General features: G+C 38.7%; 1 protein-coding gene across 1 annotated transcript; it reads right to left on the reverse strand.

Annotated features, from left to right (window-relative positions):
- Positions 1–32,545: 32,545 nt before the first annotated feature.
- LOC111152500 (transcription factor AP-2 delta) lies at positions 32,546–86,655 on the reverse strand. Its single transcript, XM_022510972.1, has 8 exons — positions 86,617–86,655; positions 85,102–85,599; positions 81,496–81,556; positions 71,821–71,986; positions 71,530–71,648; positions 57,880–58,021; positions 52,751–52,864; positions 32,546–32,765 (listed from the first exon to the last, which is right to left on the reverse strand). Exons 1-8 carry the CDS (start codon positions 86,653–86,655, stop codon positions 32,546–32,548), a joined length of 1,359 nt encoding a protein of 452 aa, XP_022366680.1.
- Positions 86,656–144,179: the final 57,524 nt, after the last annotated feature.

Below are 144,179 nucleotides of genomic sequence, written 5' to 3' on the forward strand. Positions count from 1 at the left end.
TCTAAGTTTAAGTTTCTAAGTAACTTATAATTCTTTTTTTTTTTTAAAGATTTTGTTTATTTGACAGAGAGAGAGTACAAGCAGGGGGAGTGGCAGGGAGAGGGAGAAGCAGGCTCCTGCAGAGCAGGAAGCCAGACGTGGGGCTCCATCCCACGACCCCAGGATCATGACCCAAGCCGGAGGCAGACACTTAACCAACTGAGCCACCCAGGTGCCTCTCTCCCATTTCTTAATAGGAGAAACTTCTATATTCTGCCAGTCCTGACTTTGTCCCATACATCCCGAGTGTCCCCAGGTCTTGATTTATGAGTCACCAGTGATGCAACATATCTATCACTTCATAGCTTTTAGCCCTTGACCCTTGGGCAACAAAAGCATTGGATTGTGTACCTATAAGGGGGCAAGTCTTGGTCTGGACACCAATGTAGGCTGTGGTTTTGGCTGGTCTTCCTTCTCTCCTTGGGTCTCAGCATCCAGGAATGAGATTCTGTGAGTGAGTGCGCCGGCATGTTGAATGACAGCTCATGGAACCAGCCGGATGAGGCAGCAACTAGTCAGATACTTGGAGATGCTAAAAAGGATCTGTTTCAGGACTTACCTACATACACCTTAGCTCTACCTGGCAGGCATCCTTCTGATGTTCACGAATCTATAATGCAAGTTTGACCATTGTTTATTCTTAACCTGGCATCTTGGGGCAAGGGCTCTCTCTCTCTCTCCTCTCTCTAAATCAGTGAGCTTGATGTTATTTTTGCAAATACCTTTCATTTCAGATCTAGTTATGAGGACAGTACCAGAAAATGAGAAACACAATTTTAGAGACTTTGATGATGATGCAAAGTAGCCTTTTGCTCAAGTGACTCCAAAGAACAAAGTGACTTTGGCTACAGAGACAGGAGGTCTAAGGCTTTCCTAGTCCTATTAGATCTGTCTGAAGGGTAGAAGTATACCAGCTCTAACCTTTCGGAATCAGGGTGTTTCAAAACTTTCTCTCAACATGATTTGGTGAGTTGAATTATTGTTTCCAGCCAACGGTTATTTTTTTCTTCGAAAGAAGAAGGGAGCCATAGCTTTTGGAAGGATTATTATGAATAAATTCTAGTACCACCAGCTTACATTTGAGGATAAATGCAGCTTTTCCTCTGTGAATTGGTCACATTACAGAAACTTCAATTAAATTAGCAATTTGTGGATTTAACTGGGCAGAAAGACTCAAAGCATAACCATCATTAACTTTGCCTTTAACATTTATTTTCTTTAGACTGATTAGCTTCTACAGATTTGACGACTGACAATAATAATGCTTCAATTTCTATTACGAGCTCTTCCACTCTTAAATTTCTTCACTGTGATCAAAGCATAGCCTCCCTCTTTCTAGTAGCCTAGTATGACTCAATAACTACCACCGGTTGAAATCTCACTGTGTCCCATGCTTTAAGCTAAGCATACTAAGCACTTGAGCTAACTTTATTTATTCTTTGCAAGCCCTATGAAAAAGACATTATTAATTGCAGTTTTCAGATGAGGAAACCAAAGTCCAAAGAGGTTTAGCAACCTTCCCAGACTGTCATAAAATGGGTCAATTACAGAAACAGGATTTGAGCCCCACTTTGACATCAGAACTATCCCTTTAGCCTGATTGCTCGTCTATTGCTGTTCATTGAGGCCCAGAGTCAGCTTTTCTCTGGCTTCCAAGGGCCAGTGGTATGCATGATGGCAAAACCAGGTCTTACATATTAGAGACAGAAAAGAGAAAAGGAGAATAAAATGAGGAGTAAAAAGGAATCAAATGGAGGAAAGGAAAGAAAGATGAATGAAGAAAGAGAGAAAATGAACATAAAGGAAAGAAAATGGATACAGTGTGTGGTAGGCTGTTGGCTTTCTGTCCAGGCAGTGAACCTAATGTGGGGGTAACCTTCATCCCCATGAAACACTTGGAAACATCTAGAGACATTTTCTTCTTTTAAAGATTTTATTTATTATTTATTTGAGAGAGAGAGAGAGACAGACAGCACAAGTGGGTGGGGCAGAGGGAGAGGGAGAGAGAATCCCAAGCAGACTCCCTGCTGAGTGAGGAGCCCAAGTTGGGGCTTAATCCCAGGACCTCAACATCATGACCTCCGCTAAAACCAGGAGTTGAACACTTAACCAACTGAGCCACCCAGGTGCCCCATCTGGAGACATTTTCTAATTGTCCTCATTAGGGGAGTGAGGGTGCTGCTACTCTAGTGGGTAGAGACCAGGAATGATGCTAAACATTAAACAACACATACGACAGGCACCTGGGGGGCTCAGTTGCCTAAGTCTGAATTGTTGAATTCTTGGTTTCAGGTCAGGACATGATCTCGGGGTCGTGAGATGGAGCCCCGAATTTGACTATGCACTTAGCACTCAGTGCTCAGTGTGCAGTCCTCTCTTTTCTTCCCTCTGGCCCTGCCCAAGCTTGCTGGCGTGCTCTCTCTCTCTTATTCTAAAATAAATAAATAAATAAGTAAAATACTGGGGGTGGGGGGGAAACCCCACACACATAGGAGAGCTTCCAGAACAAAGAATTAGCAAAATGTTAACAGTGCTGAGGTTGAGAAATGCTGGTCTAGGGTTTGATGGTCCAACCATTAAGATGGGACATTTTAGAATAACTGTAATTCTCAAAGAAATCTTACATCAAAATCTTCAAACAAGTCTGGAATATACAAAACATGAGAGAAGACTTAGTACTGTTAATCTCTTTCTTTCCCTGAAGGTCTGAGAGAAAAAAAAATCTATAATGTAGTTTTGGAGTGGTACATTTTATATCCTTAATATAAATTGGATCTAGGTAATGTTTTTTAATATAAATTACAATTCAACTAAATGTAGTCAACTCGAAGGAAGCAGAACCAGACTGAACTATGTTCTAACTGTTCTGTGTGGGGAATTTGAAGCCTGGTGTTAGAACTGGGAGGAGCAGAAGGAACAATTACACCAGGCCCATCATTTTACAGAGGAGGAAGTTAGGGCTCAGAAAGGTGAATCACTTGCCTAAGGTCGTAAGTGGCTAGGCTGGGATGAAACCCCAGTTCTTCTAACTCTTAGTTCTCCCCCTCCACCAAATTTGCTCCTGCAAGTCACAACTAACACACATCATGGAAACACTTAAGCACCTGCCCTTATGATTGCTCAGGTCTGTTAGTTAAAAACAGACAAGGGCACAAGCACATCTCTAACACACATGAACATTTACAGACTCTCTTGAAAGTTTTGTGATGATTGATAAAATATTAGCTCTTTCCTCTGAGAAATGTAATAATGATGAAGTACTGGACTGTTTTTGATTGAACCAGATTATAGTTTTTTTTAAATATATTTAATTTATTTATTTCACAGACAGCGATCACAAGTCAGACAGAGATCACAAGTAGGCAGGGAGGCAGGCAGAGAGAGAGGGGGAAGCAGGCTCCCTGCAGAGCAGAGAGCTGGATGAGGGTCTCATTCCAGGTCTCTGAGACCATGACCTGAGCCGAAGGCAGAGGCTTTAACCGACTGAGCCACCCAGGCACCCCGAACCAGATTATAGTTTTGCAACGATGGTTGTTTGTGAACTTTCTTGGAAGATTTATTTATTTATTTCAGAGAAAGAAAGAGAGAGTGCATGAGTGGAGGCTTGGGGGGAGGGACCGAAGGACAGGGGAACCAGACTCTCTGCTGAGTGGGGAGCCGATTCCATTTGATTGGGGGCTCAATCTCTCCACCCTGAGATCATGCCCTGAACTGAAGTCGGATGCTTAACCAACTGAGACCCCCAGGGGTCCCAGGAGTTTGTGAGTAACTGATGAAAACACTACAAATTCACTGCTGCCCTTTATTTTAATGAAGTTTTCAAATGCGTGTAACTTCCTTATGAGTGTGACTTAACCACAGGAGAATGGAGCTCAAAAATTAAAATCGAATACATGAATGAACTAACCTTTGTTAATTGTCTGTTGCTTATCTCCAGCTCACAGAGACAGCAACCAAGATGGCTAATGCTTGTTGGAGGCTTCTCTGCGCCAGGCCAGGGTCTAAGTGTATGTGTAGTGTGCTTTATCCCACATGCTGCACTGGCTGCTGTACACGGAGATGAAAAGGCTTTGCAGTAGGATTCTTTGGTCCTTTGGGAATGTATTTTATTAGGGAAACAACACATATGAGGCTGGAACCCACTTATATATGGAAATGCTCGACCCAGTCTAAAAGGAAAATGGATAAGAGGGAAAGCCAGTACTAGTCAGAACATGATTTGAATCAGAGAGAATTGCTGGGAAAAGGTGGACGTACAGCTAAAACCCAAGGTTAGCAGGGGAGCAGAAACAACCACAAAAAAAGAGAGGCAGGAGGAACGGGTGCCAGGTATTGTGAAAAAACAAAAACAAAAACAAAAACAAAACCCTTCCAAAAGTGAGAAACCATGCTAATGATACTGGAATGTGCATTTTATGAACTGATATTTTTTATGGTCATATTTAAGGTGGAGTTCTAAGGCTAATAAAGTGACTCAAGGTGAATTGGATTCAACTTGACCACCCCCGCCCCCTTGAACTTGGGACCTGAAGCCTTTGTGTGCAAAGCCAGAGGGAAGCTGGCCAGAGTGAGGAGGGGGTTCTGAGCTGAGAGACTGAGAACTTCAGGGATGTGGAAATAAATGGAATTTTCTTAACAGGATTGTGCCATCCAGACAGTCCACACCTACAAAGCACATCTAATAATTTGTTTCTTCATCTAGCCAGCAATCTCCCTCAGTGGGAATAAAAAAGAAAAAAACACAATTCAATTTTCTCAGTGACCAGAAATGTGCATAGGATAAAGGCATAATAGGCTCACTGATGTAGTCAAATTTTTTTGTTCTGCAGAGTAACTCACTCAGATATTACATACAGTGAACTGATTAAAAAAAAAAGAGCAGCAATAACACCATCTTTGTTTTAATAACACTACTTAATTAGTTTAAAACAATATTCTAGAGAAATTGTAACAAAATACTAAAGCCTAGGTATGAAATTTCATTATGTGGTTCATTAAAAATATGTTAAAAAACACATTCTACTAATTTACCGTAATAATTGGGGGGGAGGGCGACCTAATACAAAGGGTTGACCTAATACAAGAAAGGTCTGGTTATCATTTTGTTCTCTAGGGAAAACAGGAAGAATGACAAGGTTAAGAGACAATCCTGGGCTCATGTAGTAAGTGAGAAGCATCACTTGTGTCATTAGGGAGGAGACCATTCTGTTTTGAAAGCAAATCTGGCTCTACTTTACTTACTGATTTATGTTTGCTTTTACCTTCTTTGTTTTTTTTTCTAGTGGTTCTCATTTGGTCCATTCCCTGGATCATTACTCATGTAATCCTTAAAAGGAAGTTATTAGAAGCTGTTGACATTCCTTGTCCACAGGATTTGAAGTCAGGAATAAATTATATGAAAAATCGTATTTAAAAAGTTCTGTATAAAGGGGATTTATAATTAAAATCAGACATTTCAGATTAATCCCGGATACAAAATGAAAGGAATAAAATGAATGAAATATGACAAAGGAAGATAAATAACAAATGCTGATAAAGAAAACATGTTTCTTTTCATTTCCATGTAGCTTGAGTTTCATGAGGAATGAAACTTCACATGGCTCAGAAAATTTGAATTTTGGCATACTTTGACATTTGACAATGGGAGAAAATATAGCTTTCATTCTCTATGCAAATAATAGCAATATTATACTTGGGCATTCATGGGGAAAAGAGACAGAAAGTTCATTTTAACAAATACTTTAAGTTTTCCTTAAAATATTTTGATCTGAATGAGAAGCCTAAACCGATTTCAGGAATTGGTTCAAAAATAACACAATGAACAATAGTGTTTTTCTAATTCTGAAACATTGGATGGGAATTAAATCTTCCCTTCAACTTCCCGGATTCTGGGTCTACATATTTATACACAAGGGAATAGTGAGAACATAAGTGGTTGGACACAAAGGGCGGAGCACATTGTGGAAACTCAGAAACCCGAAGGTGAACATGAGCAAGAAAACATACTTGGCATTCTTTTTGTAGCATTCACCCTCTCCTGCAAATGGTCTAGATCTTAAAGCAAATAAGGTAGTTGAACTCAGTACTCGTGGTGTAATTTCACATGGTTCATCATGCAATGACAACAGAGAGACAGGGGAAGCATGAAAAAGAAGCCATTTTGCTTGAATGGTTTTGGCATGTTACAAAAACTAAAAGAATGACATTAGATTCAGTTTATGCATTTTTGGCAGGAATAGCACAGAAGTTATGTGCTCTTATTGCATCATATCAGAAAGCAGGGGCGCCTGGGTGGCTTAGTCATTGAGCGTCTGCCTTCGGCTCAGGTCATGATCCCGGGGTCCTGGGATCGAGCCCTGCATGAGTCACCCTGCTCAGCGGGAAGCCTCCTTCTCCCTCTCCCACTCCTCCTGCTTGTGTTCCCTCTCTCACTGTCTCTCTCTGCCAAATAAATAAATAAAATCTTTTTTTTTTAAAGATTTTATTTATTTATTCGACAGACAAAGATCACAAGTAGGCAGAGAGGCAGGCAGAGAGAGAGGAGGAAGCAGGCTCCCCACCGAGCAGAGAGCCCGATGCGGGGCTGGATCCCAGGACCCCAGGATCATGACCTGAGCCGAAGGCAGAGGCTTAACCCACTGAGCCACCCAGGCGCCTCCCCCCCTTTTTTTTTAAAGAAAGCAAATGATGTCAATCTGTGCTACAGCTGGGGATATAAATGTTGATCATTTGGCTCTAACGTTGTCTGCTGGGTGTCTCTGCTATAGTCACTCTTTTTCCCTTATGAGGAGGGAATGCTGGACAAAATTTAGAACCATACTACAAAATAATTGTTAATATAGTAAAAGAAACCCAAAGACCTGTTCCATATTCAAATAGATTAAAGAGATATGACAACAGAATGCAATGTGAGATCCCATACTTTCTTTTAGTATAAAAGATGTTGTTGGTGAAATTGCCAAAATCTAAATAGGGTGTAGATTTTAAATAGTATTCTATCAATACTAAGTTCCTGATTTTGAGAATTGGGCTGTGGCAATAGAAAAGAATGTCTTTGAATTTAGGAAATAGACAAAGAGGTATTTAAGCATAAAGCATTATGTCTGCAATTTATTCTTGAAAGGATATATACATGAAGCATATGAGGTACGATTGTTAATATTTGAAAAATATGAGTTAAGTGTAAGAATCTGTAAAGACTTTCTCAGACTTTTAAATGCAGATTACTTTATAGCCTTGGTGAGCTCAGTTTTACTAGGAATATACCTTGCTGAAAGGCTGTCTCTCAGGCTCAGCTAATCATAGAGTCATGATTAGTGAACTATCAGTGCAGTGTGGTGTGACATTTCAGGAAGGGTGCTCAAATTTAGCAGACTTTCAGCGAAGGAGGGCACATTTGACCTTTGCTCTCTCCCTCACTCCTCTTGACTGCAGTATGGGTATGACAGCAGGTATCTTGGACCATGAATAGAATCTTAAAGTTGGAAGCCAGGGCTCAGACAGTGGAAGTGAAGGATGGAAGGAGGCTGGCCATTGATGATTAGAGTTACTGCCCCACTAATGAACTATCCTTCTCTGAATTTCTTTCATACAAGAGAAATAAACTTTTATCTCACTTAAGCCATTGGTATTTTGGATTTTCTGTTGAACCCTTTCCCAACTGACTGGCGACACGACTCTGAGAGTCTCAAGAAGACAGTTTTTCCAGGCACTTACTGTATTAAGATATCAAACCTATGTTAATGATATTTTCCCCGGATTTTCAAGTTTGGAACACATTATGGAATGAGTCTATGTTGAAGACTAAGTTATTTTTCTTCAGCTTAGTGGAGGAAGATTGAGTTAAAACTTTTGCTTCACCTTTTGGATCTTCCCGTATAGGTACAGGTGGAGGACCCAGAGGCGTAGTGATGATGGTTTTCTTCTGGTACACAGGTGGTACATAAGTTTCTTCTCTTATTCCAAGGCTTTAGAAATTCACGGGGTCTGGGAAGGGAAGGCTTCCACTCATTGGGAGAGGCTTACGATGTTAGGACATGCCTATTGTTAAGAGAAACTTACAGTAGAATCAGTCTCCAGCACAGACCCTCCTAAGACAGACTTGTTAATACCTCCTTCATGCTAGAGAATTCCACTGGCTTTCTAACACATCAAACCCTCTGCCTGGACTGGAAGCCCTCCAAAATGTTTTTCCATGCCCTTTATTTCACTGATCATTTCTCTCAATCTTATCAAGAAATTATCATTTTTGTAAATCAGCTATGTAATTCCAGTTCCCATTACTAGACTTTTCTTACTCTCTGCCTAATTTTACTTCAGGTTTTATTTTTTGATCTTCCTAATTTTAATATTATTTGGGAACCAGTCCAAGTTTCACCTTCTTGAATTGGCCCCCAGTTATTCGAGTGCTCACTGATTTCTCCAGTTGCAGTGGGGTCAGCACACACAGTTTAGTAATGAATCATTGTTTTATCTCTCATGGTGTGACCATCTCCTTGGACAAGATTAACACTTCCTTGAGGGTGGACAACATGGCTCTATCCCTCAATATATTCCATAGACCTACGGGATATATTCTCTTGTGTACATGGCTTTCTGTAACCATGCTGTTTAATTAGATTTCAAAACATCTGAACGAAGCAAGTAAAAGGTATTTCAAAAAACAATCACTTAACAGGAATGAAAGCTGTGAGGCTAATGGAAGTGAAATAATAATAGAAAATAAATAGAAAAATAAGAATTAAATCTTATTTCCTAGATCATCCTCTTTTGTTAGGTAACACATGTTAGAATGCAAGCTCCATGAGGGCAGGCACAGTAGTTCATTTGCTGATAGATCCCTGGTGCTTAGAAGAGTGTATGGAGCATAGTAGGTCCTCAATAAACATTCATTGATTAACTGAATGGGGGCTTTTGAAGCTAGACAAGAATTAGGCTCATTATTAAAAAGGTTTTTTTTTTTTTTAAAGATTTTATTTATTTATTTGACAGAGAGAAAGAGAGATCACAAGTAGGCAGAGAGGCAGGCAGAGAGAAAGGGAAGCAGACTCCCCGTTCAGCAGAGAGCCCGATGCAGGGCTCGACCCCAGGACCCTGAGATCATGACCCGAGCTGAAGGCAGAGGCTTAAACCACTGAGCCACCCAGGCGCCCCTCATTATTAAAAAGGATTATGGACATATCTTCAAGAAGGTGCTGAAGAAGTTTAGTCTATTCAACTGCAAGAAGCAAATAAAAAATAGAAGGTGTCATTTATAATAAAGAAAAATACACACAAATATATATGAAGCACCTATTTCTTTCATGTTCTTAGCTGACTAAATGAGGCTATTTTTTTTTGTTTATGAAACAAAGCATATTTTTGAAACACGAAGATAAATCATTTTATAAAAAAGGAAACTAATTTATTTTAAGAAGCGAAGAATTCTCTACAAATGTGAATTTATCACTACATAAATTTGTATACTCATGTGACAGGTTTGCCTGAAGTGTGTCAAACTGATGATGAAGGAATAGAGACCAGGTTCTTTTACCCATCAACCTTCCACAAACATCACATCCACGTTAAGAATTATTCTTATTGATAGATGGTGGGACTCCTAGGTGGAAATATTTACAGGAGTAGGAATTTAGAGCATTTTAAAAAGTAGAGCTATTACATGTAGCTGGGATGCCCTGATTAGTACCATAGAAACCAACCTCAAGTTAAATGGAAAGCCCCTCAAACTGTCCAACCTGGAGTCGTAAAGGCGTATTTCCCCGGAGGGTTTATAAATGAACCATATAATTTTGTGGCTCACAAGTAAGGTACAGTAATGATGTATTCCCATTTGGTATTTACTTCTACAGGTTGGAGCAGCAGACACATGAGGAAAGATCTAAAGATTAACGTTTGGATCCTCTGGAGGAACCACATCAAATGGTGGAGGCAACCAAGGAGTATAAACATTCTCCCCAGGAGGAGACATTATGGAAGGGTTACTGGAGGAACCAGGGCCAAAGACTTGCTGCCAGGAAACAACAGACATGTCTCCTAATACCACAGAAACTTTGGGGAGGACACCCACATTGCCCTAGAGTGCTCTATGCGTCAGGAATGGCAACTAATACATCTCTACTGTGGGCTCCAGATCTTAACGTTGCTTCTAAATAACAACTTGTGAGAAAAGTGTATTCTCACTTTTTCTATGCATTTGGGACATGTAGATTCTTAGAACATAAGCAATTAGTTCAATTCGAATGAAATAGCCCCGATCTAAGTGAATCATGGGATTGCTCCATTAGTGAAGATGTGAGCGCTAGAGGTAGAAAAATGTCACCTTCCCAGCCACTGTGGTTGTATATAAAATTTCAAGTAGGGAGGGGCACCTGGGTGGCTCAGTGGGTTAAGCCTCTGCATTTGGCTCAGGTTGTGATCTCAGGGTCCTGGGGTCAGGCCCCGCATCAGGCTCTCTGCTTGGCGGGTAGCCTGCTTCCCCCCCCACCTCTGCCTACTTGTGATCTCTCTGTCTGTCAAATAAATAACTAAATAAATAAATTCAAGTAGGGAAAGGGGAAACAATCCTAGGGCTGTGTCTACCATCTTGGTCATGGAGAGGTGAGGGGGAAAAGAAGAGCCAGGGATGTCATGGCACATGTGAAGTGAAGGGTATTATTCACTCCCTTTCCAATGCCTCATGGGGACTCCATTTTCTCTCAGCTTGTCACCTTCTCATGGACCTCCACAACGCTCTCAGTTAGCCCTTCCATCTCCTGGCCCCCCCCATCCCTCCTTTATTCTGGACTCTCTGGCAGGCTTGAGCTACTTGAGGGAGACAGGTGGGCTTTTCTGTGCTTCCTTCTGTCCTCTGCTTCATTTTCTCAGCAGACTGGCCAGAGAGGAGTCCTTGAAACCCACTGACCCTACAAAGTCCTGAGATGACCTCATTCTATGCGATTAACTCCCCAAACTACCTAGGGATTTCCATAGAGATTTTGCCAGTGTTGAAAAGGTATTACTTTACTGAACCTCAATAACCGCAATAAGTTAAGAAATGTGATTAAAACCAACAATCCTTAGCACACACCCATACACATCCATAAACACTGCTTTGAAAAATCATACAGGTGTCTTCTAGCCTACAGAGTTCCCATTTTTACCAAGAAAACAAAAGGCAAAAAAGAAACAGAAAGAGACAGAGAGGGAAGGAGAGAGAGATTATGGTGGATGGGGGTAGAGGGATGGTGGGAGAAGAGAAGAAAATTAGGGAATCAAAACAGACTCAGTCCTGATGATGCAGGCATCAGAGGTGTGCTTTCCTGCCCTCTCTGTTCCACCCTTAGTTCTCTGTTCTAAGGTAGTAATTTCCAAACTTGAAGGTGCTTTAATGGGGACTGCACAGGTAATATGAATTCTCAGGCTCACCCCTAAACATCATGATTCTGTGAATCAGGAGTAGGGTCTAGGATTTTCCTTTTAAAAAAGACTTCAGATAATTCACATTCAGGTGGTCCTAAAAAATTTGTAGGTGGTAGTGTGTGTATGTGTGTGTGTGTGTGTGTGAGAGAGAGAGAGAGAGAGAACTTACTTGAAATAAATGTGACCATACTGGAAATTCAGGGCTAAGTTATTTTGACAAAAAAGGAAGGATGTCCAAATCAAAGAAGGAAAGGGAAAGTTTTATCAAATAGGGGAGATGTACTGTAATTATTTTTCTGTTGTACTTTTTCAACTGATATATGTGACGTGATGAGATTTAAGATCTGTGCTCCCCAAAACGGCAGTCTAGGCTTCCTCACAAAACTTTCAGTCGGTGGGACCATTCAGACAACAAGCTATATTGGGAGAAAACAGAGTGATAGAAATAACATACCAAACTGACAGCGTGGAGTTCTGGGTTCAGCTTTGGTGCTATTGGGGGCAAATTTTTTGTTCTTTAGCATCATTGCTCTTACCTCTAAAGTAAAAAGTCTGGGAAAGATGGTCTTTCGGTTCTCTTCTAGAGCTGAGTTCTGCAGGAAGACTCTATAGTGGCCTTATTGGGTGATCCACTGTTTTTAAAAACTGGATGTCAGGTTAACCCACAGGCACCAAGTTGTTAAAAGACAAAATACCAGCAACAATTTTACTCAGCCTCTATCTGGTACCAGGATCAGCATTTCACTGTGATGTGTATTTCCCCCATTCTCTCCCAAATCCAGTAAGCTGGGTTTCTTTAATATCATTTTGTAAATGAGGAAAGTATGACTGAGGGAAGAGAGGTGGCATAATGTAGGGCTTGAAAGCAAGGATTCTAGAACCTCGAGCCGTGGGTTTGAATCCTGACTCTACTACCTACTGACTCAGGGACTTTAAGTCCAGAAAAGTTACTTAACACTCTCTGTGCTTTAGTTTCCTCATTGGTGAATGAGGATTATAATGGCATTTCCCTCAGGGGGCTCTTGTCCATGATACATATTATGCAAGTGTCTGCTTTAACAGTTATTAAATGTTTTGTTAGCACTGAGATTCAAAACCAAGTTTGTTTGAATCTGAAACCCATGCTAGTTCTTTGTCCAGTGACTGGAATAACATTGCCGGGCCAGTGTCCAAACCCAAACACATATTCTACTAACCCAGTGGGTTAAGATGCATCACCTAAAAGTGAAGGTCACCAGTAGCTGGCAAAGGAGCATTCAATCTGTCCCCAGAGTAGGACTGATTACAATTTTAAGCCATTATATATCCTATAAACCTTCCGGAAACTTTGAATGAAACCCCTGGTTCTGATTAAAATTATGTGATTAAATCTAAAAACCATATTTTAAGAAAATTCACGCATACATGGATTGCATGGAGCACTGGGTGTGGTGCAAAAACAATGAATACTGTTATGCTGAAAATAAATTTTAAAAAAGTAATATTGAAAAAAAGAGAAAATTCACACATATACATAAATACACAGTTTGTCGTCCTCAGTCACCTTGTAATGTTGGAGTAAAAACTTTAAAGGTCAGTGAACTGAAGCACAAAACCATGCGATTATTCACTGAATGTTAAGTGTTCTCTTGGATTCGACAGTCCAGTAGGGCTCAGAAGTAAGTAAAGAATGTATTAAAGAATTGTTGTGATAGGGTCTTTACCCACACTTTTATTATTTGTTTATTGCTTGACAATTTTCCCGTGTTCTATCCTAGACCTTTTCCCTCTGTGGAGCACTTCAGTTTTTCAGTTATCTGGACATTGTGCAGGATTCCTACTCATCACACGCTTATCATTTCAAGTGTTATCCCAGTTTTATTCTGCAGGTTTGTAGAAGTTTAGCCTAGTTCTGTAAATACATCTTATATAGTTGCAGAATATAGATACTCAGTATCGTTCCTAAATAACCTACCTATCTATAATCTATATCAAATGATTCAATGGCTAGCAGGTGGTAAATAACAAGCTGATAAATGAAATAAAGAGAGCAGCCATTTCTGCCACTGGCTCTGGCAATCTAGTTGATGGGCGATAACTCGCCCCATCTTCCAGCAGAGGGCAGTAGAATACGCTTTCTAGCTTATCAAGACCTTCGGAGCTACTGCTGATATTTTGAAAGCAACTACGGTGTTCAGATACATTTTGAAGAAAGAGTAATGTGAGAAATTTTGCTGAAAATAAATTTAGAGAAAAGTGGGGGTTATGAATCAAAATAAAAAATTATTTCTCATTGTAACTTTCTTCTTTAGGGAATTGGTAATTCGTGCGTCATTCAGAAACATTCATCACCACACAATCCTGTACTTTTTAAGTATCTTTATTAATTATCTTCTACATTTAGATAATATTTTATCTATATTGTATTTCCCTGTGAAATAGGTTACAGGGAATATATATCTGCCCTTAGGGTTACTAGTTTATTAAATAAAGTAAAACTGTGCCTTGTAATTACTAAAATATTTAGTGGATAAGTTCATTTATTTATTTGTTTTTTATTAGTTTATTTATTAGTTATTCAGATAACATTTAAAAATACCTTTAAAATATTTTTAGGACAGAGATAATTTTCCAGAGCCCCACCTCTATAGATAATTTTTTTCCCCAAACATTGTTTGGTCGTGCCAAACCTGTCAATGGGAAAGGATATGCAGAAAGCTTTCTCAGTCCTTGTCCTTTGATCTCACTACCTATTAGATCATATTTGCATATTCTTTCACTTACGTGTACATATCTTTATCATCCACAAATATCCAGACTTCCCTTGTCCTTCCTTCCACTCTGGTTATCACTGTGCATGCCAATTTTCAATGAGGAAGATAAAAAGTTAAATAAATACAAGGAATAGTGTTATGCTGAAAAAAAAAGTTAAATCAATAAAAGAAGACCCAAACATTCCTGCAGATCACAACCCCTTGAAATATCCTGGTGTTGGAGACATTTAGCTGCCCCTCAGCCACCATGAAGGTGAAATTGGAATTTGGAGAAACAAATGAATGGAGAAAGAGGGGCCACAACAGAGAGAAAGAAGGGTTTGCTGAGCAAAATCATCTTCACAGCAGCTTGTGTCCTCGATAAGATTTAAAGGCATTATCACCCTAAATATTATATTAATTCTTATTTTTTTATAGAACTAAGGGACTGGATTATATTCCATCTATGGTTCCTTCCAACTTCAAATCCTCTTACCTTAGTGTTTATCTGAGCGGTCTGATGTAACAATCTTCACCAACAACTTTTTCTGCCATCCCAGGCACTGTAGGAATAACCTAGATGAGGTTTCTGTTCTCTTGTAGACTTTACAGTCCAGTAGAGATCATAAATGAATACAGAGAATAGTAAATAAAGATTTATATAGGATAACAGATGATAACTTAAACTTATTGTGATGATCATTTCATAACATATATATATATATGTCAAGTCACTGTGTTGTACACCTGAAAGTAATATAATGCAGTATATCAAGTATACTTAAAAAATAAAAGAAAATGCAAATACCCTTTGATGAAAAAAAAATTATAATGTTGCCCCTCCATTTAGCTTTTGCTTATTTATTTGACTAACATTTATTGATGACCTACTCTGTGTCAGGTACCCCATCTCCATGGAGACAGGAAATAAATCATTCAACTAATTTGCTATGACAAAAGTAAATATAGTGATATAACATGGATTGAATGGGAGATGAATGTGCTCTGATTGGATCTAGTTTGGTTTAGATGATAGTTTTGGTGGTGGTGAGGGGTATCACAGAAAGCTTAGCAAAGGATGTGATATATAAATTGAAGCCCAAAGATTCACAAGTGGGAGAGGAAAAGGGAAGGTGGTGGGTAGAGAGCATTCCAGCATGTGCAAGATCTAGATGGTGCTACTTGCTTTCCCAGGTTGCTGAAAATCTGTGGAATCTTCCCAGGATCTCTGGGGATGGTAGGGTTGGGGAGGCTGGCAGGGCAAAAACAGTGCATGCTTCTGTAACTTGTTAAGGTGTAGGAAAACCTATACCTTTTAGCGTGCTTCAAGACTGCCTTTTCTGTTTATGTTGAATTTGTGTGTTTATGTAAAAGAAAAGAACTAGGTATCATAAAATATGCTCAAAAATAAGTTTCTCCTTGGACGCCTGGGTGGCTCAGCTGGTTAAGCGGCTGCCTTCAGCTCAGGTCATGATCCCGGTGTCCTGGGATGGAGTCCCACTTCGGGCTCCTTGCTCAGCGGGGAGCCTGCTTCTCCCTCTGCCTCTGCCTGCCACTCCGTCTGCCTCTGCTCACTTGCTCTCTCTCCCTCTCTCTCTGACAAATAAATAAATAAATCTTTAAAAAAATTAATTAGTAAAATGGTCAAGGTCATAGCTCTTGTGGAGCTACAACTCTGAGATCAAGACCTGAGCTGAATCAAAATCCTAGAGGAGAATGTAGGCAGTAACCTCTTTGACATCGGCCATAACAATTTGTTTCAAGACACATCTCCAAAGGCAAAGGAAATAAAAGCGAAAATGAACTTTTGGGAATTCATCAAGGTCAAAAGCTTCTGCACAGCAAAGGAAACAGTCAACAAAAAAAAGAGGCAACCCATGGAATGGGAGAAGATATTCGCAAATGACACTACAGACAAAGGGCTGACATCCAAGATCTATAAAGAACTCCTCAAATTCAATACTCAAAAATATCAAAAAATGGGCAGAAGATATGAACAGATGCTTCTCCAAAGAAGACATACAAATGGCTAACAGATGCATGAAAAAATGTTCATCATCATTAGCCATCAGGGAGTTTCAAATCAAAACCACATTGAGCTATCACCTTACACAAGTTAGAATGGCCAAAATTACAAGACAGTAAACAACAACTGTTGGAGAGGATGTGGAGAAAGGGGAACCCTCTTACCCTGTTGGTGGGAATGCAAGTTGGTGCAGCCACTTTGGAAAACAGTGTGGAGATTCCTTAAGAAATTAAGGGCCATTTGTACCCCAATGTTCATAGCAGCAATGTCCACAATTGCTAAACTGTGGAAAGAACCAAGATGCCCTTCAACAGACGAATGGATAAAGAAGATATGGTCCATATATACTATGGAGTATTATGCCTCCATCAGAAAGGATGAATACCCAACTTTTGTATCAATATGGACAGGACTGGAAGAGATTATGCTGAGTGAAATAAGTCAAGCAGAGAGAGTCAATTATCATATGGTTTCACTTACTTGTGGAGCATAAGGAGTAACACAGAGGACATTAGGAGAAGGAAAGGAGAAGTGAATTGGGGGAAATTGGGGTTGGGGGGAGATGAAGCATGAGAGACTGTGGACTCTGAGAAACAAACTGAGGGTTTTGGAGGGGAGGGGGCGGGGAGTTAGGTGAGCCTGGTGGTGGGTATTAAGGAGGGCACGTATTGCATGGAGCACTGGGTGAGGTGGTGCATACACAATGAATCTTAGAACACTGAAAAAATAAAATAAAATTAAATTAAAAAAAAGAGAAATTGTCATGAAGAATTTTCCTGCCAAACACTTTTTAAAATGTAAATTCAATTAGCCAAAGTATAGTACATCATTAGTTTTTGATATAATGTTCAATGATTCATTAGTTGAATGTAACACCCAGTGCTCATCATATTACAAGTCCCTGGTCAAACTTTTAACAGATTTTTAAGATTAGGGGTCCTTTTGATGGCTACTTGCCAGTGCCTTTAAATGATTTTCAATCTTATACAGAGTATTTTAATTATGACTAATTACTTTTAACTCTAGAAGTCTAGTTAATTTGAAATTCAATATTATAGTATTTTCATGGAACATATTTAATTATTTATGCAATAATTATTATGGCTTTTTATTTTTTTATTCTTTTTAAAGATTGTATTTATTTGAGAGAGAGAAAGAGAGAGAAAACATGAGCAGGGAGAGGGGCAGATGGAGAAGTGGTCTCCCCGGGGAACAGGGAGCTGGACACTGGGTTCCAAGCCCTGGGATCATGACCTGAGCCAAAGTCAGATGCCCAACTGACCAAGCCACCCAGGTGCCCCATTATTATGATTTTTTAAAAAGAGAAATACTACACTTGTGAAACATACAGAAACATCCAACTTTTTGGGTTGCCTGGATAAATGTATTTTCAAAGTACTGTAGGAGACAAGACCAATGACTTACTTAGGTAGGCATAGGATTTTTTAGAAAAAAAAAATTCACTCTTGAAAGATTCATTTTGTTTAAAATGGTTGTTCAATCCAAAGCAACATTCAACTTTGCATACTCTCTTTTTTTGAAAATCAATTGCATGGTAAATCCAGAAGAATTTTACCTGAAATATTTAAACCACTATAGCTTTTCCATTTTTTCTCTCAAAGATGATAAGGTTGGAATTCTTTTAAAAGATCTTATTTATTTATTTGAAAGAGAGAGAGAGCATGCTTGCACATGCACACAGGGAGAGGGGGAGAGGGGGAGAGAGAGAGAATTCCAAGCAGCTAGGCAGACCCTACATTGAGTGTGGAGCTGCCCCAGACCTGGAACTTGGTCTCCTGTTCCTGAGATCATTGCCTGAGTTGAACTCAACAGTGGTTGAGTTCAACCAACTGAGCCACCCAGGCACTCCTGACCTTGTCTGTATGGAAAATTAAGTTGAGTTAAAACATTTGAGTATGTATGGTGATGGATGGTAACTACACTTATCATGTTGATCATTTCACAATATATACAAATATGGAATCATTATGCTGTAGACCTGAAACTAATATAATGTTATATGTCAATTATATCTCAAATAAAAACAAAACAAAAACAAACGAATCCACAAAAAACATGGAGTATTGTTTCCAGAAATACTTGGAATATGTCTAAAATGTCAAGTTCACTTTCTAAGGAATCAACACTGAAGGTAAAAGAAGATGTTACTAAAGTCTGCAGATCAATTGATTGTCAGAGCTGCTATCAACAAGCATTCTCCCAGGAACTAGAAATCTTGGACACCGAAAGGAGCAGCACCATGATGATCTTTGGTTGTGTGTCTACACTGAGGACATCAGCAACCCTGGGTTTTGAAGATGAGCATCATCTTGCTCACATGTGTGTCTCTGTGTCTCAGGGTTAGGATGGGTGCTGAGGGGAGGGCAAATACTAGAGTTTGCCCTTGGGATCTTGCTAATGCTCCTTGTCTACCTGGTCTCACGGGCACACACCTGCTTTCCTAATAAGATTTTATTTAATCTTTTAATATTAGTTTCAGGTGCATACAAATTCTATTTTGATTTTTAGAATATTTCAGTTTGTTTGGACCCAATGTGAATTACACTTGTAACACAACCAATTCAAAATCCATTTCTACTCCATAGATTTTTTTTTTTAAATTTGGCACCAAAATTATTTTTAGTATGATGATAGTCTCAGAAAAAAAATGTATTTGTGTTATTGCTGAACAATGATTTAAAAACACTTACCTCCAAGCTCTCCATATCACCCATCTGCTTTCAAACTAGAAAACAAGTTGGAGGAAAAAAGAACGAGTGGGATAAGAGGTCTAAAGGGTAGATGTTAAGAGACTTCAAGGACTGAAAACCTCAACTGGTTTGCCCACTTTCTGGTTTTAAAACCCTCGCTCGTTCCCTATTGTACTTGTGATGGAATATGGGATCTTCCATAAGGCCACACAGCCCAGAACATTTCTTCAGCCTCATCTTCATCCTTACTCCTGGCTCACCTGGCACTGGTTTGCTGTATGGCCACCTCTGACCGCTGCTTGCTCTACGACCTCTGACTGCTCCTATAAACTCCAAACTCTCTCCCCACTCAGGGGCTCTGCAGATAGTGTTCCTCCACCAGGAATGCTCTTTCTTCCCCCCTCGGACTGTTTAACTACGACTTATCCTTCAGGTCGTTCTCCCACCCATTGGAGAGCTTTGCCCTCTCTCTCTTCATCTGAATTACTTCTCTGCCATTTTGTTTATTTATTAATGAATTTTATAAAATTATAGATTAATGAATATTTACTGTGAGTCAGGTATATGTTAAGTACTATCCATCATTTACCTCTTTTAATTCTCCTTATATTATTTATTCCACCTTACAAGATTTAGAGAGGCTTCGGAACTCCCCAGGGCACACAGCTCCAAGGGGTTAGGTCCATATTCCAACTGAAGCAGTCTGACTCCAGCACCCCCATCACTCCTAACCCTTCGCAAAACTGACTCCAAAATAACTCTCTGTGTGAGGCTCTCTGGTAAACAATTTGCATGAACTCCTTCCGTCAAACCTCACCACAATCCTGGAAGGTAGTACTGTTAGTATAAACATCTTCATATCACAGATAAGAAAAATAAGGCATCGAGACTAATTAGCCTTAGGTTATATCCAATTTGAAAGTGCCTATTTGCACAAGCAAAAGACCTCATGGGAACATGGCTAAGCCAAGATCACCATCCAGACAACTTGATTCCAGTTTCTGCTCTAAACCAGTCCTATATATGGCCCCCAGGGCTGCTCTCCAACTCTGGTGCTATGGGTTTCAATTTTGTTTAGCACCACATACCCAGCACAATTTCAAGGTCAGAGGATTAAATCAAGGTTTATTTGTCCTATGAATGAAAAGACAGTGTTCATTTTTTCAATCATGGCTGGAAATTTTGTTTGCTTAAATCAACATGTATATTATCATCAGAAATTATTCTCCAGAAACTTACAAATACATTTGTTATATTAAGCTGTTGAAACAGTTTCCTCCCTTTGACCACGGGTCCAGTGCTTTTGACAACTCTATGGAGCATTTCCAATAGACAAATCAAAACCGTCTCACTCAGAGCAAAGTTGACGCACCCTTCCTTGGTCTCTCCTTTTTTCAAAAAGGATGTCAACCTATTAACAGTTTTTAATTGGCAACTGTCAGTTGCATATTGCTGGGTAACACACCACCTCAAAACTTAGTGGATATTTGCAGCAACTATTATTTCTTGTAAGTCTGATAGTTGCTGGGCCATCCTGCTGATCTGAGTTAGCTCCATTGTGCTTGGTGGGTCTTGTTGTCATGTATCTGGCTTGAGCAGATTTGCATGAGAAGGTGATCATGTGGTAGGTTGCCTGGTTGCTCATCTCTTTTCCACAAAGTCCCTTCTTTTCCAGTTAGCTAGTCTAGATTTGTGCTCTAGACAGAGGCAGGAATTCAAAGGGTGACAGAGGGAGAGAGGGAGAAAGGGAGAAAGAGAACAAACAAGTGCTTTTTCAAGGCTCTGCTTGCATTGAGTTTGTTACTTTCTCATGAACTAAAGAAGGTCACATGGCTAAGCCCTGAGCTGGTGGGGGAGGGCACCGCCAAAGTGTGTAAGAGTACTGGAAGGTGGGAAAATTAGAACCATCAGTATCAATAAGCAAAAGGTCAAATAATATTTACCTAGAAGGTAGTCACAGCAACCCAGCATCCATTAGAAGTTCAGCTCTGAGAAATAGTTTTCTTAAAGTTCTGACTGATGGATATCAGTTAGTTACTCTAAATATAACCTAGGATTAAGTCAGGCCAATAGAGGGCCGAGTAACTGGACTATTGTTCTGGCCCCAAATGGTCTTGTTTTCACTAAACTATGTTTTGATATAATGCCATTTGTCTACGAAACAGTCTTTCTTTTGTTGGATCTATTAAAGTGGTTCTTAATGGACAAAGCATGGCAGGGGGCATGGCCTCCAGGGACAGTTAGCAGTGTCTGGAGACATTTGTGGCTGTCGTAGCTGGGGAGCAGTGCTACTGTCATTAAATGGAGAGGGTCCAGGAATTTCTGCTAAAAAATCCATAATGCATGGGACATAACTGCACAACAAAGAATTATCCAGCCGGTATGTTAAGGATGCTAAGGTTGAGGAACTTCAATCTGCTGTAAGAATGTTGCTCTTGGACCTTTTTCTAAGGATTCTTTGAAAATTCTTTTTGCCCTCTAAGTGTCAGAAATAGTTGTATTTCTGCTGAGCAATTGTTTTGGCTTAATTTTCAACACAAATACAAATACAACACAAAATTGAATCAGTCATCAACTTTTCCATTTTTCAATGTCTATTGGAAAGCTCAGAGGGGTGTCTGGGTGGCTTAGTCAGTTAAGTGTCTGACTCTTGATTTTGGCTCAGGTCATGACCTCAGGGAAATGCTTAGCATGGAGCCTGCTTAAGATTCCCTCTCTCCCTCTCCTCCTTCTCCCCCCCGGAAACAAAAGAAAACGAAACAAACAAAATAAAAAAGGAAGCTCAGAGTTAAATTTGTTATACACCTGTATGTAGCAAATACTCATAATTCTATTTTTATTAGCCTCATTTCTGATTCTATTTTTATTCCTTTACCATTTATTTGCCTTTTTATTTCTCAGCTATTTCTAATTTATAGTATTTTATTATTTGCATAAGTTCCTGAAAGTTGTATTAAATCTTAGTTTTGAAGAGTCTAGAAACATAAATGAATAAATGCATAAAATAAAATAAAGTACTTCTAGTCTGTGACCAAGACTTACTTAACAATAAATACATAATGAGAATTGTTACTTATAGCCACTGGAAATGAGCATGAGCTCTCAGATCCAGGACTTGAAAGTAATACGAATCTTGAAGAAACAAGACCAAGAAAAACAAAGGACTGAAAAAGATTTAAAGTACTTGTGCCCAACATATGGGACATCTTCTGTTATATGATTAGCATAGTGACCAGCATATACTGACTTCTCAATAAATATTTGTTGAATGAATGAATGAATGAGTTTAATTAGTCTCCCTTATGATAAAGGCTGTGAAAGAATTTTATTTTAAACATTTCTGGGTTCAAGAAAGTCTCATTGATTAAATATGATTTGTTGCTGATGATTAGAATTTTAGCTTGACTAATTTGCAAAAAAATCTGGAATTTCCCAAGTTATCCTTATGTGCTCCAGGAGTTACATGTCCATATGTCAATAAAATACACCTACACATATGTCAGTATAATGCACGTCTAGCCAGAGAGCAGGGGGAAAACATACACAGTGTGCCTGGAACACAGGGCTGTTTTTTCTTCCATGTTCTAAAGAAGTTACAGGCAATCTCCAAATCCTTTTCCATAAAACCATTACAACAGTCTTCTGTCTCAAAGTCATTATAATAGCTTTATAACCTCTAGGATAAAAGACTATAATTTCCAGTGGAATTCTGTCATTCATTAAGAAAACAAAAACTTATCCACTCTAAAATGAAGTTAACTAATTAGAGAAAACATTTATGAAGCCAGAAAGGAAATGCAGCCTTTTCATACCCCCTCAACTACCCTCAGAAAAAAACAAAACAAAACTCTACTGTGTTAGTAAATAGGCTTCAAATAGATAATTAGGATAATTGGGAACAATAAGCATTTATACTGATTTCAGTGCTGTTTGAGGATATAATTTGTACAAAGAATGCTTTGCTGTAGATGAGACAATAAGTTGTCAGTTTTATTTTCCATTACTCTTTTATTTAAAATTGTAGCTTTAACAATGCGCTTCCAGGATTTATACACTGGAGACATGAGTGTGATAATGACTTTCTGTGTTAATGCCAGAGATGTTTTGTGCCTATCACTTTCTACTCTGGCACTGTGAATCTAAAAACCCTCCTAGAGCTTCTAGTAATTTAGGGTTTTTCACCATTTCTTCCAAAGCATATGACGTATTTTCTCTATAGAACTTGGAATGGTATTGAATTTCATCTTCATTCATTTGTCTATCAGTCATTCCTGCCAGGCAGGAGTTTGCTAGGTAGGTACTGGGCTAGTTGCTGGAATTACAAAGATGGGCAAGATACATGGATACCCTCCTCCAAACCTAATGATAGTTAGCATTAACAATTCCATGGAGACACCTGGCTGGCTTAGTCAGAAGGGCATGGGATTATTTATCTCAGGTTTGTGAGTTTGAGCCCCACATGAGGTGCAGAGACTACTTAAATAAATAGAACTTAAAAAAAAAAAAAAGGCAACACAATTCCACTATTTGCAGTAATATATTAATGCTAACTCATTTGGGCCCTTACTATGGCTTGGGCACTGTAATTCTTGTTTTACATGGAAAATTTAATTTAATTCTTATAATAATGTAATGTGTGTAAATGATATCATATTTCATATGGTATTTACATTGATGTAAATACTAAATGTAATATTAATATATGTAATACTAAATATAATATATATATAATATATAAATATACATATATATAAATAATATATGTAATATAAATATAGTATTTACATCGATGATGTAAATACTATGATTGTCCTCATTTTACAGTTAAGGCAACTGGAGATTATCTAATAGGAAAGATAATTAAGTAAATAATTATTTAAAAAATTTTAGTAAGTGGCATGCCTAGGAGAAATGGTAGTAGAGGAGTACAAAGGAGGGAAAAGCAACTTGGTTTAGAGAATGAGAGAAGGCCTCTTTAGTAGGAAGTGTTCTAAAGATGAACTTCCAAGATTTCCCACCTACTCTCCAAGGACTCTGAATATAATGTAGTATCACATTCATAATTACATTACATCTTAGGTGATAAAGGAGTTTTGCAGATGTAATTAATGTTACTGATCAGTTGACTTTAAGTAAATCAAAAGAGAGATATACAATCTAATCATGTGAGCCCCTTAAAAGCAGAAGTTTTCTCCACCTGACAGCTGAAGGGAAAGTCAAATTCACTGTTGATTCAATGCACTGTTGCTGGCCTTGAACATGGAGGGGTCCATGTAATAAAGAAATGAGAGTGGAGTCCGGGAGCTCTGAGTGACTCCTGGCTGACAACCAGCAAGGAAAGGGGACCTTGGTTCGCTAACCACAAGGAAATGAATTTTGCCAACCACCTGAAGGAGTTTGGAAGTGGATACTTCCCCTAGAAGCTTTAGATAAGAGTCTGGGCTGGGTGTTATCTTGAGTTCAGTCTAATGAAAGACTAGGCAGAGACCCAGTTGAGCCTGGCTGGACTTGTGACCTATAGAAATGGCACTAATTAATGGATGCTAATTTAACCCATTAAGTTTGTGGTACTATGTTATTTAACAATAGAAAACCTCTATTGTTGCACTGAATTAGTGACTTTTAAGCTGATACCTAAAACATTAGTAGAAGTTGGCTTGGTTGAGGAGGTTAGGTGGAACCCAATGTTCCAAGCTTAACAGCTATAGAGTCAGTCTTAGCTTGTGGATAGTTTCAGAAATTCAAAGCAGCTTGATGTGACTGGACCCTGGAGTGTGTATGTGGTGGGCCAGAGGAGGGGATATGATGAGGGAAGCCCTGATATAAATTAAAGCTGGAGGAAACTGGAGGAGAGGCCAAAGACCAGGTAAGAGGGATATTATAAATCTTCTGGAAGAGTTTGACTTAACTTAAAGGGAACAGAAAGCCTTAGAGAGTTTTATTTAGGATGTGCAAATTGGTTACTTTCTAGAATTATTTTTCTAAGGAAAAGCAGCACTGTAGGCAGGAAAGCCAGTTAGAAGACTATTGTAATAATGCAATCAAGAGCTGATGTTGTCTTGAACTAGGAGAATGGCTGCTTCATACAGTTGATCAATAGGCCCTGAAAAATTAACTTATTATAATATTATTGTATTTATTTACCAGAACCTAGTGATTAACTCTAGGAAGTGATAGAGATAGGGAAAAATTTAAGATAACTCACAGGTTTACATCTTAGGCAACTGTATAAGGGCATCACTAACAGAAAAGGAAAACTCAGGAGGAGGAAGATTGATTGAGATTGAGGGAGGGGATTGATTAGATATCTGTATTTTGATATATGTTTTTTGTTTTTTTTTATTTTTTTAGAAAGAACCATAAAAAAGGATTTATTTTCCTTCATTGTAGATCAGGGAGTACTATCCAGAAAAAATATATATTTTTTGATATATGTTAATATAGATCAGTATGTCTATATCTATATTTAAAGACACTTGTTTTCATAGGACAATACCCTTAGAAAATTGATTACACAGATCTGGAGCACAGCAGTAGTCTGAGATGAAGATATGGATTTGAAATTCATCAGGATTGTGTTAAGCTAGACTAATGAATAGCAGCAGACAGACACTGCTGCCCACCTCACAATTTCAGTGGCTTAACATACTAGAAATTTAGGTGGGAGTAACAGGTACTTCTCTTCCACATGGTCATTCAGGGATCCAGGTACTTTCTATCTTCTGTTTCTGACATCTTTAAGACAGTGGTTCTTAACTAGGAGTAATTTTGTACCCCAGGAGACGTTTAGCAATGTCTGAAGACAATTTTGATTGTCACAATTAGGAGAGATGCTACTGGCATCCAATGCATAGAAGCCAAGGATCTGCTAAACATCCTACAACACACAGGATAGCCCCTCGTAATCAGGAATTATCTGGTCCAAAATGTCAGTAATGCCAAGGTTGAGAATCTTTGCCCTCCAGACTCATTATCATGGAGGCAAGTACATGGCTGGTTTTCATTTGTAGGATCTGGAAATATCAAATATCACTTTCACTCCCCCACTGGAAAGAACTTAAGCACATAGCCACAAACAGCAAGAAATGTTGAGAAGTGTAATCTGGGCCAGGGGTAGCAAACAACAGTCCTCAGACTCAAGAAGGCCCAATACCTATTTTTGTAAAGAAAGATTTCTTGGAACAGTCATGCACATTTGTTTACAGATTGTCTATAGCTACTTTCATGCATAATTACTTGCAGCAGAATCCATATGGCCTGCATTCCCTAGAATATTTGCTACCTGGCCCTTTACAGAATAAGTTTACCAATGTCCGGATAGACATATATCCTGGATAAAGGTAAAATGGGCTTTGTTAGATGGCTATTGGTCTTTGTCACAAGTAAGTCATAATACAAGGTAATATTGCCCAGGGAGAATGTGTGGGGTGTGAAGATAAAAGATCCCACTATTTATGCACCTTATTAACTTTTATTGACTCCAGGAACATCCTGATTGGACTTGGAACACTAAACAGAAATATCACTGTAAGGTCCTTGCTCCAAATACCTCTTGACATGAATGAAGTAGTTGAGGAAATACAATGTTAAAGGAAGAATAGCTTTGAAACTTACATCAGACTTTGGCAATAACTCACGTGTACAGGTTTACTTATTTTTATTTTTTTCTGCCTCTTATGGGAATTATTATTTCATATTTTCCTCTGTCTCATTCTTTTTGAATTCTCTGTGATGCAGATGGAAAATAGCTGAAGTTTAGTTTTTAAGTGTAGTGGGTATGAATGTCTGTCTGCCAATTTGGATATATGAGAAATGTCACTTTTTTCTGTGACATGATGGAATTTTTATATGTTAGTCTTCTTTTCAATGTGGCAGAAATTTAGTATTAGTCCATTTAGGGTCTTCTTGGGTTGCATCAATGTCCACATTTTGGGGAGGAGGGCTTACATAGAACCATGCTGTGTGGAGGAATATATGGTCTGGATCTTTGTCTACTGATGCTTTGTCTACTGGCACCTGCAGAGACCCTCTTCTATATTGTGGGAGGCTGGGGTAGAAGTCTGCAAGCCATCTTTCTCACAACCCTTTGCCAGCTGGCTTCTAACTGGACTCTGACAATGGAGACACTGGTAGGAATTCAAAGGAAGGAGGAGGTGAAAAGAATGCTCCATGTATTTCTCATTTCTGTCAGCTTCCCTTGAGCAGAAGCAGAACGTTCTGGTTCCAGCCCCCCAACTCCTTTTATATTCCTGGAGTTAGCCATGCTGTAGCGCTCAGAGGTACCACCAGCATCTATTTCTGAGGTTCAACAATTGTGGGGGGGAGAGATGTCTCAGGAGCTCCCACATGCAGGTAACCTCACCTCTTTCCTTATGTCCTTCTATCTATAAGAGTGATCGCCGCTTTTTTCAATTATTAATATTTGGGTGATTCTGTGTCTCATTTTTCACTCTTTCAACTTTTAACCCCTGACCAAACTATTTTCTTCAATAAATCCTTTCTCCTTGAAAACCCTAGCAGGTTTCTGTTCTAAATGGACTCTAATTGATGTGCTTGAATTCCCATCTGGTCTTTGACACAGGTCTCAGGTTTCTCCTGGGCATGTTCGTGTCCAACCTGTGAGGACTCTGTATGCATCTGGGGGCACCTAAAATATCCTCTTTGTGCTGCACCCCCCCTGGGGTGTGGGAATTCCTGCTGTTCTGTTGTCTGCTTCCACCCACATTGTCCTGGTACCTCTGCACCATGTTGAAGAGAAACTCTGTGGGAGAAAGCCCATGGGGCTGAGATCTATCTGCCTACACACACACACACACACACACACACACACACACACACACACAGACACACACACACACCCTACCACATACACAGCTCTGCTAAATGTTTCTGCACTCTGCTGGAAGTTCTTCCTCCCTGGCCTTTCCTCTGGGGATGGGGACATATTTCCTTCTGCCCCCAACCTCATCCCCAGGACATGGCCCATTCTCTGAGAGATTGATCACAGCTGAGCTTCCCTACTTTTTTGTTTTCTTCTTTTCCCCAAACAGGGACTATTTTCTGGGCCTGTGTGTGTGTGTGTGTGTGAGAGAGAGAAAAATCTCCTGACTGAGATGCTTTTAAACCTCCATTCCTCCTTAGGGCCGAAGATTTTAAAACTGTAAACTTTTACAAAAGTTCAACTCTTTTATTACCTGCATTCCATCGGGTCATCTTCCTGCCTTGAGGCAGTACAGGCAAAATGTTAGCTGCCCAACGATGGGGGAGGAAGGTAGGAATAACCAGAAATACAAGGTGCATCTGTTAGTTTTCAAAATAGCATCCTGCTCCAACTATTTTCAATTCACCCAGAACCATAATGTCTCTTTTCCTAATCATCTTTCTCTGTCCCCGAACATAATCCCCACCCCTCCTCTCCAGTTTCCTGGACAGTGCTCTGGTTTGTGTTGGGGCAACTGCTGCATATTTTCACTATAACACTTACCGTGTTCTAAGGGCTGGGGTCTTCACAGGAGACTGTGATAAGCTCGCAAAACAATGTTCTATTCTACTCTGTATTTACAGCCTCTAGGACAGAGCCTGGCATATAGAAAGGGTCCAGTAAACTGAGGTGAAACCAATTTCTAGATTAAAAATAGTTTGTCCAAACTAAGTATTAGAGGCCATAGCTAAGAGTTACATAGCACTAGCTATGCCCCTGTTTGCTCTTAGCCTATGGGATACATTAACTCTTTGGTTCTGGCAGTAATTATGGAAGTAGGTATCTATTAGTGTCCTCACTTTACAGATGGGGAAGTGGGCATACAGAGACATTTGGCACTTTGCCCAAGGTCGCGCTGTAGCAAATGGAAAAAGCCATGGTTTGAGCTGGGTTATTTAGCTTCAGAGTCTATGCTCTTAGTCACGAGGCCAGGCCACCTTGTGCATAGTGACTTGGCTTTTATAAGGACACTGTATGCTCCTTGTGTAAAGGAGTCTCTAAAATGCCCCCAAAGAGGCATAAAAGGAAGAACATACAGGGAAATGGAATAATATTATTTTACTTATCATTAACAAGGACAATTTACTCATACATTTACTTTAAAAGCACCAGGTGACAGAAGGTCAAATTCTTATCACTGTCACCACAGGATCAGGATTCTCGTAGGTGTGCTAAAGAGTCATGTTCTGTCCCAGACATTAAAGAGAATATACCCTCAAAGAAGGGAAAAGAAAAAGGAACTGCAAAGCCATGAAGAATTATCCCTATTTTTAAAGCATCTGAAAAGAGGGGAGTAGGATAATAGACTAGGAATCTTACCAAGTGCTCTGATCTTTCCAGAGGAGAAAAATATAGTGTAATTCAGTTTCATTTACTTTTCTAGAACCACTAAACTTAAGTCAAATGGTAACTCTAATGAAATAGCCATGGAGGTGGCATTTATAAATTGGTTATTGAAACAGCCTTAGACATTTATTTTCATAGGAATTTGGCCTAATCTTTCACAAGTTTAAATATAAAAATTGTGCATTTATTAATTGTGGGTGAGTATGAAATTCAGACAGTTTTTCTGGGCAACTAATAGTTGATCTGAAAAATTTTCCATTGCTCTATTATTTAACACTGAAAATCAAATAGATTTTTATTGGAACCTCTCTGTACACCCATTTCCTCATCTGTTAAGTGAGGACACTAACAGATACCTACTCTCATAATTACTGTCAGAACCAGAGTTAATGTATCCCATCGGCTAAGAGCAAACAGGGGCGTAGTTAGTGCTATGTGAATGTTAGCTATTGTCTCTAATACAATTTAGTTTGGACAAACAATTTTTAATATCTAGAAATCAGTTTCTCCTCAGGTAACCTTCCTTTACTATAAATTATGATACTGATTATAACTTCACTTTTGTTAAAGTTCAGATATCTACATAGTTTTCTTTATTGTCCTATACTGAGTATATCTACTTGGAACTAATATGATATAGTGAAAATGCTACCTTACTGAAATAAAAAGAGCTATTTATAAATTACTATGGAAGAAGCAATCCAGATTGAAACACTGAGTTTTGGGGAGGAAAAAAAGTAATAGGTCCTTTGGCCCATCTTGGACAAAGAACACACACACATTCATTTACTCATTTATTTAAAAAGTGTTGAGTACCTATTATATACAAGGCAAAAGTTGGTATGTTAACAATGTCTATTAGAATATGATAATAAATGACTCTAAACATGACCAGTCCATCAATTCATTTATGGCCTAATGGCTTGTTAAGTTAAACAATGGGCTCTTAATGTCTTAAGAGCCTTAAAGCTGTTCATTTCAGGCTCTTAAGACACCCAGAATCCTGGTAAATAATATGCACTGTAGTTATTTATAGTTATGCTTTTGTTTCCAAGGCTAATAGATAATAACACCCCACTGAGGTGTTAAGAACCCCAGCTAGTCACAACTCTGGGTGGAGAAGGTGGTACTATAAGTCAGATCTCATTTTTTATCTGATTATTGGTGAACATTTGACATTGTATATAACTACATTAAATATCTAGCAGATATGCATATCAAAATGCCATATTAAATACATATGTAATTGGTAATAATAAAAGGAATAAAAGAAAGTGAATATGGAAACTTCATTAAGGAAATATTAGTAGCCCATATTATCTGTATAGAGCCTTCCTATTACTTATCAAGCTGAAATATTCATCATTTTTGTTTCATGTGTATATTTTACAATATGGGAAATTTCATGTAAAATGGAATTGTTTATTTTGTGATGAAATTTGGAACTGCAGCAGAATCCCTGCTTTATTCTATTTTATTTCAAAAACTTTAATCCATGAACAATGGCAAAATTTAAAAAATGGAACTAGATAAACACATGAAATCACAATTCATTACTTTTACATTTATTTTAAGCTCTTCTATGGTATAACTATAAAACACCTTTATCATAGAATTCCTTAGTAGTGTCTTCTCTTAACTGAATTTAGTTTAGAAAATTTAGAGTTTCATTGATTATGGTTCTTTTCTGTACAAGATTGAAGATAAAGATCAAATAATTTTAAGAATTATTGTTAGGTAAAAATATTTTGTGTGCTTTCCCCATGAAAAATCTCGAGCAGTTTCCTCTCAATTAAAAATAATACTAATATTCCCCGTGGGCTTATAATATGGCAGACACTTTTTGAAAGTAATTGAAATGTGTTAGTAAGAGGACATATTTTCATGCTAAATGTGTATCAGGAGTCCATATATTATTAAAATAATTTTTTTCATAGATGATGACCTATATCTTTATTTGCCTAGAAGTCTGAAAATTGTTAACAATAGAAAGGTCAGTACAATGTGATACCAGTCAGGTTTCTTGACACATTCAAGTTTAAATGGACCAAACTTTCATTCAATTAGCACCTGGCTTTTGCAGCCAGGAAGCTCTTATTTTCAGTGTCTTAACTAAAGGACAATGAAGGTATAAGAACAAGCTATTAAAAAAAGGAAGGATCTTAAAAGCAAAAGTCTTCTCTGATCATCCTGGTTTTGTTTTCTTTGTTGAACACAGACCCGGATGTTTCTGTGCCTCTAAAGGTTTAGAACACAGCCATCAGGCATGTAGAAGAAGAAGGTAGAAAAAGAATGGCTCTTATTGTAACCAGACAATCATTGGCCACCAGCGCTTCAAGGAGCCTCCACTGGTCCCCTGGACTTGTCTCCTGTCTCTGAGGGGCAAGGATCCCTGGAAACATCACTGTTCCTATTCCTGTGCTTTTCCAGACAGCAAAATAGCACTGCTTTCCTTCAGGAGCCAAAGAGTGGCAAAGCTACCCTTTCCTGTATCCATCCTACCCCAAGCCATTAAGTGCAAGTCTATTTCCTTGAACTGTGAGGTTGGGGATGTGAAGAAAATGAATAGAAGAGTTCATCTCTTAGCTCTTCCATATTATGCTGTCTCTTCTTAGTTATGGGTGGAGGGAGGTCCTAGGGTGGGTTGGGAATCGTCATACATAAAGAGGGCAGATTTTTCTGGAATTTTTAAATACCACCAAGGCACTGGTAGTTAAGTAGGGTAGGGGTGACCAAAATTTCAGGATTTCTGTCAATCCACAAGACAAAGATTCGTGACTGCCCTTTTCAGTTCCCAAAGCATTTATTGATGGATTGATTGCCAGACTGGTCTATTTAATGGGAAGAGGCACTCTTCTGTTCCCAGGGAATTAAGTGAAGAAAGACGGGAGCGGCAAGCACTGGTGGTGGATTCCAGTTGGTCATGCTTTCTAATCCCTAACTACATGGTTGGATAAGAAAGTGCATCAGTTAGATGTGAAAAAGCATGTGCTCTCTCTCCAGAGTCCAGAAGTTCTTAAAAACTGTGATGTGTATCATCTGGAACAATAAATTACGTGCACAAAAAGAGTTTATCATAACATAAAATTAAAAAGTGACAATTTCATCACACAGTTACACTGCTGTTTTCCTTTTTTTTTGGGGGGGGGGGTTGTCCTTTTTGTTTCATTTTTCATTTCCATTTTTGTTTTTTATGGAGGGTTGGGGGAGGGTAGAGATTTGGTCCACTGAAGATTAATCACCCTCAATGATATATATATTAGAAAAAATATCAGCAGCAAGACTCTCTAGAAATAGATTCTGTTTGATGTAGCTAGTCTGTCTTTTCTGTTTTGCCCTCTTTCACGGCAGCCTCTGAAGTTTTCCGCAGGGGGGCTTTCTCCGAGTTGGCATGTCCTTGGCCAGAATCTGCTGCTCCGCCATTTTTGTGGGTAGTGTGTTTTTCCAAGTAGTTCAGCATTTCACTGAGGACTGTTTGGAAAGTGCTCAGGGCTGCACATATTGCTGGAGTCCCAAAGCCATGAGTGATCAGACTGGAAATGAGAAGTGGTAAGGAAAAAGAAATGAATAACTTGTAGTATGATACAGAACAAGCATCTGATCCAGAACATTCAATCAAACAGGCATTTATTGCGTTCCTAAGGGGTGTCAAGCAGTAGGAAAGATAGAACACAAGTCAATGTATCTTTTTTGGCCATAACAAATTCAGGATGCACGTAGATTTGTCATTGATAGACTGGAAAAACACTAATGATCAGCAAACCTAAATATTTAACACAGGATTTAGCTCTGATTCTCTGTCTCATTAAAAAAGCCAAAATTTAAAAAAAGAAAAAAGGCAAAATTACAACTTTCTGTATGTGGGAAGCATCTCATTTCTAAGAATGGCGTTTATATTTGTATGAGTATAGTTCACACAAGAAGAACTAAAGATTGGCTGAGTATTCTTGATGGTTAGCTGTTCCTCTGACTTCATTCTTCTCTCCTTCATAGTAACAAAGTTTTATCTGGGTACACAGTCATCTAGCTGGAGATGACATTTTTAAGCTTTCCTTGTAGTTACATTTGGACATGGGACCAACCTTCCCACACTAGAACATGAAGGGAAGAGTTGTATGTGATTCCCACCTGCTTACAAGGAAACTGAGTGCTCTTTATTTTTCTCTCAAAATAGTTATGCAGCTCTGCAGACGAAGATAATCACCCTGGTGGTGCAGGTAGAACACGACTGAAGAAACTCACTCACCTTCAGTGTCCTCAGTGAGAGAAAAGCAAAATTCTATCTTATGTAAGCCACTTTATGTTTGGGTTTTAGTGGCTAACTAATTAACTAATAATCATAAATAGTGAGAAAATGTAGAGAGTGTTGTTGGCAACTGTAGCACACGTAACCCTTCCAGTCATGACCATCTCTAGCTGAACAAATATGTAATTGTAGATTCACTGTTGTGAACAGAACCCCCCATCTTGATCACTTGGTCAATTGTTTCTGAAGTGAGACTCTGCCTGGCTGCTCCCCATAATTAATATCTTGTAATAATATGGAAATATGTGTTTGGCATATATTATGCATATGTTATATACAACATAATATGTATTATACATTCAATAAATAGAGCTAGTAACTGCTCACAAGTCCTAGTATCATTGTTATGACATTAACAGTTTTTAAATCAGAGAGTATCATCCTCCAAAATATGTTAACTTGCTTGCTATCCCTCATAAGTTATGTAATCTTTAGGAGAAAAATAAGGAGATTTTAAAACAATGTAAATGAAGGATTTCTAGTCCAAGGCAGCCTGTGGATACGCCTGAATGGTGATAATAATAGGATCTGTCACATGAAATTGCTTCTATTAGTCCATAAAAAGGGCTCAGGATGTTGCCAGACCTATAGTGAGTGTTCAATAAATGGTAGGTATTGTTGGCTATGGGATACTCATAGTAAAGAGTAAAATTTTCTGCATGTTTCACACTATACTGCACAGATTGCCAGCACATTTCAGCTGAACATTTTACAAATGTCATAATCTGTGCCTGGGTCATAATCAACACACATTAAAAAAGAAAGTCTTCAGTCTTCGATTATTTAGAAAATAAGAACCGTTAGTGCTTAGACAACTATGCACGCCAAAATTTGTAGTATAAGACATTATCATAGTTCAAGCATCTGCATATCTTTGTTACAGTATCTTGCATTGCTGAGCTGGAAAACTGATCTCAGCTCTGTTTCTCAGTGAGATAACTAGAAGGGAACCCATATGCTTTAAGATCTATCAGGGAATCTGGACAACAAATGGAATTGATCGGAGTGGTGGAAGAATTAATCGTGGCGGCTTCCACAAAAACAACTGAGTTAACCCATTCATTAGTGTCGAAATACTTGGCTCTGATTACAATCTGCCTCTCTGCTCACGCTTAATTCCTGTTTTGAGCTCCTTGTACCACGGGATGAATTTTATTGTCCTCTCTAGTGCCATGTCCTCTTGGTGAGGACTGCCCTCTTTATCTATGGCAGAGTATGCAGAATTCAGTTTCACTAGGTTAAATATTAAAGTTAATAAGCCAATATTTGAGTTCGGAACATATGCCAGGCCCTGCTCTATGTGCTTCCTTCTGTATCAGCTTCTACAATCCTGGAAACAATGCTAAAAATTAGGTATGATTATTTCCATATAATCATATGAAAATAATGTGCAGAGTTAAGTAATTTCTCTGAGAAATCTGATATTCTGCATTGCCTCTGTGCTTATGTTCTCAGGATGTGGGTGTGTTTTATTTTATTTTATTTTATTTTATTTTTTTAGAAATCACATTCTGTTGGCAGTTTTAGCTTTGTTTTTCAAAGTTGGTTCTGTAGGCAGACTTGTAGGCCTGGAAAATGAGAATACTTCTTACTCTTTTAAGACTGAGGTTTTTAAAAATCAAGTACAAAGTGGGTAGGTCTATAGAAATGCTTTAATTCCCCATGTGAATAAGTAGTGTCCCCATAATGAAAGATACTTAAGCTGGTCTCCTTCCTTGGCTGATGGTCCTGCTTGCTGGACCATATACATGCTGGATATTACAGGATGCAATATCATCAGTAGGATACACTCTCATCTGTGCCCTGCACTGAGAACCCGTCATGCCAAGTCTTCACACGGGCTCTGGCTGTAGGCACTTTGTGATCTGGAAGAAGTTATTTAGCTTGGTAAGATGACAATAGTCTGACTAGGACATCTGCAAGTTCTTTCCAGCCCTAACCTTCAACCCACAGGTGCTAATGCTCTTCTTTAAAGCCAGGACATGGAAAGAAGGTTATGAAAACTGGAAGACCACTGAGCTCAACCGAGAAGTCTAAAATGGATTGTGGAATCTTTAACACCAGGAAAGTAACTGTTTATGTTGTATGCCTGAAACTTAATATAACAGTGTACTTCAATAAAAATAAACAAAACTTAAAAAAAAAAGAAAGGTAATTGTTTGGAATGTTATCTTTCAACATGGGAAACATCACGTAAATTGTTAGTTTCCTTCATTTAACACTACCTGCATATCAAAAAACATACATGGCATACTACGTAGGATGATAATAAATACAAAAGATAGCTTCTGTTCTAGCAGTTTTCAGTGAGGTTTACTAATCCAATAATTAAAGCAATTTAATATTGTGTTAGAATAGTGCTGAAAATAGGTGTATATCTCATTCATAGTGACAGACAAAAAGGTGAAAGGAATAATGTAGAGTCCACAGGAAAAAAAAATAAAAGAAAAAAGAGAAATATTAAGGCTGACTTTCAGTCTTAGAAAATAAACTGAGGTCATCTATTTATGATCTCTAAAATCTTTGGTAACAGAGATCAATTTTGCCTTTAGAAATATATTTTTCAGCACAGACTTAATATTGATGTTATACTTGGCATGTGCACGGATTTTCATCAGATCAATAGGAGAGGGCATCTCACAGGCAAGTATTACCTGGGTTAAATGGTAGCCATGAACGGTTTGAAGTAGGTAGGCAAAATTTAGAAGTTCTTCTAAATTCAAATTCATCTAAAAGTGTATTCTCAGGAACAAGACAAGTGAAAGAGACAGCTAGCATTGTGCTCCATGTGTCCTCGTCATGCCACATTTTCAAAACTGTTGAAAGTGGCAGCCAAGATAAATGCTGTATCAGATTTCCTATCATATTTGCATTTCTCAGGCCTCCTTCCTCCCCTCTTTGCAATCATGTGTTCTAGGTCTTTATTTTTGAAAGGCTGATCTCAGGTTCCTCACTTCTCTATCCCCAAACCTGGTCATTCCTACTTGGGCACCTTTGTTTGACCTCCCTTTTTTTCTCAGCTGAACTAAAGTCCACTAACCCACTAAAGCTCCTTGGATGATATGGAAAAAAAAAAAATGTTTCCTGGTCCCTTGATTCAGATATTGAAAAAGATGTGCTCCTGCCGAAGGATAGAAACTTGCCAAAGTGATACAAGAACTTAAATAGAATTTTTAGGAGAAAGGAGTAACATCTCTTCCCCCTGCTACCAAACTGTAAAACCAGAGCCTGGAAGGACCACAGGAGGACAGGGCGAGGGTAAGATCTCAGTCACAAAGGGATGAAAAGCACTGGGAGCCATATTCATGGACTCATAGTCCACTGATAATCCAAGTATGCTAGATCTTAATAGAATGGTGAATAATATGCTATATGTGTCTCTAAAATTCTGTGGTTTGAACTCTTACTATAAATTGGTAATCTAAAGTTATAGTCTCATCTTAAAAAAAAAAAAAAATACAGGGATGCCTGGGAGGCTAAGTCGTTAAGTGTCTGCCTTCAGCTCAGGTCATGATCACAGCGTCCTGGGATAGAGCCCCGCATCAGGCTCCCTGCTTAGCGGGAAATCTGCTTCTCCCTCTCCCACTCCCCCTGCTCCTGTTCCCTCTCTCACTGTGTCTCTCTGTCAAATAAATAAATAAAATCTTCAAAAGAAAGGAAGAAAATTAAAAACTCTTTAAAAAAAATACAAATTTGTTAAAATAAAAATAAACCACAAATGAATAACAGCAACAAAAACAAACAGGGCTGCGTTGGGACACTATCATCAACCTGTACTCTATCAGCTGCCAGCACTTAACTACTGCTGATCTCCAGATGCAGGAGCCTCAGGGGAGAGTGGTGATAGGGGGCGGGGTACCTCAGTGTCTGGAATGACTGACTTAGCGAAAGGCTAACGTTTCCCAGGCTTCATTTGGGAGTCTCTGAAGACCAGGGTAGTAAGATTCAGTGTAAAGTTAGGTTCCAAGAATGGGAAAGAGGAATGCTGCAGAGAAGGGCAGGGAGGGGAGGGGAGATGGTGCTATGTTAGCAGAAGAAAGATTAAATGGTAATTAAGATACTTGGCCTTCTTTTCAAACAGTTTAATGTTAAAACTGGCAATGATATAATGAATGGAGTTGAGACTTTTTTTTTAAGTATAGGAAACTCTTATTTCAGGATAAAGAAAATAAGCATGTGTTTTTGAGAGACTGGAGTTGCTAGGTAATCTTTAAAAAATCTAGGAAGATGGGAGAGAAGGTGTGAAATAGAACAGAGCAATCTTCCTTAATAATCAAAGGGGGTGGTGGAAGGAGACAGACTTTGGGATCTCTAGTTTATTAAATTACATTTAATTCATCCCTTAACAAGTTTCTTACAATGGAACATTAAAAAAAAATGAAGATTTATTTATTTTAGAGACAGAAAGAGAGTAGGGAGGAACAGAAGAGAAGGGAGAGTGAGAGAAAGAATCTCCAGCAGACACTGATGAGCCAAGCTTGGAGCTGGGCTGGATCTCATAACCCTGAGATCAGGATCCTGATGTTACAACCCCAAGCCGAAACCAAGAGTGGAATGCTTAACGGACTGTGCCACCCAGGCGCCTCTGTAATGGAACATTTTTAAAATCAGGAGCATTGAATGTTAGTTTACACAGGGTAAGATTTATCTTTTTAAGGAATACAGACTGTTGAATTTTGACAAATCCATGCAGTTGTGTTACCACTACAATTACCCAAAACATTTTCTGATGTTCCTTGCCCATCAATGCCTTCTCTCCCAGCTCCTGGGAATCAGTGCTCTAATTTCTGTGTAGTTATTACTTTTTCCCAACTGTCATATAAACTGAATAATAAAGTCCGTAGACTGTTATAACTTGGCATAATAATTTTGAGATTCATCCATGTTGTGGTGCTTATCAATAGATCATTTTTTATTGCTGGTTAAGTATTCTCTTGAATGGATTTAATTACCATTTGTTCATATAATGGGTCCTTACAATTCTGAAATGTTAATATTTTAAGAGACCACGGAAGGGTTCAGTAAAGAGCCCAATAAAGTAACTGCATTTTTTTAAAAGATTGTTTTATTTTTAAGTAATCTCTACACCAACATGGGGCTTCAACTCATAACCCCGAGATCCACAGTCGCATGTTCCACTGATTGAGGCAGCCAAACCCCAGTAATAGTTTTTTTAACAAAGTATTATTAAAGGACTAAAAATGCATGTTACTATAGGATTTTTACAAAGCATGTGACAAAAATATCCCCAAATACCATGTGATAAGTTGAGAGGACAAGTGAATAGATGAAGGCCAACTTAGGGAGACTCACAGCTGGTTGGGCAATGATACCCAAAGTGTGGACCTAGGGCACTTGTCAGCCTTGAAGGATGTTTCCGGATGAGTGCACCCAAGACTCTCCCATGCATCCCAGTCTGCCTGCCATGTTAACTGACAGTAAGATTGAAGGCATCCTAGATTTAAGTGCTGGCATTAAAATAGAGAGGAAAATTCCTGCATTGGATAATGGAACCAACATTTTAAAATATCTTAATGTGGTTAAAAAAAAGCATTGTGGTGGGCCAAAATCAAAGGTGTGAAATTTAGGGGAGATTAAAAACATATCCACTTGCAGTATCCTGACAGAGAGATCTGACCCAAGAGCAATTCTTAGGGAAAGGTTCACCAAATCAGTAAATCTAAGCTAAAAAACAAACAAACAACCCCCCCCCCAAAAAAAAACAAAAAAAAGCACGGGTCAAATTTTAGGTTTGGATCACAACTAGTCAGGCTTACAAGCTGTATTTACCTTGAACTATACTCTCTCTCTCTCTCCCTCTCTAACTAGATTCCAGCTCATTGATTTCATTTTCCTATTAGTTTCACACCAAGGAACAGGAAGGTTCTGACAATTCACTGTGAGCAACACAATTCCCATTGAGAAAATCCAGACTGCTATAGTTTATGGCACCTGATGTCAGAGAAAATGCAACTTCTATTTAATTGTTGTGGTCTTAATGTTATTCATGGTTTTAAAAACTCCTATTCTGCTAGATCCCCCAATAAACATTCTTGAGAGCATCTTTCTGCAACATAAACCATCTTTTCAAATTGGCTGAGCTCAGAAAGACAGTAACTATGGCTGGATCTAAAAGATGAAATTCTACTTCTGACTTTCCCCCTAAGTGTTAGGGTATGTTCAGATTACAGCAATTGGAGGGATGGCTCAGAGCAGAACCACCCTTTTTAGGGAGAGAGTATGACTGTGTGTACACATGTACCAGCCGACTTATACTGTTTTTGTCTTTTATAAGGTGGCATTCTGGGATCACCCAGGTGGCTCAGCCCATTAAGCATCAGACTCTTGATCTCAGCTCAGGTTATGATCTCAGGGTTGTGAGTTCAAGCTCCCTTCATTGGGCACCATGCTGGGCAGGGAGACTCCTTAAGATAAATACATAAATGAATGAATGAATAAATGAATGAATGAATGAATAAAGTTAAAGTAAAATAAAATAATTAAAATATAAGGTGGCATTCTGATCTCTTCTTGACCAATGGGCTTGACCTGAATAAATTCTACTGATTATAGACTTCAACTTTTTTTTTTTTTAAAGATTTTTTATTTATTCATTTGACAGACAGAGATCACAAGTAGGCAGAGAGACAGGCAGAGAGAGAGGAGTAAGCAGGCTCCCCACTGAGCACAGAGCCCGATGCGGGGCTCGATCCCAGGACCCTGGGATCATGACCTGAGCTGAAGGCAGAGGCCTTAACCCACTGAGCCACCCAGGTGCCCCTAGACTTCAACTTTTTAAGGGAAAATATATTATCAGAGTTCAAACTGTATCCTCTACCAATAAGGTTAAAAATGAAGGAATGGAGACAGAAATGACAGAAGTAATAATAGAAGATGGAAAAGAAGAAATTGCTATTTGAGAGAGAATAAATTATAATCCTCTCTTCTTTTTCCCTGTGTGGTTTTGCCAATAAGACATTAGGAACAATCCAGTTTTAACTCAGGGTTTATGCTTACAAACTACTTGCCATGAATGATGAGAATCTATCAGGAAACTTCTGTATAATTGAAATTTCACAAACTTCTCGTCACACCTTGTGGTATCTCATTAAGTGCATTTTTTGCTTGTGGCTAAGGCCTTATAAGTAAGTTTTTCTTGAAAATCTCCAGGCATGGCTGGGCAGCTCAGTCAGTTAAGCGTCTGCCTATATAGCTCGGGTCCTGATCCTGGGGTCCTGGGATTAAGCCAGGCATTAAGCTCACATGGAGCCCTGCATCAGACTCCTTACTCCATGGGGGGGCTGCTTTTCCTTCTCCCTCTGCCTGCCTCCCCCAGCTTTTGTGCATGCGCTCTCTGTGTCAAATAGCTAAATAAAATCTTTTATTAAAAAAAAAAAAAGGAGGGACATCTGAGTGGCTCAGTTGGTTAAGTGTCTGCCTTCAGCTCAGGTCATGATCCCAGAGTTCTGGGATTGACTCCCACATGGGTCTCCCCGCTCTGCAGGGAGCCTGCTTCTCCCTCTCTGTCTGCCTGCCGCTCCCCCTGCTTGTGCTTGCTCACTCTCTCACTCTCTCTCTCTGACAAATAAATAAATAAAACATTAAAAAAAAAGAAGGAGACAATCTCCAAAGCTTCAGACCTTACTTGGAATATAAATTAGTAGAGGATTCTGAAAAGACAACTACCTAAGGAATAAGAGCTATTTTACTTCCCGTAATCTAAGTAAATATGGTTTATACTTCAGTAGCTTTGTTGTATGCTAGAGAAATGTTACAAAACTGTTTCCATATTGCTCTAGCTGTCCTTCAGAAATGCTTTAATTGATCTGTCTAAACTGATTTAAATTAAAACACTAAAGCTATTTTCTAAAACATAGCCTAGAGCAAATGCCTATAGAATCTCCCCTTGAATTCTTTCTACCTAAAGAGTTGAGCCTAGGGTCCAGCACATCCTTTCCAAATACTAATAAGGAAACACTGGTTTAAAATGTTTTGAAAAGGTGGGGTACCTGGCTGGCTCAGTCAGTAGACCATGTGACTCTTGATCTTGGGGTTGTGAGTTCAAGCCCCACATCGGGTGTGGAGCCTACTTAATAATTAAAAAAATAAAAAAAAGTAAAGAATAACAAATAAATAAATAAACCATACCGAAAAGGAAATGCCAGCCTCATTAATATTTTCTGCTGAACAGAGAGAGTCAATTATCATATGGTTTCACTTATTTGTGGAACATAACAAATAGCATGGAGGACATGGGGAGTTAGGAGAAGGCATTTGGGGGAAATTGGAAGGGGAGGTGAACAATGAGAGACTATGGACTCTGAAAAACAATCTGAAGGGTTTGAAGAGGTGGGGGGGTGAGAGGTTGGGGGAACCAGGTGGTGGGTATTAGAGAGGGCACGGACTGCATGGAGCACTGGGTGTGGTACAAAAACAATGAATACTGTTATGCTGAAAATAAAAAAAAAGACATATAAAAAAAATATTTTCTGCTGAAGACTAGGTCATTCAGGTGTGTCTGAATACGGATGGATTTTTCTAGCTTTCTTTTGGGATACAAAAAGCTGAATGTATTTAGATATTTTTTATACTACAAACTAGGAGACAGAACATGAGTAGAAAATAGCCCATTGTCATCATTTAGGTAATCTGAGTAAAAGCTGACTTCATTTCGTCAAATTTCAACTTTCTACCTGGAAAATGTCTGACAAGGAACCATCTCTTCTTCTTCTTTCAGTGCGTATAAAAGTTGAAATAGTTGGGTTATTATTCTCATTACTTTGTTCCGTTGCATCATTCCAATGGGTGTTTGCTATCACGTATCTTTGATTTCCCGAATTACATACAGAGGCAACTGTCACCAACATCAGCTCTGTTTTTTGGCCTCTGGGAGGCAGGCAGGCAGCAAGATTTAAAGGGAAGATAAACCTCTTTCTCTTTCCCTCCTGGATTATTCAGCTACTGCAAGTTTAGGTCCAAATGTAACCTGAGGCTCAGCCTGTACTCCCCACTATGGTTTTAGGGGGCAGTAGGAAAAATGCCTTCTTCCACTCATGAGAACAGTGGTTAGTGCAGCAGGCTGGGGAACACCCCTGGAGAACACCAGCAAAGGATTATGGGGCTTCTCTGCAGAACCTTACTTCTTTTCAGAGCTAGGAGGGTAAGGCACTTCATCTCTCAGAAGCAGCGCAAATCCTGAATATAAGTCGTGGACAGAGAGTAGAGGAAAGTAGCTGGGGCTTATCCTCTTAAAAGTTGATAACATCTACCCTTTGTAGCCTATGTCTTGGGCATGGACACAGAGGAAAAGAGGAACTGTCTGATGGTGCTTATTTTCTACATATATTATATTGTCGTATGGCCCCAGTGGAGTTTAATTAAACTCCATTAAATGGTTCCAATGGGGTTTAATTAAAGTGCATAATGAAGGTATACAGTTCTCTGGTGGTGAGAAATTATTGAAATCTACTCACTAGCAAGACCTTGACGGCACTCACAAACGTTCTGTGCTTCCTTCAGATAGTGGTTCTCAACCACAGATATATAGAAAAGTCACCCGGAGAGCTTATTAAAAAAATATCAATGTGTGGTTTCCCTTCCAGAGATCCTGATTTAATTTCGTTGGCATGGGTCCAAAACATCAGCATTGTTAAAATAATACCTATTCAATTTAAATGCAGCCAGGAAGTTGGGTATGTTCCCGTAGGGCCAAGAAGTAAACCCTTCTTGGGAAGGATAGGCTCTATCCTTCCCAGGAAAAACAGAATGAAGAACTTCAGCATTTTCCCCTAGAACTTCTGTAGAACCTAAGTTCCATGGGCTGTTAATAGTGACTCTGAGATAAAAAGAGTTCCTGTGATCACATTTTGGAAACATGGAGCTGAGTATTTCTTCTATTCAAAAAGGGTACTGGGAGTTTTTGAAATGCTAATGTGTAACTGGCATATGTCAAGCAGATTATAATAGGCAGTGTTTCCTGAGCCATAAAACACTTGACCATGGAGTACCTCATGGGGCTAGAGTTCTACAAAATTCAAAACCTCTCTTTGGAGAAGTTTATTTATGACTGCCTTAATCTCTGCCAGATTGGGGTATGTGTTGCCCATCTACTGCCCTAAGGTCATGTTCCTCCTGCTCTTCTCAGCTACTTACTCAGGTCCCAAAGGGGATTGAGTCCTTGTGATTCCATTTTACTTCAGTCCAGCTCATTAGCAAAGGAGGCTATGGATATAATCATTGCACACGCATTTGAAACATCGAAGTCAATCACATTCAAGTCAACTTTTTGAAGGTAAAGACATTTTTAACACTTGCACCCTACTTTTGCATATAAGAATACAGATTTTAGGAATAAATGAACTATCTCCTTACATTTCTCCCTATCAGGCAATTCATATTTTCTATATAGAATAAGGGAATAGAAAGGCTGAGTTTAGGGCTCTTGTGCTTTTTTAGATGAATTCTATTCAGTTATTGACTTTTTACTTATCTCTCTCTCTCTCTCTCTTTTTGGTTTAGATTTTATTTATTTACTTCAGACAGAGAGAGAGAGCATGCATGACCACAAACAAGGTGGAGGGGCTGAGAGAGAAGCAGGCTCCCGGCTCAGCCGGGAGCCCAATGTGGGGCTCGATCCCCGGACCCTGGGGTCATGACCCGAGCTGCAGGTTCTTAACTGACTGAGCCACTCGGGTGCCCCAATTATTGACTTTTTAAAATGAACAAATTTCTAAAACATAAAGAGGAAAAGATGAGATCATATAAAAACACAGCATAAATAATGATTTAACTAACGTGGAACGGTGAATGGAGAATGGGGTAAAATATCATTGGTCTAGAAGAAGCCTTAGAGATCATCCAGCTTAACTGTATCAATATGTGGATGAATGTACAGAGGCAAGACTGGTAAAAGTTCTCCTCTAAATCCACACTATCAACTTGTAACAAGAGGACACTGAGGTAGGTCCCTGAAAGCCATCCTGAGTGCTTCCCGCCGTCCTGTGCTCTCTCTCCAGACTGTCCTCCAATCCACAGCTCAACAAAGACAGAAATTATTTAAATTCCCAAATTTCTTCACCAACTATGCATTCCCCAATTATTCACACATGTTGTTTCTACAGTGCCATGTTTGGAACTTGTTAGAAACAGCTGCCTCTCATTTCTGTCATTTGAATTACTAGTCTCCAGTGTGCTGCACCTAAAAATCATTTAACATGTCATCAAGTGATCTTTGAGGGATGCTTTTATACATGGATCTCCTGCAGCTTTTGGTTTGGTGCCATGCAACTTGTGAAGTACAATAAATATTGGCAACTGATTTAATTCAATTTCCTGCTTAATGTTAAATAAATGTAAGTAACTTAATGTAGATTCATACAAGAAGTTCATCATAGTTCCACCTGTCTGCTAAGGGGGTGAAAACTGTTGCCTGTTTTATTTTTAGTCGACATTTTTACTAGTGAAAATTTTACTTCAAGGGAGACTATTTTTACTCTTATGTAAATAGAAACTATCCATATTTAACTAGTGAATAAGACCTGACCATTTACAGGTATGTTTTTCTTTGCACCTGGGAATGCCACACAGTTTTTGAAGTTTGAGTTATAAAGCTGAATTTCAATCTTACATAAAGAAGCTTAAGTGGAAATACAGGACTTTTTTTCCTTCACAGTTCAGTCCTGTTATTTTGAATATTCTTAAACAAAATGGTCCTGGAAGTCCTCTTGAATGGGCAGAACATCCAGAAGGAGGCTTAATAATTTTATTTCTTACATGCTAAGAAGCCTCGTTGTATGATTCAATTTATGACGTTTTCTTTTGAGATTAGAGATTAAATGGAAATTTCTTCATTTCTCTTCTGACACTGAGTGATTTCATAGGATTAATAGAATCATCCATTGCTGATTACCTTCCCCACCACTTTCTCATCCTCCTAAAAGGAGAAAAAATAAAAAAAAGAAACAAAATCTATACACACTTTAGGCTCCTTAGAGGCAACCAAACAGGTCGCGTTCAAGTAGAGACATACACGCTCTCCTGTGTCAGCTGCCGAGCATATGGCTCTTAGAAGATAGTAGCTGACTGGAATTCATGCCATATGTGGAACATAAAGAAAACGGGGATGGCGCATCTGGGTGGCTCAGTTGGTTGGGCGACTGCCTTTGGCTCAGGTCGTGATCCTGGAGTGCCCAGATGGAGTTCCGCATTGGGCTACCTGCTCAGCAGGGAGTCTGCTTCTCCCTCTGACCCTTCCCCACTCGTGCTCTCTCTCTCAAATAAATAAATAAAATCATAAAAAAAAAGAAAAGAAAAGGGGGATGAATGGCCCAGCAAGAGAAAACTCAGACACCAGAGCTGTCTCAGAAATTGAGAGGGAGGGACGCCTGGGTGGCTCAGTTGGTTGAGCAGCTGCCTTCGGCTCAGGTCATGATCCCAGCATCCTGGGATTGAGTCCCGCATCGGGCTCCTTGCTTGGCAGGGAGCCTGCTTCTCCCTCTGCCTCTGCCTGCCACTCTGTCTACCTGTGCTCACTCTCGCTCCTCTCTCTCTGACAAATAAATGAATAAAAAATAAAAAATAATAATAAAAAAAGAAATTGAGAGGGAAATGGAATTAAAATGACTATGGAAGGCCCCCAAGGAGTGGGAAATTAGGGAGACAGATGTTGCCTCTGTGGAAGGAAGGCATTTCAGATAGATTGTCAGAGATAGAAAGGACATGTAAGTAATGAAAGAACAACTTATCATTGAAAGTTTTTAAATCCGGAATGGGTGACAACCTGACAAGTACACTGGAGAGAAGATCCAAATGTTGAAGGAGAATAGAAATTGTAAGGGAACTTCCAACATTGAAAATCAATGAAGAAGATGTTATCACCAGCAAATATACAGATATCTGGGAAGTACCTATCTATTTCTTGCTTTCAGGAATTATGGGAAGAGTAGGAGGGTTTATTTCTAAGAAGGTGTGATGTCAATTCACTTTTTGACTTCCCTAACCCATGCTTCAGTTAAAACATCATGGCCCTGGGAATAACCCAGTGGAGAATACATCCAGGACCTAATAGAGATATTATCATAATCCACATCAATGAACATATTTATTAGGTATATACTACATGCTAAATACTATGGATAGATAGATGAAAGCATTTCCTATTTACCCCAGGTAATTACCTGTATTGTGTTTAATCCTTTCTTACAAGATCTCTCATATATTATAAGTTTTTGAAAGTAATTTTCCTCCACACTGCAAGTTCCTAAGAATGGGACAATCCTTGAGTCCCAATCTTTGCACCACTGGCCATTACCACTGTAAAATACAAGAAACAATAACATTTCAGGCTCCTAAGGTGGGTGCTGAGAAAGAAAGCTTCCTCCTTTTTCTGATTGGCTGTTTTTTTCTGAACAGAACATTAAAGATAGTCTGACTCCCTCCCCTTCCTTATATTGTCAGACATGTTTTTGCTTGACTTCAGATTCAAGGTGATTATGAGAATGTAAGAGATCAAGAAGGGAAAAGTTGCTAAGACCTCCTTGAGATCGCAAACAGGGACGTTCTTAACATTGAAGAAAATGAGGGCCCTGGGCTTCCGTCTGAGCTGAGTCTGTTCTGTCCATGAGGCCCCATACCACCTTTATCTAATTGCCACTGTTGTTCCTGGGAATTGTATCTATGGGGTCTTGTGCAGATTTCAATCAATTCTCTTCCCCCTTCTAGGAGTGTTACAGTGTCTGCGGTGTGCTCTACACTTTTGGTGGTACTCGGTACATTATAAATTATGAATAAGCCTGACTGCTGTCATTTTGATGGAAACAAGCAGGTTTCCAGGCTATATATTGTGAGAAAGGTCACTGCCGTGCAGTTTCCCTGAGCACACAGGTATGTCAACTACCACAGAAAACTGGAAGTAGTTGTCTATGCTTTATGAGGTCAGATCATTCCCTAGCATTATCTGGACATATTTAATGGACTGAAAGGAAGCCACAGCCCTCGAGGTACCAAATCAACCACCCTGTAAGATGTAATTCAAGTGGTCCACATTGGGAAGTATATTTTGACCAAATAAAATAATAGCAAAAGTCAATGTTACTAATTAGAGCATTCTCTATGCTTATCTGATTACACTCTCTCCTTACTTCTTTCCCAGCCAGAACTCAGCAAACACAGTAGAAAAATCAGATTCTACCAATGGACTGTTTTCAAAGTCAAATGTGTTATGCTTCCTTTCTGACTAATTTTTCTCTTGAACTTATCCTTCTATCAAAATTAAAGTTACCGCTGTCAGTAGGAAATTATGAAAGAGACACATTCCATGCTGACATGTTTTTACCCAGATTATTAGCAGAATAATAAATGTAGAATCCTTTCAATACATTGGTATACAAGACAGAACTTTATATAATTCTCAGTGTCACTTTAAAAATGAATTAGAATTGTTTTTCTTCCAAAGGTTAAAAAAAAAAAAAAAAGCTAATAGTCTAGAAACATCCTAGGGCTGCAGTTCCTAAAGCTGTCTAACTATTAGAACCAACTTCAGAGTTCTGCAAACAACCCAGATGCTCAAGTCCAATGCTAGACTTGGCCTGTTAAATTAGAACTTTTAAAGTGTACTCCTGTCTTTGAGATTTTTTTTTAAGAAGCTCCAAGAGAGATTTTGCTGTGAAACCAGGTTTAAGGGCTACACTTAAAAAGTATGAATGAAGTCTTTTTCAAGGTCAGACTACAAACTGACCTTTATTGTCCTATTAAGCTATTCTTTTGAGGATTTTTAAAATAAATGCAGAATAAAAAAAAAAGATACATTTAAACTTGATATACATCAGGAGACTTTGATTTGGGTTTTAATTGGAAATGTTAACCATGTATCTTTTGTTTAAAAGGACGTAGTTTAAAGACATGTAGAAAAATGAAAGTGGACATCTACCTTACCTTATATATAAAAACTCAAAATCCATCAAAGACCTAAACATAAGACCTACAACTATAAAACTCTTAGAAGAAAATGGGGGGAAAGCTTCATGACTTTGAATTTGCCAAGGATTTCATGGATATGACACAGGCAACAAAAGTTAAAAAAAAAAAAAGGCAAGATGAACAACATAAAAATTTTGGTACATCGAAGGACAATCAACAGAATAAAAAGGCAACCTACAGAATGAAAGAAAATATTTTCAAACCCTATATCTAAAAGAGGCTAATATCCAGACTACATAAAGAACTTACAATTCAATAACAAAAAGCGAATAACCAGATTAAAAATGGGTAAAGGACTTGAATACACCTTTCTTCAAAAAATGGCATAGAAACAGTCAAAAGGCTTATGTAAAGATGCCTCACATCATTCATCACTAGGGACATACATATCAAAACCACAATGAGATATCACTTCATACCTATTAGAATAGTTGCTATTAAAAACAAAAATAGAGTGGCACCTGGGTGGCTCAGTGGGTTAAAGCCTCTGCCTTTGGTTCAGGTCATGATTCCAAGGTCCTGGGATGGAGCCCCACATTGGACTCTGCTCAGCAGGGGACCTGCTTCCTCCTCTCTCTTTCTCTCTGCCTGCCTCTCTGCCTACTTGTGATCTGTATTTGTCAAATAAATAAATAAAATTAAAAAAAAATAGAAACAGTAAATAGTAAGTGTTGGTATGGATGTGGGGGAATTAGAACCCTTGTGTCCTGTTGGTGGGAATGTAAAATGGTGCAGACACTAAGAAAAACAACTAACATATTTAATTGGGTACATACCATGTGTCAAGTACTGTGGATAGAAAGATGAATGCATTATCTAACTACCTCAGGTAATAACCTGTACTCTGTTTAATCTTCTATTATAAAATCTCTTTCATGTATTATAAGTCTATGACAATTTCTCAAAAAATTAAAAAGAATTACTATAGAATATACTAATTCTATTCTGGGTATATATCCAAAAGAATTGAAAGCAAGATCTCAACGAGGTATTTGCATATCCATTTTGATAGCAGTACTATTCACAACAGCCAAGAGGTAGAAGCAACCCAAGTACCCATTAAGGAACGAGTAGATAAGCAAATGTAGCATATACAAACGACTATTACTCAGTTTTAAAAAGGAAGGAAATTCTGACACATGCTACAATACGGATAAACCTTGAGAACATTATACTAAGTGAAATAAGCTAGTCGCAAAAAGACATGCTGTAGGATTCCACTTACATGAGTCATCTAGGGTAGTTAAAATCACAGAGACAGAAAGTAGAATGGGAGCTGCCATGGGCTAGGGAGAGGGGAAATGGGGAGTTGTTTAATGGTTATAGAGTTTCAGATTTGCCAAATGAAAAAGTCCTGGAGAGTTGTTGCCTGTACTTAACACTGCTAAATTTTTCATTCACAAATGGTTAAGATGATAAATTTTATGTTAAGTGCTTATTATCACAATAAAAAAGATATAATTTAGGAAGTTTGCTATAAAGTGAATTTTAGTTAAGTGATTTCTATCATCCTACGACCTTCCATTATGAAATCAGAACATCTCATCAAAATAAATAATCTGGAATGTAGTGAAAGCAAAGCAAATAAAAAATCTGGAAAATCTTAAAAAGGCACAATAAATAGGAAATCATAGCTTTCTGATACTTAATATATAATTAATACTTAAGTATACTTAATATATAACAATATTTATAATACTTAAATAATATTTAATATAACAAAATACTTAATATATAACAATATTCATAATAATAATATATTATATTTGTGCCCATATATATTAATATATAAATAATAATACCAAAATTTTATAGATGATACTTTTATAAGTAGATATACCATGTAGTGTTAAATTCTTTTAACATATGGCTGTATATTTCAAATTGCTGTGACTGAGAATCTGCAGCCATACATAACCTTAAGAGTTTTAACCCAAAATATAATCTCTTTTTTAACTGAGGATGGGAGGAGGGGGGAGCAATTTTCATTATATGTAGCTTTTTTCTGGACAACACCAGACTAGCTTCTTATCATATTCTGCATAGGGGGGAGGTAAATACAAGCAAATAAAGCCTAGGAAGGAAACACTCAGCTCGTTTAGAAGTCAAAGTTTTCTCTTTAAGGAGTTCTGTGGCATTGATTTGGCAACTAACTAAAGTATCAATAAATTAGCAGATTGTGCCTATGCTGAGCAAACACATGGCTTGCCTATTTATTTCACACTGTCGCTAGTATTCAATTTACACATTGATGCTGTATTTTGTTTTGAGTCTGAAAAAGGACAGCTCACTGTCTGATGAAGGCTGCGGCACCTGTAACTGGAAATAACCTCGTAGCTATGATATAAAATCTGAATTCCCTGTGTTTTAACAGTAAATTCTTCCATAGAGTGTATTTGTCACTTCACAAACTTCCTTAAATCAAGACCTTGAATTTGCATAAAAATTAAGTTCAGAACTGAACTTCTGTAAAAATTACAAATATCTTTATTGTGGATAAAAAATATGAAAAATATTTGTACAGATAGGACAGTAGAGCAAACCATACCTTCTAAACCTTGACTGGCAGCAAAGTAAACAACCCATCATTCACTGAACACTTACTTTATATTCATTATCTCACTTTATTTTTCACGTATTAATTTTTTTAATGGAATAATATCCTTTTTAAAAAATTTTTTATAAACATATAATATATTTTTATCCCCAGGGGTACAGGTCTGTGCATTGCCAGGTTTACACACTTTACTCACGTATTAATTTATTTAAAGTAAGCTCTATGCCCCAGGTGGGACTTAAACTTATGTCCTCAAGATCCAGAATTACAAGCCAGCCCGGCTCCCCTATATGCGTTCTGTCATGTTAGCTTACTACTGTCATATAATGGAAGAGTTCTTATTCGATTTAAAGCTAGGGAGATTGAGGGTTGGAAAGAATGCATGTTACCCCAAAACTACCCAGCTCACCTGAATGAGGGTCTGGATTTGAAGATGGTTCTATGGACTTCGAAGCCTCTTCCCCTTAACTTCTGGGCATTGTAATTTCTACCAGTGTTATTATACTCACTTTCACTAACCCAGCTGAGTGCTGGGAGAGAAGTCCTGTGAGATAGATTTTTGGTCTATCTGGTGCATTTTTAGAAAGTAAACCCAAAATATAGTCTTCAAAGATGTATCTACCATATCTTAAGGAGACTTGTGGCATGATGCAAGATAAAATACTCTATTTAAAAGTCTCTGATGTTGCAGATAAAATTCCAACTCATCAAAATATCTACTATTTTATATAATGGAGTGTCCTCCCCAACAGCATTATCATTGGTGAGAGGTACTGAAAACATTTTAAAATTTAATGTACAGTTGTCTTTATTTAACATTGTTTTTATTTGTTTGTTTGCTTTGTTTTGTTTTAAGTAGGCTCCAAGCCAGTGCAGAGCCCAACGTGGGGCTTGAACTCAAGACCTGAGCTGAGATCAACATGGTGAGCCAACTGAACCACCCCTGCAGGACCCCCTGCTTAACATTGTTTTTTAAACCAAATAGTGGTAGTTAAAAGAGGATAAAATATTTTTTACATTGATGAGAAATATCATGTAAAGCTTAGAATTTTAGAGCTTTGAAACTGGAAGTTACCTGAGTAATTATCTTCTTCCTTTCCACATTGCATGTAGGGTATAAATTAACCAGAAAAAAAATTCTATTCTTTTTCCAAAGCATCTCAGAAAATAAAATGTTAAATGTGCTTTCAATAACACATTCCAGGAGCTTTAAAATACACGTGTGTGGTTTAATTTAAGAGCCATTTGCAGTTTCTAATTGGGCAGAAATTATTAATATACACTTATAAAATCAGTGTACAATGTCCCATTAGTTTGTGTCATATCACCTGTCCATTCAGCAATGTGCCTCACCAAAATAAAGAAGTATTTAAATGATTTCAGAATCCTGATTCAAAAGTGCTTTTACTTGAAATAATACTGTTCACTTGCAAAGTCACAATTTCCTCAAAATTGTACAAAGACGCTAAATTTTCTGATCTAAAATGTTTAATGCATTAGTTATTTTTATAATTTGATCTTAGATGCTTGCAATTTCAAAAGATCCAGTCAGTCACTATATGAATATATAAGTGCTATCTTTAAATAGAACTATGATAGGAATACAAAAGTGTCTGGGTTAATAAAGATGATTTAAGAATTTAAAAGAGAGTCTGAGGAGATTGGAAAACCAGTCTTACCTGAAATGTGTTAGGTGTCTCTGGATGTCAAGGTCTAGAATTGGAGTGGGTCTGGAGGATCCCAGTGGTGATCTATCTTGGCTCAAGAGATCTTGGAATTCTTTACAAATTTGTCTAAAATAAAAGATTCATCATTGAAGTTGAACTCTTAATATGGGGCTTTAATTTCATCCCATGACATTTACCAAAAGTTTGTTTTCTCATTTAAAAGAGGATGAGATTAAAAAATTATAATTAATTAATTAAAAGAGGACTAGGTTTATGTTCATAAATCAACCTCCAAAGTTCCATCTACAACATACAGATGAGGTTCACAATGGTGACTTTGCTCCCAAACTATAGGAAAACTGTAAGAATTTTGGAAGTGATCAACAGTCCATGAGCACTGACAAAACTGTGTTCATTTTTAAGGTGAATATTCACAGATCAACCTCAGCATAAAGAAATCTATACGAAAGAATCACACTGAACCATTGTTTTTTAAGAAATTAAAATATGAGTTTTGGAGGGGATATCACATTTGTAAAAAGTTTAAATCAAGTTACAGGTTCCTTTCAAGGCCATGATTCAAGCAGACTTTGGAAAATCCTGTTTCCCAGCATTTCATTAGAATTTAGACTCCTGTGAACTGAATTCATATTTTACTATTTAAAGTACAAAATCATTTACTACAATTCAGCCCACTAGCTTCACAAAAATGATTGTTATGTCCCATGTAATATTGTTTCTTGCAAAAGGTACCCGTAAGTGTGATTTTCAGGTAGTGTGAGTTCACAGAAATTGCCCTTTTCATTGTGAACCCAATTGAAAGTAAAAGCGGATCATAAGGAGAGGGAAAAAAAAAAGCCAGAAAGAGCCCTGATCTGCTCTAAATCAAAGAGGATCCTCCATATCCTCCAGCTAATGTTTTAGTCTCTGAGATATAGCATCTTAATGCATGCTTTTAACAACTGCATGTGTCTATGTTCATTGAGAATATTTGATCTGAATTTATCACTCTTTCTGTTCTGAGTTAGACTTAGTTGATTGACTTTCAGATTTATGACAATTTAAACTAAGTTTCTGATGCCAGTCGATAGCATCAAATGATGTCATTTGGTCGGGCATCATTATCTGTTACTTTGTGTTACTGAGTAGAGTTAGATATACTGTTATCTTTATTTTTTAGGCAATTTCTAAATAAAATTTTAAATCCAGATTCATGCTATCATTTTTCAGACTGGCAATATGAATTACTATTTGGTAGATCATCAGTAGGAACCATTATTATAAAAAAATATTGGAGTTGTTTAAGATGAGTCTTTTAATTTTATATCAGATTAAAATATATTTAAAAATTCAAATGTTGAAACATTGCTTTAGTTCTTGTGGTATGATATTGGAATTATTTGGATGATTGAATAAATTAGTTTATAAGCTGGTAAATCAACTTCCTTATACTGTACTTTGTATAAATAATACAGCAAGTTATAATAAACTTAAAGTTGCTGAATAAATGAGGAAATGGCCAAGTGTGGAAAAATTGAACTTGTGCTAAGCAATTCAGCTACACTATTAAAGGAAGCTGTACCAGGAGCAGTTCCAGAATTCTCGACCTCTGGTATTTGATTCCGCTGCTCTTAACCCACTGATTTAGGACAGCTTCTTGACTTAAAAACAGATGACAATTTGGAGATTCCCCTTGGGCAATTATGATCATCATCTCATTATGACAGTTATGGAGTTATTATTTTTATGACTAGTCTCGTCCTTATTTTAAATTTTATTTATAAAACTACAATAAGAAATATTCGTTTCTCAAAACAAAATGACACATTATGAATTATGTAACACAAGATGATCTTCGGTGAATCATAAATTCTAACTTTATCACTTACGTCACTGTCCTTAAGGACATAATTTTTAAGCTGATGTCTGAATTTCAAGTTCTGTGTTTCCCTTTTTGACAATTATTGTTATGGTAACAATTAAACATGTTAATGATTCTGTTTTACCTTAATGCAGATCAAATGTTAAGCATATTTAGTTCTAAATTCAATGAAGAAGTTTAATGTGTTTTCCATGAATGAAATGTTTTGTCCAGTACATTTTTAGAATTCAAAAATGTTCTATTTCAGTTTCTGTCCTTCCTATATAATTGTCTAATTACACCAAGATATTTGGTTAATCAAAAAAACACAAGAAATTAAGAGGAATTAGGAGGCTCTACCCTTAGTCAATAGGCTTTTCATTTAATTTTACAGTTGGCAACACAATTAAATACAACTGAATCCATTATTCATAGAGGCAAAAGAGAAACATGTAAGCCAATCCAACAATGCAGATCCGTTATTGGATCTCTTATCCAAAGATTTTGAAATTCATATGTATTTTTGATGCAATTGTCACAGTCTTGTGAACAAAGACGAGCTAACTAGAATGCATGCGTATCCATGTAGGCTACTTAATTTCAATGTTGAAGATTTTAATTGAAAATATCCAAAACTTCACTATTAGAAAATTAGAAACTGCTCAGAACACATATTGGATCCATTCATATATTGCAGGAAAAGCTTGTTATTCCTACACATCCTTTAACTTATCCACTTACGTTGATGACTCCTTGTCTTGTATATATTTATAATGACTACACAGTCTCTCATTCTTGTTTCACATTGTCCAATAAGAAGATGGGACGGATATACACAACCAAAAAGACAAAGAAAAATTATACAGGCTCTCTCCTAATTTCTAAATGTTTATGACCTATTTACTCATACCAAACTTAAGGTTATTAGAATCAGTGAGCGCAATTCTTGATTATTTAATGGTTTACAAATGTCCAGCTATGGGCAGAGGGTTAAAGAAGTACATGTTTTCTGTTCTCACAATATTTTATGAAACCAAAGTCCAAAATATCATCTAAAAATAGACATTTTTGAGATCCTAGGCAAAAGGAAAATACTACTCCCAAGTTGAATCCACTACTGTAAAATAGATGTCTTAGCACAACGTGGGCAAATATGAAAATATTTCTCTTAATCCCCTCAAGTTCTAACATTGGACTTCTATGAAAACAAAATCTCTGCATCGGTTTGAATGTACAGACATTTAAACAGAGTTATGGGAACTCTCAAGAAAATGGGTACTTGAATGTTAATGGAGGCATTGCTGTGGGCGGTAGAGGTGAGCAGCTATGGAACCCTTGTTGGGTAAGGGGTACAAAAAGAAGGACTGCTCTAGATTAGGGAGTGAAAGTCTTAGAATAAGCATGATGAAACTACAACAAACTAATTTCGAGGTAGAAAATATAAAGGTGACTTCTCTTGGATAATGCATATCTGGGGATAACCGAGTCATTCAGAGGTGTCCTATGGGTATACATATTGGAAAAATCTGTATAATCCTGCTGGCTAGAAAGAGACCATGCTTTGGAAACACCTGCAGGACACTATCTAACTTCTAGAAGTGTATTCTTCTCTTGATCTGAACATGAATATGATATTGAGGATTCATACTGACTATGTGTACTTTCTGCTCCTCCTGGAGAAACTGAAATATTACTGATGAAGACCCCTCTGGGTCCTCCCGTGTAAGGGGGTAAGAGCAGAAGCAAAACCAAAGAAAAGATCCCCCAGGAGATAAGCCACACAAAAAAATCCAGGTTCAGCTCTTTTTAACAGCAAGTTTTCAGGAGCTTGCACATAATAAGGTCTATTCCAAAATCTTAAATCCACATTTTATACCTGCCTTATAATTTTCTTTTCTAACCCTTGGTCCTCATTTTCTTTCTCAGCTGTTCCTTTCCCTTTCGTTTCCTTGTTTTACTTTTTTCTCCTTTTGCCACCACCTTTTGTTTTCCTTCTCTCTGGGGCAAGACGAACCATCTAAGTTATTCTCTGAAGAGTAATACACAGGTATATCCCAAACCCAAACAGTGCAGCCACAAGCAGCACCAATCCCAAATAAGGGACTCAGGATCGTGAGCAAGACTGTTGGATGGTAGGTATCCCATTTAAGCCCTTAAACTTATAAAAACACACAAAAAGACCTATGTGACATTAGAAGTTCGTAGAAGAAATATTTAGTTTTGGTTTTATGCATTTTGAGGCCATTTAGATTTTAGCTAACCTGTTGTGAAGTCTTGTTTTCCATCAGTTTCTAAGAAGCAACGTCTTTAACGTGATCTACCTTATACTCTCTTTGAAAGTTTTCCCCAAATAAGAAACTAATTTAGAGATGATAGTTTAACCCACTTGAGACTATTAGTTCTAAAATCTGAATATAAAGTTAGGAAATTAGCAAGATTATTAAGTCTATTATGTAGCATAACTTATTTTAATAAAGAGAAAAGAGTAAGAATTAGCTACTGTCTGAAAGATTTTTCTCTAAAAGTTTGAACATTACTTGCAGCACGGTTTGACTATTTTGTTGGGTTTTCACACCATCTATGGTAGTTCTTCCATTCCTTATCAAAGAACTGTCAAGTTTGATGGAGTTTGAACTCATCTTATGCAAGCTTCCCCTTTCTTACATCATCTCTGTCATTATTTTAATTCACATTTTTGTTGGGCTTTTTACAATTTTCAGAAGCTTTCTCATCCATGACACCTCTTCTTTTTGACAGTATCACCACTTCAGGTGGGGCAGGATAGGGATTGTTTGCTTAATTATACACATTATACACCAGAAAAGATGGGGGCAGTGATGGTGATCCTTGGTCCTAGAGGACTCTGTGTTACCTCTCACACACCTGGGTCCTCTTTTTTCATATTCTCCAGACATTCACAGTGTTTAGAGATCTTCACCCTCATGTATTAAGGTGCAGTGAGTGGTTTAGACCAAATCACATAGAAGTTAATGACATATTTGCCTGGAATCTACATTTCCTAAACATACTTTTCTCCTAAGAATGCCTGCATATTCTGAAGAGGTTTTCTAAAAACTTTCATCATCACTAAACAAAGGCAGTTTGTAAATCTTGCTATGGCACAAGGCCGGGACTGAGGGTGTGTCCTTGTGTAATATATCTAGCTGCTGAAACGTGAGACCCCCTGCTTTAGAGAACTGGTACTTTCTAGACTCTTTCCTTCACTCAAAGAAAATGGAAAAACTGAGAGAAGGCATACAGAGCTTCCCATTCTGCTTACTTGGTCGCTAGGATCATCTTTTTTCGTGCTGTCTGTTCTTTCTGTTCCATATGTTGTCTGGCAAGATGTTCTCCTACAGCTTTGGCTGGAAACTCTGTTTCACAAGTGTAGCCAAAATCCCGAGCCAAGTGTAAAGCTTCCCCTGTTGGCAGACAACAAAAGTCAGTTTTCCACAAATGTCTAAACTCAGTAAGAGTAACACTATATTTTCCTTAAGCCTCCTCCTTCCTTGTGGTCAAATAGATCATTTTTTCCTATTGGTTCTAAATAATACTAGGGAAAAGACTTTTGGGGTGGGGGATAGAGTGGGATGAGGAGAAACTGAGGAACAGAGAAGCTACTTACCAGGCAGGGGCATGTGAAAAACTGTGGGGAAAACAAGAACAACGATCTAGAAGTTTTGACTTTCCTAGAGACCAGTTTAGCTTCTTAGATCCTACAGGTTAATGCCAGAGGGAAAAACTCCATGGGCTTGCCATTCTGTTGTTGATCAACCTAAAACCTAACCTTAGTGTATTTGAAACATTCAGATATCTTTCCCAGGAGATCTATCAAAATATTGACAAAGGGTCCAAGTAACTTTCCAAAGAACCTGGAACACTTTGGAAAGGGGAGAACAATGAATTTTATCGATTTCATACCACTCTGTTTGCAAGGATGCAATATTCTGTGATCATAATACCAGCGTATCAGGCTTCATGGCAGTCTTCAGTACCTTTTAGCAGAGTGTGCAATGCTTCTTATGCACACTAATAAAAACACAGTGCTTTTTAAGTATAGTAAAATCATAAATAACTTTTAGTCTTCCACAAAAATCTTAAACCTGAATAAATTGGTAAGAAATGAGGTAAAAAATGGCTTATCAGCCAAGTAAGATTTGCGGATAAAGTTCAACCTTGAAAACAATAATAGTTTTAAGGCTCAAGCCAAATTTCACTTGAGCACAAAAACTCAAAAAAACAAAACAAAAACAGAAACAAGCTTTCACTGCACATATACTGAGCTCCTACTTTGCTCAAGGTGCAGTGCATATGTAGGAGTAATGAGGGATATAAAAGGGCCATCCCTGTTTCTAGGACAACGACAACCACTCTCGTAACAGTAGCAAAAAACACCTGAGTAGCACTTTTTTTTTTTTTAGCACTTTCTAATTTACGCAGCAACCTATATGAGCACTATCATCTGCTCATGTTTACTGACATTATGTTGTTATTATTTATAACACAAGCTATTGTACTACAAGAATCACGTGAGTGTTAGAGAGAAAATGTTTTACTGATGTTCAAAGGGGGAAAAGGTGGTCAACATGGGGGATTAGATCAGATAATGCTTTGTGAATTAGGGATCATGATTTCCACACACCCCCCCCCCCATTTCAAAGCAGTGGCCAGTTTTTAGTTAAGATTTACATATTCACGGGGTAGGAAACATCCTTCTTAGTCATCCACTCTAAATAGGAAGAGGGCATAACTACATGCAGAGGGTCCCTATGTTGAGGATTCTGGGTAGTGCTGGTTATTGAAGGGTCATGGTTTTAGATAAAGCTGCAATGTACAAGAAATATTTTTAAAGGGCTTATTACTAACAGTTTATCCCCCTAACCAATAGAGAAAGAAAATGTATGCATATTTGACAGAAAAATGGCAGAAAGGTTTTTTTTGGAAAAAAAAAAATAAAGGCATTGTGGGATGCTTGGGTGGCTCAGTCCATTAAGTGTCTGCCTTTGGCTCAGGTCACATGATTCCAGGGTTCTGGGACCAAGTTCCGAATCAGGCTCCCTGCTCAGTGGGGAGCCTGCTTCTCGCCTTGCCTGCCGTTCCCCCTGCTTATGCTTGCTTTCTCTCTGGTAAACCAATAAACAAAATCTTTAAAAAAAAAAAAAAGACATTGTAATGCCATATAGGAAGGTCACTTTTGCTAGAAAAATGACAGAAGGGAGATAATTCAAGACATTTCAGATTTGAAGCATACAGTCTAAAGCAGTGACCCTAACACATGACAGAGGATAAGCTCATGTGATCTTGGGATTTACAAGTTTCTTGCCTCTAACACAATAACCCGTTTGCAGTGTCATCTTTGTACACTGTGTTGAGTTATGGATATTGATATATCTGCATATTGCAATATTGTCACAGAAAGATACTTGGAAAGCATTTTCACAGACACTAATATATATATATACATATATATATATATATATATATATGTATATATATATATACACACACACACACACACACACACACACACACACACACACATTTGTCCTCTACTGCTTGTGCAGTAGTGAGAGAAGTGAAACAGTGCAAATGGGAGGGTGGCTGCATGTCTCTTAAATTTGATGCTAAAACCTGACTCTGGTCCATTATATGCAAAGCTCTCACCGTGTGTAGTTTTTAAAACAGTTTGAATGGAACAGCTGCTATTTACATTTACACTGACAGCCAGATCTTTCTTTGCCTTCGTTCTGTTTACTGCTTTCTCTTGCTTGCAATGTAACATTGTTACTGGATGTATAGCTATGTTACATTAAAAGAAGTGGCAAGTGAAGGCACTCTGATAGGTAGTTAAAATATGTGTATCATGCCACAAAAGCTTTGTGTGTGAGGACCCAAGAATGAATGAGTAAATGAATCGTGAATTAAAATACACATGACATCCAGCAAGGAGGACAAATCTGTATTTAAATTCTGTACAGCAGGTATCTTAGAATGAACAAGTTTAAGAAAAATAGAAATTTTAGGATCATAAAAAGCATGTGAAGGGGAGCCTGGGTGGTTCAGTAAGTTAAGTATCAGACTCTTTAGTTTCCACTCAGGTCATGATCTCGTGGGTCATGAGATCAAGCCCCACAACGTGGGGGGGGGGGTCCTTGCTCAGTGGGGTGTCTGTTTGAGATTCTCTCCTTCTGTCCCTGTCCCCAGCTCACATGCTTACCTGGACATGAACATTCTGTCTCACAAATGAAATAAACCTTTCAAAAAAAATTAAAAAAAAAAAGCGTGTGAATAAGATTCTAGGGGGATCTGACTGATTTGTGAAGGTAAAGATCAATGAGCTTCTGTGTCTCTGTGGTAGGGCAAAAGCAGGTATAGTAACCTGTGGTAGAAGAGTGATTCAGGAAGGGCCGAGAACATTTTTCCTTCTTTTTCCGTATGGCAAATACTGCCATGTCATCTCACAGCCTTGTAAGATGAGGTAGGATGCCCTAGTTTTTGTTTGCAAAACAGGTTTAAGTCATTTTGAAATCTTAATGCACCGTGCCACTTGACCAACCAGGACCTTCCACCCTTTTTCACACAACCGGGCAATACACTGACTCCAGCATGGATGACCACCTTATATTGTATTATTTCAAGGATATTTTAGATGTAGGTTGGATGTTTGGGGTTAGGGTTATTGTTTGTATAAGAGTATGTTAAGTGCAAGTCTTTAGGGTCTATAAGCTAAGTAGTCCTTATCTCTCTTTCCAAAAAAAAGAAAAATAGAAACCCCTAAGAAGTATTCATTTTTTTCAATGCTAACATCAGCAGTAGGTGATACACTGAGTAACTCTCTCAAAAAGTTAACAGAAGTAAAATTACAGAATATGATATGAGCATAAAAAAGAACTTGCTCCCTGATGTCAGGGCACTCATTTTTCACTCAAAAGCAAAAAGTGAACAACTAGGGAAAAATATTAAGAGAAGTTTAAATGAACTTCACTGATGCAGCCTAGAAGTGGAAAGTTAATGGGAAAATGTTTTCTGGATCACCTGTTTTACTGAGTTTCTGGGCTCCTACATTATTTTACAAAAGATCTAAATGTCCATTTATTTATTTATTTATTTATTTATTTTTAAAGATTTTATTTATTCATTTGACAGAGATCACAAGTAGGCAGAGAGGCAGGAGGTGGGGGGGGGGCGGGAGGCAGGCTCCCCGCTGAGCAGAGAGCCCAAGGTGGGGCTCAATCCCAGAACCCTGAGATCATCACCTGAGCCAAAGGCAGAGGCTTTAACACACTGAGCCACCCAGGCTCCCTTAAATGTATTTTTAAATAGAAATAAATAACCAGCTTGTCAACCTTTTATGTCGCTAAGGATTTTTCCCTTCCTTTAGAATTGTTGTATTTTAGGGAAAAATGTACTTCAGATAATGAAAAATCAACATCTAGTACACTAATTTGCACTAAAGGTTACCTCTATATTGTGATTACCAGATGATTCTTGTCAACTGCCACTGTAACAGTATTGCCTTAACAACAATTTCTTTAATTTAGTATTGCAATACCCGATGTTATTAGATAAAAGCAATGATTCATATGTGTTAACCTCTAGTCACATGTCTATGATTTCAATTTTATTTATATGTATGGGAAACTAGCACTGAAATCTATCTGTGAGATTATTCTAAGAAGTACCTATTAGAAAGCAAATCTGAGAGACACCTGACTTCCTCAGTCGGTAGAGCATGTGACTCTTGATCTCAAGATTGTGAGTTCGAGCTCCACACTGGGTAGAGATTACTTAAAAACAAAATCTTTAAAAAAAAAATTTGAGAATATTTTTAAACTTGGATAAGATACTTTATTAAATAAACTGTAATACCAAGCCATAGTAAACCCTAGAGCTGAAGGACAAAATTAATATATTATAGGTTTCCCAAACTATTCGGAAAGGAATGTACTCTATATCACTACATATAATACAACCTATGATATAAGTAATTGTCTTATAATTCAGTAATTCCCTAGTTTAATGATGATTTTGTTTAAACAACGCTTTGTTTTTCAAAGCGATAGTTTTATTCCCCATAGCATGCCATATACTTAGCACAGCCCCGATTCAAAATAGGTACTCAGTAAACATCTGTCATGTGAAAAAGCTTTGAAATATCTTATTGGTTAATTACAACAATAGTCTTGGGAAGACTTCTAATGAAAATGGTGAAAAACTAGAACAAAGAATTGGTAGAAAGAACGAACATATAGTTCATTCTAGAAGATCCACAAAAATAGAGTATATCCTTCTATCAGTGGAACCATTTTATAAAATAGACTGTACCTATACTTTTCAACACTTGCTGCTCCCATAACCTGGGGTTTGTGTTTTTGTTTTTAATGTCCGGGTGTCACTCCATATCAGTCTCGGGGTATTTGCCTGTTTTGAAGCTCCTGAAGTAATCTCAGGCCAACATTAAGAGCTACTGTCCCAAGGTGAAGGGAAAGGGTTATGTAGGGATTAATTGTACACCGTCATGAAATACAAGAATTCTGTGGCTTATACAAAAGGAAAGCAGTCACTATAAAGTCAATTTTAAACTATAAAGACCTCTGTCTATCAGGGCTTTTGTATAAAGGGTTCTGCCTTACTTGGCTGACATAGTATAAATTCTAAAAACAAAACAAAATTAAAAAAAAAAAAAAAAAGGAGAGGCACCCGGCTGGCTCAGTTGATAGAGCATTCACATTTTGATCTCAGGGTCATGAGTTCAAGCCCCACACTGAGCATGGAGCCCACTTTAAATAAATAAATAAATGTCTTAAAAAATAAAAACAAAAAACTGAAATGTAATTGTAGAAGGAGAAACAGACAGCACTGTTAAGGAAACGAAATCAGTCTACTGAAAAAGTGTATGTGTATGGAGAGATATAGTGTGAAAAAGCTTGCTTTTCTTTTACTAGTAGGGAAAAGATAGGTTTTCAAGAAAAGGTGTTGGGACAACTGGGTGGCCATCTGGAAATAAGCAAATAAAACTGGATCTATACCATGCATCTAACAACAAGGTCCAGATGGATCAACAATTTAAACATAAAAGGTAGAACCACAAAGTAATTAGAACATGACAGAATTCTTTTACAGTCTGGGGATAAAAAAGTCTTTTAAAATATTACAAGTAAAACTAAAAACTATGATATAAAATATATGAGACATATGATTATACTCATATCAAAAATTCTGTAAGACACAGACCTAAACAAATAAGCAAACCAACAGAAAACTCGTAACGGCAAACAGACAAACCAAAGCTAGTGGTTGGGAGTCCTTGCAATGCAGATCAGAGACACACAGCCAGCTTCCTGTTACATAATGAGCATTACCAATCAATAAGAAAGTATTTTAAAATATCCCATAAGGACAAAGCAAATGAATAGGCAGCGAAGCTCTTTAAATTCTTCTAGGAATACTCAACTCAACCTCCTTCATAACCAAGGTAGCCTTTTTTTTTTTTTTTAACCCATCAGATTAGCAAAGATCCGAAAGTTGCCTATCTGCAGAATTATTTATGTAAGTGTGAGGTTACTCATTGTAGCACGATTTGTGATAGCTGAAGATTGAAAACATTTGTATAATATTCAGTAGGGAACTGGTTAAATAAATTATGAAACACTCAAATAAGGAATATCATGAGTGTTTAAAGGAATGGACAACTTGTAAGCCCTGAGAAAAAACACTATTATAAGGTGTGAAAAAAAGAGCCCAACAGTAGAATAGTGTATACAGAATACTATAATTTCTTTAAAAAATGAAAAAATCCCATGCACACACACACACACACACACACACACACACACATGCCTGGAAGGAAATAGAGAAACCGTTTGTTTAACAGAACATTTGTTTTCTGCCAGGAGGGGAACTGGCCAACTAGGGAATAGAGTGAAAAACAAATATTTTACTGTATGCTCTTTTGTAACTTTTAAATTTTCTTCTAATATCTGAATAAATTATCTACTTAAAATTATATTAATTCAAAAGTAAAATTACTCTTTGACTCCATTCTTAGAGAGATATCATTCTAAACTCAAATATTTGTTGTAAATTAAAACACAAACAATTCTAAAACTGCCATTGCTATTCAGCAGGATATGGACATCAGTAGGAAGAACTACACTCTATACTTTTATTAAAATGTCTATGAATTTTGGTAAATCTAAATCATGGAAATAAAGAAGAAACCGAGTGTTCGAAAAGCACTTTAGTCAAGGCATATATGTTGAAAGAATAATGGAAAGGTGAAAATAAAATCATGAGAGAAGTAACACAGTGGTGTGTTTTTAAGTGAGCAGCACAGCCTGCAAGACTGAGAAGTGAAAAGGACCAAAGTGGGCAAGGGCAGGCAGGACTCAGCCAAGTGGGTAAGAAGTTGTGTACTTCTGCCACCATGTCTCTCTTTCTTGTGAGCTTAATGAATGGGGTTCCGCGGACCTAGAGAAGGGAATAGTTACAGAGGGAAGGACTCTGGGTCCTTGACTGAAACTGTGAGAAAAGGCCCTTGGTGAGGTACACTCACATCAGACTATGACAAGAAATCGACTTCTATCATGGTAAGCCACTGATAATTTGGGAATTAATTGTTACAATAACTAACATTATCCTAACCACTATAGATATTATTATCTTTATTTATAAACTAAGAAAATAAAGCTGAGTCAGGTTAAGTAACCACCTCAAAGTCTGACAAAATTTCAACAGTGACTTTATTGGGGGCTCGGGAGGCATACTTGCCCAAGGGAAAATACATCTAGCTCATGCGGGACAACTAGTTCATGTGAAGACGTGCAGGGCAGGGTCTGGAAGGTTACATTTTTTGAAACTAAAGAATGAAACAACAACAAAGAAGGATTTAAACTCAAAATCCTTTGAATCCTGAATGGAGATTATTTACAATATTTGTAAATGATCCCTTTCCTGTTGCTGGTGTATATTCACATCCTTCTCTGCCCCCATGGTTTTGAAATACACACACACACACACACACACACACACACACATGGACACACACACACACAGGATTTGACCCCCTGTCACAACAAACTACAAGTCAAGGTATTTATGTTTAGGGACTTAAATGGTGCTTTCAGAACTCCTGGTGTTGCCTGAGAATGTTACATGAGCTTTTCCAAATTCAACGGAACTGTCCCAGGAAAACACCCCACTCCGGTGCACAAAACTTCCCTCCAGCAACACTCTGCAGCTTTGGCCATCCTGGAAAATGTCAAGTGAGGGGGAAGCAATGGGTACGAATAACTACATCATTGTCTCCTCATGTTTATTTTAACAACCACCAACTCCACAAAGATTATTCTGGAATAAAATACAGAGGAGGCAGCTAACAGAAACTGCTGATTCATAAATAATAAATATATAGTAAGAGTATTAGAATCAGAACAATAATATTGGCCATATTCTTTGAATGTTTTCCAAAGATAGAATTATTACCACTATACAAGAGGTGGGGATTACCCCACGATCTCCTCAGGAAGATACATGCATTGGGTTAAACAGCTCTAATCCACCACATTTTCTGGAGAGTAGCTTCTCTCTGATGTCACAGATAACCAGAAAGAGACAAAAGAGAAGTCACAGGAATATAACTAAAACAAGGGGAAACAAAAAGGACATCAAGTTTATGATAAAGTGGGGAAGAAGATGTTCCAACCATTAGTTATATATCTAAAACCCATTTGGTGAAGATGGATAAAAAGGGGAAATGATCTACTACTACATTCTGAGGACTCTGGATTCAAATATTCATATCATATTCTAGCTCAGATATGTCTGTTACATGGAACCCCCCCCCCCAAATAACTGCCTTACCAGAATGTTCACTTTTCAAACAACTTTATGAGGTGAAAAGAAGTCAGTTTTAAGTTCTTCATCCGGTGGTCACTAGGTACAATGATATTTGTAACAAATGTTGTGATTTAAGTATAAATTTGCATTAAATAGTCCTCTCCCTTAAATTCCTTAAATAATCCCCAAATAATTACTTCAATATGTTGATTGGAGAACAATGTTAGGGTGGTCCTATCAATTGAGTGACTCCATTAAAAGAAACACAAGAAATTTATTATAAAACAATTAAAAACAGAATGATGAAAAAGCCCAAGGCAAGCATGGAAATTTGGACTATCATAATGAAACTAATGTTATTTATGTCAGTGAGAGGGGTAGTTCTTGAAAAACCAATGTTTGGGTGTTTTTGTTTGCTAATTTCAATATCCATTATAAAATGCACCCTGCTGTTCACCAATTGGATCTTTACAAAGGTTATATCATTTCTGCATGGAATGCCTACCAGAGTTTCCATGAACTACCCTTTTTTTAAAAAAATTTCTATCAAAATAGAAACAATGGCAAGGCTGTATTCAAATCTTCCCCAGAAAAGGCCTGACAAGTACGGTAACATCATGGAAAGCTGACTTTCATGAACTTTATTTCTAAGTCTGGTGTATGAGAAATAAAGCCAGTTAGATATTATCTCACTTATGCTCAAGTCCTGTAGCAAAGTGGGGATGGGGTGGGGTGTGTGATTTAATGCTAATAATATATTGGACCCTCAGGATGTTTGAGAAATAACTATAAGAGTCTTAATCAAGGGCCTTAAGAGACATTTAAGATATATCAAAATAAAAAGTTGTACAGCAAAAGAAATAATCAACAAAACTAAAAGGCAACCTACAGAATGGGAAAAGATATTTGCAAATGATATATCTGATAAATTGTTAGTGCCCAAAAGATATAAAGAACTTATAAAACTCGAACTCCAAAAGACAAATAATCCAATTTAAAAATGGGCAGAGGACCTGAATAGACATTTTCCCAAAGAAGACATCCAGACGACTAACAGACACATGAAAATATGTCCATCATCACTTACCATCAGGGAAATACAAATCAAAACCATGGTAAGATATCACCTCACATCTTTCAGAATGGCTAAAATCAACAACACAAGAAACAACAGGTGTTGGAGAGAACGTAGAGGAAAAGAGCACTGGTACACTGTTGGTGGGAATGCAAACTGGTGGAACCACTGTGGAAAACAGTATGGAGGATCCTTAAAAAATTAAAAATAGAACTGCCCTACCATCCAGCAATCACACTGCTGGGTATTTACACTAATTCAAAGGGATACATGCACCCCCATGTTTATAGCAGCCTTATTTACAATAGCCAAGATAGGGAAACAGTCCAAGTGTCCATCGATTGATCAATGGATAAAGAAGCAGTGGTATATATAATGGAGTATTATTCAGTCAAAGACAAGAAGGAAATCTTGCCATTTGCAATGACATGGAGGAATCTAGGGTTAATAAGTCGGTCAGAGAAAGACAAATACCGTATCATTTCACTCATATGCGGAATTCAGGAAAAAAAACAAATGAGCAAGGGGGGGGAAAAGAGAGAGGGGGACAAACCAAGAAACAGATTCTTAACTATAGAGAACAAACCAAGGGTTACAGGGGTCAGGGGAGAGATGAGGTAAGTAGACGATTGGGATGAAGGAGGGCACTTACTATGATGAGCACCAGGTGATGTATGAATTTGTTGAATCACTATATTGCACATCTGAACTTAATATTATACTGTAACTTAACTAACAAATTAAAAGACAAACTTTAAAAAAAGCCGTTTAAGAGAAGCTAAATTACTAGGTATGGGTATTCAAATATATATGTGGGTTATTGCAGAAAATCTAGGAGGTAAAAAAGGAGATATCAATACAAATGGTAAGAAAAATTCTATTCCTTCCCATAAGACCACAGATTTATAAGAAAGCTGATGGACCATTTTTTGATGACTAGGAATCTAGTTTTGGAATTTCTGAAAAAATCGACCTGAAATGTTGCTGGCTCTTACAAAATATGTTTGATAGAAAGAGAGGAAAAGTATCACTCAAAGACAGGCTCAACTCAAAGTCTTAGGGACACCAACTGGTAAATATGGGAAAGTTTTAATTTACCACTTAAAACTACACAAGCAAAACAAATCCAAAAGAACTCAATCAGACCCATGTTAGTTCAAAAAAGATCAAGTTTCCAAAAGTACTGAAGAGAAGCATTAACTATGTCAATCTTCCAGGGGCTTGATAAATCCAAATTGAGTCACTGTTATTTCATATCCATCCAGCATCATCTACACGATTCCAATGACTATGAGATTAATGCAGAAAGAAAATGGCATCTTGGTGGCTGGAGAAGGTCATCGGCTGTCATCATCACGCCAACCAAAATGTGGGAATAAAAATATACAGGAGATTCCTCAACTCTAAAACTGCTCTTCCTGTCAGCCAGGGATAAAATAAAGCCTATTTTAATTTAGATGGAATGTCCCTGTTCTTCGAGTATTAGGTTCTCTCCGTGTCCTCAGACAACTTGTAGTTTTTTAAACTGTGTGTCATGACTCAGGGTGAGTCTTGAAATAAATTCAGTAGGTTTATCATGAGCATTAGAAAGAACACAAAAATATGGACCAGAATAGAAATCAGAGAATATAACACACTGTAATAAAAATTTTAAGTGTGTGTGTGTGTGTGTGTGAGAGAGAGATAGAGAGAAAGTGTGCATGTGTATTTGTGGGTTATAACATATGGGGAGTTAAGGGATGCAAGAGGTCCTTTGCCTCTAAAGTTCTTTTCCTCGGTTCCATCACAGTCTGGAATTAAACAAAAAATATGTATTTCTTTATATCATGAAGATTTGGGGGATTTCAAAAGGATCCAATTAAAGTATTTGGAAAGAATTAAATCTTGGGTTTCATCCACCAAGGCTAATTGTGACTCCTCCATGAACACAAGACAGAAGAACAGAGAACTCAGTTAGATAATTCTGTGGTACCATGAAGATCACCCTAGAGGTTCACATATTTAACTTTCACCTCCTCTTTTACCACAGATTGAGAATTCCCACTCAGAATACTTTAGTGCTTGGCCTCCATAAAAATCAGTAAGAAGGTTTGTGAATATACCCTTTCATGTATGGCTCTTCAGCTTCTATTAGTCAGGATATTCATGGACACCCCAGAAAATGGCCTTTCTTAGGGCCTTTAATTTCCACACCAGTTACAAATCTCACAAGAATTCAGCCAGTGCATCCTAGGAAGTGGAAAGGATCTCAAGAAACATTTAGACCAATGATCTTTAAACTTCATATACATTAGATTCACTGGGGATGTTGAAAAAGAAGTGTAGATGCCTGGGTCATACCCCCCTAGAGACTGAGTTTCAATTGGTTTAGGGAAGGGTCCCAGGTATTTTTTAATAAACCTCCAGAGCTGATTCTCCTACAGAGTTGGGTTTAAGAGCCAGTCAACTCTTACTACCCATATGATTCTTTTTTTGTTTGTTTTTAAAGATTTATTTATTTGACAGAGAGAGAGAGAGAGAAGAGAGAGACAACGAGAGAGGGAACACAAGCAGGAGGAGTGGGAGAGCGAGAAGCAGACTTCCCACTGAACAGGGTGCCTGATGTGGGGCTTGATCCCAGGACCCTGGGATCATGACCTGAGCCAAAGGCAGATGCTTAATGGCTGAGCCACCCAGGCGCCCATACCCATATGATTCTTGAATCCACCTCATTATATTCTGAATAAGTGTTTTGTTCTATTGTTAAACAGCTAAAATTATAATTATCTTCTTCCTTAAATTGAGCAGGAATCTGTCTCCCTTTAGAATCAACCCATGTGTCATTTTTTCTACCATGTCCTTCCCCAGTACCTCCAACACATATGAGTGGATGACACATCAACTTCCTCTGGCATCTGTCAGTTCTTAGTATCAGCATAGACAAGCAAACACATCATAAGACATAAAATGTAGTAACAGTAACTAACTTATTAAATGTGGGTGGTCAGTAATATTACTGTTGTTATCACTATCGTAATTAGGGAACAAAGTGAAGATAATTATTAATAGCAAAATCACCAAAGCAATTTTGCCCAGACTAATGTCTAGAACATACTACTTCAGAAAGTGGTACAGTAAAAGGTATGAATTGATAATCTGGATAAAGTCAAGATGTTTGCAATTGTGTTTCCCTTACTCTTCACTTCCCATAGTGCCTTGTAGACAAGAGAGTAACCAGTGCAAGAAAAGTGTCACAGGTGTGTTCAGGTGAGTTCAGGTGAGAATTAAAATAATAGCATTCTGGGTTATGGGAGAACTCTAATCTGGCATTCGAAAGCTCTCCCATAAAGTCAAAAATAAGTCTCCGATAATACCTCTTCTTAAAAGAAGTTTGAATAAGATTATGTAGTTTAGTCCTTACAGAAGAAACAAAAGGGAAAGGGGGAGTTGGGAAAAAAAATAACTTCTGGGAAGATATTTTTACCTCCGTCTCTATACCACTGATTAACCTTAACCTTCTGGGACTCAGCTAATGCACCTAGAAAGCCATGGAATGCCACTGTACTTTAAGAGATGCCTACTAGGATTAACCCAATATGCTCTCAGGCTTGGTGTCATGCCTAGACTCCTGTGATCCCTATATAAAGTGTGATTAATTATCCTATAGATCAGGGTGCACTGAATAATAAGTTAAGCTAGATTTATCTGAACCCTAAAATAAACACTAATAAAAATGACAAAACCCAGCCAGCTTTTTGGTTACAGTTATTTAGGAAATACTAGTTGAAGTACTTAAACCTTGCATTATCTTCCATATTATTGTCAAGATTAGCATATTAAATGACATTTTATGAATTATCTGAGCCTTATACTGTCTAATGTAGTCATCTTTATCATGATTAATTGGGAAATTAACCCAATTTGTTAACTGTACTACTTCATACTATAGTCAAAAATAAAACAGCATATTCTAACAAGCCTGAGTTCCAAAGAATTGCTAACTTTGTACCATTACTTTGCCGAGCTGAAAAATCATACCTTCAACTAAGGAAGTGAGGAGGGTAACATTGGCTGCTTTCCGTCTTCCTGCTGGCAAATTCAGGCCAAGCCTATCCAGTTTCTCTCTCAGGCAGCGGCCCCCATTCTTGGATTTTGCTCTGTCCAAAAACAAAATAAAAACTAAGTTTTGAAAGTTCATATTCTGAGGGAAATGATGAGAAGATTTGACCACCAGTTCAACATGAGACAGAAGGCCGAAGGGCTGAGGGTTGAGGAGTACGGTGTCAGTACAGTTAGAAGACACGATGTGCCAGAAAACAGTTATCTTACCTTCTCAAAATGCCTCCCAAGAGTGAAGCATTGAGGCATTCCGGTGGTGAGAGGCGTCTCTTCACCTCAGCAATCGTCACCTTGTATTTGGAAGTTGAACTGAGAAGGGACAAACGGCCAGGGACAGAGCAAAACAAGTCTGTGGGGTTCACCACACAGGTGCCACCTTGTGGGGGGAGGGGAAGTATATTACATATTAGTGACAGTGAGAGAAAATAATTGCATGAAAGACAGTTAACATCAAGGCACCCTTGGGATTTGGGAATACACAACAACAATTGTTCTCATATATACATCATCGGGATCATCTCAGAAAGCTGCTCTGAAGATGTCCTTTCAGATAACAATAAAAGTTTTATCTTTCAAATATCATATAGAACATGTTTGTGGGGGTAAAGTTTTTTAATTTAAGCAAAAATTATCCTATGTAGTGCTGGCTGGCCCATCAGTGCTAATTTTGACATCATACACACACAAAAAAACACTTCAATTAATTGAAAACCCCAAACTCTGCCAGTTGACCCCACAGAGGGTCTGTATTATTTTTCCATGGCTCTGTATATGTGTGTGCATATCTGTGCAATAGACACAATGGATGGCTATATTTTATCCATGATTTATTATACAGACCAAAGTTTTGGAATCTCTTTTCCAAATTGCTTGAAAACTGCCATCTCTTTTCCCTCCTCCACCTACCAACTATAGGGACTGGAATCACTCACTTCTCAGGCACCACCAAAAATAATCTGCCCATTGTCATAAACTTTCAACCCATGTGGGTAGATGGTAGGTCACATCTCTCTACCACATGTCAGCCCCCAGGACTGGCACACACAGTCAAATACAGCACAAGAGGAGAACATAATAAGAGCCACGTTAAGTGTTAGTGGCCAATAATATTATTGTTTTGGTTGTTGTTTTCGTTATTACTATTAGGGAACAAAGCAAGATAACTGGTAATAGCAAAATCACCAAAGCAATCTTGCCTTTGGTCTCCAAGCTCCAGAAAGCCCCTAGAGCTTTACTCTCCTCCAAGACAGAAGAGTGCATTCCCTAACCTCAGGCACCGGAAGGAGACTTGAGAACCCAAGATGATAATCCCTGAGAGTTTCCTGCTGCCCAGTCTTCTCATACTGCAAAAATCCTGAGCCAGTGTCCATACTACCAACATGGTGGCTACACAGCCCTGGCATTCAAGGCTGCCTCTTCATGTACTGAGCCAACTGAAGGCAGAGCTAATGAGGTTCACTGGCAAGTTCCAATTCAAGGCTTGCTTTCCTAAGCACGCATTTGATTTCTTCAACTATGGGAGATCTTAAGACTCATCTCTACAAAAGGTCAAGTTCTATGAGAGAAAAGTAGCTGGAAGAAGAAAAACAAGCAGGAGAGTGTTGCCCAAAATCCTTTTACTCAAAGGGTGGTTCTCAACTGGCAGCACTGGCATCTCCTGAGAGCTTGATAGACATGTGGAATCCCAGGCCTAACTCCAGACCTTCTGAATCAGAATCTGCATTTTAACAAGATCCCCAGGTGGTTCATGGGCACATTAAAGTTTGAGAAGCCCTAGTCTACGGCTCACCACTTGCCTCCCACAAAGCTCCTCCCCTCCTTTACTAAGCTGCTCAGGGAGAATATTGCGTTGCTGGAGTCTCTGGCATTCAGATTTGGGTATGTTCTCTGAGCACAGTGGTTAAGGAACCTGGGAGGATGTTTAAAAAGGTGAAGGGGTCCTGGACCTGGGTGGAAAGAACGGGTTAGTTTTACCCCTCTCTTAAAGTGTTTCTACCCCTGTACTACCTGGAATTCTTCCAGGCTGTCTTAGAGTCATCCAAGTTTCCCCTGAAAGTGCTGCAACTCTTTCTCCTTAAGCATTCTAAGGCTGGCGATCACCCTGAATGACCCCCCAAAACAGAAGAGAGGATACTGAGAACCTTAGAGTAACCAGCCCTCTCCAGACTGGAAGATGAGTCCTGCATGCTTGGCCACATTCCCAATGTTAGTGCTGGTGCCAGGAAACTGACCCTCAGTCTGAAATCTGAGAGGTCCACAATTTCATCTGTCAATTTGAAATCCTTTTCCTGGCATTAAACTTGTGGTCAACATAGTGGAAAACCATGCAAATGCCTGTCTCGGGAGCCCCAAACACGAATTCACCTGCACTTCCCCACTTAACATTGTCACAGAGAATTTTAAAGCTGATCCCCCCCCCATCATCATAGTTTTCTCAGATTTGGAGGCCTGGAACTACCATTATCCCCATTCATTGATGCTCTCCCTTTATACCTATAGATGCAAAATGTATTTTACAAAAAACTCGTAAGTGACTTCTCAAAAATTACGATGAACAGCCTATCAGTGAAGCTGGCTTTTAGCATCCTATTGTCAGAATCAGGAGCCTGATAACTTTAGGACTTTGGTCACTGTGGGGTCATCTGAAGTAAAACATATTAAAGAATCATAATATCTATATTCAAAATTCACAGAGCTGTCTTCTGAAAATGGGCTTCCATCCATTGTTATGGAATCATAAGCAAATTTACACTCTTACATAAACCCTCCTCTCTGGTAAAATAGCCAATACGCAACTGAGGACACAAGCAGTCTCACCTAATGGGTCTCAAGTAAATTATGAGAGAAGAATGTTTGTGCATGTGCTACTTTCCCAGTAAGTCAACGGAAAAGAAGGACACAGCTTTAGACCTTTCCTATATTCACTAATCTATAGTGGGTCAGAAACCTAATTTAGGGAGATACAGAAGATTATAAAAGATCTTTGTTAAAAAAAAAAAAAGAGTCAAATCAGATTTTCTCCAGCTGAAGAACTGCCCCCTTTTGGCAAAGTGAATCCTGTGTGGTGAAAGCTAGCTGTTTCCAGGGAAGTCATTGGACCTGCTATCTAGCCAAGTGCTACCACCCTGGGCTCTGGGTCTTTCCTGCATCCAGGTTAGGCTTCTGGCTTTCACTCAAATAAGCATTTATTAGGTAAGTTACACTGGCTGCATATTAAGAGTGTGCTTTATGCACACACAAACTGCCTGGAAGATTTATTTTGTATTCAGGATTAGCCATCAACTCTAGAGTCTTTTATTTTTTATGTCACAGCATCTTTAAAGGGAATTTCTGTTGCTTTGATAGTTGGCATTGCTGCAGCCTTGGGGAACTCTCTCGTCCTGGCTAAAGATTTGGCAACTTATAGAGTTTACAGCAGCTTGGGGAACCTGACATCTTTCTTCCCAGTGGTTTATTTTTGGGGGAGGAAGAAAAGATTAATAGGTCAACATAACCAGATTTTTGTGTTTAGAATGAAGGTCCAAGGAGGGGACCCAGACTAGAGATAGCAATGACAAGATTTCAAAGGAAAGCCATGAGAGTCATCCATGCCAAGGCATTTGCAGTATTCATCCCCAGGGTTACCAGTTCTTCATAGTACCTGTGTTGCAGGTGGGCTCTTATTGAAATTACATAACGTTCATTCTAGATCCAGCACTCCAGTTAGAGATGCCTCTGGCACCAGAACCAGGCTACTCATGCAGAGCTTTTCTCAAGTACATCTCTTTTCCATCATAGTGCACAGAAGTAATACTCCTATGGAGGGCACTATTTTCAAAATTGAAATTTGGACATGGGGCTTCCTATTTCCAGTGATGCTCAAACTCAGATCTGTAGCGATAGAAACAGCATAAGAAGTCAGGGACTATCTACTTAAGGTCATTTGTCTAGAACATGACTATCATAAAACGGATAACTCTGTCATAGCTACAGGGAAAAGTCAGGCAGAGAAACTGTGCAGGGGACAAAACTGGGCACAAAACACACAGAAGCAGATCCTTCAGCTGCCAGACCTTGTTAGATTCCATGAGGCCAAAGAAAAACGGAGTCGGGCTGCGCCCTTCCTGGAGTGGCTGGAGATATCTGGCCCTGTGTTGGCAGGCACAGCCTAGGGAGTGGGAAAAAGACTGGGCTGCAAGTAAGAGGTTGGCCAACTAGTGACCCATGGGACCTCTGATGAATAACTCTGGGCCCTGGTCTGTCCATCTGAAAAATGGGGATCCTCACGCCTGCTCAACTTAATTCCCCAGCTCGTGGGAGGTGCAACGGGAAAGGGACGCACACGTGCTCAGCATCCTGAATAAAGCCCACCCAACTCCACCATCGTGTTGAGCAACTAACACCGCTCAGGGGCGCGAGCTTTGGAGCGCAACAAGATCCCCACCCACCTTTTGCGCGGCTACGGGATAGAAAGACAAGCGTCCACGCCTGAGTGCGCTTTTCCTTTTCTTATCCAGGCAATTAGGGCAGAGGAAACAGCCGCGGCCGTCTCCAAGGAGCTGTGGCTCTCCTGGCACCCTTAAAGCTGCCTGTAAGCCACGCGCCCCCTCTGGGTGCCTTCCTCTCAAAGAACAGAGCTGGTGATGGCTAGAGGCCCTGCGCGCTCTCCAGGTGCGATCAATACTTCCTGGCTGGCTTCCGGGCGCGGGGCTGAAGCGCGCAGCCTCTCCAAAGCCGCAGCGCCGCCCCACTCCCCGTCGCTTCGGTGTTGACATAATTAGACCAAATCTTGAGAGCAAAATAAATGTTCTGTTCGCCTTACAGCCAAACAGATGTTTACAATTCAAATGAAAGAAATACAAACGGCAGGGATTTTTTCTCCCCTTCTTCATCTCCAGTGATAGCTCGTTTTTTCTGACACATTAAAAATGTGTAAGCGATTATAGGAGTTTCCTGTCCCTGTTTGTTCTGCGGGTGCATTTCTGTGAGGTGCGCCTGTAAACTGGGTTGGGTAGGATCATTCTCCACTGCTTCCTCTCTAGCCCCTCGCCCTGCTCAATCCCAAGTCCCTCGGGTAATCTCCTCCCCGCTTCTCCCCACCCCTTCTCAGCAGATACTCATTGTAATCAAACAGCAAAGGGATAGCGGTTTAACTGCAATCAAATAGGCCTCAAATGATGCATCAGCGGCTTACTGCGCTGTTTGAGGGGGAGAATGTATCCTTCCAGGTATAACTGGATTACGAGGTTTGGACACGCTCCTCCCTGTGTAGATTCCAGGCAGAACAAAAGAAAGGGAGGTCTGCACAGAGAGACACTGCTTTAATGTGGCGGTGGGTGTGTAATTGTGTGTGTGTATGTATTAATCCCTATTTCTCAATGCAGGGATTGCTTTGGTTTTGGTTATTTTTACAGCGATAAAGAAAATGGAGAGATGGCAGTGGGTTACGGAAAGGAGCTCCCCTCCCCCACGATTTTTCCCCCCAAAACCATGCCTATAGATCCTTTGGTATATGAATTTTCGTCTTCATATAAAGGAGATTGAATTCCGAATCTGCAGCATCTGTATTTGGGGACTAACGAGGCAGGAGAGGTGTGTTTCTGGTTCTATTTTCAAAATGGATGAGCTGTACAGATGATTTTGGGCAATTCTAGTAACGAGAGATTCTGGGGGCCCTGACAAAAGAAGAAGAGGAAGGCTTCCCACCTCACTCCAATTGTACTCCTCCTGGAAGTCACTGAAAGAGCCAGAGGCTCTTCCTCACTCGAGTTCCAAAACTCAGGGCCCTGGCAAAACTGAAAGAGCAGAAGCAGCTCATCTTCCTGCCCAAGCAGCTTGTGGGCAGCCAGCTGTGGGAACTGTAGAAGGGGAGAGCGGTCAGGTCCACCCACCCTCTTATTGGCAGACTGGGCGAGTGCTGCTAAACTCCGTTTCACAGAAGCATTTTTAAAAAAATTAAATCAGATCTGACAATGTACCGCAGCGTAAATGCCTCCTCCTTGGCATGCCAGTCACCTCTAAGTGATCTGACAAACTCCAGCTCCCTTAAAACGTGCAGAGTTCAGATCATATTAATTCCCCCAAAATGTTTGATTCAAAGTAGTTTGTATTTTGTGTAGCCATGGGCAATCCGGAAAGTGCTCCTGCCTGCCCATAGCCGGGTCCACTCCCTCTCCGCGTGGCCCAGAGGCTATGGCGGTATTTAAGCTTCTGAAATTAGCCTGGGGCTGCAAGGCAGAGTGATCACAAAGCAAAACAAGGGCGCTTCCCCTCTTCACTTTTTTCATTTTTTTCTTTCTCCCCCCCACCTTTTTTTTTTTTTTTTTAGTTGCCATTCCGATTTCTCAAAAAAGACCAGGGCCAAAATGTCACTTCCCACCCAAATATGGGAAAGCTGGGTCTTCTCATCTCATCTCCATCTGCGTCTGCAGGCCACAGCCCCCTACCCAATCGAACCCCTACCCCTGCCTTTCCAAACTGGATCCATTCATTCTTAGCAACATCATCATCATCGTCGTCATCATCAACATTGTTCTCCTACTATTAAATTCTCAGAGCGAGAAATGAAAGGGACCGGTGCCTGACAAAGGGGAGGAGGCCATGAGGGAGCCTCAGAAGATTCATGGGGAAAAGAAGAGTGGGTTTTCCTTTCTTTTTTTTAATGATTAAAAACACAGACGACTCCTGTAAATAGAAGCCTCATTTCTTCAAGAGATGCCTTTTGAAACCCAGTATCTGAATATTCAACGAAGGCAAAGCTCCACTCTGTACGTACAACATTAATATGATCTCTGCAGAATTTGCTACTCAGAAATATTAACATATCAAAGCTGAAGCCGGAGGCTAGAGAAGCTATCGATACGAGAGCACAGGGTAAAGTAAAGATTATTGGTTCTGATGGTTGGAGTGGCGGAGCTGCGGGCAAAATCACGCACACCATTAAGTGAGAGTGAGCTTGCGGGAGCTGCATCTCAGAGGCGGTGGCAAATATTTTATCTAGGTGGTAATTACCTTGCCGCTGCCCCTCTTCCACGCTTCCTTTGGCTCCTTGGCCCTCATTATAGGCAAAGACAATGTAACTGCCACTTACCGGAGTGAGTCAGAGAAATGGTATTTTGTTCTTTGCAAATAGAGATAGCTAAATTTAAAGAACTGAGTGCCCCCCCCTCACACACACACCCTGCAAACCAGGACAGCCTCTCCCTGGTGAACTCATAGGAGGCACTTAGGGATCTTTCTTCTAGAAGAATACTCAGGAGACTTTGGAAGTGAAATCTGTTTTGTTCCTCCCACAATAAATCATAGAAATCATTAGAAATGTAAGTTTATCAGAGAACATAGCAAGGGAGGGAAAATTGGCAAAAAGTTGTGGTTTTCAAGAAATCATGTTTCCTGTGGAGAGTTACCTGTAAACATGGATTAGAAGAGAAACAGACATTCCTACCTAAACAAAACCAGTACACAATATGGCAGTATGGCAGAGTGCTTAACTTCATACTTTCCTGGTTTTTGATGAACAAAGGTGACTCGAGCTATTTAGATTAAGATCCTGGTGCACTACCATGACAAGAGAGAGAAGGGCCTTCCTCAGCTTTTCTTCAAAAACGGGGAGTCCTGAGATGAGGGGCTGGGCAGGTTCCAACAGGATGTACAAAACCTTTTAAGCAAGACTTCCTTGCTCTCCATTTGTAAATTGTCATGAACATTGATTGTTTCAGAGTAACAGACACACACTTGGTCTCCAGAGCTCAACCGAGTTAATTGGCCTTTCTCTAAGACATGTGGAAATGCAATAAATTCAGCAGCTAAATTCTGAATTCCTTTGCAGGGAGTGGGGGTGGGGGGGTGAGGCCTGGGATTTAGTCAAACAATACAGATAGATGCCCCAAGCTACCACCCCTTTCTCTTTGGAGCTATGCTGTTTTCCTAAAAGATCAATGTTTGGTTTAAAATCACAGGCTCCATGCTGATTTTCAGGTAAAACGAGGTGGCATGAAATTCTGTAAGAGCAATAAAACATCACCCAAGGAAGACCATTTCTATGGCTCTAATAGGACAGGACCACAGTTCCCATTTTGTAGTTATCCAGGATCGTAGGCCTTTCTCGGGGGAATGCTGAGCGTGTGTCCCCTAAATCTCTCTCCAAAAAACTTCAACTGATTACACAGCCACCTCCCTGCCAGCTCCCGCCCTCGGTCTCAAATAATTCCCACCCTCTGCCAGCTATTGTAAGGTCTGATGCGATTTCCAAGCATTTGAGAAGGTGATCTTGGACTAACTGCGCAACTGAACGCGTCGACCGCAGTAGCGCCAGTCGGGCTCTGGGAGGAGCCGGCTTCGGGCGCTAATTAGTGGCGCTGTCCTTCAGCACCACCGACATCTCCGTGCGCCCTGCGTGCTCAGCCTCACCTTTAGCGTGATCGCCGCCACAGATCCAGATCCGCACATCTCACCTGACCCTTCTTTCACCATGCATATTAATCCCTCCCTCCAATAGCATGTGAATTTTACTTCAATTTTTACTAGTCTTGGGCCTATTTCATCTCACTTTAACATGGCTGAATATTAGCCTAACTGACAAGCTTACTATTACTCATTTAAAAAAAAAAAAATCCTTATGGAACAACACTAGCAGTTTTTTGAAAAATAGTTTCAAATCTCCCTGGAGTAAAACAACGGAGTCTAATAGCTATTTTACATTTAGTGGAAGTTCCAAGTATCCACTATGACAATCCTCAAGTTCCAAAAGAAAAGCAGTCTTTGTTTTTGTTCCTCCTCAATTTAAATGGAATTTCACATTGGACACTGGGTTGTAAAACCTGCACTTTAAACATGAAAGAATCCATTGCTTTCTTTGGAAAAGCACTGGAATCTTTCAATAAGCTTTGAAGAGGATGAACAGGGATTGAAGGACATTTATTTGGTGCCATCAGAAGTGACTCAGTCTTTAGTAGTTCTGTTACTAAAGACAACTGCGGCCCTGGAGCTGGAATTAGTCCTGGTGAATAGGCCACATCTTATTAATTCGTATGAAGTTGGGATAACAGCTGGTCCCCTTGCCTGTGTGCTCCTCGGGTTACTCAGCTTTGCTAGGAAAATAAGCTTCAGAGGCTCTGGGTACAGCTAAGTGGGGAAGCCAGCAAAATCTGCACTGCCTTGAGGCCCTTAAAATGTCATAGTTCAAAACCTTTTGTCAAAATGGAACATCTGAGATGCAGCCCCCTTCAGTGTCTGAGCCAAAATCAACAGCTCTCGACTCTTGTCTTCCCCCCACCTTCCAATTCCATGGGTAACTCTGGATTCAGATGTTTTCCTCAACAGATGGGAACAAGAAAGCTTTATCCGGTACAGTTAACACCACCTCCTCCTCCCACCTCCCTTAAAGAAAGAAATGTTCTGGACACTTAGAAAAATAAGGGCAGCTACAATATTGGTGTTTCATTAGCCTTCCCCGAAGCCTCAATGAATCTAGCCTTTCATAGAATCCTTCAAAGCCTCAAGCTAACACCATCACCTCAATCACCCAGGCTGTGGCTGGCACATTCAGGACTAAAAGAGACCAGAAATTCTGCTTGAGGATGTGGTGATGGGGAAAGGAGGTGTGACAAGGATTTTTTTCCCCTTTCTTTTCTTTCTTTCTTTCTTCTTTTTTTCTCCCCCCCCCCAACTTTGATTGTGTCACTGTTCCATGGAGAATAGCAAATCTCTTCTATTATAGCTCTTTGGGGCACAGTCTGGGTTCAAGCCTCAGTGAAGGAGGGGAGTATGCCTATGTGGGACCAAAGTAATCGACCAAGAGTAATTGTTTTCTTAATCATCAGACAAGGGATCCAATGCTTAAAAACACCACCAGATCTTCAAAGTATCACATGAGAGAAGAATGTTTCATTTTAACATGTCACTTACCTCTTCTTATCACTCCACCTTGACCATTGAGAACAAGTCCACACTGGGCTTCCACGGAGCCCTTAATAAAAGAAAAATAAATAAAAGCACTCAAATAGGTACTAATAGGTATGACCACATGAGTTAAGTCTTTCAATCTGCCCCATTCCTGAACCCCATATCCCTGTAGTAGACATTTAAAAGCAACCACTGAGCTGGAACAAGTTTGGCAGCACACATGATTTTAAGGGGAAAAAAAGTGCCAGAAAAACCACAATCTAAAAGTTGTATAAATCTTAAGGTATGCATTTTGCAGCACCATACAATATTACACTTCAAAGTACCTGAGTGCCTTTCATCTTGGCATGGGGGAATGAGAAGCCCTTTGAGTCCCCATCAAGGTAGATAGCATATATACAGACAGTTTCCACGGCACTTTCTGCGTGGAGCAAATTACACTAAAAGTGTCAAGTCTGGCACTGTGGGTTTCTGGGGAGCTCAGAGGAGCCATTTCAAGTGCAGCCTTCAAGATATCTGATGTTGGTTCTGCTTTACCACAGAAGTAGTAGTATCCTACCCAAAATATGCCTTAGAGAGGAAACACCTTCAGGTTCACTCACTGTAGATCTTGAGACTCCTAATGGATTGAGGGATCATTTGAGCTGGGAAGAAGGAAAGGGTTTGCTGATTTTTGATAAAGAAAAATAAAAATTTCTCTCTCTGTCTTTTTCCCCTGAGTTGAAATGTGTTAAAGGCTCATTTTCCTTTACAAACAAACGAGGTATTGGACATGAAAGAGGCCTTGAAGGGTGTTAACCTACCCAACAGCCCGTGAAGAGTTAAGTAAATGCGGAGAGAGTCGGTGCATAATAAAAACCCACTTTACAAAACAACCTTTACAGCCCTGGCTCCCTTTTGCTTCCCCATTTTCACCATATTGAGGCAGGCCTGTAAGACCCCCCTTTTCAACCTACTCACGAGCTCTTTCTTATTTTAAATGTTCTGCCTTAAAGTGATTATCAAATCAATATGAAAAAAAAAAACTTGGAGACTGAGCATAAATTAAAGCGGTGATGGGAAAAGGTGTGACAGTTTCCTTTGTTGGCCATAGCAAATCTTTTTAGGGGACTCAAAGATGGAACTGAAGCCACAAGACTGTTTGCATCTGTTAGGCAGACTTAGACCGCCCTGCAAACCATTGGACTTTCACTTAAAATTCTGTGCAGGGAAAAGTATATTTACATTTGTTGCATTTGAAATGAGGCATATGCTGATGAATGTTTTAAAAAGGAAGAAATAAAAGGAGAGAGACGGGTTTCTCCCACACATCCCCTCCCTATTTCTCTTTTTAAAAGTAGCTATTACTTTTTTTCTCTTTCTTTTTCATTCTGCCAACTAAGTCCAAGAGGAGTGCAAGAAAATAACTTACCAGATTTACAACTTGTTTCATATATATATATATATATATATATATATATATAATAGATATATACACACATATATAGCATATATATATACACACATACACAATGATATGTACATATATAGATATGTCTATAGACATAGATATATAAATACATCACATATCATACTCTTCAACTTCTTCTAGGATGTTGGAGTGTTTCTCTCAGTATGAATATTCCCTCAGTATGACCAATAAACTAAATAACTAAAAAAAGACTATAAATATAAAAAAGACATAAACTGAAGAAAAGGTCTTAAAATATCTGAAATGTAGAAGGTAAAGAGCCTCGAAGCTCTCCAAGGGAGCGAACCACTCTCCCTCCCGTTCTCTGGCGCACTGTTAAGATGTTTATTTTCTCAGAAGAAATGAATCTTGGTCTCTACACTTAACAAACTTTTCCCCCTCATAAGTAAAACGTGTTGTTTGGTCGGATGACATTGCATAAATGACCAGTTGAATGGCACTAAGTCGAAAATTGGATAAACTACGGTGTTCTTTTGCACGGGATTCGCCCTTTGTTTGGTGCTTGCAAATGTTCTAATCCCCTCTTTTGAAAAATGCCCGGCTTTGTGCCTAGCACAGAAAAAAAATTTGTACAGATACAAAAAAATCAGCAGCAGACGCGGCTATTAAAAGGAGTAAATAGGTTTTAGTTGAGCTAAGCATTGAATGGCAGATTTTTCCCCCCTTGAGACATAAGGAGATCCTTGTGAAAAATGTAAAAATGTTCTGAGCGTATAAAATTATTTTGTGAATATAAATGTAGAAAGTCAAGGTTTATGGAGCCAAATCTTTTTTCTTGTGTGCCTATCTTGTGCCCACGGCTCTTTGTTGGGACTGTAAGGGCTTTCACTTTAATTTTAAAATGATCCCTTGCTTGGAGGTAAATGAGAGGCAAAGATTTTCCGTGCGCAAAAAGGGATCTCTTACGTCTCCAACTTGTGCTCTTGGAGTATCTCCCCTTTCGTTGGAACTGTGGAGAGGGTGGCCAGCTTTGTGCGGACTGAAAAAGTAGACACTCAGCTACAGCTGTCCTTTCAGCCAGAAGAAGCTACAAATTCATGTCTTTTCAGTTCTTTTTTGGGATATTTGTGGGTTTATTTGTTTGCAATGTGGTTGTGGCAGTATGTCTGAAAAATTATAAATTCTATTGTTGGCAAAAATGTGCAAAAATACATTAAGAAAAATGTAAGAGAGAGATCATCTGATTGATGGCCTCCACGGTATCTAGATTCCTCCCTCCCTCCCTTCCTTCCTTCCTCTCTTTTTGCTCTCTCTCTCATCCCTCCTTTCTTTTTCTCATTTCTTCCTTCCTTCTTATTTCTTTCCCTCCCCTCATTTATTTCTTAATTTCCTTCTTTTTAAGAAGTTGCATCTTGTGTAAAAGTTAATAACCCGGTGAGAAAAATAAAGTTGTGAATTACCCAACTGAGTGGTGGGATTGGGTCTCCTTAGACAGACTTGGGTTCAACTCCACAGCCTGGTGAAGTGCATTGGGCAGATTCTTTGATTGGTGTGAATTTTGAGACTTTCATTTGCAATTCTTTACTATCCACAGCAATACTAATATTTGGGGAAACTTTTGCTAGAGCCCAACAAAGTCACAGTACAAACCAGCACCCCCCCACCCCCCCAGTCTTAGTAAGTTTCCACAAGCTCTGTCTGGGACAGACACCTAAGACGCCGGAGGGTAGACCCAGCAAAACGCAGAGACTGAAGGTGCGATTGGTCATCATCTTATCGAGTCTTACTCGGAGTCCAGTCGGCTCAACCCAGCCTCCCCGATCTCCTCCGCCCCATCCCCTCAGGGACAGGAATGAGGATTCACAACCGATTTCTGTGCAGACGGACTGAAAGTGGGGGCCCCGCAGCTAGCCAGACTCCCGGGCGTCCAGGTGAAATTCCTTGATCCAATGAGAGTGACAGAATGGCGCACGCCTCCTCTAATTGTTTTGATAACTTTCCATAATAAGTGGGGTGTGTGTGTGTGTGAGAGAGAGAGAGAGAGAGAGAGACAGAGAGAGGAGAAGAGAGGAGAGGAGGGAAGAGGAGAGGAGAGGAGAGAGGAGAGGAGAGACGGCTTACAGTTAGAGCTTTAACGGTTCGGGAGGGGGAGGGCAAAGAGGGGAGGGCGCAGACAAATTCGCTGCATGCTTATTTACCTGCAAGTCGTCCGCTCCCGCGGTGGCCAGCCCCAGGCTGGGCCCTGGCAGGAGTCTTTGATCTGGGTGCATTCCATACTGAGAGCCATGGCTCATGAGAGACAGGTCGTGGCGGCGGTAGGCATCGAGGCAGCCCAGCTCCCGCCTCTGCTCGTCCAGGCAGGACGACTTGAGCGCCCGCGCATTGTGCAGGTTAATAAAGTCGGTGGGCTCCCCGTGGTGGATCTGCTGGTAGTACTGTTGCGAGTGGTGGAGCGAGTTCAGAGAGTAGGCGTCGGGGGTGACGGCCGGGTGGCTGTGCTGAAACTCGTAATGGAAGGACTGGTGGTGGAGCGGGGTGTACTGGTGGTTAGTGGAGAAGTAGGGGGACGCGAACTCGGTGCCGGTGGTGGAGTAAGTTAAAGGAGAGGAGGAGGAATAGGCGACAGTGGAATTGGCTACGGACTCCAGACAGCCAAGCTGCATCAAACGGTAGCTGTTTGATCCGTCGTGACGTATCTGGAAGGAAGAGGGGGAAAAGGGAGAGCAGAAAAACTTGAGGTTTGTCATTTTGCAACCGAGGCACCGCTCTCCCGGAGCCAGGAGCTTTCTCTGGCTCTCCAAGGGGAGCGAGCACGCAGGGCTGGGGCCGAGCCGCAGCCCCGGCTCAGCGCCTTTGCCAGAGAGCCTTTGCGAGCAGGCGAACTGGGGGTGGGCGGCCTCGTCCTCACAGTCGAGAGGGCGGAAAAAAATCCCCCACCCTATATAGGTGCGGGTGACACACCACACACACATACACACACACGCGCGCGCACACACACACACACACACAGCCCCTGCTTAACTTGCACAGGGAGCTGGGCTCTGAGAGCCAGGTTTACGCCTGACTCCCGGGCGGCGGGGAGCAGAACCCGAGTCCACACGCACGGAACGCTGGCCGGCGCCTCGCCACTGCAACCAGATCCCAACACCGGAATTCCGCGGCTGTCCTTGCTGAGCTGTTCCGCCAGAGCTGCTCAAAATCATTATCCATATATTTACAAAATCCAGTCTGTGCAAATCGTTCAACTTGTTCATTTCCTTAACCATTTGGGGCAAGGAATCCGACTCCCCTCTTTCTGCTTCACTTTCCTAGAATAAGCCCATTCCAAAGGGGTGCGTTGTTCCCCACCCCCCTTGTCCACCTACCGCCCCCCATCAATCTCTTTACTTTGCCTTTCTGAGTATCTTTTTTTCCATCTTTATCTCTTTCTCCTCACCCCCTCCTTCCTTTCTTTATTATTAGGATTATGTTTTCCCCCTCATTATGGCAAATGTTTCTTAACATGGCAGAGAGTTGCCCTTCCTGGCGACAGATGTCATAACGAACTTTCTCCCCTTTCCTTCCTTAACTTCTCCCGAAAGCCAGATTATAATTAAACGTAACGGTCCAATATAGATTAGAGACAGGGAAAGCTGCCACCACCGCAGCCACCGCCGCCGCCGCCACACACACGCGCGCTCAAAAAAAAAAAAAAAAAAAAAAAGTAATAATACCTCGGCATCGTGGACTAGTCCCGGAAAGGTAGTTGACATGTTGGGTTTCTCCGAAAGCTTACGATGCAATTTCCCTCTCCAAAAAAAGAATCGGGAAAAAAATCCAAACTTCTTGTATTTTCCAATTTTTTTTAAGGAAAAAAAAAATGTTCTATAGATAGAGATCTAAATTGTAATGGCTTTGCCCGGATCAGATAGCTCCTTGCCTCGTACCCACTTAAAAACCTGTAGGAACAAAATTTTCCCTCTGCACAAAAGCAGCTCCCTGGAACAGATTTTGTACTTGCTGAGTATTTCTTTGGCTGATGTCGTAGGTCCCTTGGTAATATAGAAGTTTTGAAAATTAAGCATCAGCACTGAGAACTGGGAGGACAATAGGCAGAAGAGATTTATCCCAGGAGACAAGGAATAAATATTGTATCTTCGCCTAATAAGGAACTGGAGGTTCTTTCAACATTTTTATCCATTTTTTCCAACCTTTATCATGCTTTTCTATACCGACTGAGGTGGGGACTCATCTCTACAGAGAGCATTTGCACACATTTTATTGTGAAGATAAAGATCCAGCCCCGATATGTGTATATTAGAGATAGAAATATATATTAATTAAAGCTTCCTTTTACATGAGTAAGTGTTCATTCCTATTGGTTCCACTCCCTAGATGCTGAAGACTGCTTTTTCCAACAAGCACCCAAATCAATTTCACCCAGATTGGGGTGTCTGCCTTTACCCAAGTGGAAACAATATTGCTCTTTCCATATTTACATCGAATTTGGGTTCTTTTCCCTTTTTTGAAAGGCAACACCCTGTGGTAGCTTACACTTTCAGCAGCTTTTAAAATAAATAGCCAAGGTGGACAGCCCCAACTTTTCATCATAAAGAAATGGTGTAACTGGCAATATATTTAAGAAAAATACAAGAGAATAAAGACGTGTGACAAGATTCTACATTTAGGTAAAACGTTGTCTTCCACTCCCCAGCCCAGCCCATTTTCCCCCTCTTTTGTGTTTTGCTTTTTCCCTTTCTGAAACAGAGCTGGATTGGGGAGGAGGGTGTAGACCATTTAGCAGTGACACCAGGTATTTGAACACTACTACCCCAAAATAACCCTTAAATGTTTGAAAGTTATATTTTACAAAGAGAGGGCAGAAAGGAGGCAGTGCACACCTATCTCTGTCTCTTCGGTGGATTTCTTGACTTTCAAACAGTATTTGAGCTTTACTTCGTTCAAAATCCAGCTTCCTGCACCAAGTGTTCCAGCACCTGGCGGGGGTAGCGGTGGCTACATGCCGGGAATACTGAGGCTTTAAGGTCCCTTCTCCAACCCTATCCCGTCAGAACTGGCTGGCCCCACAGACTCATCTCAGAGATAGAAGGAGTAATTTAGTCTTAATTGCCATTTCATTTGGTTAGCTTTTAAGTGTTTAAGCTGAGAAGGTGTCTTAATAATAAGCCGCAGGCAAACAGGCATGTGGCTTTTTTTTTTTTTTTTTTTTTTAGGTCGGGGTTTGGGAGGGTTTATTAGGATCTGCTCATGCAGGCTAACTGGGGCTGTCACTCAGCGCTCTTTGCTTTATATAAATGGACAAAGGCACACGACAAGAATTGAAATGCACTGTCTGAAATGGAGATCCGTGATACTTCAGTCCTGCACAAGGGTCAGCCCCCAACACTTGCACCCTTTTACAAGGTGCGCAAGCGCCCCCCCCCCCTTGAAATTCTATATTTTGGTCTAATGAAGTCAGGAGAATGAAAGCCCAGTGAAGATGAAAAGAAAGAATGCCCAACTTAATCTTTAAGCAGGAGGGGTAAGATGAGTGCCCTTGGCACCAGGGGCTGAATCCCAAAATGCTTGCAGCGGAATCTTTTGTTTGTCAGGACTGAGTGAGGCCTCTATATTCCACCCACAGAGGAAATAAATAACCGTCTGTGGGAGCTGGAGCCGGCCCCCTCGACCTTACCCCAGGAGCCCCCGCCTCTGCGAAGGTGTAACCCCTCTCACCACCACCAGCCCCCATCCTGGGAGGGGGTAGAACCCGCAGGTTATCTTGGGAATTGCCAGACGCGCTTTTCTAAGTAGATGATGTTGGTCTGAGCTTAAATGGAAAAGGATGGCCCCTTCTCAGACAAGCTGTAAACCCCTCCCCCAACTGCTCTACTGTCAGATACGTCTTCATTGAAGGCGAAGGGACCTTCTTTTCCCGGCTTACGTCCAGGCAGCAGACGCAAAACCCTCTCCCCTGGGAATGACCAGGAGGCTCAGGACGCGGTGGCCGCCTGCTCTGCCTGGTGTGCCAGCGCTTTTGGCCCATGTGTTTGTCCCCGTCCGGGAGAAGATCCACACGCAGCCCCCACACTGCTGACACTCTTGGTAATGAGCTCTGGCCTGGAGCTGGGTACATCCACAGAATGACCTCTAGCTGTCTTGTCCCTCTAAATCCTTCTGGACATCACGGAAGAGCAGGCAATCTGAACTCTCCATTCCACTACTTATCCCCATTTCATTTTCCCGAGTGACTTCTAGATACCAAGACAAAAGGTGTCCAGGGTTCATTTACTGTTTCTCGAACCTTTGTGGAGTTAGAGGAAACTAAAGATCTGGCAGAATGAGAAAAAACAAACTTGTATTTGTATTTAAAGGAAACGAAACTGAGAGGGTGAAGTGCGTCTCTTGGCTTAAGGGTCTACTTTGCCAGGGTCCACATCTGCCTTGAAAAGCTTTCCCCCCACTCCAGTGTCCCAGCTTCCCACACCAGCATCTGAACGGTAGGGAAACTCCATTTGGCCAACTGCTCCTTCTCGCCTCATCCCAACAAAAAAAAAAAAAAAAAAAAAAAGCTGTCTGTCCCTGAAAGAAAAGTTGGGGAAATCATCCGCGCCATATGCACATACTGGTCAGCGCTCCCTTCCATCTGCTCTGGGGTTGCTCGGCGCGCCCCTTTTCTAAAGAAACTCATCGAGGCAGGTGTGTGGCTGCGCTTGTTGTGTGTGTGTGTGTGTGTGTGTGTGTGTGTGTGTGTGTGTGTTGCGTGCGCACGCACGCGCGAGATTTTTTTCTGTCATTCTTCCCGCCCCCCACCATCTCCCCTTCCCATCCAATTAATAGTTTTGAGCAATTAATAAGTGCCATCTTCCTTGACCCAAAGACTGGGCTTTTCAGCAAAGCTAATTCCTCTTTCTCTGCTTTGACCTTTTGCGGGAGAGCGATTGGCCACACATTCTCCAGCGGGCGCTTAATTGAATTAACTGGCCACGGCGAGTTGGAGACTTGGTGACAACCGCCTGGGGCTCCCTCCCTGGAGAAATCGGTAGTGAGCATCCTAGCCTGAGCCTAAGGCCCGGCCAGCTCCCGCCCACTCGAGAGAGCTCATAAAAGCACAGGAGAACCCCCGCCAGCCTCACGCTCTAGAAGCTGAAGAAGGATCTTCCGTAGCACCCAGAGCTTCTGTTCTGCCTTCTGATTCCATGCTCCACATCCCAGGAGGGATTGTTCTACTGCAGTCGTTTTAGGAATCTTCAATATATCTATATTATATCTATTATTATTATTGTTATTAATCTATTATTATATTTTATATATATTAAATCTATCATTACTGTCTAGTTAGGGTCCAGAGGTAGAAAAGAGAGGTTATGAACTGTTTCTTACAGTTCAGATGCTGGTGTGGGAAGCTCAGGTCCGTTCCTGAGCTTCTGTGCTGATATCATACAACTCACCGCAGTTGTCATCCAATCCCAAACATCTCTACTGAAAGAGTCCTCCACCCATTGCATTTTTGAAGTTGGTGAACAATTACCAGCAAACAAGTGTCTACCCTAACTTTATTAAACACGTCTCTCCTTTTCCTCCTCCTCTCCCACCCTCTTCTCCCCCCACCCTCCTCTTCTTTCTTTTTCCTACTTGGGATTTTCTTCGCTCCTCCAAACAGATTTTGTGTGTTTTCCTGTTGTCTAAATAGATTTTCCTCACAAAATTGCCCGTATAATGCTAAATAAAATGGAGTAGAGATTGTAATTAATGCAATTATTTGGACACTTTTAACCCAAATTATTTCCTTCGATATATTCATTCATATGAATCAACCAGAGTATCTTCCTTCTCTCTTTTTCCTTCCTTCCTTCTTCCCTCCCTCCTTTCCTTCCTTTCTTCCTTACCCTTCCTTCTTTCCTCCCTCTTTAGAGAAAGGTAGAAATGAGACTGAATCCATTAAACTTATGTCATATCAGGGCATGTGTGTACATTATCTAACAATGAAATTTAGTGTCTTCTGCTCCAGTGGGGCATGCAGTTCCATAACCCAGACATGAGTTGAGGAGGTAATTTTCATAATTACAAAACCCGGCTTTGGAAGGATACTAGTATGGGGAAAGAGCACTGAAGATCCAACATAGTAGGCAGACCTTCCTTCCACAAAGCAAAACAAGAGGTGTAGATCTGAATATCAGTACCTCTCCTAATCCTTCCAATCCTTTCCTTCCACTTTTTGTTTTGGATGCAGTACAGAGCAGAGGGGCCTTTAGAGAGCCTAAAGAAAGCCAATGACTGCTGTGTCCCATCTTTTTTCTTTTAAAGTAAGTTCTGCACCCAATGTGAGGCTTGAATTCAGGACCGGGAGGTGCCTGCTCTATGGTCTGAGCCAGCCAGGCACCCCTGTTCTGTCCTATCTTAGTGTGTCTGATTCTACTCTCTCTCAGGCACCCTTCCACCTGTTCTTGAGTCCCCTGACCCCTCTTTCCCCCCAGTGCCTCCATCCTGGCTGGATAAGCTTCTGAGCTCAGCCTGGGGTTCCTAGTGCCAAACAGAGGGAGGTCTCAGGGCCCTCTGGGGGAGGGGGGTCCAAGTTTCACAATCTCTCAGGATTTTAATGACAATGGAAAGGTCTTATCCAAGGACTTCCTCTGGTTTGATTCCTCTAAATCTCTCCCAATTACGGATACTGTGGGTAGATAGGCAGGGGCGGGGGGTGGGGGGGGACAGTCCTTCAAGTCATTGAAAAGCAAATGGGTTGGGTCCAGGACACAGTATTCCGAACCCTGGATCATTCATTTTTTTCCTCATTAGTAATGAATGCAAGATGGAGAGAGAAGAGTGTTTCAAATACCGGGAAAATTCTGGTCAGAAGCCAAGAAGCTAAAACTTGGCCCAGTTAGTTACAAGGGCCAGAATATTTGAAGAGAAAAGGCTTGGGCAGGACGGGCATTCATGTGTAGGCACTCCAAGTGAAACACCCCACCCCCCACCCCAGCTAAGAACGAATTGCTTGCCTTTCCTACTTCTATTAGCCTAAGCTGATGCTGACCCTGAATGTCTTTTTCCAGTCAGGATGTGATAACTCTTCTGCCTTCTCTTGGTATCTCCCCCTCCCCTCCACTTTCAACAACAGAAGGACCCCTTTGCGTAAAATGTTACCTAATTCCAAACGAGAAAAGGCAGACCATTTAAAAAAAGAGCTTTGGGGTATTTAAGGGAAATTAACATTTCTGACAGACTCTCCAGTCATTTCAGTTTAAGGGTTGTCATTGATTTTTCTAAATTCCTTTTTCTTACTTACTTTTTTTTTTTTAAACCTCCTTCCGCACGACCCTACCCCGCCCTCCGCGCTGTTTGTCAAAAGCCTAACGCGGATCTGTATTCCGCTTCAGCCTTGCAGCCGACAGGCAACACGGATTCCATAATCGTACAGAGAAGATGCATTTGCAAGCAATTAAAAAGCCTTGCGAATGTATTAGTCGAAAATTAAATAGAGGAACTCGCGTCTGAAGTCTTCTCTTTGATAACAATGCAAGTTGGAGCCAAGGCCCTCACGCGAGAGGGCAGCCTCCTCGCCCTTCTGCCTCGGCTGCCGAGTGGGACCCAGGCAGGGCACGGGCACGGGCTCGCGCACCCTCTCCGCGCGGCCCGGGCGCCGGGGGAGCCGGTCTAGACAGCCCGGCGGCGTCCTGGGGGGCACTCACCCCTGGCAGCCGCCGGAGCCCGGGAGCGCACGGCGCCCCGGAGGCTCCCTGGCTCTTCAGCTAAGGTCTTGCTCTCTCGGGGGAAACTTGCTCCCTTCCGCGAATAACTGCGTGAGTTCACAAAGGGCCGCGCTCCGTCCTCCTCCCCGCCCCCAGTATTTCAGTGTTTCACCTTACGCGGCGCTGGGGGTGTTTGAGGCTTTCGGGTCGTCCGTGGAGCCTTCCTTCGCTAAGCACCTTAGCAAGTATTGACTCATTTGATCCCGAGAACACTCTGGTCCCCACAACGCAAGGAGGGAGGATTTGCATAGTTATTACTTTGTTTTTGTAGAGCAAAGAATAGCAACAAAGTAATAGCAGGAGCCAGCATTTATGGAGCACTTGCTGTTTTCAGACTCCTTACAAGCATTAGGTCGGTTAATCCCGACAACAGTCGTAGGAGGTAGGTAGAGTGTGTGCTAATATTAGTCGGAGGTGCGGCAGGGTAAGTGCCCCTCCCAGAGGAAACTGAGGCACTTGGCAGTTGCTCAAGATTCTTCCGCCCCCCGCAGGTTAGGCAAACCTCCAGAAAGTGAAGCTTAAAAGGGTAGGAGTGATCGCCCAGGTGTCCTACTACTACATCTTCTGGCCCGTGCTGTTGAATGGAAACTTTTCCAGAGTTTTCATTTCTTCCTTTGTATCTCTCAGTTCTAGACTCCTGACGGACGGAAACCACCCACCTGGAGGCCCTGTCTAGGTTTCCTTTGTAGTAAGAGATGAGCCACCTTGACACCTTCTGGGGGAAGCCTTTCGGACTCCTGAGGCCTCAAATCTGGCCTCCCTGATCTCACCTCTCTCTTCTCTGGTGGCGACTGTGTGCCGGCCTCCCTGAGCCTGTCCCCTGTCCTGGAGCGCCGGCCTGGGGCCCTAGCCCTGGGAGTCAGTGGCTCAGGCCTGCGGGGAGTGCGGAAGACAGCCTGAGTGAGGACGCCTGGGACAAGCGCAGGGTCCTGCCAGTCTTCCTCAGCACCTGCTCCCAGGCAAGGTGGAGGGTGCCTCTCTGTGGATCCAGCGCTAGACACCGGGACCCCTGCCTCACCCGTGCAACCACAGGGCCTGGGGCTTCAACCCCGATTCTGCCTCAGCCAGTTACTTAATTTTCTCGCCTGTAAAACGGGAAAAAGACTATGAACACTTAGCTTATCAGATCACTATGACGCTCAATTGAATATATAGATCTCTTTGATCAACCGGGACTGAGGGAAGCTCTTAAGAAATGTTGGGTGTTATTATTTGGAAGGAGGGGGTGTTGTTAAGGAGGTAACCGAAGAGAAACGTTATTAGGGCAAACTAGCTTCCCTAGAGTTGGTCTTTGCTGCCCTTGGACAGATGGCAGCAAAGAAAATCCAGCTGGGGGAGATGTAGGAAGTCATCGGGTCTTAGCCTTTTTGCTCAAGTCACACAGCTAAGCAAGTGACAAGGCCAGGGCTGGGGCTAGAACTTAGAAGCTTGCATCACTTGTTCCAAAGTCTCTCACTCAATATCTAGGGAATGGACAACTTAGTCCTCCTTCCACGCACCCCACGCATTCCTTATCCTTTATGGCTAATCATTTCCAGTGTTTGCTCCTGGATTAATGAATATTTTGTCTTTTAAAACTTTGAGTTTCATTTCTTCCTTTCTTCTTCTCTCTCTTTCTTCCCTTCCCTTCCTCTCTCTCCTTCCCCCTCTCCTTCTTTTTCTCTCTACTTCTTTCTTTTCCTCCTTCTCCCCCATCCCCCCAACTTTTGCCCCAGGGCCCTCATACACACGCCCTCCTGGGATTCTGCTCTGGTTTAGTTCCCTTCCATCCAGTGCCCACAGGTTTCTGCCTCTCTTGGGCATTTTCTCAGTAACATGAGGGCTGAGAGATTGTGTGTGTTTCTCCATTTGTAATACTTCAAGTTCTGGTCACTCTAGTACATATCTCATTGTCTACCTTCTAACTGACCCCTGTTGATGTGTCTGGTGGCTGACCCTAAGCCCCTGCCTCTTCTCCCTGTTAGTAGCCTTGAGGAGCTTTGAGGCAATCAAGGTCTCCAGTTACCTTTTTTTTAAATCCCTGAAACAGCTTTGTCTTCCTCTTCTGTCAATTACCCCAGCACGCCTCTCAGAGGTCCCGTTTATTTTTCCATTGACCTTTTCTTCCTTATGTACTGGAACAATGCCTTATTATTTTATTTATCTTAATCTCTGGTGCAATCGCCCTTTATTCTTCAACTTGGCTGTGCTAGTGTTTGCCTTTACACTTTCTTGACTTCATTATGTAATCTTGCCGAATCTCCACGCTCTGTGCATGCTGTTTAGACCTCACGTCTGTCTTTTACTTACCCTTGAATAGTTTTGTTTTGAAACTCCTGGTCCATCCATATTTACCTTATTCCTTTGTTTCCTGCTATCTGTCTGCTGCCTGGAATGTTCAGGGACATTGTCCAGAAATGTGTACCTGTTCTGCCTTATTACGTATCTTACCTAACAGGACATACCATTAAATATTTTTTTTTTCCTGCCTTGGCCCTGCCATTTTTGGTAACCTGAGGTAATGTCCCTCCCAAGTCACTTCTGGTCATAGGCATCATATGGGCATTAGACATTTGCTAGGATGAATTTATCTCTTTTGATTTCCCTCCACTTTTGAGCAAGTAGAGGATGGCGAAGGATGCATAGATTCTGCCACTGATTGGCTCTGTGACATCAGGCAAGTCATTTAACTACTCTGCTCCCTTTCATGGATGGTTTATAGTAAATATATATGAATATGTATATATTCATATATATATATATATATAGCCATATATATATATATGGCTATATAGATGCAAATCAACTTTTTAATTGGTAATGAACTTTAAAATGATTAGGTAAGATTTATTTCTGCAAATTACCTTCCTGCTGGTAGGCCAACGCTTCTCATGGGTTTGTATCAATCCTAAAATGATGAGGAGTATTGCTTCTCTTCCATGACCCATCCTTTCCAACACTAAATTCTGGTTTGTCTGTCTTCATTGTTAACATTTCTACTGATTTCCATGTCAGAGTACTGTCTTTTTGCCGTCTAGATTCAGAGGGGACAACTTTGCTCAGGCCTCTTCTTCATTCTGGTGCTATGAAAAGCCTTGAGGGAACTTACAGGCATACTCCCAAATCCTCTCTGTCTCTCAGTGTTCTCTGCCAAGGATGGAGGTAGCAATCCCAGAAACACCCTATCACCCTTGCTGCCCTCTGGTCATCCTCTCACTATTGGTATTTTTTCCTGCTCTCAATTGCTCCCTTTCTCTCTCTTTGTCCTCAGATAAAGCATCTTTAATGAAGAAATCACTGCAGAAAAGAAGATAACCCTCTCTAATGATTCTTGGAATCTTGTCCCCTTGGGAGTATTGTGTCCATCTGGCTGGGACAAGGGCATGTCATGGAATGTCCATTTTAAGAAGTTCAATGAAACGGGGATGGTATGGGTTAATGTAAATCCTCAGATGTAAAAATAACATCTCTCAGGCCCTCCTTTTGGAAAATTAGAGACTAAATCTAGCATTGAGACTTCTCTCTAGTATAAGACACTGGGAACACGTATAGACTGTGATGTATTAAATATGTACCACATATTAGAAATATCAGTAATGAATGCAGACATTCTGATAAATAATACAGTGTAAGGTTCTTTGTATGATTGAACACTATCTACTTCTCATATATTTATGTGCCAGCAGTTAAGGAGAACAGGTTTCTTTCCCTAGTTAAATACATTGAAACAGCATTAGTCTTTGAGGAGTGTGTTCCAATCTGAATGCTAAGATTTAGATGGTGACAAACTAAACACCTGTAGATGCTCTGTGCTGGCACAGCCAGTTTTGACTTAGAGGAGGAAGCTCTTCCATTAATTATCTGGACTCTGGCAGGGGAGGAGGAGTAGCGATGCAGAATGTTAGAGAGACATCATTTTAATGCATTTTTCATTTACAAGGTCAAGTGTGTCTCAGGTACAGTTGAAGGCAAAATTCAAAATCCTTGAGATGTAGGAATTGTATATTTTGACAATGTGCTTATTTACCACCATTATGTAGATTTTGGTGGCCAGAATAACCCAAAAAGGTTTTATTTTCAAAGGTCCAGGATTTCAAATTTTTCATGCTAACATCTTTCTCTCCCTTTTCACAATCAAGAAACCAAAGATCACTCCAAAATCTCTGATTTTCTGTAGAACATGGAACCTACTCCTATTTCCACAGAAAAGTAAGACTACTGGCCTCTTAAGAAATAAGTATAGAAAGTTCATCCTGTCCCTTCCCAAGGTGGTATATCTAGCATGAGACAGAGGCTCTTTAATGATTCTTGCTAGGTTGGGAAGAATGCCCCTTGGGTGGCTTGGAATGACAAGAGTTAGGGTTCCTATGACACTGTAAAATCTATTCTCAAGAAGTGATTCATTGACTGGAAATCAGGAAATGTAAAAGGATAGGAAGGTGTTTCACCCACTTTATTTAACTGCTCATGGAACTACACCTTAATGTGAAAAATTGGGTCATCTTGACACCTAATTACAGAACTCCTTACCATGAAGTCAGTACATTATATTATAGAGAAAAGATATAATAAAAAGAGGGACCAAAAATATCCAGAGTTCCTTTTAACAGTGAAACTTGCACAAACTTTTTATTCTACTGATAAATGTCCTCAGTCAATGTGAGTCTCTAGCAAATGGACACAATTAATTTCAAATTGTCTATAATCATACTGTTTTATGCCTAGTTGTATGTGGTTATGGAGTGCCATTATGGACCGAATTGTTCCCTCCAAAATTCATATATTAAATCCCTAACCCCCAATGTGACTATATTTGGAGATGGGGCTTTTAAGGAGGTAATTAAGGTTGTATGAGGTCATAACAGCAGGGCCATAAGGTGGGTGGGGAAGGAATAATTGGGTGATGGGCATTAAGGAGGTCACGTGATATGGTGAGCACTGGGTGTTATATGCAACCGATAAATTATTGAACATTACCTCTGAAACTAATGATGTATTATATGTTGACTAATTGAATTTAAATAAAAAAAAAAGAATGGGACCCTAATCCAATATTACTCATGTCTTTCTAAGAAGAGGAACAAGAACCAGAAATGTGTACCCACAGGGGAAAGACCATGTGAGGACACAGCAAGAAGGCAGCCAAGCCAAGGAGAAAGGCTTCTGCTGACCCCCTGATCTTGGACTCCAGCCTCCAGAGCTACAAGAAAATAAGTTTCAGTTATTTAAGCCTCCAGTCTGTGATATTTTGTTATGGCAGGCCTAGCAGACAAATATAATCATTTTGATAAAAAACTAAACTACTCTACCCCCCAACCCCGCATAGCCCCACAAATGGCTTCTGACATCCAGGAGTTGAACTAGTATTATCAGCTAGGCCACGGTGTTGCTACAGGCTGGCTTAACTCATGCTCAGGTGTTGGTGTTCTGTTGAATACAAACCATCTCGCAGAACATCAACGTTACACAGGGCCTCTCTGTGACCATGACAGACTTAGAGGAATGCAGGACTACTCTGCAATCATGTCTGAACACAGACAAGACACGAACATTGTTCACACCTAGAAATACCCAACATACTCCTTTCCTGGCTAATGGCTAATGGAAGGGACCGCTGCTTCTTTACTAATTACAGCTTTTGCTTTAGTCTTCCCTCAGTGTAAAACGTTTATTGAGATACCTAATCACACAATTTCACCCTCTTTCTGAGAACACTCAATCCAGTGTGAACCTCTACTTCCTTGGACCATTCCTGGAAAAACTCAACCGAAGTTCAAATCCTATATGATCCTTTCTAACCCCCTTTATTAAGATATTATGATTGTTATGTTCCAAGATTCTCTATGAGGTGCATACAAGTCATAAACCCAATTTCTTCTTTTTTTTTTTTTTTAAGATTTTATTTATTTATTTGACAGAGAGATCACAAGCAGGCAGAGAGGCAGGCAGAGAGAGAGAGGAGGAAGCAGGCTCCCCTAGAGAGCAGAGAGCCCGATGCGGGGCTCGATCCCAGGACTCTGAGATCATGACCTGAGCCGAAGGCAGCGGCTTAACCCACTGAGCCACCCAGGCGCCCCATAAACCCAATTTCTTCAACTACAGGTGTGTGTTTGGTGATTTTAGCTAGAAGACATTGGCAATTTGAAATAAAGTTAGTCTAAATTGAGCTGTGCTGTGAGTATAAAATACACAGCTGATTTTCATATACTTATTTGAAAAAGAAAATTTTAAGCATATCAAAACTTTTGTATTGACCATAATGATAATATTTTGATATATTAACAAATACGTTATTAAAAGGAAATTTACTTGTTCTTTTTTTTTTTCTTTTAAAAGTATTAGTACTAGAATTTTTAAAATGACTTATGCGACCTGCATTTTATTTCTGTCGAGCTGCACTGGTTTATAACGTCCCAAGAAAGTCAATCCTTGGCAATTCTGACCACGGGAAGTTTGCTATTTTTTTTTTTTTCTTTAAAGGAATTTATTAGTCAGATTAGGACATGGTGCACTGTGGTAACAAATAACTCCCAAATCTCTGTGTATTAACACAACAAAATTTATTTCCCTCACACATACAGTTCATCGTGGATCTGGACACCTCACCAGGGCTATTATTCTCCATGTGGAGGTTCAGAAATCTAGTGCGATCTTTATCTCTGCGTTATCACAAGGTTATGTTAGGGAGGGGTCTGGAGGTTCTGGCACAAGTAAATAAGTTCTTTGTTGCAAGCCAGAGCCAGTCATGAGGCTATGGTTAACTACAGGGCAAGGAGAGAACGTAATCTTCCCACATACTGAGGAGGTGGGGAGAACTACAACTGAGAAACAATAGTTACATTTCCCATATGTAAATAGAATGCGTGTTCTAAGTGTTAGTTTAACAAAAATGTGTGATATATTTGATATATGCCTAATATATTTTATTTTGGAGACTTTGACTCAGATGATATCAGCACTGATATTGAACATACCATCAAAAAGATTCCCAAATTTTCCAACTCATATTTCTGTGAAAACGTCTTAATGTTTCAAGGCACTTAAATGAATGCAATGTGTGATTACTGATAGCTCACAATTCCTTACGTCTTTTTCTTATACCCAGATGAACTTTTTTTTTTTTTAAGATTGTATTTATTTATTTGACAGACAGAGATCACAAGTAGGCAGAGAAGCAGGCAGAGACGGGTGGGGGAAAGCAGGTTCCCTGCCGAGCAGAGAGCCAGACTCGGGGCTCGATCCCAGGACCCTGAGATTGTGACCTGAGCTGAAGGCAGAGGCTTAACCCACTGAGCCACCCAGGTGCCCCCCAGATGAACTTTAAAACAAAGTTAAAATCTTGTTTGAAAGCAGTGTGCCAGTGGAATAAATAGAAGAAACTTTTCAAGATCATTGATATTTTTAAGTTGGTTGATCAGGCTCTATGTCCATCCAAATCTATGAATCTATTTCCATCTCTCTTATATACATACTTGTATATACATGCACACTCATATATATATACACCCACATATATGTATGTATGCATACATACACGCAGACATGTATTACTTTCTTTAACAAGGTTTTAAAACATTAAAAACGAATGTGATCCTTGAGATTTCATTAGTTAGAATCCTCCCATCTGCAGGAGGGATTCCGAAAATGCAGGCGAACTTGCCTTTATCTTCAAAGGTTTCCTCCTAGCATCAGAAAAGTTGTTTGTAGTAAGCCCAGGGGAGGGAGGAGGGCCTGACAAGCTTTCTCCTCCCCTTTTGTGGCTGAACTGAGAAAGCGTCTAGTGTAACTAATTTTACCAATATAGATCAGTAGGTTAATTTCTGGAGGAGGCAAGCCTATGGCTGTGTGGGGTATAAGGAAAAAGGGGGAGTCAGCACTTGATTTCACTCTCCTGGCCTCTTTTCTCTCCTGTCTTCAGGGTCTGCCACTGCCCTCTTAGACTGCTAGCCCCCAGCGCACAGCCTAAGAGAAAGGAGCTGTCCGTTCAGTACCAGGACCACGTGCAACCTGCCCGCCAAAACACAAAGAACTGAAATATTAATTAAAAAAAGCCAATCTGCTCAATCCTCCGCCCGCAGGCAGGCTCTAATGGAAAACCGCATATGCTTTCCCTTTTTCCTCAATAAATCTTCATGTGGGCATTAAAATACCTAAAAGGATTAGTCATTAAATGCTTGTACATTTGGCTTAATTCGCAAGAAACTGTATGTCACAGGGTTACATCAGAACTGCAGTTTAATCTAATTTGCAGTATTTGCGTAAATGCTTCATTTCTTCTGCTGATTGTTACAGAGGATAATATTAATATCCCAAGTGTCCAGAGGGAGAAGGTTAACACACCAGCACGGAAATGAGCTGGATGCTGACTGATGTATAAAAATATCAAAGCTTCTTTTAAGGTAAAACACAGAAAAGAATAAATGGGAGTGTGGCTTTTCCTCCTCAAGCTGCATTTATTATTGTTATTTATTATTTGATCTTCAGGTAATAAGGAAAATGCGTTTTTTGAAAAGGATTTTTGCACTTCAGTTGGGTAGGCTGTCCTACATATTGCATTCAAAAGCTGTCTATATGGAAACAGTGGCACAACTCTTCAAAGGATTTAATTGCAGAATCATTCTTCTTTTCTTCTGAGACATTTCTGTTGTAGCAACAACAACCAGTCCAGTTATACGAGCCATCCCTTTCCCCACCCCCTGCCAAACATTTCTTCTTTCACTGAGCTACTGGAGCATGCACTGTTGTCTGTATTAGGCATCTACATCTGGCACTGATAATTTACCTTTTGGTGCTCCTACTTATTTTTGTACACAGTTCTTAAAATTTTACTGGACACTAAGTCCCCAAGCAAAGGGGATCAAAACCCTAACACTATCTAGAAAAATAACTGTATTCCTTAAATACATGTTTATTGATTAACTACTGTGTGGGAACACTCTGCTGGTTTTTACTCATAGAGTATTTTCTGAAATTATTTTTTGTTTACATATTGGAGACTCATCCCAAATTAATGAGAGAAGCCCTTAATTTGGGTTGATTCTTGCTTTCTTTTGCCTGAATGCTCATAGAATACAAGCTATTGTACTTATTAAATGCATTTAAAAAAAATCAAGGTTTGCACCAATTTTAGTAGAATTCATTTTTAAGAATTCAACAAGATATTTGAATATGAAGGCAACGTTTGAGTGCCCAAACTTTATCTACTGGTAAAAAGTAGCCTTAGACAGGAGTCCGTTTCAATTTAAGTTTTTCCTTTGTCCATGATGTATTGTATGACATAGACAATAGGGCCGTAAAGACTCTATTGATACATTGTGCAGGTGGTGAAAAAAGAAGATAAATGCACAATTTGAGTCATTCTTTGGAATAGAAGAAGTTTTTTAGGGTATTTATAATTGAGCCAGTGTGTATTATTATACATGACAGATAAGTGAATGTCTGTCTATTGTGGTAAAAAGGGCACATTGTGGTAAAAAATACACTTATAGACTTAGATGTTTTTCTATTCTTGGTTCAGTCACTTATTTTCACACCCGTAGTAAATCTCTTGGTCTCTGATCCTTATCTCTTATGTTAAGTAGGTATATCAGGCACCTTTAAGATTTCTTCATGTTCTGACCTTCTATGAGTATAACTGAGCACCTTCAACTTCTGAAGGTTTCATTCCATGTCCTATCATGACATTCTTTTTTTTTTTTTTTAAAGATTTTATTTATTTATTTGAGAGAGAGTGAGAGTGGGAGAGAACATGAGAGGGGAGAAGGTCAGAGGGAGAAGCAGACTCCCTGTGGATCCAGGAGCCCGATGCGTTACTTGATCCCAGGACACTGGGACCTGAGCTGAAGGCAGTGGCTTGACCAGCTGAGCCACTGAAGCACCCATGACATTCTTTTTTAAGTTAAAAGGTATCACCTTTGGTATGGCTGTCTGGCTCAGATGGAGGAGCATGCAACTCTTGATCTACAGGTTGTGAGTTCAAGCCCCACATTGGGTGTAGAGATTACTTAAATCTAAAATCTTAAAAAAGGCATGTCTTATTTGAGTCACTTTTTTTAGTTTGTTTCAAATACAGATAAATAATACCAAAATTTTGGTCAACAATTAGAGTTGAAATCATCAGATTATTTCACCTTTTACTTATTTTCTCTGACAATTTATGGTTTATCTGTTATTTTTACTCCCATCTCCTTTATCTTGTATTATTATTGAATAATGAATTCTTTGTTGAAACATAAATGATTATTATTGCTCTCTTAATTGTCAATCAGGGTCATGATGATTTATTTATCATCAAAATTTTGTTTTTATTTGAAGAGACTGAATATACAAAATTAAACTGAGTATCAACTGTTAAAGTTGACTTAGTTAACAGTATTTTACCCTCTGTTAGATGTAAGTTTAACATAATTAATTCTCAATAATTCAATTAAATTCTAAAAAATTAAGTAAACACCTATTTTATTTATACCTAATATCTCATTAGATAGTAAGGAAGGCATTAAGAAGTGAATAAAGCATAATTTTCAGAATTTGAGGAACTTACAATCCAGTTGAGGAAATAATACTCACATGTAAAATCAATTATATGAATGGCAGTCAATTACATGAATGGCAAAATGTAACAAATGTGACATAGTAACGTGGGGCAGAATGGTTTAGGTTAGTTTCCTGGGACTTGGTGGGGAGAGGCGTTCTAAAACAACATGGTCATAGCCTAAGAATTGATATATGGCATTAAAAATCAAAGTTACAGGGGCGCCTGGGTGGCTCAGTGGGTTAAGCCTCTGCCTTCAGCTCAGGTCATGATCTCAGGGTCTTGGGACCGAGCCCCGCATTGGGCTCTCTGCTCAGCAGTGAGCCTGCTTCCTCCTCTCTCTGCCTGCCTCTCTGCCTACTTGTGATCTCTCTCTCTCTGTCAAATAAATAAATAAAATCTTTAAAAAAAATCAAAGTTACAGAATCATAATAATTAGTTCACATTTTCTACCTCTAACTCTTGTTTGGCAAATAATTTTTTTCTCCTTTTATTCTAGAATGAGGGTATCATTTCTATTTTGTTCTTTCCATTAAACCTCTCTCTTTGCAGGAAAATCTCATGTTTTCTTTGCTCTTAGGAGGAAAATGATACTCACATTCAAAGCATAAACTCCAACTTCCTATGGGACTGCTTAGATGATAACTGGATAAGAGAATTACGTCAGGGTAGAAGTGTGGGTCATATCATATCAAACTAAAAGTGTGAGGCTAGAGTCAAGTTTAGTGAGTTTTCCTTGTGTTAGATTCTTTCCAGGCCAGTTCTACTATTTAACCTTCCTTAAATAAGGATGATATTCTTGTCACTGAACAATAAATTGTATTTTTCTAAAGCTATAATCTAGGAAATAGAGTACCACCAACTCGGGAATTAGATGTGATCTGGAATGAATTGAGATGAATAACTTCTAATTAAAATAATGACAATTAAAATATATGAACCATAAAACTGATTGTATGAGCTCTTAAGGATACTGCCTTTTAAGCAAGTGCATCATTTCTAATGCACTGGTAATTCTAGGGAGGGAAGTTTTGGGGAAACATCTACAAGACTATTTAATGTCATCTGTTGTCTACAAAAATACATAGCATTTACATCTAATTTGTATTTTTAACAATCATTTTGAGAAAGTTCTTGTTATGACAAATACTTTTTTGCTAATATATTCTGTCTGTTACATTTGATACATATGTACAAACTCTGGAAAGAGAATTTAAGGTAATGGATGCCATAATAATTTAAAATAAATATATTATGTGCGATATAATGGCTTTGTCTAAATAATGTTTGAGTTGTAGTCTTATGTTTCAAAATATGTGGTATGTTCAGTACACACCCAGAATACGTATATAAAAACTTAGGACCCAAGTCCAAAAATATAATAATACATTATATGGAAGTTGTTTTTTCTTTTAAAAAAATTGTTTTTTAAATTTCTTTTCAGTGTTCCAGAATTCATTGTTTATGTACCATGCCCAGTGCTCCATGCAATATGTACCCTCCACAATACCCACAACCAGGCTCACCCAACCTCCCAACCCCCTCCCCTCCAAAACCCTCAGTTAGTTCCTCAGAGTCCACAGTCTCTCATGGTTCATCTCCCCCTCCATTTCCCCCAACTCCCTTCTCCTCTCCATTTCCCTATGTCCTCCGTGTTATTCCTCATGGAAGTTTTAAAACATATCTGCAAAATTTTTTACACTCTTTCCATCAAGAAGTGTGCTTGTGCTGCTTATCCTTGAGTCTAAGCTGATTTTAGTTATTCTTTTCAGCTAATAGAATGCTGTAGAGGAGATACTGCATGACTTACAAAACTGGAAAAGCTTCTACCCTGTCTGTGGGCTGGGATTCTTGCTTTGGAGGTGCTTTTTTTTGTTTGTTTGTTTTTGTTTTTGTTTTGTTTTAGAAAATGAGGGGTGGCTTGACAGGGAGAGAAAAAGAGAATCTTAAGCAGGCTCCATGCCCAGTGCAGAGCTGAGGCAAGGCTCAATCTCACAACCCTGAGATCATAACTTGAGCTGAAATCAAGAGTCATCCAGCTTAACCAACTGAGCCACCTAGCCAACTGACTGAGCCACCGAACTAGAGCTTCTTATTTTCTTGTTCAGCTTAAAAATACCTTTATTATTCTTAAAAAAATATATATCTAAGTGGGGAGGAAGCAATAAGTGATGCTAGAGTTTTACAGTATTCTCCAAAAAAAAAAAATTATAGTTCAAGGTGGTCATTTTTTTGTTTCTTTCTGTTTTGGCATGTTTGTACATCTGTCTTTCCTTTGATGTCCTCCACTAGATATATTAAAGTCCTTATATAATCCTCAGCCTAGGTGAAGGTGAACATAACAATATGACTATCTTTATGAGGTTTAATACTAATTTTAAGCTATTTAGTCTAACAGCTGACTGAGATGGCAATGCCACAGTGTCCCACTTCAATCCACCTTTCTTGGGAAATAAACAGACCTATCTTTGCCTTCCTCAGTTTCCACAGAAATGCAGTACTTAATAATGATTGGTTTGGCACATAATAGGTTCTAGAAGCTGTGCTAAATATATATATTGTCTTTTTATTTATCACTAAAATTCTATGAAGTATTCATTACTGTTTTCCATAATTCATAGATGAGGAAATTGGCTTAAAGACATTAAGTCACTTGCCCAAACTGACCTGTCTAGTAAGAACAGGAGCCAGGATTTAAACCTATCTTACTCCAGAGTCTGGAATTATTTCATTTTCTTAGAATCTTCAAACAACACACACACACAAACACACACACAAACACACACACACACAACCATTGGTATAACCACTATGAAAAATAGGAGTGTCCTCAAAAGAGTAAAAATAGAACTACCATATGATCTAGCAATACCATATCTAGGTATATACCCAAAGGAAATAAAATGCTACCTCAAGGAGATATATGTAGCTCCATGTTTACTGTAGCATTATTAACAATAGCAAGATATAGAAACAATTGAAATGTCTGTCAGTGGGAGATGGGGTGTGTGTGTATAAAGTGTATGCATATATATGGAATTTTATTGTATATATTTCACTGTATGGATTATAATTATTATATTATATGTATATAGTAGAGTATTATTCAGTCTTTTTTTTTTTAAGATTTTACTTATTTATTTGACTGAGAGAGAGAGATTACAAGTAGGCAGAGAGGTAGGCAGAGAGAGAGGGGGAAGCAGGCTCCCCGTCGAGCAGAGAGCCCAACGCGGGGCTTGATCTCAGGACCCTGAGATCATGACCTGAGCCAAGGGCAGAGGCTTAACCCACTGAGCCACCCAGGTGCCCCAGTATTAGTCAGTCTTAAAAAAGGAGGAAATCCTTACATTTGTGACACTATGATAAAACTGGAGGACATTATGCTAAGTAAAATAAACCAGACATAGAAAGAGAGATACTGTATGTAATGTCCACAATAGCCAAACTATGGAAAGAACCTAGATGTCCATTGACAGATGAATGAATAAAGAAGGTGTTGTATATATTCACAATGGAATATTATGCAGCCATCAAAATGAAATCTTTCCATTTGCAATGATGTGGGTGGAATTAGAGGGTATCATGCTAAGTGAAATAAGTCAATCAGAGAAAGACAGTTATCATACAAGCTCACTGATATGTGGAATTTGAGAAACAAGGCAGAGGATCAAAGGGGAAGAGGGGAAAAATGAAACAAGAAATCAGAGAGGGAGAAAAACCATAAGACTCTCAATCTCAGGAAGCAAACTGAGGATTGCTGGAGGGGAAGGGGGTGAGCGGAATGGGATGGCTGGGTGATGGACATTGGGGAGGACACTGGGGAGACTGTGGGGGCCGCTTTGTATTATGTAAGACTGATGAATCACAGACTTCATACCCCTGAAACAAATAATACATTGTATGTTTTAAAAAAAGACAGATACTGCATAATCTCACTTATATATGAAATCTGACCAAGAAAACACAGAAAAAGAAAAAGAAGAAGGAGGAGGAAGTGGAGGAGGAGGAGAAGAAGAACTCATAGTTTCAGAGAGTAAAATGAGGGAGAAGGTCATGGGGAGTTATGATTTAATGGGTCTAGAGTTTTAGTGTTGCAAGATGAAAAGTATTTTGGAGATAGATGATGATGATCACACAACAATGTGAATACATTTAATATTACTGAACTGTAAACTTGAAAATGGTTAATATGCTAAATCTTCTTATGTGTATTTTAGATTAAAAGAAATGGAAAAAAGGAAAACATTTAAAAAAGAAATTGTGCATTTTCCATGTTCTTGCTTAACTACTCATATGATAGTCATCCCTCAGCCTCTACTAAGCAGAGAAAAACACTGTCCCAAGTGTAAAAGAATAATGAGATAGCAAAAACCTTGATCTGAAGGACCACACTGAATAGACCTGCTCCTCTAGTGCAAGCCACTTTTCATGTGTGGAGAAATAAACTACTCTCATCAATGCCATTGCATTTTTATATTTATTTGACACCACGGTTAAGCCTATAAAATAATCAATTCAGTTTTTTAAGTTCAGTTTTATTACTAAGAAATTAAATGATTGAGATAAATTAAATGATTATTCTAAGGTCACACGTACCTAGCTACCTATCTTTAAATTCCATGCTCATTTTACTCCAGCATATAAGTTCCAGACATAAGGGGAAGTGTCCTAGGAGCTCCAATGGAGTAGATTTGGGGAGCTCACTGACCATCAGACTTGTATAGTCTAATGGTGGAGGCTGTCTAGGAGCTTTCCTTGTATACTTGGTTGAGACCCATCGACATATTCTGAGAACTTTGTGTGTGAAAGGCATTTTGCTGATCATTGGGATTAAAAAGTGAGTAAGATCCAGCCTCTGTCTTTAGATTGCCATGTAAGTAGAGGTTATGGCAGGAAGGGGAATTCAGCTACGATGATGCAAATAATGAGACTTAAATGAAATGACTACAAATAGTCATTTGTAGAGATGTGGCTGGGGTTAAAGGAATGAAGAATGTTGAGTTACCCAAGAAAAATCAATCAGTAGACATAATGGTAGGAGACTGCTAAGACTGAGGAGAGAAAACTAGAGTTATTAGAGACTGATGAGAGCTGAATCAGATAGAAAGGGGCTCTCAACAGGAGCTGACCCACAGCTTCTTTTGGTGAAGACATTGTTGCCACCCACAGACCAATCCAAAGGGAAAAATAAATGGCCACAGAGTCCAAATTACAGGGTGAGCCTACTGGGATTCAGAGAAGGGCATAGAAGGGTAGAGAATAATCTCTTTGTTCCTAGAGAAAGCCAACTGAGAAAAACTAGCACAGGGTTTTTATAGCCTATTTTAAGAAGTGGGAGTGGGGCAGTGACCCTCTGTGCTGATAGACAGAATGTAATTTTAGAAATGTATTTTAAGTCTTTAACTTCATCTAAAATCTACCCTCCTTACTGAATAGAACAGATATGCAGGTTTCCAGTGGCCTGTTGAACTCAGTAAGTCATGGTGGAAGAAGCATGTCAAAGGAGAACTATCCACTACTTATTAGTTTAATGTTAGATGACCAATTATTATGATTTTAATAAGGTAGTTACAACTAAGAGATTGTATGCCACGGTTCCCTCAAAGATTGCCAGACGCCACAGCTAGCATATTTCACACCCTGATGTCTTTCCTGCAAAGCCCAAGTTTTCCATTATTCACAGAATGGTGCAACTTGTCAAGATTCCTTATAACAAGCAACCCAAACTGATTTTAGCTGATTATGCAGAAAGGAAGTTATTAAAAAGATTTTGAGTGGCTCACTGAATTGCCAGAAGATTGGATAAATTGACTTGGAGAACAGGCAAGGTAAAGGAGCCAAGAAGTGTGAACCTCAGGCATAAACCATGGCTTAGAACCATTCTGCTGAGGGCAAGACTACCTCTGCTTATTGAACACTGAACCATTGTTACCACCTCCAACATGCATCCACCACCACTCCTGAGTTTTGTTCTACTAGAAGCTCTGGGAATCAGACTTGGAAGAACTATGTCTGATTGGCCAGTCCTAATTCATGTGTCCTACCTAGCTGTAACAGAAGCCAAAAAAGCAAGTATCCAGATTTTTAGTTCTCCACCTCCCACCAGGGGACAGATTCTTTCCCCTACCAGGAGCTACAAAATAAGGAATTCTTAAAATCTAGAAATAGGATTAAAATACTGGAAGTCGTACATGTTAATTTCACCTAGATATCCATTTTGTATCTATATCTTGTGTATAATAAAATCTATTATATACATATTATATGTGTACATATATAGAGATAAAAAGACTGGATGATACAGCTCTGTCTTAGGAGGGAAAGACACTGACAATTATTGACTGATGTTCTCCCAACTCTGAGTGTAATATTGATCTTCAATGATAAGATAACTTATTTAAAAGATCAAAAAGGTAACACTGGTGTAGAGTAAATGAAATCATTTAACACTTATATGAGTGCCTACATCTAAGCAAAGAGAGAAACACAAAACATGCATTCGAAGGCTTTCTTAGAAGGTCCACACATGGTTAACAGCACTTTATAAATTTCATTTTAAATCTCCCAACTGGATTCAACAACTGTATGAATTTAGTTTTAATTTAGTTTTATTTAATTTAGTTTTATTTAGTTTTAGACCAAACACATTATAAAATTCACTGTTTAATGATACATTTCAGCAGCTATGCCTCTGAAAAGGACTTAATTATCACTACAACTGCAAAATTTCATTTGTTTTCCAACTCAAAATAATTTATAAAGATGGAGCTTTTCCCATGTTATCTTACAGACTGGGACTGAAACCAGGACTTGGACTCAGTTTCAGTGTTCATTTTCCTTGTAATTTGTTTGAGGAGTAAGTAAACTTGAGTTGCATCCCTCATCTCCTTGCAATCTTGGCTATAATCATACTAGTAATAAGAAAACGTCATGTATTTTTGAATGGGGTAGACAATGCTGGGATTTTTAAATTTCATTTTGAGCTGACACAGAAATACACAGAGAACAGCTTAGTTGTGGACATAATATGTCAGAAAAATTTCTTGTTTAATTTTCATGTAGAGTAACAAGGGTTTCTGTTTTTGAATAATGATTCAGGAGTGATTTGCTGATTGGAGAGACAATATGCTTCAAACATATGTTATTCAAGATTGGAACAATTTTCAGAGTCCAGTCTTAAATTATTTCTGAGAATGTCCTGTGGAAGAAAAATGAATTAGAAAGGATCTGATAAGGGAAATTCATTTGCATCCCACGTCCAGAGAACCTGTTGAATGACATTTAAAAGAGGATTAAAGCTGATTTCTTACAAGCTCTAGGATAATCAGATTTCTAAGCTAAAGCAGAATTAGGACTTCCAATTCATTTACAAAGTAACTGATGTCATTGACCAGAGGGCTTGGCCCGATGCAGTTGCTTCTGGACATATGATCCCTCTACCTTTTATCTTTCAAGACTTTTCTTCTTTCCAATATTTTTTAATAACAGGGGGTTATGTGTTGTTGTTTTGTGTTGCTGTTATTATTGATATACAAACTTTAGAATAGTATTTTATAGTCACGATGAAATAGGCCATGGCATGGTTCCTCAGGCTCCACTACATTTACTTGAATAGTATACATACTTCCTATAATGAGTATTAACTTAAAGACATAAACACAATGTTGAACAGAGCATATTCCTTAAGTGAGTAACAGTATGACCATTTTCGTGATATCAGTGTGAAATGCCCTTTTGAGATCATGCCACTCTCCCTTTGGAAACTCTAGATATTGGGTTTATGGGATCTCCTTGGGAATAGCCTGATGTTCCCATTATACCTTCCTTCTGTATTTATCAAATTTGACTCTGTGAAAAGCAGATTTTGAGTATGCTTTCTGGGCTGTGAGAGACAATGAGAATCTTTTCCCACACTATTCTTTTTTTTTTTAATTGAGATCTAACATTGTGTTAGTTGAAGGTGTAGGACGTCATGGTTTGATACATTTCTCTATTGCAATATGATTGCCATACTAGCATTATCTAATACTTCTATAATGTCCCATGATTATCATTCCTTCTTTGTGGTGAGAAAAGTTAAGATCCAGCCTTTTAGCAACATTGAAGCATATGATGTAGTATCCTTGACAGCAATCACTGTGCTGGGCATTAGATCTTCAGAAGCTATTTATCTACTAGAAAGTTTGTACCATCAAACTACATCTCCCCAGTTCTGCCACCCCATATTCCTTGGTAACCACCATTTGAGTCTGTTTTTATAAGTTACTTAGATTCCACACATAAGTGATATATAGTATGTGCCTTTGTCTGGTTTATTTTACTTTGCATAATGCCCTCAAGGTCCACCCATGTCATTGCAAATAGCTGGATTCCAACCCCCCTCCCCACCCCCACTACTCTTTTTAAAAAAATTCTTCTCACTTTCAGTATCAGTTGGTGTAATAGTTAAGATTATTGTTCAACACATATTTGCTCTCTTCCCTTCTTACTGAGGGTGGAGTACACTTTATTGCCCCTTTAATGTCATCTTTGGCCATGTGACTTGCTTTGGCCCATGGAATGTTATAAAAGTTTAAAACAGGCTTTCATAGTTTTGCTTGGCTCCTGGACTTCTGCCATTGCCATGGGGATATGTCCTGGTAGCTGCTGTCCCTCAACCTGACCCTGGAATCAGACTCATGGGACAGGCTTGACCTAGTCCTTGTCCTAGAGCCAAGTCTGGCTGAGTCTGGCTGAGCTCAGCCAAACTTCAGCTCCTGTGAACAAGAAAAACAAGTACTTGTTGATGTAATCCATCTAGAATAGGAGGTTATTTGTTATGCAGCATTATTGTGGCACTAGCTGATGATACAGAGGGTGAAGTCATTGACCAAGACAAGGAAAAAGAATTCCCAGGGTATAACTGAATTATTAAGAAGGCCCTGGGGCTATCGGTTTATTTTTTTGAGAGTAAATTGCTTATTTTACAATATTGTGGATGATATTCAAAACTAATTGAGCCCCTATTATGTATCCTGAATTGTGTTAAATGCTTTACACAGAGTATCTCATTTAATTTTCACCATAACACTGCCATTGTTTCTTTAGCTCTAAAGTAGTCGGGTTATTACTGCTTTAGAGCTAAGGAAACTATGGCAGTTATTTTATGGCATGTGATGGATCCAGGATTCAAACATAGAAGAGGCAAGTAGACTCAAAGCCCACACTCTTGACATTGATATGACAAAGAAACACTTCTTTGGGTGAGACAAACAGCCCATTGCATCTAATCCTGACACATTGACAGGAAGGCAAAATAGTATTTTGTGTGAAAGCATCACTGTCTTTACTTACTTTTACCTAAAATACTCTGAGATACGAAACTGGATTTCCCTTATCTAGTTATACATTTATTATTCTGATCTCTTTCCATGTGTATATCTATACTTCTTGTTGATCCAACTCTTTGATGTAATCTGTATGATAAATTCACTATTCACAAAGGTGATTTGTTTATCCTAAAAATATCTCCTTCAAATTTCATGGTGTGGGTCTTGGTTGTGAAGATTTCAAATTTGGTGAAAGTTTAATCGACTTTACTCATAGTTTTAGCACAAGGTACAAACATTGCCCTTTGAAATTGTATTTTCTTAAGATTCCTCCATCTCTCTAGTTAACGATCTTCTGTCCAATTTTCCCTAAGTTCTCCCCCCAACTTTTTTTTTCAGGGAGCAGTTCTTATTTTCATCAGAGTTAAGTAATACTTTCAATTTTGTTTCTAGTTGCCCTCCTGGAAATCTCCAGGATTATTCTGAACCTGCAGACCTTGGTCTTATCATTTTTAGGGATGCACCCTCTTTAGAGGGACTTTGGCTCACCTTCTGAATTATTCAGCTGCACTTAGCTCACATTTTACCAATGATACTTTACTTTTCCTAAAATAAGCTCTCCATCAAATTACAGTGAATCAGTTTTGCAGTTCTCTCTGTGGTAAGGATGCTTAGATTACAAGATGTTTGTTGGCTTGATAATGCAAATACTGAAGAATTATCCATGTATGTTATAGCTACTTTTGAAACATTCCTGACAAATATCATGTAATAGGAGGATTGTAAGCATGTCCTTGCCAAAGTGTAGGTTTGATGGTGGTGGTGAGGTGTGGAGTAAAAGTGAACAGTGTGCTTAGCTATGATCTTCTTTTAGCCATGACAGACACAAGAGAGGACACATAAATATCATGGTGATACATGTTTCCTCAGGCCAATCAAAAGAAATTTTATACAATCTAAAGCAGAGCAAAATCTAACCTTGTTGTTTGGGTTGGGGGCTGGGATGGTTCAGGATAGGATCTGTTCATTATGATTTATCGGACTTATCTCTTTGTTTCAGTGGGAATGTGTTAGATGGTTCCCACAGTGATGAAGTAGGTCTTCCAAAGTGTCAGTGCAGAAAGTAACAAGATACACACACACTCACGCGTGCACACACTCACAGGCACTCATACATACTTGGTCTGTGTTCCCTATCAACTGGACAACTGATATAGATATTTATTTCTCAGAACCAGTTTTTCACAAATTTGTGATCTGGGTGGGGTCCGAGGGCTCAAGACCAATCATGTGATAGTATCATGACTCTAGATAGATTTTACTTTCCTCCCTTTTCTGGACTGATCACAAGTGCAAACAGAGAGACTAAGAAGTCTTGAAAAATCCATTTTCATCCATCTTAATGGTAAATGTAACTTTTACATTTAATATTTTGTATTCGTAAGAAAGGCTCAGAGCCTCATATGAAAATACAGGGGATGTGACATCCATTATATGGCAGTTTGTCATGGAATGGAGGCTAGTACGATAGTTCAAGGTTTTTACATCGTCTACTAGTGGAAATGCACAGGGATGTTACCAAAAGATAGGAGAAATTATTTCTTCTATTCAGAAAAGGAAGTGCTGTGGAGGTTGGAGAAATGATTCTCTGGGTGATTTTTAGTCCTGTTCTCACTTTAATTGGGATTGGTTTTGGGTGCAGCAAGAGGCTACACACACATAATGATGGTTTTTGTGCAAGGGTATGTAAAAACATTCTTATACTGATTCCTTTTTCTAGGAGCAGCAGGGGCCTTGGATCATCTTTGCTCTGTCACTCAAGTTTATGACTAACTAGAGAGGAAAACTCTGTAGAAACTAAAGGGACATTCTTCTCCTTTCCTCATCTCTCCAGGGAGACCTTCAAAGAACAGAAAGTCAAAACCACTGGATATCTACTACTTATTTTTATAACTGTAGCTAATTTCTGCCAGTGACCATCGACCTCATATCCTTCCTTTCATCTTCCTGGATGCACCCCTGGACAATACTGTGAAAAGAAGGAGGGAGGGTGCTTTGATGGGTAAATGAAAAACCCCCATCTACTAAACAATAGATTCAGCCACATCTTTGAAAGGGGGTAATACAATGTCCGGAGGAAGGGTAAATCACGAAAACAAACAGAAGTAGCAAGTCACTTTCTTCTTCCTAAAAATTTCAACTGGCAACCCCCATTTTGAGCAGCTTGGCTACAGTTCAAGAGCTCATTTGAAACCAGGAGAGTCTGGCCCTCTGGATTAAGAACTAATTTCAGAGTTCTTCTTTTTTCTTCTTGTTCTTGTTCTTCTTCTTCTTTTTTTTAATACCATCTATCTTTGTTTTCCTAAATCTCTCCAGACTTCGCTGAACTTCTGTTCTCCACTGTCATTCTAACAGTTTATATTCAGAAGCTTTCCTCCAGGCTAAGAAATCATCAGAAGGTGGCCAAACACCTTCTTCCTTCAAAAAAATAATGATTGCATTTCTTTTTATTGAACATTTATTTACAAGATAGGATGAGACGTTACTAACCAAGTTACCACCTTCTCAATCCTTAATACCAGGTGCAGTTTAAAATTTTAATTCAAATATTACTGTGTTCATAACTTTTGTTTTTTGAATCCTTTATTATTTAAATGTTAAATATCTGCAGTAGTAATTAAATAAGATAATTCAGGAAGGTAGGTTCAATGAAGCGAATCCCCTTCCACAAAAAACTGGAATGAGTAAAAAAGAAAGTCTTCAGTTTTATTCTACTTAGTGACCAAATCTTTTTCTTCCAGAGAATTATATGTATGGGAAAAACATTTTCAATTGCTTAAGAAAGCACTGTGATTGTGATATGACAGTTTAGATAGTAAATTGTAAAAACACTTTACTAAATCATAATATATGTAATATACTAAAGGAAGGGAAATTCCATTTATTAATTCTCTACTGTGCATGTATGAGGTGAGTGCTTTATGTTCAGTGTGTTATTGAATTTTATTTTCTTACTTGGTGAAGATAAAATTCAAATTAGATTTAAACTGCTTCCTCTTCTTCCTACATCTTTCTACAAAAGAGAAATGAATAAATTCCTGCTTGTCTGTAGCAAAGACAAACGATCATTAATTCTGTGAAATTATCATCTGTTAATATCTTATTCTCGAGATTTTTTTTCAAACTATTTTAAGTATGTTAGTAACATCCAGTTGTTGCCAAAAAGTTTATGTACTCACTACAAACAACTCTTAATTATTAATTGTAGAAAGTCTTCAGAGGCTTCTCCATGAATGTTGGAGGCATTTGAAAGTAAGCTTCATTTCTCAAAAATTATCTCTAATATTGACTGTGTGGTATGGTGACTTCTTTTCTTTCAGTTCATTCACTAACTATGTAAGATCCTGCTATGTTTCAGAATAGAGCAGGAAAGGGGAAGATAGACTGCTGGAGGTTGGTGGGGAAGGGTTGAAATTTAGGTAAGTAGGACAGGGAAGATCTTATTGAGTTGACATCTGAGTAAAGACCTGATGGAAGGGAGGGAGCAAGCTACCTGAGAGGGGAATGTGATAGGTTGTGCAACACAGCAGGTGCCGAGGCCTGAATAGGAACATACCAGGAGTGTTCAGAGGTCAGCAAGGGGACCATTGTGGCTGAGTGGGACAAAGCAGGGGAGGATGGACAAATAGGGGAGTTCTAAAGGGCCTGACAATTTCAACAAACCTTTTATTTATTTTTTCTTTTGCTTTTACTTTGAGTGAGATGAGACAAGATTGAGAATTCTGACCTAATTTGACGTACTGGGATCATCCTGGCTGCTCTGCTGAGAATTTTTTTGAGACAAACACAGGTAAAAGAATTAACAATTGCAATAATTCAGATGCACGATGATGGTGGCTTGAGACAGACTGGTGAAGGTGAAGATGTGAAAGACACTTGCACTCTTTTTTTTTTTTTTTTAAGATGTTATTTATTTATTTGACAGAGAGAGATCACAAGTAGACGGAGAGGCAGGCAGAGAGAGAGAGGGAAGCAGGCTTCCTGCCGAGCAGAGAGCCCGATGTGGGACTCGATCCCAGGACCCCGAGATCACGACCTGAGCTGAAGGCAGCGGCCCAACCCACCGAGCCACCCAGGTGCCCCACTTGCACTCTTGATATAGCTTACAGCTCTATCTTGATAGGATTTGATTAAGATATGAGAGAAAGGACGAATTCAAGAATGACTCCAGAGTTTTTGGCTTGAGCCATTGGAATTATTGAGTTATAATTATTCAGGATGGAAAAGCTTAAGAGAAGAGCAGATTGAAGCAGAAATTTATGACTTTGACTTGAGGATGTACTGAGTTTCAGTGGCCTATCAGACTTCAAAGTGGAGATGGTAAGAAGGCAACTGGATATACAAGTTTGGATATGGGGAGTTTGGTTGACCTGTTCATTATAAACTTGGTATAAATTTTGGAATTATGAGCATTTTTATGAATTAGAAATCCATGGACCTGGCTCAGATAATAGAGTAATAGAAAAAGAGAAGCCCAAACCCTCAGCTCTGATGCTAATCATTGTTTATTTAGTGTCTGGGAAGAAGAGGAGAGACCCATAAAGGAGGTTGAGAATGAATATAGTGAGGTAGGTAAGGATATAGAAGCAAACTTAGTGTCACCATTTACAACAACACGGATGAGCTTAGTGGGTATTATACTAAATGCAACAAGCCAGACAAATAAAGACAAATACCATGTCATTTCATTTGTATGTACAATCTAAAAAGCAAGACAAATGAAGTAACAAACCAATAAAACAGAAACAGACTCGTAGATATAGAGAACAAACTGGTGATTGCCAGAAAGGAAGAGGGTAGGAAGGATGCATGAAATAAGTGAAGGGGATTAAGAAGTACAAATTTCCCGCTATAAAATAAGTAAGTAGTGGGGATGAAAAGTAAAGCAGAGGGAATAGTCAATAATACTGTACTAATGTTATATGGTGAGAGATGATAATTCCACTTACTGTGGTAAATGTAATATATAGAATTGTCAAATTACTGTGCTGTGCACCTGAAACTGATAAAATATCATATGCCAATTATATTTCAATTATAAATTAAAAAATTAAATAGGACAGTGGTTAGAGGCAGAGGTGGGGTTAAGAGAGAGTCTCTGTTGTTGTTTTCATTTTTTTTTTTGGGTGAGAGAAAAAATAAAATGTTTGTGCACTGATGGAAAAAGATCCAGTGGAGAGAGAGAATCCATGTGATTCAATAGAGAGTGAGGAGAATTCTGGAAGGAATGATTATTCTTGTATTGATGTAAGAGGTTGGATCTGTTGTACAGGTAAAGCCATTGACTTGCCCAAGAGCATAAAAAGTTCATTCTTAATAGCAACAGGAAGACTTACCATATGATACAGATGCTATAGGGATGTATATGGGAGATTGTGAATGTTCTCTTTTGAAGCAAGTATGAGGTGGGAAGTGTTGGAGGACTAGAGGATAGAAAATGAAGTCTGTAACAGACATCCATGGGTGTAGCATGGATGAGCGAGGGAAATATAGTATGATTTCCATGCAGGACTGAGGACCACCAAGGCTCTTGGTCATGCCTTGGAAGTGAGATCATTCAGCATGCTTTTCTTCCATATGCTTCTCTACAGCCTGGATTAGCTGTTCAGATTAATTATTAAAAACATTTAACTTTTTTTCATACCAAAATTATGTACTGGGGATATAAAAATGATGAAAAAATAGTACTGTCCCAGAGAAGCTCATAGTCTACAGAATTTAAAGGATTTGTAAACTGATGATAAAAAAAGTATTGTTACAATTTCTATATTAGTTGTACAAAGTATGTTCACACCTTACTTTACACTGAATGGAACTCATCTTTTATATACCAGTTGGCCATAGCAAAGTTAATAAAAAAGATCTTTAGGGAATATTTATTCACTTTGATATTTGACATGTCTGTGCAAAATGTATCTGTGGTATTTGTAAATGATTGATAAGTATGCACTTTAGGGAAATTGTTAGAATTATAGAAAATTAGAGCTGGAATGAAACGTGACTTATCCCTTAATTTTAGAAATGAAGAAACTGGATCTCAGACTGAGAAGGTAAATGGTGTAAGAGGACATGCCTGGTTACTCAGCCTAGGACTCTTTCCACTTCACCACTTGCTATGTCCAGACCTGGACTTTGCTCAACACAAAGCTGTGTGGTCATTCTTACTTATTATTCTAATTGGAAGTGGCAATGGGCACTGGGCTACTTTATCAGACTTTCTGCCCTTCTGCGGTTTGAGAACAGAAATTGCTCTAGTATATTTCAGAGGTTAAACTCCAAAAGAACTAAAGCAACCTGAAAGTAAAAAGGAGACAAAAGAAAAATGAAAGTAAAAAACCTTTCAGGGAAGAATTACTATGGGGGATTTAAATTTTCTCTAAATTTCTGCCTTTTCTTAATATAACATGTAATTGGTAAAGATCTATTATTTATCACCAGGCATATAGAAAATTATAGAAGAAGGTCCTTACCTTTAAGAAAATTAATATTTTGACCAAGAGAACCTGCTTTTCTGTCCATTCTGTCTTTCTTCCTTTTGTGGTCTCCTGCGTTCATATTCCAGACTTACAAAAACTTATAAGTGAGAGGAGGCATTCTCTGTCATGAAACTCGTCAGCAAATTTCTCCTTAAATTTCTGAAAATATCAACTGAGTGTGGGTAAACAAGACATATGAAAAAGAGGAAAGACTTTCTTTTTAAAATGACTTAGTAAAAATCATAGTCCAACCAATGCAGTTATTCAACTAGTTGACTAATTATTAAATCAACATTTGTGTGTCTATAATATGCCATGGATTGTTTGAGAAGCTAACATATATGTATCAATGGCCCATGCATATAATACATAAAATAAAAAAAAATTGATGGTTAGTCATGAGTTGAAGTTGATAGAGCATACTTCTTAAAAAAATTTTCTGTCCATATACTTAAATAAGAATATTGGTTTCTATTTTTTTGCATCATATACTGCTTGCTAATAAAATGAACATAAGCTCAAAATATGTGTGTGTGTGTGTGTGTGTGTGTGTGTGTACAGTCACACATGGTAAAGAAGCAGTGACAATGTAGTCAATAACTTAGTCTGGTGTTTGCAGGTGAAGGCCACTGGGAGTTAGAGAGGACGAGGACAGAATGGACTGGACAAAAATCCCTTTTTAATGATTATAAACATAACAGGATGAGATGTTTATTATTATTATTTATTTTTGGCTTGGGTTTCCACCTTTACAGTCAAAACAAGAAAATTGGAAAACCACATCCATCTTGCACCATTATTCTTGCTTTTTCCTACTGGTGAACAATCTTCCCTAGTTTTCCATTCCTTTAATTGGTCCTTGGAGAGTCCTCTCAAACCTTTGCAGTGACATTTAGTGAGCATTTTTGAGTGGTGCCAAGCCAGAATCTCTGTGATAGGTCACAAATTACAGATTGAACTAAAGCTGTATTACTTCCTTTTGAGATGTTTAATGCATGAGTTTTCTTATTTGGTATGGTTAAGCTGATGACATACAATCTTTTTTTCTTCTTAAAGCTTCATGAATTTCTGTGAATATGGTTTAAAACGTATTCTTTAAAAATGATTACATGGCAAAACTTTCCTTCTATTGTTTCCTCTGCACATGTGTTGAAACAAAATGATTACGCATGAATGGTGTATTTCTGAAAAAGTAGAAAAAGTCTGCAGAGATGAATTTAAGATATTTAAAAGTCACAGACCCTACTTTGACAGTTCTACCCAAATAAAAGTAAGTTTCAGAATATCTGCAGATCTCTTCAACATCTCATAAATAAGATAAAAGGCCCATTTTGGTGGTTATAATATATTAGCTTCAAAATATTTTCAGTATTGACCAAATAAGCTGTAGATATAGGAGAAAACTTTAATAAATTTTTTAATGGGGAGGATAATTTTCTTTTATTTATTTTTTTAAAGATTTAATTATTTATTTGGGAGAGGGAGGACAATGAGGGGGAAAGGGAGAGAAACTTCAAGCAGACTCCCTGCTGAAGCGAGGAGCCCAATGTGGGGCTTGATTCCAGGACACATGAGATCATGACCTGAGCTGAAACCAAGAGTTGGATACTTTACTGACTGAGCCACTGAGGCACCAGAAGAGGAGAAAAGTTTCCAAAAGTTACTCATGGCGATTTTTGTTTTCTGTATCCCTACATTTCAAGATTGAGTATACTGTGCATAAAAATCCAATAAATGTTACTTCCAGTTCTGACTTATTAGTCATTAAAAAATTCACTTCCATCTCCCTTTTCTTCCTTCCTTCCTTCCTTCCTTCCTTCCTTTCTCTTTATACATAACATTTTCAGACATACTTGAAATGTATTAATTTTTATGTTTACTGCTTTTCTGTAATGATTAGAGTGAAAGCTCCAAAAGGTCTATTTCATTCACTGCTATAGCCCCACTACCCAGAACTTAGGTTAAGGAAAAGGTGAGGTCAGCCCTATCTAAACGATGCGTAAAGATTCTCCATTAGAAAGGAGAACTTCTTTTCCAGGAGGTAGGAGCTGCTAGACAGATAAAGTAACAGTCTACTCTCTTTGACTTACTGCTTTCTTACACCCTCAAGCTAAGACATACATATTGCAACACATACAGTTGCACCTGTGTGCTTTTTGCCATTTATGATTTTAAGAGCCATCTCAGATTGCAACTAAAAATATCTCACTCCTCCCTAGTGGGAGACACATTGTGTCACTTCTTGCCACTGCATCTAGTCCCAATTCCAGATGATAGGTTTTCCTTGAGGATGGGTCCGGATTTGGCTCCACAGGATTTGACAATGAATTGATTACAAATTTCACTGTCTCTGACCCTCTCCTGGGCAGGAAGAACAAGGAATCTCTCTGCTGCGGCAGGGGAGATAGTTTCTTCGTGAGCCCAAGAGAAGTCTCTGCCTTGTTCATTGTTTTCTATGACCACAATTGCAGTAGACACAGAGGGGTTTCTATTCTAGAAACTGCAGCCCTTGAGCCTCTCACCCTCTGGGGGCGTGGTTTGTTGGGGGCAGCAGGTAAAGAATTAATCGCCTTGCTACTTTATTGAATTTATTTTCCACACTAGTTAGCTATTCATCAGTCTTGGTGTTCTCTTAACCAGTCATGGTCCTTGAATGCAGACTATCATAATCTTCACTTTGGCCTCCCTTTGTAGTTTCTATGGTTTAGCAACTGGCTTGAGAACTCTGTCCATTTCCCTAGTCCTCCTAACATTTGGTTTTAGCCTGTGCCTGAACCTTAGATCAACAGAAATGAGCAGGGTATAGTGCCTGCCCCTAAGCTTCTTCTCTACAGATGACTTTCATAATGTAGATAGTACTTAGTCAGTCTGGAGCACATTTCAGGAAGGGTTTTGGAGAGACCAGTCAGATCATTCTCCCACATTGCTCTGACCCTTCCCATATCACAGCTTAGTCTCCCCCATGTCCTTCCCTTCTACACCTCATTTTTTCTTTCACTTTGTCTTAAGATTGCCTATTAGGCTTTTGCAAATTCTGTAAAGTGCATGATTAATATGACCCATAGTAGCCTTGAATTTCTTGGTCTGGGTAAAAAAAGATCTTTTGTAACAAAGATTCTCGCTGTTAACTTTTTTTTTTTCCCAAAGGATACTGTATCAGTCTGAAGAATCTCTCTTCATAGCAACACCTTATTGAAGTAGCCAGCACAATTCATGCTATTTTTCCACCTATTGGTCAAACTTCTAGGTATGAGTATGAGCTGCAAGATACAAAATCTTATAAAATACGTCTTTACATAAGACTATCCCAAAACTAATTATATTTTTCCCGGGCTTAGTAAAAGAAAACTCCCTAATTTTTTAATGAAGCAACTATAAATAGATATAAAAGCCCAACAAAAATTGTACCAAAAAGAAAACTATGAATTATCAATGGCAAATTTACAAATCAGGAATTAGCAAACAGATTTCAAGAGCACTCAAACATGCATAATGATTGGGGCACCTGGGTGGCTCAGTCAGTCAAGAGTCTGACTCTTGATCTCAGCTCAAGTCATGATCTCAGGGTCTTGGGATCAAGCCCCACAATGGACTCTGTGCTCAGCATGGAGTCTGCTTGTCCCCTTCCCTCTGCTCCTCCCTCATGCTCACTAACTCTCAATCTCTGAAATAAAAAATAAAATCCTTAAAAAATGCATAATAATCAAGTGGCGTTTACTTCAGGAATATAAGGGCAGTTCAATAATAAGAATGCCATTAATATAATTCAACAATTTATTAATAGAGATAAGGAGAAAAACATTTTATCAATTGTCAAGAAAAAAAGCATTTGACAAAATTCAAGAATTGTTAATATTAAAAATAAACAATCGTCAATTGGTAGTTACTACCTTAACCAGATTATATACCTACATTTACATTCACCTGTATACACACACATGTTAGCCCTAGAGAGTCAACATTTTTTGTAATGGGAAAACACCAGAGGCTTTTCTTCTTGGCTGAAGTTAGAAAAAAGACAAGGATGCCCACTATGTACTATTTGGTACAATGTTACTCAATAAACTTAGATAAGAGAAAACAAATAGAAGCATAATAATGTGAAAAGAAGAAATAAAACCTTTTTTTTCTACATATGAACATAATTATTTTTCAAGATAAGTATCTTGCTTTCTCTCTCCTGCTCTGTCTCTTAAATAAATAAATAAATCTTTAAAAAATCTATGAAAAGATGCTTAATGTTGCTCACAAGAGAATGCAAATGAAAACTACAGTGAAGGGATGCTGGCCTTCCCCTTGGGTCCTGATCTCAGGGTCCTGGGATGGAGCTCCCCATCGAGCTCTTTGCTCAGTGGGGAGCCAGCCTGCTTCTCCCTCTGCCTGTTGCTCTTCCTGCTTGTGCTCTCTCTGACAAATAAATAAAAATCTTTTAATAAAGAAAGAAAACTACAATGAGGTGTGATATCCAGAAGTTTGAGAACACACTCTGTTGGCAAAGATATGAGGAAATGGGCACTTTCATATATTATTGAAGGGATTACAAAATTATATACGAATTAACCTGGTGACCAAGAAATTATTTCTAAAAATATATATGATAGATAAACTGGCAAAACAAAACAAAAAAGGAAAAACAAATCATGTACGTACAAGGCTATTCATTGCCACAATATTGGTATAGCAAAAGACTAGGAACAGCCAAAATGTCCATTAGTAAGAGACTGATTAAAAAAAAAAATGGCACATTCACACAAAAGAATTACTCTGAAACTGTAAAAAAGAATGGGAAAGATTTCTATATCCTGTTATGGAGTGAGTGACAGAATATAGAGTGTCATAAAAAAAAAAATGCCAGGTGACAATAGTGTATATAGAAGGCTTCCTCTTGTGTAAGAAAAGGGTGGGATATGTGATGCACAACTCTACTATGACCCTCAGTCATCCTTGCCTCCTGGTTCTCATTTCCTTGTGTAATAGTCTTGAATGCTGGTGGGAACCGTGACTTGTTTGCAACAATAGAATATGACAAGATGATGGGTTCTCATTTCTATAATTATTTTATTTTTCTTTGCCTTATTTTTATTATGTTGGGATTCTTCGTATTTTCTGGATTATACCTACAGACACTTCTTATTCTCTTAATTTTATTTTTTTTGGTGAATGGATGTTTTTAATTTTAAGGAAGTCCAATTTTTAATCTTTTCTTCAATGGTTAGGTTTTTACCTAAAACAAAACAATGAAAAACCAACTCAAAGTTAGAGTCTGATTTTCTTTATCACCATGTACCAGCATTTCTGAACAATGTGAGTAATACTGCTTCCTGCCCCAGGAAAGCTACTTTTACACATCATTTCCCCTTGGTTCCCCAAACTGGATCATCAGATAACTAAATAAACAAATAAATAAATACATAAATACATACATACATAAATGTTAATGTGATGAAGTATGGGATAAAAGAGGATGCTTAGGGGAGAAGCTTGTCAATCATCCCAGGTATCCTACAAAAGCATTAACTGATTTCCGGTATATAGAAATTCAAATATTCACAGAGCTACAGTTTTATGCAGAAGCTTTCTTTAAAGGTTTCTCTACCCACACCCAATACAAGAATAAGAAATTATTAATACCAAGCATTTGTGTAATTAATGAATTAAATTAAAATTGGCACTAACACACTTCCTTCTTGTTCTTTCCGGTCATACACCACACCCTAAGGCGGAAGCAGATCTCACAGAACAGTTTTTACTGCAGCCTGGAGGATGGCTTGGCACCTGGATGATGAGACAAAAGCTTTAAATGCAAGGGTTTGGAAGCCATACAAACAGAAGAGTAACACAATCATTGGTCAGGAACCAAGGAGAGTGGAAAAGCGGTGATCTTAATACATACAATTTACATTCTTTTGGTCCCTGGAGTTTTGCACACAGTAGATAATCAGTGTAGACAAACGATGTTTTATATACTTTGTGGGCTAGTTGCATAAAGATATGTGTGAGCTTTATTGTTGTTGTTGTTGTTGTTTTTAACTTACCCCTCTGGAACCATGTGGGTAGACAGGTGTTAGGGTTAAAAATTCATATGGTATGTGATAGGATTTTGGTGAGGAAATGGAGCAGAAGGGATGGACATTTTAACAGCTTGTGAGGTTTTAGAAGTGAAAAGGGAAGGGGGAGAAGTGTTTCGCCTATTGAAAAAAATCATTGAAATATACAATTATGCATACCGAGGAATCAAAAAGGTCTAACTCTAAAGTTAGAGAAGAAATAAAAAGTCAAAAATATTTTATAGAGACTAAGAGACTATGTAAACTGGGTTGTTTTTTTTTTTTTCCTCCAGAGATCTTTCTAACAAAATAGTCCAAGGACAGTTTAATTCCACTATTAATCAATAAATCAATGGGAGATACAGATAGAAAGAAGAAAACAGACTCTTGTTGGAATTTTAGTTCTTAAGATAGCCTGTCTGTATCTATTCATTTATTCTAAAAACATTTATCGTGCTCTTCACATACACAAAAATTCTACTTGTGACTGAAGTATATACCAAGAGATTTTTTAAAATTTGTAGTACCTTCATTTAATTTATAAATAGGAAATTATATAATAATAAAAAGTTACCATTTTTGGAATCCTACATATATACCTTTGGGTAGGCATTTTATTTTATTTTTTAATTTTTTTAAAAAAGATTTTATTTATTTATTTGACAGACAGAGATCACAAGTAGGCAGAGAGGCCGACAGAGAGAGAGAGGGAAGCAGACTCCCTGCCGAGCAGAGAGCCCGATGCGGGACTTGATTCCAGGACCCTGAGATCATGACCTGAGCCGAAGGCAGCAGCTTAACCCACTGAACCACCCAGGTGCGCCTGGGTAGGCATTTTACATGGGTAATTTATAATACCGAAGATAATGACACAGTGAGGCAGGTACTTTTAATTCCCATTTCACAGGAAATTGCAGCTCAGAGAGTCTCAAATATCACAGGACTGGTACATGATGGAATTAAGATTTGAACCCATTTTTTTTTTTTTTTTGCATTTTGCTATATAAACAACAGCAAAGCTACATGTCAGAAGCACAGTATCACAACACAAAATAATGAAGAGTTCAAAGGAAAGAGAAATACATTTTCAATTCTCCTCTTCTCTCTGCATCCTTTTATGTCTTTCTACATCACTGGCATCAACTTTCATTTTTCCATGCATTCAATAATTCATCTAACAAATACCAGTTGAGTTCCTACTATATATCACATTCTGTTCTGTTTTGGGGAGGCATGGTCCTTGCTTTTATGGCGCTTACATTCTAATGTGAGAGTCAAACAATAAACAAACAAGTATAGCGTCAGGTAGTGAAATGTGCCATGAAGAAAAATAAAGTAGCAGAGGAATAGAGACTCAGTACTATAACAGATCATTTAGGACAATCATCACAGGGGGCCTTTCTGGGGAAATGGCATTGGAGGAACTAGGGTCTAGTAGGTCATGCTTATACCTGGAGATGAGCATTTTGAGTAACAGGAAACACTAGTTTAAAGGCCATAGAGAGTTCAAGGGCCAGGGGCCAGTGTGTGTGTGTGTGTGTGTGTGTGTGTGTGTGTGTGTGTCTACAGCAGCAGGAGTGATGGAAAGAGTGACGGAACATGGGGTCAAATATGGAGGCAGGTTACATATGAACCAGGTAATGTGGGTTCTTGTGTGTCATAGAATTCTTTAATTTTATTTATAGTGTGATAAGAAGCTAATAAAAAGGTTTAAGCATGAAAAATATCATACAATGCACAATTTTTAAAAATTACCCTCATTGCTACAGGAAGAAAAGACTTTCTAGAAGGCAAAACTGGAGACAAGAAGACCAGTTGGAGATTGTTTCAGTTCTGTAGGGAAACGATGACCATTCAATATATGACTCTGGGATGAAGGAATCTATATGGGAAAAGAGTGAATTCTTATCTCTAATTCATATCATACACAAAACTTAGTTTGAAAAGGCTCATAAACCTAAATGTGAAAGTTAAAAATATAAACTTCTAGAAGAAAATGTAAGAGAATATATCCATAACCTCCACATATCCAAAGATTTCTTTAAAAGAACAGAGAAGGGGAACCTGGATGGCTCAGTCCTTTAAGTGTCTGCCTTCAGCTCAGGTCATGATCCCAAGGTTCCAGGATTGAGGCCCACATCGGGCTCCCTGCTCAGCAGAGGGCCTGCTCCTACCTTTCCCTCTGCCATTCACCCAACTTGTACTCTATGGCTCTCTCTATCTCTCTGTCAAATAAATAAATAAAATCTTAAAAAAAAAAAAAAGAACACACACAACAATAAATGTAAAATTGTTCAAGATACTCAAACTTTTTTCACACTGAGTCTATCCTACTTGGAATTGCTTTTAAACTTAGCATTGTCAATGTTTCTGCTTTTCTACATAACACTGTGTTCTGTGTCATCAAGAGTTTTGGTGATTTAGTATTTCTTAAAATTATATCCTACTATTATTTTTAGGATTTTCTTTCAAGGTAGAGATACCCATTCTTCAAATTTTGACAGCAGTGCTCTTTTTATCTTTTAGAAAGACATTGTACCAGCCAAAGCAACCATAGCTGCATCATGATCACTAACTTTGCAACAGGAATTCTAAGATAAATTATAAGATCTACAGTAAAATGAATTCCAATTGCTAGTGTTTCAAAATTAATAAGATGTGCTATATCTCAGTTAATTAGAATCTCACCCAATTATCTTCCTGGTACACCAGCAAAATAAGAAAATCTTTATGGCAGTAGTGATGAGACCTGAGTTCAAAAAGGCCTCATTTTTCTCTGCCATTGTGTGTACTTGACGGTGACAATCTACCTGAGTTTCAGTTTCCCCATTGGCAAAATGAGGATAAAAATATCTCATCTTTATTAGAGGAATTAAATGAGATAAGTTACAGTACTAATGGGATCTTGGAAAATATTAAGTGTTCAATAAATGGTAGCTGTGTCAATGAGAATCATGGCTTGATCGGCAGGAGATATATTTGTAAAGCAAAAACTCAACCTTAAAGTTATAGAAAAAAAAAAAAGAAGAATTTTACAAAGTTACCTTTGAGAATGTGTGTTAATCTTGGCCATTAATCAGAGTATCTGAATATATCAGACATAATGAAATTTGAACAACTTATTACCTGTAGACTCTCACTGCAAGAAATATTGTAGCAAGTTCTTCAGGCAGAAGGAAAATGGTATCAGATGGAGATAAAGACCTATATAAAAGGAATGAAGACTATCAGAAATGGTAACAACATGAATAAACACAAAGTATTTTCTTGTTACTTAAATCACCTTAAAACATAACTATTTTAACATATATAATCACAATATTGTTTGGGGTGATAATGTGTAAAAGTAACGTGCATGACAGCCATAGCACAGGTTTGAGAATGGAGACATGTAAACGGGATAGTTGGGAGCACAGAGCCTACTTCTCCCTCTCTCGCTCTCCCTGCTTGTGTTCTCTCTCTCTCTGTCAAATGAATAAATAAAATCTTTAAAATTTTTTTTTTTATTTTTTAAAGATTTTTATTTATTTATTCCACAGACAGAGATCACAAGTACGCAGAGAGGCAGGCAGAGAGAGAGGGGGAAGCAGGCTCCTTGCTGTGCAGAGAGCCTGACTCAGGTTTCGATCCCAGGACCCTGAGATCATGACCGAGCCGAAGGTAGAGGCTTAACCCACTGAGCCACCCAGGCACCCCAATAAATAAAATCCTTAAAAAAATAAATAAAAGGCAAAAACGGTCAGATTAGGTAAAATAAGCAAAATCTAACAATACGCGGTACACAACAAAGTCCCTTCAAACATAAAGACATAGCCAATTTAAAAATGAAGGTTAGGTGAAGATATAATATGGAAATGGTAATTTAAAAAAAACACCTGGAGTGGCTATATTAATATCAGAAGGAGCAGATTTCAGAGCAAAGATTGTTAGCAGTGACCAAGAAGTTCATTTCATAATGATAAAGGAGTGATTTTATCAAGAGTATATAGCAATCCTTTTTTTAAAGGATTTTATTTATGTATTTGAGAGAGAGTGAGAGCTAGAGAGAGAGCACACACAGAGGGAGAAAGAGAGAGATAAGCAGACACCCCACTGAGCAGGGAGTCCAATGTGGGGCTCCATCCCAGGCCCCCTGGATCATGACCTGGGCCCAAGGCAGATGCTTAACCAACTGAGCCACCCAGGCATCCTGAATATATAGTGATCCTAAATGTTTACATACCTAATAACAGAACACAAACACTGATAGAACTGCGAGAAAAAATGGACAATGTCGCAATTATAGTTAGAGATTTCACATCCACCTCTCAATAACTGACAAAATGAATAGAAAATCAGTATGGTTTCAATACTATCAACCAATTTGATCTAATCAGTATTTGTTGAACAAGGAAAGTATATTTATTCTTTAAGAATGCACACAAAATATTTACCAGGTTAGATCAGAGGTGGGCCATAAAACAAGTGCAAATAAATTTAAAAGTATTCAAGTCATACAAAATATGTTGTGACAATGGTATTGAATCAGAAATTAATAAGGGAAAATCTCTGGAATATAACCAAATATTTGGAAATCAAGCAACACACTTTTGAATAACCTCTAAGTCAAATAGGAAATCTAAAGGAAAATTAACATTTTGCACTGAGAGAAAACAAAAGCACAAAATATAGAAGTTATGAGATACTGTTAAAGTAGTACATAGAGGGGGTAATTTATAGCATTAAACACTTGTTTTAGAAAAGAAGAAAGGTCTTAAATCAATGCCTTTAGATTCTATTTTAAAAAACTGGAAAAAGGAAAGTAAGCATAAAATCCAAAGGAAAAATAAATATAAAAGGAAATCAGTGGACTAGAAATCAATGAAATACAGTATAGAAACACAATAGAGAAAATAATTGAAATTAAGGGCTGCTCCATGAAATCAATTCAGTTGAGAAACATCTCTAGAGACTGATGAGGAAAAAAACGAGAAAAGACACAAATTACTAATAATAGAAATCTGAAAGATAGTATCACTAAAGCTATACAGATATCACAAAAATCATAAGGGGATACTACCAACAACTGTATTAATATTTTTGACATATTTAATGAAATCAACAAATTCTTTGGAATGTACAAACTACCAAGGCTTAGTGAAGATGAAATAGCTATATCTAGAAAATCGCTATACCTAGAATATCGCTATACTTAAAAAAGAGATTAAATTTTGAAGTTACAAACTTTTCCAGGAAGCAAACTCTAGGCCCAGATGACTTTACTGGTGAATATTATAAAACATTTGATACGAAGTCTATGGGAACTTTTCTATAAAATTCTACTTCCCAACTCCTTTCATAAGGTGGGCATTACCCTGATACCAAAACTAGACAAAGATATAGGAAGTAAAGAAAACTGCTGTCCAAAATCCCTTGTGAACATAGATGTAAAAATTCTAAACAAAATTTATGTAAATTGAATTCAGTAATACATAAAAAAGGATGATACAAAAGGAGCAACAGGGGTCCAATTCCAGAATGCAAGGTTGGTTTCACATTCAAAATCAATCCATGTAATGTACCCTATTAACCAACAAAAGAATTAATCTATTTGATTATCTCAATAGATACAGATCAGCACTTACTAAAATCTAACATCAGTTAAGACTCTTGGTACATTAGGAACTTTCACAACCTAATAAGTTCATCTATATACAACTTATAACTAACATCATTCTTAATTGTGAAAGACTAAATGCTTTTTCCTTAAGATCAGTAAGTATAAATGTACATCAAATTTCACTTCTTCTATTCAACCTTTTACTGGGAGTACTAGTGGTGGAATAAGCTAAGAAAAAGAAGGAAAGAGATCCTTCAATCTTGGGACTTCACCATCCGCTGGAGTTATGCTGTCCAACATTGTTGTCACTAGCTTGCATGTGGTTACTAAAATGTGATGTACTGTTGCACTAAGATGTATGGGCAGTGTGAAATACACACAGATCTTGAAAAATGTAGTATAATTAAAAAAGAAAATAAAACATTGATTTAGTAGTTTTAAAATTACATATGGAAATAATATTTTATATATATTAAGTGAAATAAAATATGTTATTAAAATTAATTTCACCTTTACTTTTGAACTTTTTTGTGTGGCTACCAGAAAAGTTAAAATTCCACATGGACTTCTATTATATTTCTTTTTTTTTTTTTTTTAAAGATTTTATTTATTTATTTGACAAACAGAGATCACAAGTAGGCAGAGAGGCAGGCAGAGAGAGAGGAGGAAGCAGGCTCCCTGCTGAGCAGAGAGCCCGATGTGGGACTGGATCCCAGGACCCTGGGATCATGACCTGAGCCGAAGGCAGAGGCTTTTAACCCACTGAGCCACCCAGGCGCCCCTTCTATTATATTTCTAATAGACTATAGTGTCCCAGAGCCCTCTTGGAAGATAGAAGAAACAGTGCAGATGATCATAAGCTTTTATGAGCCAGGCCTGAAAGAGACATATATCCCTTCTGTCCCAGTCTTCTGGCCAGAACTCAGACAATATAGCCTCACATCAAAATAAGTGTGTTCTTAGGAGAAATAGAAAATGGATTTTAGTGGCCACATAAGTTGTCCTTCCAGAATGTATTTGTGATTATGTGTGTGAATAAATGTCTTGCTACCCATGTCAGAGACCAGCTCCTTAAATCTTACCATTTGGAATCTTTCCCTTCTGACTTTGCACAGTCTCTTAAGCACATGGAGTCTCATTGAATACTTTTTCAAAAAAGATTATTTATTTATTATTTATTTATTTATGAGTGAGAGCATGGATGCCTCAGTGAGTGAGCAGGGAGGACAGAGGGAGAGGGACAAGCAGACTCCTCGCCGAGTGAGGAGGTCCTCTCAGGTCTCAATCTCCGGACCTTGAGATGATGACCTGAGCCTAAACTGAGAGTAGGATCCTCAACCGACTGAACCACCCAAGGTGCCCCCTCACTGAATACTTTTTGGCTGGTTTGAGTAAATTGAATTCACTAATACATAAAAAGGATGATACATAATGAGTAACAATTAGAGAATGCAAGGTGGGCTGGGGTGGGAGGTGAATGCAAATGGAGGAATAATTGCAAATTTGACAGAGGAAAAAATTTATGGAAGGTGGGGATAGGGACTCGAGGTTATGCAATATAAAGTGATTTCACGATTAGAGTGCAGGGGGGATGGTGAGATCAGTGTTTAAGACATTTGATGCTCTGTGCCTGATATACTGGACTGGGCAAAAGTTTTGAATCAGTGAGGCCTGGGAGAAAGCTATTGATGATGTATTGAGGTCAAATCAGGTTTATTTAGAATATGTATTAGGAGGCAGGAAGGGAAAAGTGCTGTGTTACTAACCTGCTAAACTTTGCTGCTTCTCCTTTCTAAACAAAGACATCAACTCTTTTTTTTTTTTTTGACATGGTATGCAGCAGACTTCTGTTTGTTTATTCTTCACATGCAAATTGCCTCTTGTTTTCCAGCCGGTCTGCTCATTTCAAAGCAGACCAAGATAGGTGGGAGGCTTATGGCTTTGTAGCCCCAAATAACAAGGAAATGCTAAAGTTTCTTCATTTTTAGAAAAATTCCATGTGGCATGCCATGAAATCAAGCTGTGTCTGTTTGGTGTCAGTCTCTTTTATCATACCAATTGTTTCAGAACTTTCCTTCCACTGAAAGGGTAGTGGAAGTCCACACACCTGAGAAAGGAGTCATCTTGGTGGTGGTGGTAGGGTGGGGGGCGTCCTACAATTCCCATGTGGGTTGGTGGGAGTGTTGGTGGCAGTAACACTTGGCTGTTAACCCACCTGCATTGTCTTAAAAGGAAATATCTTTAATCTTTTCATGATATCTAGAGTGAAGACAGTGGAAAATCTGTCACTAACTTAACCATGGCGATCGTGTGTGTGTGTGTGTGTGTGTGTGTGTGTGTGTGTGTGTGTTTGCATACATTAGCAAAGGATTTTCTGCACTTCATAGTGGTTATAGATGAAGGGGAAGTAGACTGAAAAGACTGAATGTCTAACTATTCTTTGCAACATTGTGATTGGACAACCCTGTATTAAAACATACAAAGAAGCTTGCATTTTATGTTTTTTTTGTCATTGGGATATCCTTAAAACATTTAAATAACATTTTCTCCTCTTATAAATGTATGGTATCTATCATGGCATTTTATCTTTGTATCAATCCTTTGAGGTAAAGAGAATACAATTTTTCTCATTTAATAGGCTAAAGAAACCAGGATCCAAACAGGGGAAGTGGTTTACTCTGGTTTATACCATATGGTGATTGGTGGTAGAGCTGAGACTGCTGACGTGTGTAATCTTGCTTCACCTCCAGGGGCTGATGAGAGGAGGCAGGTACAGACAAATCTTTATTGGAATGTGATCCAATTAGTTGGAATCTGGATGACTTGGTTTAGAACCATTGGGGAATCGCTGTGAAAAATTCAGATTTCTGAGCCTGAGGAAGAGCCACTGAGGCACAGTTTCCAGAAACAATGCCTGAGAATCTGAGTAGAAACTACCTCCAGTGATTTTATGCACACCGAGGTTTGAGAACCACTGGAAAGTAGAGCACAGGTAGGCCTTGGAGCTGAACAGTTCTAGATTTGAGGCAGAGTTGTTGTACAAAGGTATTTGACACTGAACTTCAGTATTCTTGAGTTTAAAATATAGATAGTAACACATGCAATTATAGAAAATTTTTAATGTGCAAGAGGAAATGCACTGAAAAAGTGATGTCTTAAAAAATGTGAGTAGGGGTGCCTGGGTGGCTCAGTGGGTTAAACCTCTGCCTTCGGCTCAGGTCATGATCTCAGGGTCCTGGGATCAGGCTCTCTGATTAGCGGGGAGCCTGCTTCTCCCCCATCTCTTTGCCTGCTTCCTGCCTACTTGTGATCCCTGTCTTTCTGTCAAATAAATAAATAAAATCTTTAAAAAGTTGTGAGTATAGGGGCACCTGAGTGGCTCAGTCATTAGGTGTCTGCCTTTGGCTCAGGTCATGATCCCAGAGTTCTGGAATCGAGCCCTGCTTAGCATGAAGCCTGCTTCTCCCTCTCCCACTCCCCCTGCTTGTGTTCCCTCTCTCTGTGTCTCTCTCTCTGTCAAATAAATAAGTAAAATCTTTTAAAAAAATGTGAGTACAGCTTTATCCCAAATGTGAGTTTGCTCTATTGCTGAGGGGCATGTGCAAATTCAAACCCTTTTGTGCTGTCCACATAAGACTAAAGGAAGAAATTAAAAAGTTAGCAAAAACAAATACACACTGAAAAATAAGACAAATTTGGCTATAGGTCATGCAAACTTATGTAGCTAACTTAAGAACCCATGCAAAAACCATGGGCTCCAAGTTGAGAAGGAAACATAAAACTTCTGAACTTTAGAGCTTAGGTTGTTTCTACCACAATGTAATTCAGCTTGGTTAAATTTTTTTTTTTTGAAAATTCAATTCCCCTGGCAATCCTAGAAGCAGGACATGAATAACTTTCAAAAGAAAGAAATCTTTGTTGTTTGCATAGCACAGCTTTCCATTCAGTTGGAAAAAATTACTAAAATTTCCCTTGAAAAGCAGTGATTGAAATGTTCTAAAAAATTCAAAGAACTTTTTTGAAAATATCAGCTTCAAAACAGAATTTCTCAAGGTTTTTATAAAACCAAAACACCAAAACCCTGATGGGTGCTCTTTTATCTCAGGCCTGTGTGTCATCAACTTATCTGATGCTCTGAATATTTTGGGGAAAGGAATTTTATGTATTAGGGACAGGATTTATCCCAGTGTCTGAGCATCATGCTGGGATTGGGCCAAGAAATGATGGAAACTTATTTACTTTTGTCAGGCAGAGAAGTAAATAAGAATAATAAACCTTTCTTAAACCCATTGTGTGAGGCAGACACTATACCAAGTGCTTGGAAAATATGAAATGAATAAAAGATTCCTATCTTGTAACCATCAACAACTTCTTCGTACACCTCAGGCTGATTTCATGGGGGTTCAGAGTGTTCTCATAGATAATTAGCTCACTTTAGGGGACTGGTTGGAACAGGGTCTCCTACTTCTCCGCCATCTTGCCCCTCTTCACTCGCACCAACAATTTCTTATTTATAGTCTATAGAGAGGAAATTGAGGTGGTGGGGAATTTATAACAGCATCTATCACTACTTTAGAATCATTTTTGTGCTCAAAGCATGGGATTACCAACTTGATTTGGGGCATCTTTGGAATGAAACATTTCCTGTAATGTCCATTAACACAAAGAGATGTTTGGTGAGTGGTTTAGATTTGGTCACTTGGAGAATCAAGAACTTAGGATGCTTTTTGGTTCTGACCCTGGCATCATATGTGAACGAGGACCAGGCTTTTTGATATTTCACCCAAACTTCAGAAAGAAAAATTATTTAGAAAACATCTAAATCATGTTGGGATGTGTTTTTGCCAAACCAGTTGGCTAGTTTAATGTTCAAGAGAAGGACCAGTGAGGGGAATTGGTTTAACTGACTGTGCCATTCAGAAAAGTTGAAAAAATTGATTTAGGAAACAAACACAGAGATGGAAGAAATTTTACTTCGCATATTCTGAGTGGGAGAGCAACTCATCTGGAAAAAAAATTGAATCAAAGGTGCTAGGTTGATCACTAACCTACTTGTTCTGTCTGTGAAAAAAAATTTTTTTTTAAAGATTTTATTTATTTATTTGAGAGAGAGAGAGAGAGAGAGAGCACGAGCAGCGGGGAGAGGGAGAAGCAGGCTCCCTGCTGAACAGGGAGCCTGATGCGGGGCTCCATCCCAGGACCATGACATGACCTGAGCCGAAGGCAGATACTTAACCAACTGAGCCACCCAATTGTCCTGAAAAATTCTTTACGTAAAAATTTTATTCTTCAAATATGCATTTCAGTAGGTCATCATGGCCCCTTCTATACTACACTTGTTAAGGGTAGCAAATAAACATTTGCACAGCTGGTGACGGACAAACCCAACTCAGAAACAGATAACACTGTCTGGCTTCTAAGTCAAGAAATATTGCTGAGATGTGACTTGTCCATAAGATGCCACAAGTCTTGTTCTGCTGTTATGTACACCATGACTATTTCATAGGAGTACTGAAGTCACCTAAATAAATGAGAGAAAGTTCTTTGAAAAGTGTGAGAGTCACATGCAGACTTTGTCTATTACTGTAAAGTCCTTAATAGTTGGCATTACATTTAAAATTTCTCTGTGAAGTTGCATCATTAACTATGATAGCTATATTTGAAGGGGGTGCATTTTACCAACAATTGAATCAATGAAGTAAAACAGTAAATAAAATTTTATATCTCAATAGCCAAATTTCATGAGATCTTATGAAGAATTGTTTGCTAATTGATTTTCAAACTTGAGTTGGGCTTGGTTTCAAGGATTTAAGCAGGATCCATGAAGCATTATTTCTTCAGGTCACTTTGGAATCAAGCATCAAAAAATTTAGAAAACAACGGCATACTACTTTTTTTTTTTTAAGATTTTATTTATTTATTTAACAGACAGAGGACACAAGTAGTCAGAGAGGCAGGCAGAGAGAAAGGAGGAAGCAGGATTTCTGCGAAGCGGAGAGCCCGATGAGGGGCTCGATCCCAGAATCCTGGGATCATGACCTGAGCCGAAGGCAGAGGCTTTAAACCACTGAGCCACCCAGGTGCCCCAATGGCATACTTCTTTAAAATTTCACAATGAAAATAAAAATATTATTGACTCTGAGGAGTCCCACAAAGAAAAAAGCCATTGTGTTTATTTTTGTTTAACTAACATTTCTTTAGCTTATTTGATGAGAGGAACCCTCTCCCACTTTTAGTTGGCAGGGGGTAACATCTATTCACATCTGTCTTTTTTTTTTTTTAATTTTTAAGTTGGATATAGGCTTATCAAGGGAATTTTAAAAAGTTAGTTAATTGGAGTTGAATATCTGAGGCTTAGGAATTAATTACATTAGCAATCTAGTTTGGACATCTTTTTCTCACTATCACCCCACAGGATTTATGGTACACAGAACACATTTCCAGAAATACTGGTCTCAGGGAATGACGAACTATCCATGCCTCAAATCAGGCTTGCTGAAGGTCTGTGGTCCTCAGTGATGATCGCATCTGGCTTAGAGATACTGTCTGTTTATCAACAGTAGCCTCTGTCCACAAACCCTCCCAATTGTCTTATTTTCAATTACCTGTTGAATCAATGCTGACCACACTAGAAGCAGATCAAGGGACAGAATGTTAGTTTCTTTGATTCTTAAAGTCTTTGTACACACAACACTCTTTTAACCTTTTCCTCCCCCTTAGTTTTTGCTTACCGAATCTTTTAAAGCCTTGTTATCTTGTCTTTCATTCATTCAACAGATATTTGAGTACCTGTTTGATGCTTAGAACTATGTTAACTGATGATATAAGAGAGGAATAAGACGTGATGCCTGCCTGTGGGTCCAGCAGTGAACAAGATCAAGGCTGTCTTTGCTCTCAAGGAGCTCCTTGTCTGCTTTTAGGCTTCTGGTCTACCTGCCTGGCTTCTGTCCCATTTGTAAGCTTTAACACTGATATTTTACCCTTTCCTCAGGTATGATTTATGTAATTGACTTCTGACTTTCAAATCCTTCGTGCTATACAGAGGGTTGCTGGCACTCAGTGTGCCATTGACAGCTAATTTCTCAGACTTCCTCTAGACCCAGGGTCCTCTCCAACAGGCCTATGGGGACTCAGTGCTCAATGTTGCCTCAAGGTTTTCAACTTGTCCTGCCTCAGGACCACCATGAGTGGAATAAGGCAACGTTTAAAGGTTACATAACTCCATCAAACAAGCTTTTGGAATCGACTTCCCTCACCCTGTGAAACAGGCTGAATATTTATCTGAGTTAGGATTGCCAATGTGAAGTTTTTTGGTGGGTTTTTGAGCACAGAGACGATTATGATGTTGCCTTAGTCTTTTAAATTAGTGCTAAATTTATTACAGCATTAAACTCGAGGTCTTATTTTACTTAAGCCTTTTGATTTTCATATGTAACAAATTTTAGCAATTATTTTCAAGCAGGCTTTTGATCAATCTTTAATCAACTTTGATAGAACACAATAAATGCTTTTAATAATCAGTTCATTTTCAAAGTTCAATAGTTTAATATCCTTAAATATTTAAAAATGTGTTTATAAGTTCAATATATTCAAGTTTTTAAAAAAAAGATTTTGTTTATTTATTTAAGAGAGAGAGACAGTGAGCATGGGTGGGGGGGGAGCAGAAGGAGGCTCCCTGATGAGCAGGGAGCCTGATGTGGGGCTCAGTCCCAGGACCCCAGGATAATGACCTGAGCTGAAGGCTGAAGTTTAACTGACTGAGCCACCCAGGCACCTCCTATATTCAACTTTTATTTATAAATTCTTCAAATATTCAACTTAGTAAGTAAGACAATGCAAGTACTAAAGCTATTATGTCTAACAATTAGAACTTATAAACATAGTAAACCACATTTTTTAAATCAATTCAAGAATGTTTACAAATATCATGAAATAAACTTATACCTTTCAACTTAAAGTCCGAAAGCTAAAAATCAATTATTTAATTACATATTTTGCATGTTTGATTATATATCCTCATTTACATATTCCATCATGGGGTTAAATCCTAAAGATATTTATCTAACTTACGAATACTTTGAATATCAAATCTGCAGAATAATCTTTACACAAATTATTAACAGGATTTGGATTTACTTAATACTTTTTCTTGAATAAAAAAGACTTCTTAGAGTTATAAGACATTTATCCACCAGTGAAAAATACTATCTTTCTGAGAAAGTTGTGGCTATCAATTGCAGGAAACTCAGGCCCAGGGAATTTTGGCCAGGACATAAAACCTAGGATTACAGATACACAGGGTAATTCTAATTACAGTGCTGACAGATGTCTTGAATTCTTGTTTGTTGCCTCTACAATGCTCTTGTTCTATAAAGAAGTTAGTTCTATTGTTCATAATCCTGGGTACAAGTCATACCATTAATTGATTTTCTGTCTGAATTGAATAAAGAGAAGTCTTATAACTTCCTCTACTGCTGCCTTGAACTTGAACTCTTGTAAGACAAATCTGACTCCAAAGATACCTTTAATGTTATTCCATTGGCTAGTTCACACCCTCGTATAAGTCTTTTTTGACCTCATTTAAATAAAAAAAATGTAGCTGTGGCAAAATACACAGAACATAGAATTTATCATCTTCACCATTTTTAAGTGTTTCGTTCAATGGCATTCAGTACATTCACTTTGTTTTGCTACTGTCTGTCTCTATTGACTACCCTAGGTACCCCCTGTAAGTGGAATCACATGGTATTTGTCCTTTTGTGACAGGCTTCTTTCACTTAGCATCATGTCCTCAAGGTTTGCCCATGTCGTAGCATGTCATCTACCTGTCAACAGACATTTGGGGGACTCCCAACTTTTGGCTCTTGTGAACAATGCTGTTACAAACATAGATGAACAAATACCTCTTTGAGTCTCTGCTTTCAATTTTTGTGCATATGCCATGAGGCAGAATTGCTGAATCATACAATAATTCTATTTTTTAATTTTTAAACAAACTGCTGTACAGTTTTAATTTCCTTTAATTTTAGGTCCCGATTAGATAGAGAGAACTCTGCTCATTCACTCCATCACCACTAAGGTAGCTGCTGACCTTTTTTTTTTTTTTTTAGTTAATTTTTGTACTGGTTGACTGAATTCATTTAATAATGTTTATTATTTTTTTCTGAGTTTAAGACCATATTGACTGGATCCTGAACATCTGTCACAGCTTTGCTTTCATTCAGAAGTAGGAAAAAAACTAGTGAGCATTGCTGCTTAAAGCTTATCCATGGACCAGCAGCATGGATATTAGCTATAAGTTTGTTAGAAATGCAGAGTCTCTGGCCCCGTCTCAGACCTACTCAATCAGAATCTGCATTTTAGCGACCTGTCCAGGTGCTCATTATGCACATTAAAATGCATACATGTGGAGCACCAACTTAGATGATTTATCATGGCCCTTTTTATTTGGAAAAATCTGTAAACTTTAGAGTGAGCACAGATAGTGTTATCTAATATTTGCTAAGCATTTTTATTCCTTCTGTTGGGTCAGTATCAAATCTCAATGGTTTAAGACTATAAGAAAAACCTTTGGTCATTGGTCATGGCACCAGTGAGCTCTGAAACATTTTAGAATTCAGGATGTCTGGGAAATCAGTTATTTAGGTGATATTAGGCTAGGAGTCAGTGACCTGGAAAAACACAGAAGTAAGTGTAGAATATTGTCAGAGTAAAGAAATGATCAAAAAATAATAGATTTCTCAAGGGCAGTAATCATGTTTTATTTAAATCTGCATTCTGAGAGCCTAGTACTTTATGTGTTGTAGTGTTGAGTAAATATTTGTCCAACCCAGTATTTGCAGAACAAAACCCAAGTCTGAGATCTAGATGTGGGGGTCTGTAGTCACAACAGTTGAATGGGGCAGTTGCAGAGTCTGTCATAGGTATTATTAACCTTCCTGAAGATTGGGACCTTTTTGAGGGTAGATTTATACCTGGATGTACTTTGACCTCAAGCAGCTCTGCCACGGGAGTCTGGAGAATTTTAAGTTCTGACAGTGTGAAGTTGGACTCTAAATAGAAAAAGGTAGTCTTTGGTCTTTAGGAAATCACTTTTTAAAACAGACCAAATGGTTGCAGAGAAAGGTGACCTAGCTTTGAGAAAACCCAATACATAAATATCAGAACTGCCAAGAGAGATCAATGTTACTGTCATGAAACTGCCTTAAATTTCCATCCCCAAACCTCATTTTAAAATAGTTTTATTTTAAAATGTTCTTTTCTTTAGGAAGAACATAAACTCTTTCAGGAAACAGCTCTGGGAACTCTGTACTAGGACAGGTTGGGATCTCAAGTTCTTACTAGAGTGTTTCTGAAAGAAGATCTATTGGATGTACAATTCAAGGTCACCCAGCTACTAATACTAATAAAAGAAAAACACAGCTAGTGCTTGTAATGTTTCCTTTCAATAAGAAAAAAAGAGTAATGTTTTTCTTTTTTTTTTTTTTTTTTAAATCAAGGTCAGATGCTCAAGTGACTGAGCCACCCAAACACCCCTATTTGTTTAGGGGTTTTGTTTTGTGCGAGAGAGAGAGCGCGAGCAGGGAGGAAGAGCAGAGGGATAAGAAGCAGGCTTCCCACTGTACAGGGAGCCCGATGTGGGACTCGATCCCAGGACTCCTGGATCATGACCTGAGCCAGAGGCAGATGCTTAACCGACTGAGCCACCCAGGTGCCCGAGTAATGTTTTTCTTAAAGGTTCTAGTGTTAGACGTAAAAAGTAAGCTTCGATAGTAAGCAGAGAGACTCCTGAGCAAAGAGTGGACTAGAATTGGAAGAGTCTCTTTAACTGATTCAAGTAGTAAGTAGGACAGAAGAGAAATCCATCTGTCCAATAAACTGTGAAGAGGCTGAATGAAGACTTGCTCCAACATAAAGACTGAGTATCTCAAGGAAGTTTAATACATTAAAGAATATTGATTTTCAGCCCACCCAATGCTTGAAGACTTGACACTTCAATGACTTTTAAACTACAAGGTAGGGAATTTGACTTCAAGTTAGAATACAGAATAAATGACAAAGGGAAGTTAAGGATCAATAAAATAAGGTAATAGGGATAGGGATTTCCTTTTGCAAAATTTTCTCTAAAATGTGTTATTGAAATTCATTAACTCAACCAATAGTCATTGAATACCCAAATACTGTGCCAAGGGCTATGGAAGATTAAAATATGGAATTAATATTCAAAAGCTACAACTTCAGGCAATGTGGAAGAGCTCTATTTGTGCTAAAAACAGAGCAGTTCTTATGTATGGCAGGGGAAGACCACTTCCTACTGGAATGATGATGGAAGAATGGAAGAGGTGACACTGAAAATGGACATTCATTGAAGGACTTTTAGAGCTAGATAGAGGAGATGACAAAGCATTTTAGATACAAGGAATGAGTGAACAAAGGATTATAGTAAGCATTCATTAGCGCCCTCTATGTATTAGGCATTATATTCTTGCACTAGTTTAAAAAAAGAGATGAGTTTGATACAGAGTGTAATGAAAAATAACATGTAAGAAATAGTGAACACGTCAGATTTGACTTAGCAAATGATTTTTATACAGGGAAAATATGGAAGATGAACCCGAGTAGGAAATTGAAGACTGATGACAGAGATCCTTGAATGCTAGACTAAATCTTATTATTAAAGTAGCTAAATATAAAGAGCATGAAAGGATATATTTCAGTGAGTTAAATAGAAAATCATTTCTAGCTTTGATTTGAATCTCAAAGCAAATATTGGAGGGACCACCACCCGGTGGCAGAGTACTTACATTGCATCATCTGTTATTAAGATATGCATAAACCTTCTGAAGTTTCAAACTGCTAATCTTTATTCATAAAATGATAAAGAACATGACAAGGAAATAAGAGATGATTATCTATTGTGTACATATTCTCCGCCAGATTCCTTTCTATAAAGAGGAAAATCCCTGAGAGCATCTAAAATGATTTTTTCCTAAAAAATTCAATATATATTTTAAATAGAAAAATGGTGAAAATACTCCTATTTATTTGTTCAAATTACTCTGGCAATTAATTATAATTCCACCAACTGTGGGTGGTTGTCTGATGACGACATTAGGAAAGAGATTTAACGATTTTATTTTTGGGATATTTTAATCTTAAAACACTTGATTGTATTCTTCAGATGTATCTTGATTTGGTGACTACATTCACATACGCATAAAACTAGTGAAACCTAAATATGTGAAGTATCTAAGATCTGAATTAAGTCTGTGGTTGTACCAATGTCAATTTCTGGTTTTAATATTGTGCTATAGTTATATGAGATGTTACCATTGGAAGAAATTCAGGGAGAAATTCAGTGAAAACTTTGTATGATTTTTATGTAACTTACATATTTATTTTAATAATTATAAGTATCATTTAGCTTAACTTCTACAAACTTTAGCTGCTGAAATGAAGTATAAAAAGATTTACAAATGACCAGGGCACCTGGATGGCTCAGTTAGTTGAGCATCTGCCTTTGGCTCAGGTCTTGGTCCTGGGGTCCTGGGATCCAGCCCTGTGTTGGGCTCCCTGCTCAGCAGGAAGCCTGCTTCTCCCACTCCCTCTCTCTCTGCCCATCTTCCTCCCCCCACTCCTGCTCTCTCACTCTTTCTCGCAAATAAATAAATAAATAAAATCTTAAAAAAAGATTTATAAATTATCATTTGTAACTATATGGTCTATCAAAGAAAGAATGTATCTTGGAAATTAAAGGATGTTAGGTATGAGCATTATATTAATTTTCTTTCTTAATTAAAAATATACTCACCCAGATGGATGCAGTCTGTTCTCACCTATTATTTATAGATTTCTTCTGTCTTTCTCAAATAAGGTTATACATTGAATGGTATATTAACATTGTAGAAGAATTAGAACAAATCGGACAATAAAATAAGTAAAGGAAAAGGAATTATTATCACTCAACCCCACTCAAATAGTATAGTTTTTTCATCGATCCATTCATCCATTCAACATTTATGAGCAAGTCTCTGCTCTGGATGCTCTTTGATAATATAGATTAGTGAATGGTGCAGCCTCTGGTGCCTTTTCTAATTTGCACAAAGCTTCCCTGAAGGCCAGCATTGGCTCAAAAGGTAGATATACACAAGGAACTTACATTAGTAACTATTTCAAAATATTGTTGTAGTAAATGAGTTTTTCTCTATTTCTAGCATGTATTAAGCACTATGGAAGTGTTCGCTGTTATTATTATTATTGTTACTATTATTATTATTAAATGACTAGAATTTGTCATAGTATTTGACCACAAGAGAAGGAGCAGAGCCTGATAATCTATGTTCTGTAGAGTCATTGAGCTTTTGTTTTTCATTCAACAAATAATTTTGAGTGCAGTTCACATGCCAGGCACTGTTTTTGTCCATGGAACTGGAAAAAAAAAAAAAAAATAGATGCTCCCTCCTACCATTCCTATAACATAGCTTACATTTGTTAGTATTTTGAAAGAACCTGCCAAGATTAATGTATCACATTTTTTTAATTTAA

Source organism: Enhydra lutris, unplaced genomic scaffold (genome assembly GCF_002288905.1).
Source record: "Enhydra lutris kenyoni isolate GAN:26980312 unplaced genomic scaffold, ASM228890v2 scaffoldscaffold28, whole genome shotgun sequence".
NCBI lineage: Eukaryota > Metazoa > Chordata > Mammalia > Carnivora > Mustelidae > Enhydra > Enhydra lutris.

Excerpts from the sequence above, each read along its gene's own strand:
- LOC111152500 (XM_022510972.1), bottom strand. The coding sequence starts at position 86,655 with ATGTCAACTACCTTTCCGGGACTAGTCCACGATGCCGAG. Across the intron at positions 71,649-71,820 it reads TTGGGAGGCATTTTGAGAAG|AGCAAAATCCAAGAATGGGG; the intron begins GTAAGATAACTG and ends GTTTTTGGACAG. Across the intron at positions 52,865-57,879 it reads AAGATGATCCTAGCGACCAA|ACAAATTTGTAAAGAATTCC; the intron begins GTAAGCAGAATG and ends CTTTTATTTTAG.